We start from the raw sequence: 110,000 nt of genomic DNA, 5'->3' as shown, positions 1-110,000 counted from the left end.
ACCAGTGTGTGCATGTGAGAAAGAGCGAGACAGGGAGAAACTGAGAGCGGAGGGATGGAGAGGAGAATGCAGCTGTAATGGATGAGAGGAGAGGAGGGGGGTGGGTTGCCATGCTTGAAGCGAGTGTGTTTGGAGGTTTGGTTTGTGTGCGTGTGTGCTTGTTTGTTTAGGCAAGCATGTGCTCATTCATGTGCGAGTGTGCATCCAGTGCAGTGGTGTGAGCTCCACTGGCCCACACTATTATCACACACACATGTTCACACACATGCTTGAGAATTTGACTTCTATTATTATTTTATTACTGACACTCCAAACACCATGCAAAAGTGAATTTTGCATAATAGGTCCCCTTTAAAACAACTGTAAAATTACATGAACAAATTTACAGCTCAAATAATACACAAGTTTTAACTGAAAAAAAAATGAATAAAAGTGCTTAAAGGCACACTATGTAAGATTTTTGGATTAAAATATCCAAAAACCACTAGAACAGGGTTATATATTTTGACTTGTGTACTTACATTATCCCAAATGTTTCAAGAATGTTTAAATCCAGAGAAATAAGTCATTTTTACATAGGACACGGACCATGTATCGCACTCATCTCTCATTAGCAATTGCTCCAGCGGCCTCGTTCAGCTCCCACAACACTCGGCCCTGCTCTGCTTCATACTACAGTAACGTTAATAAACTCATCTATGAACATGATTTCTGCCCGAGTCCTATCCCGATTCTTTTCTACCAGCTGTGAGGTGAAGACGACATCTCACATAAATCCATCCCTCAATCTCAGCGTCATCAAGCTATGCCTTTGTTTTGAATAGACAACCTCTAGTGGTGAAAATCTACATTTGTGCCTTTAATTTTAATTTAAGCACTTACAGTATCTCACAGAACTTAGTACACCCCTCACATTTTTGTAAATATTTTATTATATCTTTTCATGTGACAACATTGAAGAAATTACACTTTGCTACAATGTGAAATAGTGAGTACAGCTTGTAAATTTGCTGTCCCCTCAAAATAACTCAACACACAGCCATTAATGTCTAAACCGCTGGCCACAAAAGTGAGTACACCCCTAAGTGAAAATGTCCAAATTGGGCCCAATTAGCTATTTTCTCTCCCCGGTGTCATGTGACTCATTAGTGTTACAAGGTCTCAGGTGCGAATGGGGAGCAGGTGTGTTAAATTTGGTATTATCGCTCTCACTCTCTCATACTGATCACTGGAAGTTCAACATGGCACCTCATGGCAAAGAACTCTCTGAGGATCTGAAAAAAAGAATTGCTGCTCTACATAAAGATGGTGTAGGCTATAAGAAGATTGCCAAGACCCTGAAACTGAGCTGCAGCACGGTGGCCAAGACCATACAGAGGTTTAACAGGACAGGTTCCACTCAGAACAGGCCTCGCCATGGTCGACCAAAGAAGTTGAGTGCACATGCTCAGCATCATATCCAGAGGTTGTGTTTGGGAAATAGACGTATGAGTGCTGTCAGCATTGCTGTTGTCCCAGAAGGAAGCCTCTTCTAAAGATGATGCACAAGAAAGCCCACAAACAGTTTGCTGAAGACAAGCAGACTAAGGACATGGATTTCTGGAACCATGTCCTGTGGTCTGATGAGACCAAGATAAACTTATTTGGTTCAGATGGTGTCAAGCGTGTGTGGCGGCAACCAGGTGAGGAGTACAAAGACAAGTGCGTCTTGCCTACAGTCAAGCATGGTAGTGGGAGTGTCATGGTCTGGGGCTGCATGAGTGCTGCCGGCACTGGGGAGCTACAGTTCATTGAGGGAACCATGAAGGAGCAGAGCATGATCCCCTCCCTTCGGAGACTGGGACGCAGGGCAGTATTCCAACATGATAATGACCCCAAACACACCTCCAAGATGACCACTGCCTTGCTAAAGAAGCTGAGGGTACCTTAACCCTATCGAGCATCTGTGGGGCATCGTCAAACGGAAGGTCCGTGATGTCGTCATGGAGGAGTGGAAGAGGACTCCAGTGGCAACCTGTGAAGCTCTGGTGAACCAAGAGGGTTAAGGCAGTGCTGGAAAATAATGGTGGCCACACAAAATATTGACACTTTGGGCCCAAGTTGGACATTTTCACTTAGGGGTGTACTCACTTTTGTGGCCAGCGGTTTAGATATTATTGGCTGTGTGTTGGACAGCAAATTTACACTGTTTTACAAGCTGTACACTCACTACTTTACATTGTAGCAAAGTGTCATTTCTTCAGTGTTGTCACATAAAAAGATATAATGAAATATTTACAAAAATGTGAGAGGTGTACTCACTTCTGTGAGATATTGTATATTCATAATTTTAAGCTTCACATTTCTGCTTCTAAATCTTTCAAATATGGACCCCATTTAGCCTACTTTAACTGTAAGCACCTCATTATAATTAGAATTATGCCACAAATACTGTTAATTAAGCTTAACCGTTATTAAGAGCATTATTCACGCATTTGGTACCCCAATGTCAGCAAAACATCAGACCATACTTATTGACTTAAAGTGAATTGGTATTTTGTGTGTAAATTATTTGATACGTTATTTCTAAGCTAAGAGTTAAATGTCATAAAAACAGTCCCCTATAAACAAATCACTGTCTGTGACAGTGTGCTGCCACCAGATGGCGCTAATTGCTTCATTTTCATTGCAAGTTATCACATCCACTATTGTACTGTATAATAATCCTCTTACACATTAATATACAGTCCACAGTCTAAATGGCAGAAGTACCAAAAGGGCAAATACTGGTTATGAAGTAGCTGGTTATGGAGGCATATTTTCCTAGAGGAAATGATAATGTTATGCTAATTATTTACAAGGCTCTAGGTCTTGTCTTTTTGCTGTTACCCATTTAACGAATATTACTTTGTTGCTTTGAATGTAAACTGTTTAAAGGTTACAGTCTCTTAAAATGTTACAGTGTGAGTTCAAATGCACCCAAATGCATTTATACTTTTTATTTATTATTTATTTTACTGTTTGTATATGTTCTCAGTGCATGTCTGGAAGACTATATTTCCTAACTAAAACAGACGAGGGCAGCAGATTCAAAGTGATGATCACCTACTGTCTGAAAGAAATGACAATATCAGAAGAGCAACTCTTAAAGAAAAAAAAAGAAAGAAAAAAAAAGCAGAATTGTTACACAGTAAATTCTGAAACCAGAATATCTTTTTTGATATCTGCATTCAAGACCACTTTATTTGTACAAAATAAAAATATGAACCTAAAATCCACTTATTTATGTATCACTGATGTACTAATATAGTTTTGATTAATATTTTGATTAGATAATAAAAATACAAAAAAAAAAAAAAAATTACTAAAACTTAAACTAAAACTAAAAATATAAAAATATAAAAATATAAAAATTTTTTTATATTTTATTTCATGTAACATTTACTTTTATTCAAGTAATAAAATCTTTTTTTATGGTTTTGGTTTTAGTTAACGATAATAATGCTGCTCAAAACCAGAATGTTTGTTTCTCTTTCAAGCAACAACATGAATCAAACTTTCTCTTTTCTGTACAACAAAATAATGACTGGGGTGGTCAAGCTTCATGAACATCAAAAAGTAGGCTACTTTATAAAACGAATAGTTCCGGCCCTTGATTATGATTGGTTGAGCTGCCTTCGAATCAGCTGTAAACATATAGCTGTGACTGCATTATGTCAGTATTACTGCACCACTGTGTCTCTGTGTTGCAGCATCTGTGTGTTACCAAAGACTTTATATATACAAAGACAGTGCACTTGTATTGTTATGAATGGGAGAAAGTGCAACATGGAATATGGCGGAATAAGTCCCACCTTCTAAATAAAAGAGCCAATCGTCAATAGCGTGCAACACTGCCCAGCCCCTTTTTCAGTGGTGCTGGTTCCAGAAGTATTTTGTTTTTCATTCATTTCTTTCCCTTAGATTTTAAAATAGTCTTCGTTAAAGAGTTATAAGCCATGAACCAAGCCAATCAGCTACGAGGTAACTTTACAAACTTTGTTTTGATCTCTACAAACTTTGATTTGAAGCAAAACATTTTTTTTAAAACTTCTTAAAGAAATACAATCCCATGAAGCATTGCGAACAGCATATTGAAATTAAACATGGAGAAATATAAAACTACTTATTTACAGATGTTAATTATATGTATAAAAACAATATATTTTTAAGTTTATTGCAAAATATCCATATATATATATATTCAAACATTTCAGTATTTTGAGAGCATAGATTGATTGACTCAATAATGCCATTTGCAGTGCTTCGTGGGAGTGAGTGGAGCTAAACAGCGATTTTGGAGCATGTTGCTTTTTTCGACTCTCTGATTGGTGTCATTTTCTGCACAGCATAATGTAGTTTTTCACCAGGAATTCCATTGTTAAAAATGATTATTTTAAAAATAAGCTGAAATAATGCTGACTGACGGCTTCAGCGGAAGCAAATACCATTGATTAACAACCTCGTAGTTCACAGTAGGTCTGTCTTTGAAGGTTTATGAGTTATTATCATTCAAAATGTCCTTATGGAGAAAATGAATGGAGTTTTTAATTCCAGAACCCAACTGTTGCACTCTATTGGTAAAGTCTGCAGCTGCCTTCAGAAGCTCTTTTTGCTATAGACCAGATGTGACTGATCATGGTCCTGGAGTGCCACTGTCCTCCAATGTTGTGTTCTGTCTTCCTGTTTGTATTTCCAAAGCATGAAGGTAAGATCTTACAGATTTATGAATGAACCGCTGGTTTTAAATTCTTCCCAGTCTACTAATATTTATGAGATCTGCTTCAAACATTCCAATGCTCATGATATCTTTCGTTAACTCTACAATATGTAAATCCAGTTCACCAGCCATGCATCACTGTCGAAGAATAATTAGCTGGTGAACTGGATTTACGCATTGTAGAGTTAACGAAAGTTATCATGAGCATTGGAATGTTTGAAGCAGATCTCATAAATGTTAGTAGACTGGGAAGAATTCTTGGATTTGAGGGAAGAAAATTCATAAGACAGGTGTTGTCAGATTTCACTGATGATTTCAAATATGAAATTTAATCGTAAGTTTGGTGAACAGCTTTGAAGAATTCAATATTTTCCCCATTCAAAGAGATAGGAGCTGCACTTGCATGACTAAAATAGCAGCCCGAGAGGTGTTTCAAAGATGGCCGCTGAGTAAAATTACTTGCCTGAAAGGGACTTTGGTAAAAAAAAAAAAAAAAAAGGGGGACTTTGGTGTTGCTTAGCAACCATTCCGCTTCTAAAGAACTACATTGTTTGGCAGAAGAATAATATTTTTTTTTATTACAGTTTTTTACAATCACTTTGCTACTATTTTCAGAACCTTGATGTCATTTTTCACAACTCTAGACACAAAACTCAAAACCAATGATCAAAATGCACATTTTTCCAAACTCTAACCCTTTTCTCAATTGCTTGGATACAATACACATAAAACTTAGATCATTTGTTCATTCAACAAAAATCACCTGTTCAATATGACACAACTTAACATCAAAGTACTACTATTTCAAAAGGCAATTCACACATTACATTTCAAATGAGTGTCTATTCATTTCCTTACAGTGATCTAACTATCAATTGATACAACTGCTCAAAATGATAAGTAACTGTTGCATTACTCTTAATGCATAGTTGTATGGAAACAGAAAAACAATCTTCCATATTAACTGTAAATCATGAAAGTTTCAGGTTAATGAGATTCATTGTCACCAATTAGCGTGGAGCATGAACCGACTACAATATCCATGGATGTAGCCCAATATTTTATCATAATGCTTCATCAGACACTGTGTCTATGGCCCCAAATACTGTACCACCTTCTCACACTGCAAAAAATGCTGTTCTTACTTAGAGTTTTTGTCTTGTTTCTAGTCAAAATATCTTAAAGTTCTTAAATCAAGAAGCATTTTCTTGACAAGTACAAATTATTTTCTTGTTTTCAGGAAAAACTTACTTAATTTTGACTTATTTTTCCTGAAAACAAGAAAATAATTTTTACTTGTCAAGAAAATGCTTCTTGATTTAAGAACTTTAAGATATTTTGACTAGAAACTCTAAGTAAGAACAGCATGTTTTGCAGTGCACTCCTGTTTTGTTTCTTACAGTACAAGCAAGCAAGTTGAGGAACACTGCATTTGATGTTTTACAGTACTGACTTTTCTTTTCTATTTCATAGCTAATTATTTTTGCTTTGATTCAAATAAACCTATGTTGTGATTGTACTGTAGTGTTTTGCATCAATATATTACAATCTTTGTTCAATGACTCCACTGTGTCAGTAGTATTCTCTCTACTACTGTAGTACTTTTACAGAGATGTATTTACTGTACAGTACCATAATGAAACCTGTATCACCTATTTTGTTCTACAATATTTAATGATTGTACGAACAATGACACAGTGAAACTATCGGTTGCTTGTGTGTGGCTGGTCTATAGTTATGTTTCAATGGTATTTCACAGTAAATTTGTGTTTTGAACCAATAATTGTGCAAGTGCAAGATTTCTTTAAAGATGTGAATGCACAATGCAATGTTTTGAACATTAGACAGCCTGTGTTACAAGCGATAACCGTTTTGATTTTAAAAATGACATCAAGATTCTGAAAATAGTAGCAAAGTGATTGTAAAAAATTGTAATAGCATTACATTTTTTGTGTCTTTGTGTTTATTTTATGAAACCTTGCCAGGTATGTGGAATAGCCATTTTATTAAAGCAATAAGCCGTGATTTACAGTGAATTTACTTTAATAAAAGTAATGCGTATGATGCGTTGACTAGTTCAACCTGTGTTACACTGCTTAGACACAGAGCTTCAGCCTCTGTGACCCCCATTAAAGCCACATTCAAAACAAATGATCAGTTCTCTGATGAGCATCAGTGCGCTGTCGATACAGGGCCACGTCTTCTGCCGAGCTCTACCGATTCACATAAATGAGAAATTGGAGTCTCTCAAACTAACACCACTAGGTTTAAATAAATACTTCCCTCTGTAACTCAATACTAAGCACAAGAGAAATTAATTTCAAGCACGGTTTCAAAGGCTTTTCCTCTATCTGATACACTCAGCTGTGAAATGTGAGGGCTGTATGATTTAAGGACTGAAATAAGGGTCCCAGGTGCATTTTCTTTTTGAATCATCATTGGTAAAGTTCATTTTTAATATTAAAATACAGCGTCATTAAGAAGTCAATCCCCTGAATATTTCTTTTTTTTTCTTTTTTTTTTTTCAGTTATGATTAATGTTTGCTTGTTTTGATATCATAAAATAAGCTAAATTGTAATGTTGCTAGTATACATAAAAAATGTGTAATTATTGTCTATTGAACTGAAATAAAATCTCACTTTATGACTGTTTTGGCTACCATAACTATAAATAAAGTCTTTATTTGATTTTTCAGTATTTGAAAGTATTAATTAAAAAACTGTTCACTGTAAAATTATATATATATATATAGTTTGCTTAATTTAAAAAAGTAAGTAATCTGCCTTAAAATTTTGAGTTCATTGAACTTAAAAATTTGAGTTAATACAATGGAGATTGGTTTAATCAACTGAAATTGAAGAATCATCCAATTATCCATAGAGACATTCAAATGGCAGAAAATGGCAGAATAAGTTTCATAATAAGAGGCATTCAGTGCAGTCTGTTAATGACATTGAGCCCAGAGACCTCACATTTTAATCAAACAATACTGTTGCTGTGTAACATTTATCACACCATAAACCAGTAGACAGTTTTTATCCATAGTGATTTACTACTAAATAACAGCAGTTTTATATCCATTCCAGCATGTAACATCTCTCCCACTGGGAGGATGTTCTGTATCCCTGCAATACATTTCAATGACATGGATCATTGTCAGCGTACAATGCAGTTAGTGCAGTGTTCAACCTGTCCTGTAGCTTTCTGGGAATATGTGTGAGTGTGAATATCTGTGTCTGTGTGTCTGAAGTTGTTTAGCAGCCCTGCTTCTTGTTCATCTCAAGTTTCAGTGAGGCTCAATGATCGACACATCAATGAATTGTGGGAGATGTTCGCCAGCGACACTGTAGGTGGCACCTAGTGTATCTTCATGAATTCTTCATTGAAATGTATTTTTGATACCGTTGATCTGAGATGAGTTATCCCGATATACTGTAAGTCTTAATCACAAACAGTACAGAAAAATGTGGAGCCCCTGAATCTATCAGATATTAGGAAGTGGAGGGCCCAATAGGCAGTAAACCAGGCTGAAGCGTGGCTGCGGCACATTGTGCTAGTGGGGACAGTGGTGTCAGGACGAGCAGGGCTTGGTTGTATCCAAAGACATTGATACTACAAGGCCCGGGGAAAGGACAGGCATCAACTGGTCCAAGAAGAAATCCGAGCAGGGGTGGAGGAAAGACGCATCAGTAGGATGGTGGGGATGCGACAACAAGGGGCATGGACTCGATGGGAACAGGTGATGGGCCGTGATGGTCTGACCTGTGGAAAGCGGAGCCACAACGGATTCAGTTCCTTATCCAATCAATCTACAATGTCCTCCCCAGTCCAACGAACCTCTTCTCTTGGGACCTGATAGACACCCATGCATGCCCCCTATGTCAAAAAAGAGGATCCCTGGAGCACATATTAAGTTGCTGCCATAAAGCCCTGGGAGATGGACGTTATCGATGGTGCCATGACCAGGTGCTAAGGGTCATCGCAGAAGCCATCAGCACAGGGATCGGTCTCAGCAGGCACCAGCAGCCAGCACAGCGCTTGATTGCATTTGTCAACGCTGGAGAGAAACCACCACGCAGCAGAGACCCATCTGGGGGACTGCTGGCAACAGCCCAGGACTGGCAGCTAAAGGTCGACCTGGAAAGGCAGCTCAAATTCCCAGAAACCGTCACCATGACCATGCTTAAGTCTGACATAGTCCTCCTTTCAGAATCATCAAGGCAGGTGGTCCTACTGGAATTGACTGTGCCCTGGGAAGACCGAACGGAAGAGGCATTTGAATGAAAGAGGGCCAAGTACAAGGAGTTGGCAGGTGAATGCCGTAGCAGGGGATGGAAGACCTGCTTCCCCATCGAGGTTGGCTGCTGATGGTTTGCCGGCCAGTCGCTCTACAGGGCCCTCAAGCTTAAAAAGAAAGCCATCAGGAACATCATGGATGCCGCTGAGAAGGCATCTAGATGGCTGTGGATCAAAAGGGGTGATCCGTGGGCCACACAAGCTACCTAGACACAAGCCGGGGACTGATCACCCCTGGCTGGGTCACCTGGGCGAGGGTGTATGACCCCAGGTTACATCACTGATGATGTGTCTAGGTTGCACCTGTAAGGTGTATATTAAAATCATCAAATCACATAATGATTGCCATAAAATTACCTGGAAATAATAAAATATGATCCAGAACATTATGTTGTCATAGTTTTATGAATAGCCACCAGAACTATTTTATTTTATTTAATTTTACAGCAATTCCAGGACTACCAAAATGTAAGTATTTTACATAATGATTGCCAAAAATGACCTGGAAAGAATAAAATATGTTACAGAACATTATGTTGTCATTGTTTTATGGATTTCCACCAGAACTACTTAATGGGTTTTCTCAACTACCTATTGAATTTATATGCAGAGAATCTGAGTTTCTCTAGGGATTTCAAGACCTGTATAAAGACCCACAAGCACATAGAAAAACCATTTGGTACCTACAGCTTTCACCTTATAAGAAGGTCTTCTATTTCTGTGGAAGCTCTTCATCTTAAAATTGAAGTGAGGCATTCCCCAAACCCCAGGTCACTCACACACTCCACCGAAGATTGAAGCATGACACAGTTTCTCTCTGACACAGTTTTACTCTGTAGGTTAGAAACAGTGGAGACTGGTGGGGAAAGACAAAGAGGGGACACCTCTCCTCATTACCATCTCAACAGGTGCTATACGCTCTTAAAGAGAAGGTTGCTGAAAGAGAAGCATTCTTTCTACTGGCTGTCGAGCTCCCACACATGGTTCACCTGTTATCCCATGGCTTTCTCACACTTGTCCATTAGATTCAGCTAAAGTTGAGTGTGATTCTACTGCTGTCAGACACACTTTCATTTGATTGCATCAGCACAAGCTTTCTGCTTTGTTTCCTTGTGGTGAGTGGATAAATCCGTCACAATAGGAACTCAGCTCTTGGACTGGATACTAAGTAGAGTCTAAAGGCCACATTGGGGAATCCTTAGACTTTTTTGTTGAATCCTTATATTTTTGTTGAAATCTGATGGCTCAGTGAAGCCTGGTTCGGAGTACCAAAGTCAAGTGATTTCAGCAGTTTAGCGGTTTAAAACGCGATCCGAATCATGATTCAACACAAAACATTTTGTTTTTTTGGCGCACCAAAAATATTCTCGTTGCTTTATAATATTAATATTGAACCACTGTACTCACATGAATTGATTTAAATATGGTTTTAGTACAATAATGGATCTTGAGAGAGGAAATGTCATTGCTGGCTATGCAGGCCTCAATGAGCCATCGGATTTCAACAAAAATATCTTAATTTGTTTTCCGAAGATTAACGAAGGTCTTATGGGTGTATGACGACATGAGGGTGAGTAATAAATGACAGAATTTTCATTTTTGGGTGAACTAACCCTGTAATACTTAAGTTGAACTCTTAAAGGGAAAATAGTAATACAACTTTTCTTGTCTTTTAAGATAAACGAGTTTGGTGTATAAAACATATGGGTGCCTTCAGAATACAACTGAACTTCCTGCCTATAGTTAAAGGTGCCATCGAATGAAAAATTGAATTTATCTTGGCATTGTTAAATAACAAGAGTTCAGTACATGGAAATGACATACAGTGAGTCTCAAACTCCATTGTTTCCTCCTTTTTATATAAATCTCATTTGTTTAAAAGACCTCCGAAGAACAGGCGAATCTCAACATAACACTGACTGTTACGTAACAGTCGGGGTGTACGCCCCCAATATTTGCATATGCCAGCCCACGTTTCCAACATTATAAAAGGCATTAGACAAGGGCAGGCAGTATTAACGTCTGGATCTGTGCACAACCAAATCATCAGACTAGGTAAGCAAGCAAGAACAATAGTGAAAAATGGCAGATGGAGCAATAATAACTGACATGATCCATGATATCATGATATTTTTAGTGATATTTGTAAACTGTCTTTCTAAATGTTTCGTTAGCATGTTGCTAATGTACCGTTAAATGTGGTTAAAGTTACCATCGGTTATTACTGTATTCACGGAGACAAGAGAGCCGTCGCTATTTTCATTTTTAAACACTTGCAGTCTGTATAATGCATAAACACAACTTCATTCTTTATAAATCTCTCCAACAGAGTAGTATTAGCCGTTAGCCACGGAGCACTATCAAACTCATTCAAAATCAGAAGTAAACTATATAACAGTATACAATACTCACATAATCCGCCGCATGCATGCCGCATGCATGACGAACACTTTGTAAAGATCCATTTTGAGGGTTATATTAGCTGTGTAAACTTTGTTAAGGCACTGTTCAAGGCAAGCGCGAGCTCTGTGGGCGTGGACCACGGGATTTAAAGGGGCCGCAGCATAAAATCGGCGCGTTTATAATGATGCCCCAAAATAGGCAGTTAAAAAAATTTATAAAAAAAATCTATGGGGTATTTTAATCTGAAACTTCACAGACACATTCAGGGGACACCTTAGACTTATATTACATCTTTTAAAAAGATAATCTAGGGCACCTTTAAAACAGCATTATATACAAAATTTTATTAAATTGCCCCTTTAATATAAATTACGTTAAACTGCAAACTCCATAATGAAATAAAATTAACTGAAATAATCAGAGTAATCCCCGAAAAAGTATTACTTTTATGATGGATGGATGCACTTTTTTTGGGTGAACTGTCCCTTTAAAGCTTACAAAACACCTCCAAAAAAAAAAAAAACTTTTTTGGATGAAACATCTTGAATGTGTGAAATTCAGCACCGGTTCTGGTATGCTGAGGGTTTAATGCACATCATGAGACTCTAATGCTTATTTCCATTACCTAGACATAAGCTTCATTGTTAGGGGTTGTAGCTTTTCCAAGTTATTTTGGCATGATATGTGAGCAGGCAATTTGTGGTTAGTCTTGAGAGGGCATCATTGTTTTTGCCATAATGACAGGCCAGTGATTTCTTGTATTAGTAGCTGTAGCCTATGGTAATTAATCATGTTGTTTATTAGCAGGGCTGGCATCTTCATACATCTGAAATAGGCAACTACATGACAGTTATAATAAACTTTAACACTATTATCTGGATGTCATCTAAGAGTTTCATAACATACAATATTATTGTAGTGTTGCCCTAACAACAATGCAAAAAGGTGAATTGTCACCCCCATTGATATTCAGATCAGAGTTCTCTGATGCTACGTGTTTTCAGGAAATTTTATTTGTTAACATCTGGGCATCTCCCAATTCATTTCTTCATATTACTGATACAGCACCTTTCAGCCCTAAAAATAGGTTTCATCTTTTTCAATGCTTTGCTGTAGCTTTGAGAAAAATACCATGAGTATCTCGTTTTTAACAGAGAGTTTGGAAGCTTTAAATCCCAGGGTGTCTTTTGAGCTTTGAAACTTTTAAAAAATGAAAGACACTTTTAAGGATCTTTTTGTATCATCATTAAAGGGACATCTTAATTTTTTTAAAAGAACATTATTAAAGACCAGACAACTCTGAACGAATGGGAAGAACATTTGTTCATAACCTTAGCAAAAGTTCTGAGAATGTTCCCTGTTAGCGGGGTCTGCCCTTATTGCTTTATTTCATTTGAATGCAAAACTGTAGCATTCAGTATACATTCTGACACATGACTTCATTGTGAAGTGATCTGTAGTTGGGGAGTTCCTCTGTGTTCTGGCATGTGTGTTTGTGACTGTAGAGCAGCCCCAACCCCCCCCAACCCCCCCGTCCTTAGAGCAAAGGAGGGAGTGCAGTGTTATACTTAGAGAGCCACACAGAAGCACCAGCCCTCTCCTGAGCTCACAGTCCCCTCTTCTCCATCCAGACTACAAGACAAGGAGACAGAGCAGAGAGACAAGGATAAGATACAGATGCTGCTTTAAAACTGACTCTTAAGAGCATCTAATATGTTCTGAAGCTGGATATCTCTTTTGCTTTTAAATGTGTATGGTCATATTTGCTCCGGTAAGTCTTGGCTTCAGAATCTCTGTATGTCTGGTAGCAGCCATCAGGTGGTACATAGTTATTGATTAATAGACTTAAACTGACCTAATATTAATAATATTTTATGGTAGTTTTCGTTGTAAGATATGAGATTTTTGTAAGTTTTGCTGTGCTGTTTCTTCAGTTTCTCCCAACATCCCATTTGTCAACATCTCGGAGACCTTTTAGGTGCTAAAATTGCTCTCATACCATACTGAATCATTCATAATTCTGAATGAGTGAGATGTCTATTTCTGTTAGCTTATGAATGACTCATTATTCATGATCAATGAATCGCTGTGCAAAAAAAGCGATTTGGCTTGCAGTGTTTCTCACAGTTGATGTTCAGAGGTCCCTAGACCCACATGGTCGATTTGTCGATTTGAGCTTTTTGAGGTTTAAGACACTGGAAACTAGATTAAGAAACAAGAATTTCTGTACTTCAATAATGATCAGCTGTTGAGGAGGTTCACTTCATATGTCTTTATGTTACCATGGTGACTTTCTGGCTATTAATTGATGATGGTATATAATTTGTTTGGAAACTGTATCCCGAATAGACTGTATAGACTTAAAGTAATAAGCTAGACTGTGAAACTATTAAAAAAATGGACTGATAAAGGACTTCATATATGAAAAAGTGGTCCAAGATGAATATGTAATCTGAAGAGCTTATGAGAAACTGAGAAACTGGACCTTTTCTGAGCTGATTTTGTGGAAAATCTCTGGAATATATAACAATGCATATATTAAACATTTTATATACATATAAATTACTGTACACACAAACACACACATACACACACTACCATTCAGAAGTATGGGGTCGGTAAGATTTTTAAAATGTTTTTAAAAGAAGTCTTTTTGTTTTTTTAGAATGTAATTTATTCCTGTGATGGCAAAGCTGAATTTTCAGCATCATTACTTCAGTCTTCGGTGTCACATGATCCTTCAGAAATCATTCTAATATGATGATTTGGAGTACACGTTTATTATTATTATCAATGTTTAAAACAGCTGTACTGCTTATTTTTGTGGAAACCATGATACATTTTTAAGAATTCTTTTAAGAATAGAAAGTTATAATGAACATCATTTATTTGAAATAGAAATCTTTTGTAACATTATAAATGTCTATTTAAAAAAATCTGTACATTTGTTTGAGTGGCCTGACATAGAAACAACCAATGATGTGAGTTTGGGACAGAACTGCCTGTTCGGCTAACCAATGGCTGATGTGCAGCATATTTGAAACCTGTTCGAAAAAAAATATATATAAAAAAAAAAAAAAAATATATATATATATATATATATATATATATATATATATATATATATATATATATATATTTCACTTTTAATTTTTAAGAGAAAAAGTCTGTATTCCAGTTCTTTTTTATTATTATTTTTTACATTAACTGGCACTGTCATTGCATCTGTTTGCGTGATTCTTTGAATAATATTGCATTTTTTTTTTTTTAATTTTAAAGCACTGTAGAGCACCATTATCTATCAGTACGCTTTCATTCCTTCACATTATGCTCTCTCATGAATTTTGAATATATTCTCATCATTGATTTTTTTTTTTTTTTTCAAGAATGACTGCAGAATGACTTGTATCTGGGTTCAGTGAGATGTATCACCTCCTACAGAGAACCCATTCTCATATCAGTGTTGCAGAAATGTGTTTTAGGGAAGTCACTTTAGCTCTCAGAGAGCTTATCCTCTGTGCTTAATAAGACTAGGCTTCATAGATCCATAGCCAAAGTGAAAAAGGGTAATGGACATATAAAGAGAAAACTCATGGGAAATATTGGGAAAGAGATGGATGTTATAGAGGTATCTGTGGAGAGGTTGTGTTAAAGAGAAAAATGTTAAAGACATGATAATTGGAGACATAGAGAGACAGAGAGCACCTCTTTGTGGGTGTGATCACAATTATGAAATCATAGTTTTACTCAGTGTTTGCAAACACCCTTTGCAAATGTGCTTGACATCTCCGGATGAGAATTAATCGCCTGTTTACAGTGGCTCTGACTTAATTGAAATTGACCACAGTCTCATGTAGCTGCAGATAAGCCGGTATCTAAATAAAACGATCGTGATTAGAGCAATTAATTCTACTAGTTAGAAACTGTCTTTTTAAGCTGGTGGGTAAACAGAATCTTCCTTCACTTTTCGTGATTAAAGTCAACGTTGAAATTCTGTATAACATATTTCAGTCAGTTGTTTCATTCCTGAATTAATCAGTGGTTTGAAAAAACGTATTTATCGCCACCTACTGGCAAAATTATGTAACCTGCAAATATGCACCACTAATGCATAGACTAATAACTTGAATTTTCCACAAATTGATATATTCATTTCTAATAGCTTTTATTTTCAGAAATTGATGGGAAATATTGATGTCATAATTCTTATATTTAAAGGTGCCCTAGATTCAAAAATTGAATTTACCTCGGCATAGTTAAATAACAAGAGTTCAGTACATGGAAAAGACATACAGTGAGTCTCAAACTCCATTGTTTCCTCCTTCTTATATAAATCTCATTTGTTTAAAAGACCTCCGAAGAACAGGCGAATCTCAACATAACACTGACTGTTACATAACAGTCGGGGTGTACGCCCCCAATATTTGCATATGCCAGCCCATGTTCCCAACATTATGAAAGGCATTAGACAAGGGCAGAATGTCTGGATGTGCACAGCTGAATCAACAGACTAGGTAAGCAAGCAAGGACAATAGCAAAAAATGGCAGATGGAGCAATAATAACTGACATGATTCATGATAACATGATATTTTTAGTGGTGTTTGTAAATTGTCTTTCTAAATGTTTCGTTAGCATGTTGCTAATGTACTGTTAAATGTGGTTAAAGTTACCATCGTTTCTTACTGTATTCACGGAGACAAGAGCCGTCGCTATTTTCATTATTAAACACTTGCAGTCTGTATAATGCATAAACACAACTTCATTCTTTATAAATCTCTTCAACAGTGTAGCATTAGCCGTTAGCCACGGAGCATAGCCTCAAACTCATTCAGAATCAAATGTAAACATCAAAATAAACACTGTACTTACGCGATTAGACATGCTGCATGACGAACACTTTGTAAAGATCCATTTTGAGGGTTATATTAGCTGTTTGAACTTTTTTTTATGCTGTTTAAGGCAAGCGCAAGCTCTTGGGGCGTGGAGCACGAGATTTAAAGGGCCACACACCCTGAATCGGCTCATTTCTAATTATGCCCCAAATATAGGCAGTTAAAAAAATGAATTTAAAAAAATCTATGGGGTATTTTGAGCTGAAACTTCACAGACACATTAAGGGGACACCATAGACTTATATTACATCTTTTAAAAAAAAGTTCTAGGGCACCTTTAAAGTTGCCATGAAATGGAAGTTGTGAGAGTCTTTTCTTCCCTATTATTATGCATATCCAAGTGAAATTGCTTCTGGAACTAGAAAAACATAGGTCAAGACTTGATTTTATCATCGGGAATTGATTGTAATCGTTGGATCGTTGTGGTTTGCTTAAATACTGCTAAATTCCATTACAAAAAAAAATAAAAATAGAATGCTCAATTTTGATTTCATGGTAGCTTGAACTGTTCTTTATGTTATATCCCCTCAGCTTTTTGCCATCTTTGCATTTGCAACATGTGGAGGTTACTCTGGGCAACTGCGGGTTAGTGTGGACTGCATCAACAAGTCCGACAGCAACCTCAGTATTGGTATCAACTTTGCTTACCCATTCAGGTAAGGCTAGTTTAAAGCACCCCTGCGTATTCTCTGTAGAGCAAGAGATAATTACCTGGCTTTGATTCAATACTCTAATACACAGGAGCATTTGATTATGTGCTAATGGTTTTATCTTTATATTCTCTATGTGTGCTGCCAGTTGCAAATTTGTCTCTCAGTGAGCACAGTTGGCTTCAGTGTTTTAAATGGAAACACAACTCTCAGCATCAAAGATAATTTGTAAAATTAAATGATTGTGCTAATTGGGCTAATGTTCTTGGAGCCTCAGTATAATCTGGTATTGTTTGCTTCATAATACACGTCAAAGTGGATGAATTATACATCATGTAAGAGCTAAGTAAATCGCAGTGAAAAGTTTGGAATAATTAAGATTTTTACATTTTGAAGCATTTTTTTATCATGTCCAAACTATATGACTAATCAATTTTCCATATTTACAAAGGAATGTTTGTCTCTGTGTGAATAAATTCATGGTTAAATAAAACATTTAGAAAGTATCTCAAAGTATTTACAGTTCTGTCTTAAATATAAATTTTATTCAGCACATTCAGAGATGAGAAATTCTTTCTGAGAGACAGAAACACACTCAATAAATGAGTTGGCTGACTTAAACCCTAGAGTCATGCTCCAGGTCTGTCTTCATTGTTATTCATATGGATGAAGAATGACTTCATTGTTAAGTCATACCTTGTCAATTTAAAGAACAGAAGACAATAGAGTTCTGCAGTAAATCACCACTATAATTCTGTGTAGGCTGAAAGTGTTTTTGACAGACAGGTATTCTTCTGTAGTCTCAAACATTATGTGTCCAAGTTGTTTTGATTTTGTGTTTTTCTTGCCCTGAAAGGTCAAGCACACATACATGTTGTCCACAGCAATGCAATGCTTTGAAGTAGCCCTCAGGTCCTGCAGTGTTCACGAGAACTGAGCTTCAAGTTCATAGTAATCAAAGGAGGACAAGGCAGAGAAAGACAGGAACTAAAATAACCTTGTGACAGGAACTTAAAGTGCCCCTACTATGCCATTTTAAAGGTTCATAATTATTTGAAGGTCTTCTACAATATGTTTATATGCATCCAAGGTAAAAACAAATTTAATTTAATATACATTGCAGCATCACCTCTTTTCTCACAGTGTCTGAAACGGTTCGATAAAGGATCCGATCTTTCTAAACCCCACCTTTCCAAGAGCCTATACTCTGCTCTGATTGATTGGTCAGATAGCCCAATCTGTTGTGATTGGTTTACCTCTTACAGCATGTGTCGGAAAAGAAACACCATTGCCATATCTGAATTTCAGCACCATTGCCATATCTGCATTCCTCAGCACACAGTAATGCAAACAGTAATGATGGCATCAGTTTTACTGTATATCAGTTTGTTCCTGAGCCCTCATCCTTTCAAAGTGCAGGCAAAGTGGATTTACTTTCACAGCACAGAATACAGTGTATTCTCGACATGTTGGTAACACAACCCTTCCAGGTCTCGGCTATCACTGCAGTGTTTGAGGGTGGGTCAAAGTATACATTGTCCGTGGGCAGCCTATGAATAGGCTGGCATTATGCAAATGTACCTACATAGGTTTAAGCTGGTGTAACCCCTCTGGTACTACTCACAACGCTCCGAGTGGGATTTGAACTGGCATGGGAGACATGGGAGGCAGGCGCGTTAACAAGGAAGCTAAAGACCGCAGCCTATAACGTGCCTCGAGGCCAGGGGAGTGAGGTTTACTCACACTGCTCTTACTAGCTAGCCACCATTACACTCACCCCCTAAACCTCACTCACATCCGGGGTTACGGCACCAATGAAACCCCTACGGTTCTATTTGCACCACTCTGAGCAGGCGTGTGCTAACAAGGACGCTAAAGACCACAGCTTCTATAGTGTCAGTCGCTAGTGCACCTCTTGAAGCCAGGGGAGTGAGGTTTACTCACACTGCTCTTACTAGCTAGCCGCCATTACACTCACCCCCCTAAACCTCACTCCTATCCGGGTCACGGCACCAACGAAACCCCTACTTGCATCACTTTGAGTGGGATTCATACTGGCATCTCCAGCATGGCAGGTGAGTGCTAACAAGGACACTAAAGAAATGGGAGGCGGGCGCATTAACAAGGAAGCTAAAGACCGCAGCCTCTAGTGTGCCCCGAGGCTGGGGAGTGAGATTTACTCACACTGCTCTTACTAGCTAGCCGCCATTACACTCACCCCCCTAAACCTCACTCCTATCCGGGTCACGGCACCAACGAAACCCCTTCGGTTCTACTTGCATCACTCTGAGTGGGATTCAAACTGGCATCTCCAGCATGGCAGGCGAGAGCTTACAAGGACGCTAAAGACCACAGCTTCTGTAGCATCAGTCACTAGTGCACCTCTTGAGGCCAGGGGAGTGAGGTTTGCTCACACAGCTCTTACTAGCTGGCCACCATTACACTCACCCCATAAACTCCCATCCGGGTCATAGCACCAATGTAACCCCTCTGGTTCTACTCACAATGTTCCAAGTGGGATTCGAACTTGCGTCTCCAGCATTGAAGGCAGGCACAATAACAAGGAGCCCACAGCCCCTATAGCCTCAATTACTAGTGCCTCTTGAGGCCAGGGGAGTGAGTTTACTCACACTGCTCTTACTAGCTGGCCGCCAGTACACTCGCCCCCCTAAATCTCACTTCCACCCGGGTCACGGCACCAATGTAACCCCACCGGTTCTACCTGCACCCCTCCGAGGGGGATTCGAACTGGCATCTCCAGCATGGGATGTGGGCACACTAACAAGGAGCTAAAGACCACAGCTTCTATAGCGTCAATCGCTAGTGTGCCACTTGAGGTGACGGGAGTGAGGTTTACTCACACAGCTCTTACTAGCTGGCCTCTGTTACACAGGAAGTAAGGCTGGAGCAGCTGACGACTTGTTCCAGGTTGTTCCAAATCTGTTCTTTCTTTTGGAAGACAATAACTTGATTTATCGTGCACTTTGATCTTTGAGGCTTTGCAGACCTTTTACAAACAGCTTTATTACACAATTTTATTACATGAAAGGCAATATCCAAAAAGCATAAGAGGGGCATTTTAAAATAACAAGCCTGATGTTGACACTGAAGAATACCTAATATAACTGTTTTTGTGCCTTACATTAAACAGGTTGAACCGGGTGGAATTTGACGTGCCGATGTGTGAGGGAAGGAGGCAAGAGCGGCTTTACCTGATTGGAGATTTTTCTTCCTCTGCAGAGTTCTTTGTCACCATTGCTGTCTTTTCCTTTCTGTACTCCCTGCTGGCCACAGTGGTCTACATCTTTTACCAGAACAAGTACCGCGAAAACAACCGCGGACCTCTCATTGTGAGCCCTGGTGTTATTTTAGACAAGCTAAATACTCAAACCTTTGTGGACTGTCAAAGCCTTGCTATTAGAGAAGATTGATAAACAAGACATGAGCTGCTATTTATACTGTAAAACACCCACATTAAATTTAGTCCTACATAGCATACAGTAATGCACCCATGCTTGCAAATCATCGTAATTAAGTTTAAAGCTGAAGTATGTAATTATTTTTAATGTTAAAATAGTTCTTCAAATTAGCAACAGAATATAACAAAAAAATAATCATGTAACACTTTCTTCATGCTCCCCAGGACTTCATAGTGACGGTGGTGTTCTCATTTATGTGGCTAGTGAGTTCATCTGCCTGGGCAAAAGGTCTTTCAGATGTGAAGGCGGCAACCGATCCAGATGAGGTGGTTCTGCTCATGTCTGCATGTAAAGTGCAGACCAACAAGTGCGGCTCAGTGTACGGACCCAGATGGTCTGGCCTGAACACATCTGTGGTAAGGCATGAGATACTAAGATTTTGACACTGTGTCTAGACTTTCATTTACAACACTTAATAATGATAAGAAACAATAATCATATATCACCTTGTGTAAAAATTAACAATCATTTAAAAATAAAAATATATACACTGATCAGACATAACATTATGTCCACTGACAGGTGAAGTGAATAACACTGATTATCACTTCATCACTGCACCTGTTAGTGGGTAGGATACATTAGGCAGCAAGTGAACATTTTGTCCTCAAAGTTGATGTGTTAGAAGCAGGAAAAATGGGCAAGCGTAAGGATTTGAGCGAGTTTGACAAGTGCTAAATTGTGATGGCTAGATGACTGGGTCAGAGCATCTCCAAAACTGCAGCTCTTGTGGGGTGTTCCCGGTCTGCAGTGGTCAGTATCTATCAAAAGTGATCTAAGGAATGAACAGTAGTGAACCGGTGACAGGGTCATGGGTGGCCAAGGCTCACTGATGCACATGGGGAGTGAAGGCTGGCCCGTGTGGTCCAATCCAACAGATGAGCTACTGTAGCTCAAATTGCTCAAGAAGTTAAAGGATTGGTTCATTGCAATTTCACTTTTTAAACTTTAGTTAGTGTGTAATGTTGCTGCTTGAGCATAAACAGTATCTGCAAAGTTACAGCGCTGAAAGTTCAATGCAAACGGAGATATTGTCTTTGAAAGTTATGGCAGTTTAATGCCTACAAAAACGTTTGGACAACAACAAGCTTCTTCCCGGGTTGGTGACATCATAAACCCTGCAATTAATATAAACCCTGCCCCCGGGATACGCAACAAAGTAGGCGAGGCCATGTCGGCATTATGGCATTATGGAAGCGGAAGAGTTGTCTACACCGGACGTGAGCGGTGCGATGCGTCAAAATATAATAGAACCCATTATAATCAGTTATATTACCTACACTGGATGTGGCGCGGGAGACAGCTTCCAGAATCTACACAAGTTCAATGCTGGATTTGTTTATGGGCCCCAACCTGTAAATATGTTTTATTGTTTGTACATGTCTTTTAAATGTATAGTTCTGTTGCTATTTTTTGGTTGCATCAAGTAAGTAAACAAAGACCAACGCGATTTGGCTTCACTAGCGAGTTAGCTAAATTCTATTGCATACTTCTCCAACAAATGCCAACAAACATCAACAAACTTCTATGTTCATAGACAAACAGTTGTTCATGCTATAAATTAAACAATACCTTTACTAAAAATGCTACTACTCAGTCATGTATTCAGTTACAGTAAAGCTTTAATCAGGATAAAACCGTATGTAGAAAGCTAGCATAAACAGCAGTAACATTTACAAGTGACAGCTTATCTAAACACTTTGACACAAGTACAAAAGGAAATACTTACCATTCAGAAACATCCTTTAAAAACCGTGCTTGCAGAGGTTCTGCTTGACCCTCTTCATTACTGCTATCTGGGTCTGATTCGGGCTCAAATTGATACAGGCAATATTGATGCCATTATTTTCCACCGAAAGCATGCAGTAATTGCCCATAATGGTAAGGGACGTAGCGTTTGGACCAGCTAACCAATCTGAGCCCATTGCGTATTCCAGAGGGAGTGGTATCATAGAACCAGGAAGTAAACCGGCCATTCAAATGGCAATGGAGACAGCGGTGTAGAATAAAAGTAAAATATATGAAAAATACAGCGTTTTTTAAAAATGAAGCATGAAGACATGTTAAACTACGCCCCATAAACACAATCAAGCCTAGAAAAAAAAACAGTGAACTGTCCTTTTAATGCTGGTTCTGATAGAATGGTGTCAGAATACACAGTGCATTGCAGTTTGTTGCGTATGGGGCTACATATCCATAGACCAGTCAGGGTGCCCATGCTGACCCAAGTGTTCCTGAACACTTTTATTTAAAACACTTATATATTTATATAATATATATATATATATTATAAAATATATATACTCATCTCTTGTATTCATCAAGACATTTTTTTTCCACAGGTATTCGGCTATTTGAACTTCGTGCTGTGGGCTGGAAACATCTGGTTTGTGTTTAAAGAGACTGGATGGCACAAGGGAGGCGCAGCAAGATACCCTGCCTCATCCTCAGAAAAACAAGCCACGACCTTCAACCAGCAGGTCTACAACCAGGGAAGCTTTGATCAATCAGGAGCTGCTTTTACTGGAACAGGGGACTTCGCCCAATCAGAGTACAGCCAGGTGGGAAATTATGCTTCGAGTGGGCCCATCTCCTACACCAATCAGTAACCCCATCTGCCTCTTTGCAATTCCCTAATACAGGGGACCCATTTCTAAGGGCAAAGTTCAATAATGAGCACCACAGAGGAAGGAAGAGATTAGTTTAACAGATATATTAAAAATGCATCCTTTATTTCTGATTAGATAAAGCTTGTTTGTCCAGAATACTAATATGCTTTTAAAATGAATGACAGGGATCCTCAGATGTATTGTATGGTTTTTGACTTTACCTCTCTGTAAATGTAACCGAAATATCACAGTTTACTGATCAAAGGTCATTATATCCAAATGTGAAACTCAGCGCAAAAGTTCTTGCTGCATCAACTCTACAAATCCATTGATTTTAATAGAGATGGTGCATCTTAAGGAAGAGGAAAAATAAAAGAGTTTACAAAAGTGGCATTGCGTCACTACAACCAAAAGTTTTTACTCCGACGGTCCATTTGTAATCTAAATAGTATTTCTGCTTCATTTGAAACTGAACTGATTCTTTCCACAGCCTCAAAATGATTCCTATTCATCAAATGCTCCATCAGAGCTTTTTCTAGTGTTATAATGTTAACATAAATTGTTGTTTGCAACCTATTTTACTTCCATAATGTGACATATCTGACATAGTGGAACCATTATGAATATAAAGTTGCTAAAATAGTTTGGTAAATGGCCATTGGTTTACACCATCCATCGATACGGGAATGTCATTTCAGAGATGGAGCAAGTTAATACATTTTCATCAATTATCTTCATAAATATTATCATTTGAGTAACATTCACAAATGAATCGTCCACAAAAAGAGCAGGAATGTGCGTTAAAGGGATAGTTCACCCAAAAATGAAAATTCTGTTATCATTTACTCCCCCTCATGTTGTTCCAAACCTGTATAAATTTTGTTGTTCTGCTGAACACAAAGGAAGATATTTGGAAGAATGTTTGTAACCAAGCAGATCTCGCCCCTCATTGACTACCATACTAGGAAAAAAACTATGGCAGTCAATGGGGGGTGAGATCTGCTTGGTTACAAACATTCTTCCAAATATCTTCCTTTGCGTTGGTGAGTAAATGATGATAGAATTTTCATTTTTGGGTGAACTATCCCTTTAAGAAAGTAAATGGGGTCCATTTTGATTTCATGTTGACTTTTAAGTGTACCTGTCCTAATGGTGATCACCTAGAACAGGTGATGCAGGTGTTTGTAATTTACACTGTATAACAGAGATTTCTGTTTTCATTTGTCAGTATTGATGTTAGATTGCTGTTTGTCAGGTTTCTGGATTTCTTATCCCTGGAATAATGTCATGCCAGTGGTCGTTGGTTTGGTGTTTGCACTATTGTGATTCCACATTTATATGGCTCTGTAATGTTTGCACTGTATTTGCATGAAGTCGTGCCATATTAACCTGGTTTCAGTTTGTATATAATTTCTTTCCTCATTAACAGGGTCATATTGTCTATTCAGTGCCCTTTATTATGATCACAAGGTGATTGAAGTACAATCAACACTTAATTCCCCTGCTTTCTTATGTGTTCTCTTCTTCCTTGTCTGTTTTTTTTTAAATGCATGAGGCTTTATTAACCACAAAGGCTATAAAAAAAGGTCACACTTTAGATTAGGTTCCAGTTCTCACTATAAACTAACTATTAACTATGACTTTTGCCTCAATAAACTCCTAATTACTGCTTATTAATACTTAGTAAGGTAGTTGTTATTGGTAGGAATTGGGTAGGATTAAGGGATGTAGAATAAGGTCAAGCAGAATAAGGCATTAATATGTGCTTTATAAGTACTAATAAACAGCCAATATACTAGTAATATGCATTTCTAATAAGCAACTTAATAGTGAGAATTGGACCTTAAACTAAGTGTTACCATAAAACAAGACAAAAACATCCCAATATATGTTAATGTTCTTGTTCTGATTGCTGTTGCATTTCAATGTGAATGAATATCTGTCTTGATATACAGTATTTGCATTTTCGATTAATGGGTGTGAATGTTTTGATGCACTTTGTGCAAAGCCAATAAAATATTGTACATTCCTCTAGACTGAACTTACTGCAGTGTCTTCTGTTCTGTTGATAAATCCTCAGTCCACAACAATGAATCAGCTGTTTCAGTGACAATATGGAGTCATGTAAAGGAATTTGATGACTGTCTGACTGCCATTAAGTTAATAGGCAAAGTCAGTAATCAGATCTAAATTCATCAGGAGCAGACAATTGCTCAGACGGTGCAGTATACAAGTCTCTTACGATATCTGATTCCTCACAGACCTTGCTTACATAAGATTTGTGATGACAGTTTATTTTTTTCTAGCCAAGATTTATCTATACAGAAATTGACATTCAAAGAAATAGGATAAGAAACAGGATAAGAAATTTGACAACTTGCCCCGTATGGTCTTCAAAAAAACAAATCCATGCATAGATCTCTGGGTCAATGATATGATACTCATTTTTTGTGTTTAAATCTGTTAATTTATAAAAAAAAAAAAAAAAAAAAAAAAAAAAAAAAAATATATATATATATATATATATATATATATATATATATTATATATATATACTACACTATAGTTCATTTATATAAGTGAGGATAGCAAAATAAAGTAAACTGTTACATATTATACCCAAAAATTCTTCATACAGTGGACTACCAGTAAAATTGATAAAAATTAGACACTTTGACCTGACCATGTTTTGAGATCTTGTCATATTTATTAATTAATGAAATGTTCAAGGTGTCTGAATAAATTTTGGTTTGACTATATATATATAAAACATAATTTGTCTGCGAAACAACATAAAAAAAATTAAAACAGCCAAGAAGTCTCAAATAAATATCAGATAATTTGAAATTTTTATGACAAGGCAAAATGTTATGTGACTCCCCAAAACCTAATGATAATAATAATTCCTGAAATTGGTAAAATCTTATTTTACCTTGAAAAATACATTAAAAATAGTTTTTGAAAATAATGAAATAATTAAGCTATGCAACTTTTCTTGAAAATGCTATAAAAGTTTTTCAAAACCATATGAAAAAAGCTTTAAAACTTTTTAAAAGCTTTTTCCTTTTCTGTATCATGTCAATGATCCTTCCATCAACTAGTAAAAAAGTGAATTGAGAAGTTCACTTTCCAAAGTTGCAAGCTGCAACTTTTCGAGCTCAGAAATGTGACTTATCCAGAGATACAACTGGTACTTCTCATAGTGTGAGTGTCATTGTTCATCGGACTGCTTTAGTGGGTGAATGGATTGCCAATTGCGGGCCATTCTGACCTAGTCCTGATCTAATGTTCCCGTGTTACAGCACATTGGTTTGACTTCTTTTCATGTACACCTCAGCGCCGTTACCATAGCGATGGAAAGATGTGTCACGGCATGTTATAGTCGCTCTCAGGGAGACGAGCTCTGTCTTTCAGAAAGGAAGAATAGGACAACCTGGAGTTGCATTTACTGGTAGAAAAGTAGAGAGTGAAAGAAGAGAGCTTCTGGAGTGAGGAGAAACACAGGCACAAGATAGATTCATTTTGTGACCTCTGGGCATTTAGCTTGCTTTAAAATAACTGTAAAATGTGACTACAAAAAAATCACATAATTTCTATCAGCATATGTAGTTTATCAGGTGCAAGTGCAGATTTACACATTGGGTTTTCAGTAGTTAAGTGGCAAATATATATATATATATAGCTCTGGAAAAAATTAAGAGACCACACCAAGTTCAGAAATCAATGTTAAGTGGTCTCTTAATTTTTTCCAGAGCTGTATATATATATATATATATATATATATATATATATATATATATATATATATATATATATATATATTTATTTTTGGCATGTGTGTCTATCAAGAGGAAATAATGGTCTCCATTAACTGAGAATGACTTTAACACATTGTGAAATGGGGAGAAAATCCATATTTCCATACCTTTTCTGATTGGCCCATTATCACCGAAGCCCTCGGCCAAACTATACCAAGCAAAGGCATTCCTCATGACAATAAGATTATGCTGGGGAAGTTTTGTTTACTCGGAAAGACAAAGTTCTTCATGTTTATCTATCCAATCTGAGTCTGAGTCATCTGGTTCCCATGTGTCTTCCTGAGAGCTGATCTCTCTCTATTTCCTTGGGGCAAGGGGAATTTGGCTTAAACATTTTAAATCAGGAACCCAATTAGAAGCACTGCACTGACTGCTGAGACTCCACTGGATTATTCATGGGATGTGGCAGAATGTGTAATACTCTTCTGTTCTTCATCTTGCTGTGTTCATTCAGAGCAGCACAGCTCAGCTGTAATTAGTCAGTGGAGATAATCAGATATTGTGCACATGGGAAGTGTTTACCTGTGTCGAATAAACCAGATAATGGAGATTTGGCTCTTACAATGACATTACAGATAATGAGCCAATATATTGTCAGTTTCCTGTGAGATACACAATGTAAGTATATGAAAACATAGACAGTCTTTGTCTGTTACAGAAACAAAAGAGATCTTCAAAGTGATTAGAGTGATTAAATGAACCAAGGAAGAAAAAAATGCATTGCAAGTCATTTTCGGTCTTGTTTTCCACCAGTAATTTTCTTCATCATTATGAATTAATAATGTTAAAATAAAAAAAAAAAAAAAAAAAAACTAGACTAGATAAATACTAATTAAGAAATTTATTGCAGTGTGTGTGTACATTGAATCTTATTTTCTATTTTTTTTTTTTTTACATTTTTTAAAGTATCTTTTTAAATTCTTTTATTTGATTATGGCATTCATGTCAATAATGTCAAAAAAATCAATAACTGATTAATTAATTGAATCATACAATGTCTGTATATCCTCTATAAAAAAAAAAAAAAAAATCTGTTTATGCAGTTTTATCTGTTCTCTTTCCCATTGTTCCTAAAATATAAGAAAATACACAAATAAATAAAAATGTAGTATGCATCCCCAACCAATCTTAAAGGATTAGTTCACTTTCAAATGAAAATTACCCAAAGCTTTACTCAACCTCAAGCCATCCTAGGTCTTTATATGACTTTCTTCTTTCAGATGAACAAAATATCATATAAAATAAATATCCTGACGCATCTAAGCTTTATAATGGCAGTGAACGGGACCAACAAGTTTGAAAATACATTAATCCAAAGCAAAACATACTCCACATGGCTCCAGGGGGTTAATAAAGGCCTTCTGAAGTGAAGTGATGTGTTTGTGTAAGAAAAATATCCATATTTACCAAGTTATAAAGTAAAATATCTAGCTTCTGCCAGATCGCCTTCCATATTCAACTTAGGAAGAAAGCATAACTGATGCAACGTCAGTTAAGCTTTTTTTCGTAAGTTGAATATGGAAGGTGTAGGATGAAAGTCATATACACCTAGGATGGCTTGAGGGTGAGTATAAGCTTGGGGAATTTTCATTTTAAACTGAACTAATCCTTTAAAAAGCCCAGTTTTCCTTAGAATAGCAGTGATTTGGAAGGGTAAAGTATGGTGCTGAGTGTTAAAATGTCCAAATGAGACCTTATTTGTAACCTTTAATATACTACAGTTTTTTTAGACTGTTGAGTTTCATTAGGTTTGATTCATATGGTAAATACGAACATTTGTGATTTTTGTAATTATCTTCTGACTCCAGTGCAGTTTCAGTCACATGTAATTGCAAATATAAGTCTTGCTTCAGAGAAGCTGATTTAAGGGCACAACACAAATGAACTTGGTGTGTGTCTTCCATTAAGCTGCTGATTAAAACAACCCCAAACTGTCTTTTGAGCATGAATGAAGAGGCAAAAGCCTGATTCTGGTTGATAAAGTGATTCCATACCCTTCTGCCTCTTCTGTGTGAGCTCTGTGAATGGTGACAGTGACGCTGCTTTCTCTGTTTCACTTTTGGCCTATACAGCACTTCTGATCTGATGTCAGAAATGCAGAGTACATCTGCACAGCATAAAAAAAAGCTTCATTGTCCACACTGTTTCCTCATCGCACGTCTGAAGGCATCAGACTCACTCGTACACTGCACTTCAGAGTCCTTCTGCAAGATCTGCTCACACTGACCTTCCGTTTATGAGGAATATTTTGCGGTTCTGAGCATTTGACAGAGGTTTTTTGTTTGTTTGTAGATAGATAGATAGATAGATAGATAGATAGATAGATAGATAGATAGATAGATAGATAGATCTTAAAGACTATTTACTTCAAAGTCATGTTTCAGCGAGTCATGTTAAATATTGTGGCAGTAGCGACATCTGCTGGTTGAGAGGCACGTAGCATATGTATTTTCCTCACTAACAAATTTCAGTGAAATATTTTGCTTTCTAACTAGCTTTCTTTAAAATAAATGTTTCTTGGTTTGATATTTCGTGATATTCTAAATATTCCATAGGTGTCTGAATACTTTTAGATTTACCATTATTACAGCAAACACATTTATGAGAGTGGCTTGAAACTTTTTAAAAAAGTAAATGTTAGGTGTAAAAATGTATTTTTATTGCATTAATGTTTATAGTTTACATAATTTTTGTTGCATCTTCAAAGTCATTTTGGTCTGATCTCATCGAAGAATAAAATCACAATAAAAGGGTTGACATTTTTAGTGATGTTTATAATATTCTCTTTGTACTACGACAATTACTTTAGGTAAGGAATAATTGATGACAGGCCGTTGAATTCTTAGAAAATAATGCACACCCGAGGTGGTAATTCGCGTGGCCGTCACACGTCGGGTGTACATTATTTTCTAAGAATGCAATGGCCTGGAGTCAATTATTCTGCTTATACTACGGTTACCACACCTCATGACACTATTCCGATGTTGTATTTCAAGACATTTGACAGGATTTTATCCTTAAAACACTCTTGTGTGTGGGACTAATTTCTTACGCATCTCATCCCAAGCCTCCGTTGCTAATTCCAAAACGTCATTTCAGAACTAGTAATGGAGGATTGAGCCTTGATAGCAGAATAAAACTGTTGATATAGTTATTAACGCAGTTGAGAGAGAGAGAGAAAGCGAGCCTATGTGAATTAGCCTACCTGAGTCTGTGCGTCTCTCACGGCAACAGCGTCTCTACTAATAACAAATCTATAGTTTATCTACTTCAAGAGCCACACAGTTTTTAACTCTCTAGTGAAAAATGTCATGCACCTTTTAAGTTACTAAACTATTTTACTTATTAATTCAGCAGAACAGCATTGACAAAACGTCTGTGTGAGTGTGTGTCCATACTAGTATATGTAGCCTATGTACATTTGAGAGAGCGCGAGAGAGTATGCGCTTTCAGGTCACAATAAAACGTATTTTGCAGCAGAAACCATGACAATAATTTGTTGTTTTCATCTTATTGTTTACTATATTTATTTGTTTGGTCGTTGTGGGTTTTGTTTCTTTTGCGGTTGTAGGCTGTAAAGACCTATTGAAATAACTGAAATCATTTGGCGAAGTGATATGGAACTGTAATGCGGTCAAGACCTGCTAGAACTACTTTAGCTGTGCGTTTCCCTGAAAATAATTGCACACCTTAGAATGTTGATCAACCAATCAGATTCTAGCATTCAACAGCCCTGTAGTATCAAGTAAAAGTAATTTAGTTTATGAAGCTTCTGTATGAAATGGCACAGTACACAAGAACATATTTGTTTACAGACGGTTTATGTTGTGCTCACAAGTCCAAACATTTACCTAGAAGGAGCCATATGTTAAAATGAAATAACTTGAACACAGATTCAGTTTGTAAAGAAATCACTTTAATTCTGTACATGACCCAACAACAAAAAAAGAGAAACTAAAATGAGAGAACATCTTCTGGTGCTCATGAAATTAATAAAAGGTACATCCTCAGAAAAACTGGAAAAATACAAATGTCTAGTCTCCATTTTCCATCAGACTCTCCTGGCTATCATCGTTTTCCATCTTCTCATCATCTAAAAATGAACAAACAGAAATTTAGACCATACAACAGGCAGTATAACGATAGCGATTCAAAGACCAGCTGATTAAAAACCTGATCTGAACTAAAACTAATTGCAAAGGAATTCAGAATCATATGTCCTAGAATTTATTCAGTTAAACTACTTACTCTCCAAAGTCTGTTGAAGTTCCTGAATGGTGGTGAGAAGGACGTGGAACTGTTTCTTACGAAGTTCTAACTGAAGATCGGTTAAAAAAAAAAGAGAGATCAGAGTAAATACTGTAAGATGTATGATGGTGTACCTCTACAAAATCATCAAGAAATACCACATTCCCTCACCTTGTCCTCCACATTCTCTTTGATGTGTGAAAGCTGCTGAAGCTCTTTGTCTAAAGCCTCAAGCTGCCTGCAGAAATAAGATCACAGAAACACTTCAGTAGCTATAAGCATCCCTGCCATAAGGTATCCTGTTCGTCATATTATATAAGACATATACAAACTACACATTAAACCTCAACTGTAAAGTTTGATGAATAAATAAAATGTGATTTCACCGAAATAAGAATTTCAAACTTACTTTAAGGTTTCATGTCTGTCTGGATGTTGTTTGATAACTCTGGCCAAAGCATCATACTCTACAAATGAGACAGGCAGAAATTAGAGATGAATTCAAATTTAAAATAAATAAAATTTCTCCAAATGAGCTGTATTGAACCTTGGCGGTTTTTCCGTATCCTTTTCGCTCTCTGGATTTCCTTTTTGCACTCTGCAATTTTTTCGTGGGCTGATGTTATACTTTTCTCTGTATTGGAAGAAACAAGCTAAGTAACTGAACAAATGGTGATGATGACATCTAACACAGTCACACAGACACATCAACTGGAGATCTTACCAATATCTGCATAGATTTCTTCATAATTTTCCATTTCTTTCAGGTTCATGTTGTACACGAGCAGGGTCTTCCCCATGGAGAATTCACACTGAGCCAGAGATGTCAACATCCTCTGATACTGTGAGAACCTGCAGCAACAAAGTCAAGCATGCAAAAGCATTTATACATAAAGCTATGCTAACGACTAAGGAATATTTGGAAAAATAAAATGTCGGCTGTAAATTTTGACCCAAGATCACACATTATAATAGATTAAATTACCCTTCCTCTGGTGAGAAATTGGAGTGGCACCATTTGGTGAAGCTCTTCATGAGCACATTAATGCGCCTATCGTCTCCAGCTCCATCTCCATCGATCAGAAGACGCTTCCGAATTACCTCATCTTTGAAGAGACACAAATACCATTTAAGACGTATTGTTTAGTATACACATACATACATAAACATACAATTCTGGTGTACATGTAATACTACATATATATTTATATATAAGCTACACTAAGCGTTTCCAAACTCACTATAATTTCGATGAAATCGCAGTAAATACCATAAGATACATGCACCATGTTTGTGCATTTCTTTAGTGAATCAGTTCTAGCATATCACATGGCTAATTAGCTATGATTCCTCATGTTGTTCTCATTTCAAGTTCCTTTAGTTTACAAAAACACATATGATAGTCGGGCACCGTTGTAATAAATCATACTGGTTTGCCACATAAATAGCAAACACAAAATAAACACGAAAAACAAATAAATTCTTACCATCAGTGATGCTACCCATTCTCCAATAGGCTAACTGAACTATTCGAAAAAACTTTATTGACAGAGGCGCGCGCGCAGACACAAGGCATCAGCGCCCCGCCTCTGTTGCGAAGCAAATGAGCCGAACCCGACGACCCCACAGCGCGTATCTTAGCAATTCCCTATTGCAAGGTTTTGTTTCATCGTTATTGAGTCATTTCAGAGTTGTGCGTAAATTACTCTTTCAAACGTTTCAACCATTCGTGTGACTTTTAGAAAATGCTGTATCGGTAAGCAGTTCAGTAGTTTTTGACAGTGGTGGGAGGTCCGACTCGTTTCCGCGAATCGGTTCATTAGAACAGTTCGTTTTAAAGAACCTTTAAAAAAGATTCAGCAATTCTTTTACGCCTGAACGTCAGTTCAGTTTGTTGTAGCCATGATTTAGCTTATAAAAGCATTAAGTCATTTAGAACATAAATATAATATGCGTTTATGTTAAGAAATAGTAAAACCGTTTAAAAAAACAACGATTCAGCAAGTCTTTACTCCATAACAAGTTCAGTTTGTTGTAGCCATGATTCAGCTCATAAAAAACTAAACAAAATATAAATTCATTTAGGCTAATATGAAAGTCCTTAAACATGAATATAACATGCATCTACATTAAGAAATATGACTGAAGACTTCAAGATCCGACTCAAAAGTTTCACAAATTGCTCCAGCCTATTTAAAGGTGCCCTAGAACCAGTTTTTACAAGATGTAATATAAGTCTAAGGTGTCCCCATGAAGTTGTGTTTGTGCATTATACAGACTGCAAGTGTTTAAAAATGAAAATAGCGACGGCTCTCTTGTCTCCGTGAATATAGTAAGAAACGCTGACTTTAAAGTACATTAGCAACATGCTAACAAAACATTTAGAAAGTCAATTTACAAATATCACTAAAAATCAGTTATTATTGCTCCATCTGCCATTTTTCACTATTGTTCTTGCTTGCTTACCTAGTCTGATGATTCAGCTCTGCACATCCAGACGTCCTGCCCTTGTGTAATGCCTTGAACATGGGCTGGCATATGCAAATATTGGGGGCGTACATATTAATGATCCCGACTGTTACGTAACAGTCGGTGTTATGTTGAGATTCGCCTGTTTTTCGGAGGTCTTTTAAACAAATGAGATTTACATAAGAAGGAGGAAGCAATGCAGTTTGAAACTCAATGTATGTCTTTTCCATGTACTGAACTCCTTTTATTTAACTATGCCAAGGTAAATTCAATGTTTGATTCTAGGGCACCTTTAAATTAAACAGCCTACTAAACAGCCTAAATTTCCATTTTCCCCCTCAGCATTATATTGCCAAAGTTCATTTTAAACTAAAAAACTGTTAAAAAAAAAAAAAAAAGATTAAGCATTTCTTACACCATCAGTTTAGCCATGATTCAGATCATAAAAGCAATTTTAAATAATAAACTAATTAAAATAAATACATTTTACTTTAAACAAGTTACTAAATAAAATGAATAAAATAAATAATAGCAGTAAAATATAAATATCATTTTTTTAAACTTTGATTTTAATATATTAAAATATATATATATTTTTAAATATAGGCCCTATTTGATTAAAATATTACAGTACTACAGATAATACAAAACACAATGTAATGTAATCAACATAATTTCCCCACAGTATTAAGTAGATCTTTATACTTTAAATTATATAAGTGCATAAATAAAATACACATTTTCATTATGAAATAGCACAATTTATTCACATTTCTTGGTTGAAACAGTTTTTTATGTTTTAATTTGCTCTTATTATCTCAGTCATTATTTGGTTCTTGACTCATTACGAATTGGACTTCTCGGTTCAAAGAGTCGGTTCGATCGGTTTTGTGAACCGGTTCAACTTATTCATTGAAAAGATCCAACTCAAATGCTTCATTACAGCAAATCCCTAAACAGCAAAGATTTTTATCCTCATTATTAGATTGCCAAAGTTATTTTAAAGTTGTGTCGGCTGCATGTGGCTCTGGTGTTTTTAGTTCTCCATATGTATTCAGTTTGACAGTGATCTAACGTTATAGCGAAGTGCAGTAGCAGGCTGCGTTTCAAAACCCAGTGAGCTGCCTACCTAGAAAGCCTATTTGGGCACCAAGGGCGCGTCCGGGACGCTCGAAAATTGTGAAAGCGTCCCAACTGCTCAAATGACTCACAGAAACGCATTGGAACGTTACAAGCGCGCGTACGACGCCCAGAAATGCTGTCTAGTCAGGCAGCGCTCTCGTTTTTGACACACCACCATACTGTCCAGTGACAGGCGTGCTCGGTGCATGCGTGCTGCTGGAGTCAGTCAGTGACGTTCTTGTCCCAGAATGCTGCCTGGTAAACAGACATGGAAGCACCTGGTGAAGACCTCCACAGTCACTGAGCACTGCACTCGCTCTTTGAACTGATTTTCATTTTCAATATACCCTAAAGCCTGCGCCTTTGTTCTCTCTGGCACTCTACCGGGACCTCTGAAGTCCAGGGCATTGGTAAGAGAACAATGATGACATCGAGATCAGCTGCTAATGTCTGTTCTGCCAGTTAGCCAGTTGCATGCTACAGCAGTGCCACCAATGGCTCAGCTGCTCAGTTAGCGAGGAAGCTAAACCTGCTGCCGTCCCCTCCCCCTCTTATGTGTGTAACATTTTATTTTGGTGACGTAATACTCAAGTTTACTTTGTTCTTTTCGCACTGACGACAAACCCGCTATGTTTAGTCCTTGTAGAAAAGTTGTTGTAGGAGCCTTTCTAATGACTGGTGGATCTCGCCATTATTGCTTTCACTTTCCCAAGTGCACTTGCTCATTTGAAGTTACCTAGTGGATGCAAACAAGTGGACAGGGCAAGAAATTTGTGGAGCCGTAAGAGTGGAAACATTAGCTAAACACTTTTAAAACTGGGACAGGACATGGCATTTGACAGAAGGGCTCATGGCTTTCAAAGTTTTAAATGAAACTTTACACAAAAGGGGCGTCATTGAGGAGGGGAAGAGCAGAGGTGTTTACAGAACACACAAACACATACATACATGCATATATAGGCGCTATATATCATTTTTGTGTGTATATATATTTTTTGGTTACACTTTACAATATGGTTTCATTTGCAAACATTAGTTAACAATAAAAAAACTTTAACTTTAACATTTACTAGTACATGCTTAAAAAATTGTACTAACAATTGTACTCACACTAACATGAACTAACAATTAACAGTTGCATTTGTATTAACTAACATTAACAATGATCAAAATACTGTTACAAAATGATAGATTGGATGGATATCCATGTCGGAAATATATCAGATCCTGCCCTGGCTCCTGTCAAAAGATATCTGTTTTGTCGTGTGTCCAAAACCAGTAAAACCTGTCAACAGCAAGCATTGTCTGGTACCCAAAAGTGTAAAAACAGTCATCTATCAGCCTGAGAGTTTGACTGAGAAAGTCAGGAAAGAGGAGACAAAGTGATGATAGTAAAAAGAGCGGAGTTTAGTGAATAATCTTAGTTGTGTATGTTTCAATGCTCAGACTACGTCTTACTAGTACAAATCCAACAAGTGTTATTATACCAAAGCAAAAGCTTTGGAAAATTATGTTCTGTGACGTTAAAACCTTGAAATGAAGACATTATCTTATCTCTTACTCATAAGGACAAACATCCCTTGAACCACACAATCATAAGATTAAACGGCAATAGAAAGGAAATATAGTAATGTAAAATATATAAAAATAAAATGACAAACGAATAATAATAATAACACGATGAATAAATGATAAATCAAATGACAACAACATAAATGACTAATGATTATCAAATTAAATGTATATAAACAACATATTGACTGTTTCTTCAAATTAATAATAGTATTTCAAAGATATTGGAATAAACAAGCTTTGCACGTCACGGCTTCAGCTGTGCATGCTAAATTTGTAATATTAATTGTTTTTAGTGTAACTCTACGCACTCCCTGTAAGGTGTTGACAAAGAGTGGGTGTTTGCACTGGAAACTGAAAGATCTTTCATAGTTATGTAGAATAGTAGAAACACTGAAGAGGAAATCTTTGACACCGCAAAGAACATTTCATCGTAATTCATAAATCAGCCTCCATTTCCTTATACCAACACTCGATGTGTAATGCATTCATAACTTTCCAATGACTCAAACAACAGACTAGTAGTTTCAGTTGACATCAGAATGATGCTATTTCTGTTATTTCCTCAATTTATTTTGAAATTACTTTCATGTCAATTATAATTTATTCAGATATGCATTGTAATGACTTACCAGAAATATTTTTTATTTTACATAAACGGCTGAAGTTAATTAGGTTATGAATTTGATGTTGAACTGAGCAACTGATGCAAGAAAGTCAAAATGTTTTCACTAGTTTCTTATATCCCTGAGACGGATTATCAGGCTGTCAACTGTAGGGCTCTCAGATGGTTAGCTGGGGATAGTCGTTATTGGATTGGATTACTCTTGTAGCGACGGGCTCCTCCATAAGTAGATCCTGAGCTAGTAACAAACTGTAGAGAAGAAAGCCACAGTCAGAATCTGTTGGCCTTAGGTCATGAAGGCTCCTCTGTCAAAAACCACACAATCTCATGGCAATTCATAGCTATTTTACATTTTGGAAAATTGTTCGTATGAATTTGTATGTTCTCTTTCATATGTTTTTGTATGATGATCTGCTTATGCTCCAGTGGCGGTTATGGAACGACTTCATGCTTACTTCTATCTAAAAATATTACATTTTTGTACGCTTCATATGTAAACTCGATACTAAATTGCCACCTCATACAATAGTTATGTTTTCCCTTGAGATTGGGTTAAAGGGTTAGTTCACTCAAAAATTAAAATCTTGTCATTAATTACTCACCCTTATGTCGTTCCAAACCTGTAAGACTTTCGTTCATCTTCAGAACACAAATTAAGATCATTTTGATGAAATCCAAGAGCTTTTTGAACCCCCCTATAGACAGTAACATCATAACCACTTCCAAATTGTTAAAATAGTCCATGTGACTACAGTGGTGGTTCAACCTTAAAGGTGCTCTAAGCGATCCTGGGTGGAGTAAATTCCTGTTGACGTTCGAAGTGTTGTCAAACAAAACAGAGGCTAGCTAGACCCTCCCTCCTCCTCCTCCTCCCCCTCCCCTCCGTGCTTCCTGAAACAGTCATGAACGCGCATTTAAAACCATTCTTGTCGGTTATTGGCTGGAGCATGTTTATTATGTTTTCGTGGTCCAGGCTGCACCAGTTTGTTTTTATTGCCGTTTTTGGAGCTTGTGGCGACTACAGAGACCGCGTTTTTTTACAGTGTGTTCAGGGGACAGGCAGCTAGCGGATAGTGAGGAGATGTTTCCTGTATGTGACAAAAAAATGTTTTGGCCTAAAAATGCGTGACATTGCTTAGAGCACCTTTAATGTTACAAAGTGACAAGAATAATTTTACTTTTTAAAAAAGCCCCCCAAAATAATGACATTATTCAACAATTTCTTCCCTGTCATTCTCCTATGTGGTTTACGTTTTAAACACAGTGCAGAACGATGGCTCAGTATTCAGTAAGGAATTGTTGAATAAAGTTGTTATTTTTGTTTTGTTTTTGCACACAAAAAGTATTCTTGTCGCTTTATAACAATAAGGTTGAATCACATGGACTATTTTAACGATGTCTTTACAACCTTTCTGGACCTTGAAAGTGGTTATTATGTTACTGTCTATAGGGGGGTCAAAAAGCTCTCGGATTTCATCAAAAATATCCTATTTTGTGTTCCAAAGATGAACGAAGGTCTTACGGCAGGGGTGTCCAAACTCTGTCCTGCAGAGTTTAGCTCCAACTTGCCTCAACACACCTGCCTGAAAGTTCCTAGTATGCCTAGTAAAGCCCGGGATACACTGCACGATTTTAGCAATCCTATAAGATCATTATTTTATCACACTGTGCGACATGGATCTATTAAACTTGGGTATGACATGTATGTAGACTGTACGATCTTGACACCTATTGACTCGATATGCTACGATGCAAGTTTCTATAGAAGAATAAAATGTCATCAGCTTGCGCTAGTGGTAAACAAAAAGACCATGTTGAATCACACTTTGGCAGTTGTAGTTTTATGTGTGCTGAAAAAAAGGAAGCAGCGAGAGAAGAAGGGAAAAGAGCTTGAGGTAAACAGTGTAAAGGTGCCCTAGAATTAAAAATTGAATTTATATTGGCATAGTTAAATAACAAGAGTTCAGTACATGGAAATGACATACAGTGAGTCTCAAACTCCATTGTTTCCTCCTTCTTATGTAAATCTCATTTGTTTTAAAGACATCCGAAAAACAGGCGAATCTCAACATAACGCCGACTGTTACGTAACAGTCAGGGTGTACGCCCCCAATATTTGCATATGCTAGCCCATGTTCACAGCATTATGAAAGGCTTTAGACAAGGGCAGGACGTCTGGATGTGCACAGCTGAATCAACAGACTAGGTAAGCAAGCAAGAACAATAGCGAAAAATGGCAGATGGAGCGATAATAACTGACATGATCCATGATAACATGATATTTTTAGTGATATTTGTAAACTGTCTTTCTAAATGTTTTGTTAGCATGTTGCTAATGTACTGTTAAATGTGGTTAAAGTTACCATCGTTTCTTATTGTATTCACGGAGACAAGAGCCGTCGCTATTTTCATTTTTAAACACTTGCAGTCTGTATAATGCATAAACACAACTTCATTCTTTATAAATCTCTCCAACAGTGTAGCATTAGCCGTTAGCCACGGAGCATAGCCTCAAACTCATTCAGAATCAAATGTAAACATCCAAATAAATACAATACTCACATAATCCGACGCATGCATGCAGTATGCGTGACGAACACTTTGTAAAGATCCATTTTGAGGGTTATATTAGCTGTGTGAACTTTGTTTATGCACCGTTTAAGGCAAGCACAAGCTCCGTGGGCGGGAATTAAAAAAAATCTATGGGGTATTTTGAGCTGAAACTTCACAGACACATTCAGGGGACACCTTAGACTTATATTACATCTTGTAAAAAAACGTTCGATGGCACCTTTAAGTTTTAGTCAGTAGATGTAGGTCGTAGCAGCAAACACACTGTGCGTTGATCATGCTGAATTTCTGACACTGTCAGAAAATTATCGTAGACTATCTTTGGTCGCTAGACTGGGAAAATCGGCGTCTTTGAACCTCTCTCACTGTACGACATAGGATTACTGATTAAGAGCCACGATCACAGAAATTGCCACGATTGTTTCACGATGGCAGTCTTTCGTCTGGGACAGCCAAAAATCTTTCAGTGTATCCCGGGCTTAAGACCTTGATTAGCTGGGTCAGGTGTGTTTAATTGGGGTTGGAGCTGAACTCTCCAGGAGCAGGAATTGGACACCCCTGCCTTACTGGTTTGGAGCAACATGAGGGTGAGTAATTAATGACAGAAATTTCATTTTTGGGTGGACTAACCCTTTAAGCCATGTGCACGCTGTATGATTTATAATAGTCCTTTACGACTGTTGCTTGTCAGACTGCACGAACATGATCCCAGCTGTAAGCCATGTCGCACTGTGGGATCTCAGTTGTCATTAATGTCAGACTGTACGGCAGTCAAGACTTGTTAAAAACAAGAGACGTCTGGAGTTTTACATCATCAATCCGTCACCCGTTCAGTAATGTGAGCTGCATTTACATGTGGGATAGAAATGGTGGCTAGCAAACAAAAACATCCTCTTGCGTTAATTTTGATCATGGCTTCTCGTAAAAAGAAAACTGGAAAAAATGAAGACGATGTGTGTGGAGCAAGTGGTGGTTTGTTGTTGTCTCATTAATTGCGTCATCAGGTTTGGCGCTCCTATTGATTTTTGATTTGATGGTTGTAGGAGAAGCCACACTACAGGATTGTGCGTCAAATTTTCAGACACAGTGGTCATAAATGTCAAACTAACGATTAAAGGCTTCAGATTTTGGTCTAGGATCCAAGGAATCTTTTAGGCTTCACAAAATTTGTCTCAGGCGGCCAAAATCATACAGTGTGAACCTGGCTTTAGTCAAAAAATGAACGACTAATTCCCTAAACTTTGATTAGTACACACTGAGTATTGAAACAATGCTGCTAACATGCCCCTTCCTCTGTTTCCTTTCTGCAGATTCCCTCACCAGCTTGTGTGGCAGTCTGGAATCACCAAAGCTGATGAGGATCTACTGACTTGACCAGTTTTGTTCCAATTTTTACTTTTGACAAGGTATGATGTAATGTTATCAAAGATAAAATAATGAACACAATTTCACTCCAGGTTTTTTATTTTATTTTTTATCACACCTAAGGGCATATTATAATTAATGTACACTGTTAAAAATCAAACGTTGAGAAAACTTAAAAGTGTAAGGCAACAAACTTTAGCAGATTTTTGAGTTTTCTCAACTTGTTTTTTTAGGAGATTTTTGAGTTTTCTCAACTTTTTGTTGTATAAACTGAATACAAGAAGTTGAGAACTCAAAAATCTTCTGAAGTTTTAGCTTCAACTAGGGCTGGGCGATATATCGCATGCGATTGTCACGCACATTTCGTCAGTAAAGCCGGTTCCCTGATTACCACGAAATCGCCATCACCTGCTTTCAAATGGAGCGGCATTTAATAGACAGAGCCGTAGATCACTGACAAGCTACGCAATATCACGTTCATTATCGCAGATGAATCGCCTTCGATAATGAACGTGATATTGCGTAGCTTGTCAGTGAACTACGGCTCTGTCTATTAAATGCCGCTCCATTTGAAAGCAGGTGATGCCGATTTAGCGGTAATCAGGGAACCGGCTTTACTGACGAAATGTGCGTGACAATCGCATGCGATATATCGCCCCGGCCCTAGCTTCAACAACTCACTTTTAGGTCAGGTATTACTATGTCTTTAATGGGCTATTCTGGTTAAATGTTAATAGATTCATATTATAATACAGTAAGGACTAGTCCTCTTATATTCACACAAAAGGCATGATTTTTCACAATGGAAACAAGATTGAATACACTTAAAGAGGGTAAACAGAGTACATTTCACAATAAACCAGCTCATGCATATCTTACACACATGACTTAAGTATAATATGAACGCATACATTTAGTTAATGACTTATAATTTAACTGTATAAATCACAAAATCAGCTTAAAGCTATTTTGCATCTGATTAAGACATGTTTGCCTCTACTATCTGTTCTTATTCTAGATGAATTGGCCCAGACATATTTGATTGTATATGAGACACATTCTTGCAAGTGGAGAAATGGCTAAGTATAGCCTAGAAATTATTTGCTAATGCCTGTGCTCCAAAATGTGATTCATAACACGTGGCTGATCAGAGTACATTAATTTCAGAGCACGCAAAAGTGTGGAAGGTTTTTTTTTTAATATATATATATGAACTTTATAACAGTCTTTAACTATACCTCTAACTTAATTATCAACCAGATAGTGTTTCTGAAAGTTTGGTAAAGAATTGCAGCAAATGCAGGTTCAAACTGTTCTTTGGATAAATGACTGTGTTGAAAATGTCAAATCTAGATATGCTTAATACCTGTGTGAGGAAACAATGCTCAGTGCATCAAATGATTAATCTCTGGCTGTCATTAAAATGGCCTGCCAACCTGCCATGTAGAGGTCTCTCCATTGTTTGCCATATGCACTATTGTTTTAACCTCTTTAATCTCCAGTTTTTTAAGTGAACACGTGTTTTGCTCCTTGGATTGCCCAGTGTAACAAACTGCATGCATTGAAAAAAATAGTGAAATTATGTGTTTTATGTCTAGTCGCAATTGCAACCGGGGGAAACTACAGAGTCAGATATTACTTTGGTAAAGTTGGTTTTATATTCGCACATTCGGACTTCTGATAAATTCAGACTTTCCAATAAATGTGCAATAAATTAATGTTTGCGAATTTTAAGCAGCGACATGATATTGACAACCAATGATTGTCAACTTACAACATTTTTCACAGTCGATCAAAATAGGCAAGTATTGTTTTAATGGCATATTTAGTTGTGAATGTCCACTGAATGTCCAATGTAGTGTGATTAACAAGGCTATTGAATACGGATGTCCGAATGTGCGAATATAAAACCAACTTACCCAAGTTCAGATATTTCTCAAATTGCTCAGTAAGACCCAGCAGAAATTTGCCAACAATAATTATTTAATACTTTATTTTACTATCAAGCAGTTGTGGGCAAAAGGGAATGGTAATCCTTGAATAAAAACACATTTATTTGGACTTTTATGCTTTATTAATGTAACAATTTATATACAAATAAATGTCAAAATGGGGCTCTGGGTTTCCTACTGGTCACAAATGTGACCATGGTCATGTTTACATGTATTGTGATCAGATTTTATATGAAAAAGCAATCTTAATGATACAATAAAAATAGACCATTTAAATATAAATATTAGACATGATAGTTGTATCTGTATAGACTGTTTTTCAGAGGGACAAACTAAAATTAAACAGCTCTAGTTGTGCGACTATTTACACAAAAATGTTCACATGAAATAAAGACAGTATGCACTTTTATGTATATTTTATAACTCTGTATAAAATAAGCTACATAAAAACATTTTGGACCCTTCAAAATCGAAAGTAAATTTTGGTCACAAATATATTACCAGACTAGTGACATTAAATCTGTTAGCATTTGTTGTAGGTCAAATAAAGTCATACAAACGAGTAGGTGTCATTTTTTTTCTTAAAGAAAAAAAAAGAAGTATGTAGATTTAATTTGTTTAGTTGCCTATTTCCTTATTGTCATGTCCTAAATTTAGGGGCGTCAATATCTAGAGAATGGGGAATTCCCAAGCCCGTTGATTCACCTTTTTAAATAAAAAACATAAAGAAGATATGCGTTTTAATATAGACTATGTGACAGTGTAATAAGGTAAACATTCAGGTGAAACCCAGATTTCTAGTATTTCGCGCATACTTGTCAGTGAAATTAAGTTTTGAGGTCGTCTTTAAACTTTTATCTCTGTAATCTGCTCCTAACGTACGTTTCGAGACACGCCGTCTCGTGCAGCACGTATCTGGGGAAGAACGACGACCGAGCTCGCGAGCTAGTGAATGAATCGCGCGTTCGGCTCAATGTCATTCATTGAAGGAATCCGCTCGGCCACCTTAAGCGCTCACTGCTGTGTTGTTACATTGTAGCGGAAAGAATGTCGGAAAGGGCCGATGATGACGTCAGGGGGGAGCAGCAGCAGCAGCGCAGAGCGGCCAGGCAGCTGAAGCAGCAGCCACAGTTCCAGCGGGGAGAAGCCTCCACAGCAATGGCGACTGTTGCGGAGCGCAGATCCCTGCCTAGTCCTGAAATAATGCTGGGACAGCCTTGGAGCAGCTGGGTCGATGCTGTGAAACTCTACGGGAGCGACGGTGAGTTAATCGGCCGCCGTCGGCCATTGCGTTTCAGCGGGCAGCCGCGTCAGATCGCGAGCGTTTGCCCGATTGCGTGCAGTTTTGAAATATTAAGAAACGCGAGAACAAGCCAGCAAGTGTAACTATTTATGTAACACGACCCAAATCGCTTCCTCAGGTACAGAATTGGAAGAAAGTTTGAAAGAGTGCGGGAAAAATCGCGAAGCCATGAGACTCTGCAGAGACGGTGAGTAGTGTTGCTTTCTCTGGTCAAAGGTGTGTTTTTGTTTTGGTGGTGTGTCCACACTTTTCACGCACCGGCTCACTGTGAAACAAGTGCGGCTGACTTTTGACAGAACTGTCCTTGAAAACTCTGCTCTTGCGATAGTCAAAAGCCTTTTATATGCGTGTGTTTACATAGTCTGAAACATTAGTTACTATACATGTCTGGGTTGCATGTTAGCACTTGTGAGTTGGTGTTAAAATTAAAAGATTTTAAAAGTAGAATACATGCTATATACATGTAATTGTCATGCTTGAAATGTTTTAAATGTGTTCAGACACCATTATGACATTTGAATAGAAACCTGCAAGCGTAGTGTATTTGAATAAGTTTACTGTAGTCACACGTTTTTTGATACACTATGCATTTAAATGTCAGTTGTACAGTCTGGATTGTATGCTTAATTATACTTATTTTACACATTTCTATTTCTCTGTGTAAGTGACAGTTCATCCAGGAAACAATTCTGTGTCTCTACGTCCTCTAAAAGTACACTACTAAAGTCTATTAGGCTAAATACAATTTCAATGTTTCATGCCCATGTATTAAGTGCACCGTAAAACCCAGTAAGTTACGGTATCTCAAACTGTTTGAGGAAACATATTGCCTTAAACCATTTAAGTTTAAAAACGAATATTTATTGAGTCAAAGAGAATATTTATTCAATGAAATGATAAATCCACTTAAATACTTTATGTAATAATTAAGTTGCATAAAAACAATAAAATCACACCCTTTAATTTCACTCAAAACTCTTACTGTTAACTGTTAGCTAACAATAGTAGAAGCACATCTGCATGCACTATTGTAATTAGCACAGAGACTAACACTGTGCTGAAGTGTGCACAGACATTGCTTTTTAAATAAAGCAGTGTGTAGATTTTATGTGATTTGGCCAATCCTCGACTTGATCACAGGCTCTGCTCTTCACCACAGTGGTAACCCTCAAAACTCAGAAACTCTTTAAATTCCAACATAACAGAACATCAAACTCTAACAGATCTCTCCTTCTCCCAGGAAACACATAAAATAACACTTAATTTTAACATTTACTCTCTGTTTTTACTGTTATTTTTATTGCTTATGCATTCCTTTTTTATTCGTATGTATTTAGTTCTTCTTTATGTTCAAAGTGAATTACCATTGTGTATGAAATGTGCTATACAAATAAAATTCCCTTGCCTTGCCTTGCCTTGCCTTGCCTTGCCTTTAACAGTCAGAAACAAAGCATGCCGGGAACTAGAAATCTACTCTAACTCATTCAGTTTAATATAATCAGTTATTGAGTTCACATAACTTTTTTCTATTAAGTACAATGAACTTAATATTAGAGTAAAATGAACTAATTTCATGTAGTAAATTTGACTGTTAGATTTTACAGTGTGGGGAAATGTACAGTCAGACAACAAAAACATGGACAGGACTCTTGACACCATTCAGAGATTGTCTTCAGTGTTCATGGACACTGCAGTTTTTTTTGTCTTGTATAATAAAATAATCGAAAGAAATAATTATTTAATTTATTAATGTTTTGTTAACTAGCTGCTTCACGTTGTGGTCCTGATCACCCTGTTTATTCTGTGATATTGGCTGACTGACTGTATATTATCCCTTACTAAATGAATATAAGTGACTCAGCTGTATCATTTACATGTCTAATGGTCAAGGTAGTTGTCGATCATATTTTTAAATCCTCCTTTTGTAAATTTAATATGTATAACTAACATATTATTAGATGACACCTTGCAATTGCAGTCATACCTGTTTTTAAATATAATAATTTTGAATTACTTTGATTTAGATCATTCTAGTAGATCTTAGCTTTATCCTAAGTTGCCATGAAGTTAATAAACATGTCACCACCAGGGCTCTTTCTCTCTTTTTCTGTCAGTATAGGAAGCGTGAGATACTGTTACCTGTCAGGGCACTTATCTAACAGGGCATTTGCATTGACAAACAAAAGAGCCATCATGTGCACTGCTGCTCCATTGCACAGTTGAGAGTAAATTGGTTACGTCTTGAAAGACTCAAAGTCGTCGCACAGGAGTCTGTCAGATATGTCAACCTTTGGGTTGCATAAGAAGAAAAACAATACCTTTTGCCTGTATGGACTGAAATCATTGATTTTATGTTATCTTTTAATTAGTGTTTTCTATCTAAATTCTGATTTATTTTAAGCATAACTATTCTCAGGTCAGAGTAAAGCCAAAGTCTTGAATACATCTTTATGAAGGTTGTAGTTTCAGTTTCAGCTTCGCCTACGCCTAAAATATTTATGTGTTACTGGATGTATTGAAAGCAGCACATGTTGTGCTGTAGATGTGGAAATTATTGCTTATATGAATTATCTTAAGAGCACCATGTGTTGTATAGTCAGGAACTGGCCCACAGGATGGTCCAGGGAAAAAATGGAAAGGAAATCTCCTTAAAAGATTCACATCAATATATATATAGTATTAATATAATATATTCATAATAGTTAAAGGGACAGTTTATGCAAAAATAAAAATCCTGTTTACTCTGTTGTTCCGAATAGAGGTGTGAATCTTCACTTGCCTCATTCTGTTCGATTGCGGTTCAAAGTGCACTTAAGACATAACCAATTGTTTACGTGAATGCGCGATAAGACGGATATTTTTTAAATAATTCTGTGTGCATCTGACCATTCAAGTGTAATTTGCCACTAAAGAGAACTGAATTCAGGATCGCATGCTGTTTGAGAAAGGCAATTTTCTGTGCGTGCGCTTCAGCTTCATGTCAGTCAGAATGAGTAACACCGTGGTATTTTTTTTTTATTGCACTTACTAACTCTTTTTAACACCAAGCACATCTCACACTTCCTGCACTTTCTTATACATGTTATGTACATTTATCTACAAACATCAGATGCAAGTGATTTGCTTCCGAAGGACTTTATATATATATATATATATATATATATATATATATAGAATACTTTATGTAAAATGGAAAAGTACATTAATATGTATGATAGGCCTATTTAATTATTATTTAAAAAAAAAATTAATTATTTTGATGCAGAATCGTTCATATCATATCTGCATCACAATGCATCATAGAAATTAATTATATTCCACAGCTCTAGTTCCAAACCTTTCTTTCTGTCTTTCTTTCAAACTTACTTTCTTCTGTGAAACACAAAAAATATTTTAAAGGATGTTGGTAACTAAACCATTTTGATGACCATTGACTTCCATTTGTATAAAAAAACACCCAGACATTTCTCAAAAAATTCTGTTATGTTTTGCAGAAGAAAGAAAGTCATACAGGTTTGGTATGTCATGAGGGTAAGTAAATTATGGCAGAATATTTTTGCGGTGAACTATCCCTTTAAAGCTTGTGGTGAATCTGTGAATGACACTATCCAGAGAAACCCAGTCCCTTGTGGCAGTAATTAAAACATAGACAGGTACATAGAAAGAATATTATAAAAATAGATTTTTACGTTTGAATGATAATTAGAGATATTAATACTGATCCATTGTTGCTGCCATTTGACTAAGAAGCAAGCCTGTCATAGAGCTTCCATCTTTAGCCCTAATTTTTTGTAAATGTTCAGTTTTAGATGGCTTATTAAAGCTCTAAATGTATTATTAAAAGCACTAATGTAACCAGCGTGCCTCATTCCTGTTCTTGACAATCTCTCACAAACTTCAGAACTGCCCTGAGATTAGTAAAAAGCCAACTTACTTTATGAAAATGTTTTGATCATCTGGTCCAAAGGCAGTGGAGGCCAGTAGTTGTGATTGGGCTCAATTATTACCCATTTGTGACTCATTTGTGATGGTTGTGACTTGAGAGATGAAGGATGACATAACCATCCATGTTACTATGTTACTAAACCTCAGTGATGACAAATAAATGATGCGCATCACTGCCTTTTAAAAGGTTAGTTCACCCAAAAATGAAAATTCTGTCATTAATTACTCATTCTCATGTTGTTTCAAACCCGTAAGACCTTTGTTCGGCTCTGGAACACAAATTAAGATATTTTTGATGAAATCTGAGAACTCTCTGACCCCTCCATAGACAGCAATTTAATTACCACTGTTGAGGCCCAGAAAGGTACTAAAGACATCGTTAAAATAGTTCACATGACTGCAGTGGTTCAACCTTAAAGGGGTCATGAACTGCGTTGTTTTATTGTTTTATAATGTTTCCTGGTGTACACTTATAATTGTTAGCATGCTTTTTATATTAAAAATTGTCACAATTTAGAAATAAAAGGCATTTTTGCTACCCTGATTTTAGCCCTTTTATTTGAACGCTCTGTTTTAAGGGGCGTGTCTGCTGTGAGACTGCTGTGTAAACGCCCACTGCTGTGATTGGCTAACATCTTTCCATTTGAAATAGCCAAGTATTACTCTCTCTTTTAGCACGTTTTTACTATTACAGCTCTCAAGGTTAACTAATCATGAAAAGTGCTGCATTACATTTAGATCTCTGGCATTATATTTATATTGTGGCATGAAAGGTTGCACTGATGAACAGCTGATCACAGACATGTTGTTGAGCGCATGAAAGCAGTGATCTCGTCATTGCAACTCAATTTCTGTACACTAACAAATGTTTTCATCCTCACTAACAGTGCAAACGCGATATAACTAAGAGATTCGTTGAATAAAAAGGGAGTTTTGGTGCGAGTCCAGAACTCAGTCACTGATAAACTCGGGCTGTTTGATTGACAGCTCCAACGATTGCAAAGGGAGAGTTATTTGATCGCTTTCTTTATAGAATTTAATTACTGTTTAAATAAGATTATTTTCATCCTACAAAGAGAAACAATGTGAAGTTGATCGTTAAGTCACTGGTTTGATTTACTGATACATAGACAAAGAACGTCTGACTGTAATGAATCATTACATTATCAGATCAGGCATTAGAACAGTAGGAGTAACTATTCAAATTACATGTTGTTGCATTACTGTCGAGTCCATATCGTAAAAGTCTGTTTGCAAAGCCTGCGCCGAAATGCGATTGATTTACCAAGGAATCCACAGAAATGTACCGAATAGAAATAAATAGTGTCAACTGAGACATTCACATTGTTGAAAATAAATAACCATATTGCTAGCATAAGGATCCTTTGAAAGGTAATGTTATTTTTGTCCTGTTGTATCGCTTTCTCCTCTTCATCTCACTAATATGCCAGTGGGCGGGGCTAACGTTGCAATGATGAAGTAGGCATTGATTTATTCTGCGGAGGTGGCGTTTCACCTATATATGATTCCAGGATCAGTCTTTCAATGGGCCTGGTGTCAATAAAAGCTTTTATTGGAGTAACAAGGAAGATTTCAGTTCTGAAATTTACAGGATATTCTTACAGTACGATGACCTCTTATATATCAAAAGCTCAAGGAAAAGTTGATTTCTCAATTCATGACCCCTTTAATTTTATGAAGCGACGAGAATACTTTTTGTGTGCAAAAACAAAACAAAAATAATGACTTTATTCAACAATTTATTCTCTTCCTTGTCATTCTCCTACACTGTTTATGCTGTAGACACAGTGCAGTGCTTCCATGTTCTACAATGTCAGAACGCAGACTCAGTATCGGCCGACACTGCACACATGAGCAGCATGACGCATGAGTGTGATGCTGATGCAGGAGCCGGCCAATAATGAGTCTGTGTTCTGATGAAGAACATAACTGTTATTCTATTGTTTTATAAGAAATGATAAATTTGAGAAATTATACATTTATTATTATTATTATTTAATTTGTTTCTGTTAGGAATGCAACAAAATTTTGGCTGCTAAAAATTATCGGCTGAAAATGGCATGCCGAAATATATGCCGCCCAAGTTTCACTCTCGCCATTGTCACTGTGCATTGTGACACTTCGCTCAGTGTTCCGCTCTATGCTCATGCAGAGCTCAGTTGCTCATGCCCCATGCGAACGCTCCATTCATATACCGCTCATGCTCATCAGAAAAGCAAAGTCCGCTTAAAATCTGTTGAATCTGATCCTGTTGTATAGAACTGAATAAAGAATAATATATTAAAGGTGCTAAAGAGGATCTTTTCGTCGACTGAGAAACCAAAGACTGTTACTGAGTTTTTTAAATGAGCGCATACGTAAGAACAACCCCCCTCCTTCGAAGGAACGCCTCCCAAAACTCGTAAACATTCGTATTGGAACACGAGTGTTTACCACCGGCATTCGCTGTATCGTGTTAGTGGATTCATTATGTCGGACTCACCGCAGGTAACTCATAATCTGCAGTTGTTACTCCTGTCTCCTGACAAAAACATTGCATGCGGCGCCTGTGGAGTGTGGAAAGTTACTGGAGCGCGCAGCCACGCACGTCTCTCACAAGGAACGTCACGGCAGTGATTGACAAGCCAGAGGGCCAATCGTTTACGCGATGATTGTGTAAACGATTGGCTGATGTTTTTAAGGCCCTACCTCGTGCACAGATGATGTATATTAATATTATTCCTTTCAGTGCACCTAATAAATAGTCTTTTATCAGTTAGTAAAGACAGTTTCAAGTAATATTGCAAAAATGTATAAAACAAAACATCCTCTTTAGCACTTTTAATATTTAGTGTGTTACTTTCAAAAATGTGTGGTTATTTGATTGGCCTGTATTTTTTAAATTCAGTATCATTAAAATTAAAAAGTCTAATATTAATACAGTTATACAAAATAAAGCTAATTTAAAATTAGAAATAAATCATTTTTTAAAAAGCATTTTCAGTTTCGGTTTTCGGACAAGTGCATTCAGAATTTTGCTGTAATATATATAAGATTCTTTGATGAATAGAACGAAGTTCATAGAAGAACAGCGTTTATTTGAAACTATAATCTTTTGTAACATTATAAATACCTTCACTGTCACTTTTCAATTTGTTGCATCCTTGCTGAATATTAATTCAGTATTAATTTCTTTCTGACCCTAAACATTCGAACTGTAGTGTGTTTGTAAATAATGTTTTTAGATTTCATAGGGACATGAAAAGTTGATTTTGTTCCAGTCCGGTTTATGTGATGAGTACATTATCTCGCTGCCAGACCACTGATGATAGCGGTTCATGGTTCGAGACCAGCAGGTTTAACAGGCCAATGGGGGCCAGTTTTGGAAAGGGGTATTTAAGATGACCAGTCCTCATTTCCATCAGTGACTAAACAGTGATTACTAAACAGTGATTACAAAACCAGAAAAACTCCTGAAGCTGCAGGATCTTGAGATACCCCCAGAAGCTGGTGTTTCACAAAAACGAACATAAACACTCCATTTCACACTTGCACGCCTGCCGTACAGTGATCAGTGAAAGGTGACTGAATGGAGAGATGTGTGGTGAGGATCTTGCAGCTCTTCATCAGATGAGGAAAAGCGAGAGGGGTGGAGACGCAGACACACCAGGCGTGGAGTTAAACCTGCGAGTGTGTTCGTGCACTGGGCTTCTAAGAGCTTCTCTACCTAGATCGTTTATCAATGACAATGAAGGGGATGGTCAAATTATCCGCTCACAGTCTCTCTCTTTCTACTTGTCTCTCCCTCTCACCTTATTGCTATCTCTGTTTCTCTCTCGCTTTGTCACAATCTCTTTTTCTCTCCCTCCATTTTCATATCCATCGCTTCCATCCACATCTCTGTTGTCTCTCTTTCAGCACATTCTGTCTGTCCTCCACTTCCTCCCAGACCTGAGACACATGATTAGAAGACACTAGAATGTCTGTGGTTTTCAAGTCAACCCAGTTCTGATGAAGCGAGCGTATCCTGTCTGCATCTCTGATATGCTGCCATAAGCATGTTGTTGTCTAATGTTGGGATTGATATCCGGAGGAGCGCTAAGGCTCAGGTTTTATTTCACTGTTATGCCGGAAAGCTCATTTGGAATTTTTAAAGGACACATACTGCTGATGTTTCTCTCTGTAAGAAGCCCTCAAAGCTGTAGTTAAACATACAGCACTCTGAATGAATCACTGTCTGTGTGCTCTACCTGTATGCATTTGTATACTTCGAATTTGTGGAAATTATGGAAATGGTGTCTAGTGTAGTAGTACTTACTTACTAGGGATGTAACGATACCCTCATTCCACGATTTGATACATATCACGATACTGAACTCGCGATATGATATTATGGTAACACTTTATTTTAAGGTCTTTTAACTAGTTGCTTATTAGCATGCATATTACTAGAATATTGGCATATTAATGCCTTGTTCTGCATGACAATACCTAAACTTAACAACTACCTTAATAACTTAATAAGCAGTAAATTAGGAGTTTATTGAGGGAAAGGTCGTAGTTAATAGTGAATACATGTTCCTTATACTAAAGTGTTACCATTTGGGGATTACATTGGGGGTGGAAATGAATAGGCTTTGACTTGGTGCTGGTAACCAATTACACAGGACAATGTGGATAACAGAATAAAAATATATATGATTCTGAAGCTGAAAATACAGAATAATTTTAGACGAGTATGCTTGCACTCTGTCATTGACTAGATATATTTAAAATAATGTAGGCCACTTTTACTGGTAACACAAGACATTTGGCATTATCATGACCAACAAATATTTCCCCACTGCATTATTATACATTATGTTCAATATTAAAGAATGTGTATGTGTGTAATGTAGTACTGACACTAAAACTCTATAAACTTCAATTCACACAGTTATTTTTATTTTGGGTGAACTGTGCACAATACATATTGTCACTATCCATGATACACATTGTTCAATTTTTGTATTGCATGATATATTGTGACATGATATATTGTTACACCCCTAGTACTTACTGATAATTTAAATATACCTTGCCCACTCAGATGACTCAGACTTCAACATCTGCAACATCCGTTGTGAATATCTACTGAGAAAAATCCCTAAAATTTGTATAAAATATAAGAGGATTCTTAAAACATACAAAAATATATCAGGTCTATGTACACATGCATCAGACAGATTTCGGCTGTTGTGTTGTCACATCTTAATCTTATTTCAAAAGCTTTTTTTGAGAGGCCATATCAAGTTAAGTTAAATATTTTTAATATAGTCAATTGTACTACAATAATGAGTAAATTTACAGCATTCGTTTCAGTTATCTGGAGTGTGTGTATATACAGTTCAGAAGTTTTGTGTCTGTAAGATTATTATTGATTATTTCTAAGATTATTATTATTATTATTAGTTTTTTTTTTTTTTTTAAAGAAATGATTACTTCATAAAGGAAGAATTTGTGACAGAAGACTTTTACATTCTTACAAATACATATTTCAAACAAATGCTGGTTTTGTTGTTGTAAACTTAAATTCACCAAAGAATCCTGAAAAAAAAAAAAAAAAGTCATGGTTTGCACAAAAATATTAAGCAGCACAACTGTTTTCAACATTGATAATAATAAGAAATCTTTATTGAGCAGCAAATCAGCATATTAGAATGATTTCTGAAGGATCATGTGACACTGAAGAAAGACTGGAGTAGTGATGTTGACAATACAGCTTTGCTATCACAGGAATAAATTACATTTTAAAATGTACTAAATTAGAAAATAGTTATTTTAAATTGTATCAATATTTCACAATATCACTGCCTTGGTGAGCATAAGAGACTTTTTTCAAAAACAAACAATCTTACAGTCCACAAACATTTGAAAGGAAGTGTATTATCAAACTAAATGTTCACAAATGTGAGATACTGATAGTTTAAAAATTTCTTTAACATACACCTAAATGCATAGACTGATATTTGATTAAAGTGATATTCATTTTTCCCCATTTGACCTTTTGTCATCAGATCGCACTTCTCCTTTTGAATTGTTTTGTTTGGTTGCACTCACACAGTGATGTTTTTAGAGATTAAAAACAAAGAGCTGTTTTTAATGTTATATAGTCATATCCATGAACAAGACCAAACCTGTTCAGTTACTTTTACCCAGCTATAACAGACCTACAATACAAGGCAGGCACTGTCACGTTAAATTTGATTAATAATGAAATGATAAATGTCAGTGCGCCATATATTTGTATGTCTTTAATAAGATGACAAGATTTAGGTTTGCAAACATCTTAAATCAGGATAGCTTTGGAACCCTAGCCCTGGTTATCTGCTTCTTGAACGGTATCTTTAGTGAATTCCTAAAGAGGCTATTGTCCTGATTGGCGGTGATTACTTTGAGAGCAGCACAGGTACACCCAGGTGACGCTGAAGATTCGATGGCATCTTTTCAGGCTGTGATGTTTTTTGGAGTGTCCTTGTCTCTGCGTGAAGGAGCTGCTGTGAACAGCAGACACAGCGCTGCTCTTGTCCCCTCACTTAATCACTCACACTAATTAACCTCCTGGCTCTCAGACTAATGGACAGTTAGTGCCTCTCTGAGCTTCACATCTTCAGCCGACAAAACACTTCTGAATGTAATGCTTGCTGCTCATTTACCCCTTTGGTTTATGTTTATGTTTATGAAGTGATTACAAAAGGTGTTGCAAGTTAAGTGTGAAGATGTATCGTCAGTGCATTTCAATATCTAACCCAGTGAAAGTAGGTCGGAAATGTGTTATTTGAGGAGAGGAAGGAGAAAATGCAAGCAAACTCAAACATACATTTGCTGCATGGGCATCAAGGCTCCACATGTCAACTGCTAGGCCACAGTTCCATCCTAAACACATTGAGAATAACTGATCTTGTTGCATTTTTTAACAAATAGTTCAAAAAGAAGGACACACGCTAGAATCAAACCCACATTTGCTGCATGAACATCAAGACTCTACATGTCAACTGCTAAGCCATGGTTCACACAAACACATTCTCAACACCATGGTTATTGTGATATTGTAGCAGTTTTTTTTTTAATGATTAGTTAAAAAAGAAGGACACAAGCCAGAAACAAATCTGCATCTCCTGCATGAGCACCAAGACTCATCATTCCACTGCTAGGCCTCAGTTCTATCCCAAACACATTCTCAATGCCATGCTGAATATCTGATATTGTAGCATTTTTAATTTATTGTTTAAAAAGCCAGATTTAAATGCGCATCTCGTACTTGAGCTCCAAGGCTCATCATGTCAACTGCTAAGCCATGTTTCACACAAACACATTCTCAACAACATGGTGAAAAATGGGTCTTGTAGCATTTTTCTTTTTGAATGTCTTTTTTCAAAAAAGAGCTCAAGGTAGAATTAAACCCACATCTCCTGCATTAGCACCATGGCTCAACATGTCAGCTGCTAGGTCATGATTCAAAACCATTTTTACAGTCATGATAAATAACTGATGTAGCATTTTTCTTTTATGAATAATTATAAAGGCGGACAGACACCTGAATCGAAACCACCGAATCTCTGATTTTGTAGCATTAGCTTGGATCACAAGTTTTATAAGGTGGAAAAAATGAACAAATTTGGTCTATAGTATACAATATAATTATGAGTAGTGTTTTTTTAAAATGTTTATTTCATTAATTTTCAAGAATTTTGTATATTGATACTGATAAACATTTAAATTGCATTTTCATGAAGCATTAAAAATTTGCCTTTCTTTGTCCATTTGCGTGAAAATTTTTTATATTAAATTGTTTTGGATGTTTATTTATTTGTCAGATTGAAATGTGATTATTCACATTTTTATGTTTGAATTAATTAAACAGCTTTAGGTGTGTTTATTGATATTAAAAAAAAAATTACATTACAGTGACTTCGGTGTCACTTTCAAATCTCACGGTATAATTTGAATGTTTTGCCCATAAACAAATAATGTTATTTTCCCTGGTTCAGCATACAATCTATTTTCTTAGAAAATGGTCATTTGCATGTTGTTGACTTCAAGCAAGGTCAAGTATTTTAGACATTTCTCAGAGTGTACGGAACAGGTAGTTTGCATTTGGAGCGAGGTCCACATTAAGCCATGCTAAATAGCTAAGAATAGGAGCCATTTTCTTTTTCTTTTTTTTTTTTAATGTGCAGATTTTTTTTGACAGCTTTTATCTATTTTCAGTGCAGTTATTTGTGTGGTTTGGGTAGACTGTTTTCCACTAACTCTGCTGTCAATTCCGGACACTTTCTAAAAGTATGTATATTAAAAGCCAAATGCCACCTACTGTACGGCTCTCCTAGCTTGCTTATTTATAATCTTTCGGCCTTGCAAATTTCACAACTTTACAACTGCCACTCTTAATATGCAATCTCACTTTCTTTCTTCTCCTCGCTCTCCCACTCAATTACTCTTTTCCTCACTGGCTCTCCCACACACCTCGCTCGCCAGAGGACCCCCTCCCCATGCAACCTTTGAAACGCTGGCGCAGTAGCTTGCTATCCCTTATCGCTTATTTGTTTCCTTTCTTATGAAAACAGAGTAGCGCTTCTGCGAGTGACCCCCTGCACCACATGAACTCACCCAGACGCTTTTCCCGGAACGTCCCCAGAATGTCCTGGGTGGCCTCACCTGAACCGGGCCGTTGATAAACTGAACAGAGTGTAGTGGGCAGACACTGTTTATTAACGGTGTGCATTATGAAAGCAAGTGTACTTGGGCATTTTGTCTGTGTATGATCTGATGGCAGATTATAAAGATTCAGTTCAGGCTCCATTCACTGGTTAGGTCAGATTCTACATGCATCGTACACTCGATTACACAGTGTGTCCTAATCATGAGTGACGTAATTCTAGAAAGAAGTAATTTGTCTGTCCACAGTGAAAGTGAAAGCTGCACAAGAACATGCAACGCGAATAAATTTGATCTGTAATATACAGTATAGTTAAAGGTGCTACAGAGGATGTTTTGTTTTATACATTTTTGCAATATTACTTGAAACTGTCTTTACTAACTGATAAAAGACTATTTATTAGGTGCACTGAAAGGAATAATATTAATATACATCATCTGTGCACGAGGTAGGGCCTTAAAAACATCAGCCAATCGTTTGCGCGATCATCGCGTAAACGATTGGCCCTCTGGCTTGTCAATCACTGCCATTACGTTCCTTGTGAGAGACGAGCGCGGCTGCGCGCTCCAGTAACTTTCCACACTCTATAGGTGATGCATGCAATGTTTTTGTCAGGAGACAGGAGTAACAACTGCAGATTATGAGTTACCTGCGGTGAGTCCGACATAACGAATCCACTAACACGACACAGCGAATGCCGGTGGTAAACAAATACTCGTGTTCCAATACTCGTGCACGAGTTTTGGGAGGCGTTCCCTCGAAATGAGCTGTGAAGGAGGGGGGTTGTTCTTACGCATGCGCTTATTTCAAAAACTCAGTAACAGTCTTTGGTTTCTCAGTCGACGAAAAGATCCTCTAGCACCTTTAAGTGTAGCATGGTTTTGTTTACTTTGTTTAAAAATGTTGTTAATTGTACTCTACAATTCAAAAGTTTGAGATTTATAAGGTTTTTTTTTGTTTGTTTTTGAAGTCACCAAGACTACATGTATTTGATCAAAATACAGAAATAATTATTGAGAAATATTGTTGCAATTTAAAATAACTTTTTTATTTTAATATTTTAAAATGTCATTTATTCCTGTGATGGCAAACCTGAATTTTCAGCATTATCGCTGTATAATCATAGCATAGAAAAAATATTAATTAAAAAAAAAAAAAAAAAAAAACTTAACCAAAACAATTGTGTAACAGCAAACAATATTATGATAAAACACTGCAATTTCATGAAATGTTTTCCAATGGTTTCTTAATCCATTTGCTTTGAACGCTTTAAAAATTTAACTCATTAACTAAACAATAATAAACAGTTTATTTATTTGTCAGTTTGTCAGTGATTTATTTACATTTTTATATTTGAATTAAGAAATTGATAAATTATCAGTTTTAGATAGTTTTAGAGTTCTTTATTTTTCAATTTGAAAAATGGTATTATTTGTTAAAACATTGAATAATTCAATTTAAATTTGATTTCTTCAAAGCAAGATCAATATAATTGAAGGAAACAATTGAAGAGAGAAAAGCCATAATTAATTCATATAGATTTTTCTAATAAGCAGATTTATAATATTAGCTTCTACAGTCATGCAAGTGGCTACATGTCAACTGCATTGTTAAATTTGCCTGCTTGTCTGAAGAACAGGAAACATGGTATTTTGACCTGCTAATGAGTGTTTGTGTGTGTTTTTGCAGACATGCCCATCTTTGGCCAATGTCCTGCACAGGATGACTTCTACCTGGTCATGTGCAGCCACTGCAGTCAGGTAGTCAAACCCCAGGCCTTCCAAGCACACTACGGTAAGACCACCTTCTGCTCTCCACAGTTGACTTACTCTCTGCCTTTCTCTCTCTGCTGTCTTCAATAGAGGTGTTTTAGAAAAATCTTATCTCACTCAAGGGAATTAAGACAGAAATCCCTCCCGCCCCCACCTCTGCTCTGCCTCGACTATCATAACATGAAGAGGGAAGAACACAAGCCTTTGATACCCACCGCCAGAGTTCTGTTTACTATCCTCAAGTTAATATTTGATGTGCTCTTTTTAGTCAGCACGTCTGTGCTGTTTTATCCAATCTAGCACGTAAAACCTCCCGTAAGACGTCAGAAAATTTCAGGAATAAAAAATAAAATAAAATAACTCCCATTTCAGTATACCTCTGATCTGTATTTTGAGGAAAATTGTTTACTTTGGGTTTTTTATTTATTTCTGAGCTGTTAAAAAACGTGTCAACAGTGTTTTAACACTGTATCATTTATTTTAGCACATGAACATTGCAAAATCCATCATACTTTCAGCATTTTTGCAAATTTCAAGAAAGTGGCGTCAATCAAATGGTTGTAGATGGCTTCTATAATGGAGCTGGGGTATTTTTCTTTTCTTTTAAAATTTGTGTTAAAAGTGGTTTCATTTTTATTTTGACTTTGAAAACATTTGGCCCAGTCAAGGTCTTGCTTTGTCCCAGCTGTTTCTCTGTACACAATAATTAACCTTAAATGAAAGTCTCCATTACCTGATACTGAGTCAATTTGTTGTTTAAGGGTGGTTTAGTTCTTTTGGTTCGGACCAAAAAAGAAAATAATACATTTGGTCCAGGTTCACTTAGGGTTCACACTGTAATTTTTAAAGGGGTGGTTAAATGCGATTTCACTTTTTTAACTTTAGTTAGTGTTTAATGTTGCTGCTTGAGCATAAACATTATCAGCAAAGTTACAGCGCTGCAAGTTCAATACAAACGGAGATATTGTCTTTTAAAGTTAAATGACTACAAACATGACTGGTTTTGGACTACAACGGGTTGGTGACATCATAAACCCTGCAAAACACACCCCCGGAACCACGCAACAAAGTGGGCGAGGCCATGTCGAGCAGCATGTGGAAGTGGAAGAGTTGTGTACAACCAGCTAACCAATCTGAGCACATTGCGTAATTTGGAGGGAGTGGCTTCATAGAAGCAGGAAGTCAAACGAGCCATTCATATGACAGTGGAAACAGAGGTGTAGAATAAAGATAAAATATATGAAAAATACAGCATTTTCAAAAAAACGAAGCATTAAGACATGTTAAACTGTGCCCCAAGAACACAATCAAGCCTAGAAAAAAAAACACTTGACCACCCCTTTAAGACAAACCTAAAGATACAAAAAAAAATGAAGTATATATTATGACAGTCCAAAACAATGCTGTGTGTGGGGCTAAAAGCGCTTGTTGTACGTGCATACATATGACGGTATATTTACCAGCTAAGAACTTATGAAGAGCTTAGAAATTAGGTAAAGGAATCAAATCAGCACCAGGAATTCCTCCGTTGCACACAAACGAAGATCTGCTGCAGGGGACACGTTTCTGATGCCTGTGGTGGGCAGCGTAGCTCCTATGATGAGAAGAACCAGTTATGCTTGAGCATTCTGTCCTTTTTAGGGTCTCATTTTGTGACATCACGTCCTGTTTTGGTTCGTTTAGATGTCTTTGGTCCGTTCATATTTCAGTCGAACCAGAGTTTATTTAGAAGCAGACCGAGACCCACCTTTTCAGCGGTCTCTGTGCACTTGTTTATTGCACACCAGGGTTCGGATGGCAGCGTTCACACTTATTCAAATTGCACTAACAGAGCAATCATACCAGAGATCGTTATAATCGACTCGAACCTGACAAGTGTGAACACACCCTAAGTTTCTGTATTGAATGTTGGTGCACTTTACCTTATTTCAGCATTGGCCACAAGGGGGAGACAAATTGTCATTAAGTCCCAGTAGCAAAATGCTTTTTAAGCATGCTGTAAAGTAGGGCATCTGCATTGTGCATCTGAGTTGGTTTGCCTCAAGTCTGCAGGGCATATAACATCCAATTTAAGTTCAAGTTAAATGCTGGCATGTTTGCTGTTTTTTAACACACCATTTTGTCATTTTATTTTCTGCATTTGCAAGTGTGTTTTTTGGCCTTTAGATATTTTAGCCCTGATTTCTTAGTAGTATCATTGTCACAGTTCAAAACATAATTACAGAATTTGTCAGAATGATCAGAATTTAATTATTAATGAAACCTTAAAATGTAACCATTCAATTTTAAAAATTCAATTTAACTTTACTTTCAAAATTGTGCTTAAGTAGACTTTATTTTTCTTATTATATATAAATATTTTAGTTACACTCAAAGCGACAAATTTTGTAAAACTGTCTGCCTAGTGCATAGTGTACACAAACATTCATGAACCATTCATGACACAGTGCAGCTGTTCATGGGCTATTAGAACCCAAAATAAAAACTGTTATTTGATTGGAAGATTTCCCGTAGCTATAACTGAATCCAAAAACATGTCACTGGACTCAGAATTTGTGCAGATTGTGAAAGTTGCAGCACTCTTGAGAGAGCTAAAACATGTCGACATCAGTGCACTTGACGCTCTGTTCAGCTTCCAGAAGATCATTTTTTTCGGGACGGCATTGATGTTCAAATATTCCACAGTATGATCTGTTTATTGCGCTCGGACTGAGCCAGTTCTCCTGCAGTTTTTTTTAGAGATCATTACACAATCACTCACTCTAGCGGTGAGAGTTTTTTTATGAACACTGGGACTCTTTTATTCTGGAGACTGAAAGATTAATGAGCAGATTAACTACACAGACCATGAAACTTTTAAATGCTCAAGTGCTTGACTAATAGTGTAGGGAAGAATCTAGTTCTGGCAAGTGCTTATCCGAGATGAGGATTAATAAATCATAATGAGCTGAAACAAGCTGCGGTACTAAGGAACATGTATTGCAAACTACATATGAATCTGCAATCAGAAATGCAAATACATTTTAAAAATATAGCTATAGATATATAGATAGATAGATAGATATAGTTTCATGTTTCCCAATTATTTCCATTTTTCATGATTTGTAGTATTTGTACAGGCTTTACAGTTTTCTCAGTGTCAAGAGCAGCTTATTGTAATTATAAATTCATTTACTTTTGCATGTGAAATGGATAAAGCTTCTTAAAGGTCAAAAACATTTCTAATGGCACAGCACACAGCATTTTTTATGTCACATATTTTTTTACATTTATCTGCATCTCTTGCGCTGCATCACTAGCTGTCACCGTTCAAATAATGCACAGTTCATGCAAACCGTATGCAAGATGTGTAAGGCTTTAATAAAAATATTGGATAATTATTCCCTCATGAATAAATTCTCAATGAGTAAAATTGGCTTTTATAGACTACATAACATGTTGCCTTTCTATCAGTTCGGACCAGTCTGGCCATTCTCCTCTGAAGGCATTTTCGCCAACAGAACTGCCACTCACTGAATATTTTCTCTTTTTTTAGACAATTCTCTGTAAACCCTAGAGATGTTTGTGCTTTAAAATCCCAATAGAGCAGCAGTTTCTGAAATACTCAGACCAGCCCGTCTGGCACCTACAACCATGCCATGTTCAAAGTCCCTTAAATCACATTTCTTCTCCATTATGATGCTCATTTTGAACTTTGACTATGTCTATATGCCTAAATGCATTGAGTTGCTGCCATTTGATTGACAGATTAGACGTGTGTTAATGAGCAGTTGAACCGGTGTACCTAATAAAGTGGCCAGTGAGTGTATATATGTATATAATATGCTCTGAACTATTATGATTATTTTATTCACTTAAAGGGGCTGTTTGTAGAATTCAGAAACTCTTGTTATTAGCAACACCAGTGGCTGATAAATAAACTGCAGCTTGTGCTTGCACTCATGCATACATAACATATTGTACAAGAGACTGAACGTGATTCAAGGCCGTGATATACTCATGCCGAAGTTCTTTTCCGTTTTTCACTTTAGAAGTAAAAATTTGGGAATGCCTTTACAGCACAACTGTCATATCCTTTGGATTTTCCCGGCGAAACCGGCCCAAGTCCTTCACATAAAAATCAGTCTATAGGCTTTCTTAGACAACCTAGGAAGTCATTTTTCATTTCGCTACAAGCTGTTCACACATTCAGCTATACAAAAAGCCTTTAAGAATAATACGAAATGCATTTGATTCCTCCACAACATTCATCAGTTTAAAATGGGCTCAACTTTTCCTGTGCTGAAATTGACCGTCTGACTGTACATTATCCTTCACTTTCATTACATTATGCATTTGTGGATACTGTGGGGTTTTGCAGTCAAACTGGACCTCAGCTGATTAGCTGATGGATATTTAATCTTGCTGTCCTTCAAACAATGTTTAAATTAAAGTCTTTGAAGTGAATTCAGTAGAGTTTACTAGGGCTGCCCCCAACTAAAGATTTTTGTAGTCGACTAGCTGCATGTTTATGATACTAATTTAATTACTTAAGTGTATACTGCTTTGGCTATGATTGAGGTCGATAAATTATAGGCAAACGACACAGACCAATGGTAGTTTGAAGGTGTTTACTAGCCAGAGCAAGCTTTTCTGGAAATTTTGCTTTGGCAAGCTGTTTCAAACTCCTGAAACAAACACAAACGAACTTCGTTTTGGCCCGATTTTGTTCGAAATGACGTCACACCAGTTCATTCTTCGATTTCACTTGAAGTATATCGGGGCCTTTAGTCGACTATTAGGGGGCAACCCTAGACTTTACAATATGAAGTGGAGATGAAACAAAAAAAAATAAAGTTTGACAGCAGCATCCGATGGTGAAGTGATTACTTTTAGTTTTTAAGTAGTCTCAAATTTACTTAAAATTACTGTTCATATACATTGTAATTATCATTAGCTGCGTTATATATTTAATTATGGTTCATTTAAAAGCTAAATTTGATGACCAACAAATATTAATTTAAATTTAAATTCTATTCTCTGCTTGATTGACAGTTATGTTACCCACTCTGATGTATTTGAAGTTTGCTGATAGATTTTCAAAGTGGAAAATTTTAAATAAACTCTCAAAAAAACTGTAAGAGCACTTGATTTGATTGTTTGTAGCTTCCGTCATTTTTCAAATGCGCTTTTAAGTAGAGAAATTGTTTTTTTTTTTACTATTGCGAAAGATGACAAATCCATAATGAAATGTTGAGATTTTCTTTTTTTTTTTTTTTTTTGGATTTTTGTCAATTACACTGTGCCTTTGTCCAGGCTCTTGATTTTATGTCGGTAGTTCCCTGTGGTCATTTGTCAGGTTGCAGTATTTGGTGTACGGTTTCCTTTCAACAGTCCCAGATTGCTTTTCAACATGGGGCAAAATGATATTGCAAACTGTTGTGGTCTAATTGGGGCTTTGTCGATTGGGCCTTTGGTTACTCAAATTGCTGTTGGCTCACTTTCTCGGAGCAGTGCCAACAATCCGGCAAGAAGCCACAAGCCTCAGTGAGAAATAAATAAGTCAAGGATTTCTTCCTGGTGTTTTTCTTTTATTTTATTTATACTATTTGCTGTAGATTTATCAGCACAGATAAACACTGGTGGGACATCAGACTAAAGTGTGTGTGTGTTTGCCCCTGGTTTGCTGGAGGGCTTAGTGACAAACACTGGGCCGGAGCAGCAGGACTGTGTGCTTTTGACAGGCTGGAGACAGAGTCGTTTGTTTGCAGCACAGCGGTTCATTCCTTTGACTAAATGCTCTTGCACATTTGTGTCTTGTAATTACAACTGAGAGAGAGCAAAGGTGTTTATTTAGAAGAGGAGAGTGTCTATATGGCGTCTGAGTATTAATCTTGAACCCTTTACAACCCACCTGCATTAAACATGAAAATGCCACTAAATTTTTTTTTTTTATATATACAAATGTTACCAGTTATTAACTTTGGCAGCACTAAAATATTGAACTAAATTTCAAATAAAAAAGTAAATCAACTGAAACAAAAACAATAAATTAAAACTACAAATGATAGTGAAAACTAATGAAAAAAAACTGCCATTACCCTACTAGACATCGTACATGTGTTTATGTACTTTTTGCCTTTAAACATTGAGCATTCGAAGGGTAAAATCTTTCAAATGTCTCTCCCCTCAGAGAGAAGACACAGCTCCAGCAGCAAGCCCCCATCCAGCTATGCCGCCTCTGCTGCATTCGCAATCTCTCGAAATAAGGGCAGCATTGGGGGCGGAGTTGGGGGTGGGGCCGTCAGTGGAAGCACACTGGCACGCCCCTCCAGCACAAACAGCAGCATCCCCACTAAAATCTACAAACCAACCAAAGAGAAGCTGCCTCACAGGAAGCCTCACTTCCCCTACAGGGTGCTGCAAGAAGAGAGGTGTGTATGTGTGTGTTTTGATGGAGTGTAAGTGAATTTAATGGATAAATTCGTTAAGATAATCAGCCCATTCTTATGTAACACAAAAGATGTAATCTGAAACACACCCACCTTTGGTACAATATAAGACTGTCTTTATTTCTCTGCCTCCCAGCCCAAGTCCTGCTGTCAAAGTAGAGAAGGTCCATCTGAAGGTGGAATCTTCAGCCAAACTCCCCCATGTGCCCGCCTCTTCTTCCACATCCTCCTCCTCGTCCTCCAATACTGTGAGCACCTCTCCCCTGAAGTCAGGCCTTAACTTCCCCTCCATACCAAAGGCTCCACAGCTGGCCCCTGGTCAGATCCCCAATGGAAAGGGACACCTCTCGTCTCAAGACAAGAAACCGGACAGCAGCAGTGCCAGTAGCAGAAGACACGTGTACAAGAGACAAGGTAAATGCTAATACTCACTGCTGCTGCTGTATATTTGTTATTTGTCTCAAAAAATTCTATTGAAAAAATACAACCCTTTTCTTGACCTTCTGTGTTCTGTTATGATATTTTTCTTCTAGAGCGAGAGTTTAATCCAGATATCCATTGTGGGGTTATGGATATGACCGCACATAAGCCATGCACAAGATCCTTAACATGCAAGGTACGCCACCTTACACTTTGCAGTATGTTCTGAGTTAAAATTAGGGATGCACTATAGAAATTTTTATTTTTATGTTATGGCCAATAATCAGTATAAAAAATGTGTCAGACATTCAGACTTTTTAAATCATACTTTAAACCTGAATTCCTGAATATCTTCCTAATCAGAATTATCTTGGCCGATATCATTATGGTCACCAATATATTGCAGTTAATTGTTTGACTGAACCATTAAATATCACCCTATGTCTCCACAGACACATTCCATAAGCCAGAGGAGGGCGGTGCTTGGGCGGCGGCAACGCTTTGACACGCTGCTCGCTGAGCACAAGAGCAAAGCGCGCGACAAGGAGTTGCAGTTCAGGTTGGACCCCTCACACCCAGCACCCCCTCTCAGGGACCCTCACCCTCCCCCCTCCCGCCCCTCACAAGACCCTCACCTGGTCTCCCATGGCAATGGCACTGCTGATGCCACCAAGCCTTTGCCCCTCAGCAAACCCAAACCTCATAATTCTGGGCTTCCACGGTGAGTTGCTTCATCCTGCTTCACTATTTCCTCTAAATCAGCTTCCTGTATGATTGATTAGCCAATTGTGCCAGTTTACAGTCATCTCCACTTGTTTTTGTTTGGGACATCCCTTTGTCCCCATCTGGGACAAATATTAAGGTGCTCTTCTTTATCTTCAGACTCAACAACAGTAACTCTCACAGTGGAGGAGACCCAGCCATGGCCCACGACCAGGCCCACCACTCTCACTCGGCCCCTGTTGGTACTGAGAGCAACCGCCTCTCCAGTGACGAGGGGGAGAATGAAGAGAGGGAGGAAGCCACGGAGAAACTGGACTGCCATTATTCGGGTTACCACCCACGACCAGCTGCTGTAAGTACAAGAAACCTTTTTTTTTTTTTTTGAAGTGGTGAATTTCTCCAACTCAAGGGCCTGCTTAAAAAGTCACTTGCATTTATTTCCAGCTTTTGAATCACTAAGCTATTTTAAAAAGTTTAAATTAATATCCAGGTCCTCATTTGAATCCAATTTTATGGCAAATGTGAGTTGAGTCAGCCTTCATTTGAATGCCTGAAGAGAACATTCGGTATAACTTTATATAAATGTACTATGCGTATTCTGTCTCTCACCAGTACTGCACTTTTGGAAGTCGATTGTACGGTAGAGGATGTTACGCATTTGACCGGCGCTGGGATCAAGTACGGTGTGCTCTCACCACCATGCTGGACAAGCATGTCAACTCACAAATGTGGAAGTGAGTGTGTTGAGACCCTTCCTACAAGCAGCTGTTTTTCTGATGAACACAGTCCTAATTGTGATTTCTTCCGTTTACTTTGTAGGAAAATCCCTCTGGCGTTGGAGAACTCTGCAACAACACCAACAGCCTCTCACCGGACAAGCACAAATTCCCATTCTTCCTCATCCTCCTCCATATCCGCAGGCTTTCTCAGCCTGTCTTCACCGCCGCCTTATGATAGCAAGCCGGTCCTGTCGTACGGCACCACCCTGAACGCCCGCTCTTCTCCGCAAGCCTCCGCAACCGAGCAGCCCGCCTACAGTGGCGCTTCTAGACAAGTGTCAGCCTCATCACCCCAGATGCCTTCAGCCCACTTGTCCTCGCTACCCTCGTTGGGCTCCAACCGACCCCTTAAATCCCGATCTGGTACAAAGTCCTTCAGGGCTCGGGAGCCATCCTCCAGCCTAAGTAACTCTATCGTCAAAGGTAGTAATAATAGCAGCGTTAGCGTCAGCGGAAGTGCGAGCGGTAGCCTCAGTTCGGGCAAGAAGCGGAAAAACAGTTCCTTGCTAACATCCCATAGCAATTACACCTCTGAATCTTCCTCATCTTCATCCTTTAAGAAGAACTGTGCAGTAAACGCGGGCAGTTTGGGCAGTGCCTACCACTCCTCACTCGCCTCCACCCCCTCTTCGTCTTCATCGTCATCAGCATCGTCATCATCCCACAGTGGGGTGTACAGTGTGGGGGTAAACTGCACCCCAGGCAGGGCCAACTCTCTGAGCTTGAAGCAGGAGTCGACAGGTCGCGGCCCTCCTTCTGGCAGCCCTGCCGAGTCTATTAAACGCATGAGTGTGGTGATGAACAGCAGCGACTCCACCCTCTCCCTCGGGCCATTTGTTCACCAGAGCAGCGATCATCACACAGATGCACGTCTAGAAGCCAAAAGGAGGAAGGGTTCGCCTGGCTCAAGTAGCCTCAACAGCACAGGTCCATACACCTTATCAATGCAGATTCACTGTTTCATTTATTCATTCATTTATTTTAATCCATATTCCTGCTTCATTTGAGTTATTTTTGATATAGTTTCATTTAAGTTTTACTTGATTTGTTTCCGGTTGCATTTCAGTTTAGTTTTAATCTGGTTTCTGTTTCATCTCAATTTGGTTTCAGTCCAAATCAGACTCTGTCTAATGTAATTTTAGTATCAATCCAGGTTTTGTTTGATTTATTTAGTTTTTAGATTTGGGTTTTCATTTCATTTTTAATCCAGATTCCATTTCATTTCTTTTTGGTTTCTCTTTCATTGCAGTTTAGTTTAATCCGAATTTAGTTTTGATCCAGTTACTATTTTGCTTGATTTTAGTATTAATACAGTTTCAGATTCAAATGTTTTTTTTTTTTTTTAATTTGTTTCATTTCGTTTAGTTTTAATCCAGACTCTAATGTAATTTTAGTGTTAATCCAATTTCTATTTTACTTTGGATTTAATTTGGGTTCCTGTTTCATGCCAGTTTCATCTCATATTGGTTTCAATAGTTTTTTATTTCAGTTTAACTTTAATCCAGACTCTAATGTAATTTTCGTATTAGTCCAGTTTCTATTTTTATTCTATTTCATTTCATCTTATTTTTTCAGTGTTCGTGCCATTTTACATTAGTATCAAATCCTGTTTTGTCTTAGTTTAGTTTTGATGCATATCTGTTTCACTTTAGTATGTTTAATCCAGTTTCAGTTTCATATGAGGTATCTTTGATGCAGTTTCAGGTTCATTTCAGTTTAGTTTCATCTTGACTCTGATGTAATTTTTGTATTAATCCAGTTTCTGGATGAATTTTGATCAGGGCAGAGTTTCCCAAAAGCATCGTAAGCTTAAGTTGATCGTAGCTCCACGATGCTTACGATGCTTTTGGGAAACGCTACCCTGGTTGCTTTTCAATTTCAGGTTACATTTAAATTGGGTTTTGTTTCATTTCAGTTTATTTGTAAGTTTTTGTTGCATTTCACGTGAGCTTTAATGCATTTGAATCACCGCTCTTCGAAATTTACCTCATACTGAACTGTCAGGCAGACTTTTCTGGATTGAGATCTTCATCAAGTCCTTGAAACACTATAAACCAAAACTCATTTGTAGACTGTTTGCTTGATTCCAAAGTGGCATCTCTTATTCAAATTTTGTAATGACTTTGACAGCATCTGGAGCAGGAGGGGGAGGAGGACAAGGTCCTGGCAGGCCCAAAATGGCCAAGTCTCCATCAATCAACAACATCCACAGCAAGCACGCTCGCTCTATACCTGGACCACCAGGGCTCCCTAACAATTCACTCATACATCAGGTTAGTTTGTTTGCATCATCCGGTTACTTCAGTTTTGTAATATCGTCTCTTGTCCTCCTACACATTACATTTCTGCACTTGTGTGTTTCCCGCAGCCAAAGGCTCGTCCCTGACACCGGTGTGGAGGCTCTGAGCGTGCTGAGCAGTAGGCTGGACCCAGAGCTCCCTCAGCCCCCTCATGCCACTCTGCACGAGGCCTTCTTTTTCTCTTACTCTTCCCACAATCCTCAGGGTGGAATGCACACTGGGTGGCCCATTTGATGTCCTTCGTGGGGATTTCCTCCCAAAGCCATGCAGGGGCACTCTCCTGGGATAGGATAATAAGCCAGAGAGATATAGTTCTCCTGTCGGAGGTTATAATGAATCTATACAATGCACCATTGGGTACAACGCCTGCTGCGTAGAGCTACCCAGCCTGAGCACTTGCGCTGGGGTCTGAAGGTACAGATTTGGGCTGGTACGTAGCCTCACCAACACTACCAAGCATAGGAGGGATGGGCAACGCGAACAAGATGAGTTCCTTTACCGATGTTTTTCGGTATGTGTGGACATATGAGAATACTGGAAACTGAAATCCTACTCAGCCTTGGAGGAAGTGTACAGGAGAGGAACATCCCTACAGTAGACACACAATCAACTTAAGTTAATCATAACACATGATCTCTCACTGGAAGGCTGAATAAGATCGAGCTGCGCTCACTGCAGATAGACATGACAGGAGTGGAGTTTCAACATGAGCAACCTAAACTTAAAGATTATGCAAACTAAACATTTTTCCTAAACCATATTTCGTTTACAGGCTAGCAAATGTATAGCGAAGAGAACAAAATACCATTTATCATACCCATTTTTCCATTGTTTTTGGAAAGAAAGAAAAAACTAATCATGCTTAGATTTAGATTTTTGTTTTATTTCAAGGGAATTTTTTTATGAACTTCAGCTGAAGGAGTTATTTTGGTTATTTTTTTACTGAAAAATCCAACCCTGACTTGAACTCTTAACATCCTGCATTAGCTAAAGCACTTGATTTTTTTTTTTTTCCCCACCACATTCATTTTAATAATTTCAGGATTGTTAGTAGCCTAGCATGTCTTTACTGAATCTCTGAGCAACAGTTGTCTCTTGAAGCTCCCAAAAAAAAAAAAAAACTCAAACACCACAAATATTCAGTTTTAGGTACATTAAGGGCTTGATTCAGTAAAGCTTTTAGCACATGCAAAAACAACTGCAGGAACAAATGAGAGACGACAGATGATGTTTCTCCTCCTCCGATTCCCATTGTAGCACTAAAGAAGCATGTGCTGAAATCTTAATGTACTAAAATCTGCAGTCTTGCTTGAAAATGATTGTATGAGAGCCATTTCCTGTTGTCAATGCCTTAGGCATGGTATTGTTTTTTGCCGTTTCAATCTCAGAAAGGGGCTTATGGCTAGCTGACGTTGAGCCATAGACCAACATTACAGACACACTATCATCTCAGCAATGGAGTAGACATCTTCATGACTCTCAAAACTGTGACACATAGTAGTCTGGCCATCACCATCTCATGAAATAACCACTAACTTATACTGCGACCGAACGTTCCTGCATTGATACGACACAAACCTAAAGAGGTTAGTAGCTGGACATTCTGATTTAAATCTCATTTTCATTGTGGGTCTGTCAACTTAAAAAGGCAATAGATCCTTTTTTTGACTCGTTGAACTTCAGAAGAGATGTTGAGCTGGATTTTGTTGTGTAAGTTGGGGCTTCTCTTTAAAACTCCTGTAAATTCCTGAACTCCACTGATGTCAGTCAGCAATCGTTGCTGAGAAGTAGAGCATGATTTTTTTTTTTTCCGGGTTTTTTTTTCTTCTTGTGTGTGTGTATTTTTTCCTTCGGCTTTTTCGTACACGAAACCGAATACAAATATTGAAGTATCCCTATTTCAGAATACATATTTTGTTAAAGAATTGTACATATGGAGATGTATTTTTGCACAGGCATTTTCGTAAAAAATTTTGGTACAATTGAGATCATTATTTATTTAGTAAATGGAAACATTCTAAGATTATTAGAAGTGGTTCACTGCCAAGCCGATAATGCAATACGCCACTCTATCCAAACAGCTTCTTGTAAGTCACATGCCGAGTTCCCCCAGACAGATTGTTGCCACAGTAGTGGGAAATCATCCACCGTATATATTATTTTTTTAGGTGTTAATAGTGCTTTTTTCCCCCCCTCATCTCAATCCAAGAGGTCAGAGAATGTGATCAAAATAGCCCGTTCAACTGTGCAAAAGATTTCTGGCTGGCTGATGTATTTTGTAGGACTTTTCTAACCGGGAGAGGGAACAAAACAGTTGTACAGTGCAAAAGGTGCACCACTGTTGCCAAATGTTGTAATTGGATACACTGCTTTTTAATTATTCATTTGCTTTTATTTAACGCTGACAAAAAGAGAAAGTGCCTGAATTAGTTTCTCATCGACTGTTGTTTAGGCAGAGCTTTTTATTTCATGTATTCATTTTTCCACAGTACTTGAATGTTATATAAAGGTTTAGAAACTTTTTAAACCTGCCTAGGAATCTCATACATCGCCCTTTTCCCCTTCAAGTAGAGCGGTAACTGATTGATTGAAATGCATGGCAGAGGAGAAACACTTGACACTGACATGAGAAAAGCTTCCCGTCTGTCCTTTGTATTCTTTTATGACTACTTTTGATATTAGAAATTTTCAAAGTGAGAGGGATAGATATTTTTGTGGCTAAGTCGGTGATTTCAACCAATGTTTTAGGCAGATAAATGTACTGTTTACCTTGAAATTGTAACTCCACTGTTTTCAGAAAATGAAAGCTTTGTGAAGATGTTTGACTAAACACCACAGGTTTGGAATGTGAATCGAAGATAAAAACAGTTTGCTTTTTGGGGAAGAAGCCTCTACATATAAACCTATGTACAAGTGTGTATATTTTGATTTTTTTTTTTTTTTTTTGTATACATATTCAAATCATTTGATCAGCTGGACTTTTGTGTGTTGGCTGCTATGTAATTCATGAACAAACACAGTAGGGTAGATTTACTTAATATTTAAAGAAAAGATTGTATAGTATATTTGTTTTGTAACAAGTTTCTGTAAATATAAAAAAAATAATTTATACAGTTATTTATAAGAAAAATGTGTCAGACTCATCCTTTCCAATTCGCTCACACAACAGACAAATTCAATGGTTTCCTCCAATTCAGTTTTATTATATACTGTACATAAAACAAAAGTCAGGTTGCTCACAAGAAAAGACAGGTATCGTTCAACTGCCACATGCTGGACTACATGTTGATCACTCTGGACAGCTTCTGCACTCTGTTAAGCAGGAGATCACCTTTCTTTATGGTTTCCTGGTACTGCCAGTTCTTACTATCAGGTCTGGTTGGAGTTGGGGGGGGGGAGACAAATGCAAAGTCAAAGGGTTAGTTCACCCAAAAATGAAAATTCTGTAATTACTCAGCCTCATGTCGTTCCAAACCAACAAGACCTTGGTTCATCTTCTGAACACAAATTATCTCCCATGGAAAGCAATGAAATTACCACATTCAAGGTCCAAAGTAGTACAGAAAACGTTAAAATAGACAACGTGACTAAAGTGGTTCAACCTTAATGTTATGAAGCGACGAGAATACTTTGGAAGTAGAACACGGAAGCTCTGCACTGCTTCAAATGCATAGGAGAATGACAGGGTAGAGAAGAAATGATTTAATAAAGTTGTTATTTTTGCACACAAACACCGGTTTAGTATTGGCCGACGCCGTTCATGTGAGCACCACAACGTGCGATTGCTGACGCAGGAGCCGGCCAATACTGAGACGGCATTCTGACGTAGATCACGGAAGCTGTGCAATGCGTCTTTAATGTAAACTGCGTAGGAGAGGAAATTGTTGAATAAAGTTGTTTTTGCACACAAAAAGTATTCTTGTCACTTCATAACATTAAAGGTCCGTTTTTCGTGTTTTTTTGAAGCTTTGATTGTGTTTATAGTGTGCAATATAACATGTGTTCATGTTTCACGTGTAAAAAAACACAGTATTTTTCACATAATTTACTTATCTGTATACCGCTGTTTCCACTGTCATAAAAACGGGCTGATGACTTCCTTGTTCTATGAAGTCCCTCCTTCAGAAATACGTAACAAGTTCTGATTGTGGCAGCGGTTCCTGTGTTGTGATTCGACAGCTCTGAGTGCACCGTGCCCAGAAAGATCACACCTCTTACCATAACGTGGAGATGCACGCGCTCAGTGTTATTGTAAACATGTCTTTAATTTTACCCTATCAATTTGAGCCGGAATCAGACCCGGTGATTGGACTGCGGGATGAAAATAACAGCGTTTCGACGACATGGCGACAAACGCAACTCTTGTGTATTCCTGTGGGCGGAGGTTAGTCAAAAAACTGTTTTAGTGACGTCATTAAAGAAGAAAGTAGAGGGATGTAGTCCAAACTGGCCGTTCGATGTAGGCGACTTCTGTTAAATAAAATATCTCGCTTGGCATTGAACTTTGAGCTTTAAAATTTTACAGACTTTATTTATACTCTAACAACAACATTACACACTAACTAAAGTTTGAAACATGGGATCACAAAGAACGGGACCTTTAAGGTTAAACCACTGTAGTCACGTTGACTATATTATCAATGTCTTTACTACTTTTCTAGACCTTGAATATGGTAATTTTATTGTTTTCTATGGGACATAAAAAATAAAAACCTCAGATTTCATCGAAAATATCTTACGGGTCTTACGGGTTTGGAACGACATGAGGTTGAGTAATTAATGACAAATTTTAATTCAAATTTTAATCACACTGTACGACATGTATATAGACTGTACGATGATGACACCTATTGAATCGTAGGCTACGAGACAAGATGGTATAGAAGAATAAAAAGTCATCAGTATACGCTAGTGGTAAACAAATAGAGCAAGATGAATCGCAATTGTGGTTATGTGCGCTGAAAAAAGAGGACGACACGAAAGGAGAATATGGATGAGGTCATGGGTAGGTAGGGAAAAGGCAATTTTGTAAATAGAGCTTGAGGTACGTAGTTTTAGCACAAGTTCGCATAGACCAATACGGCATTTTATGTTACATTTTTATTGGCTAGTCAGTAGACGTTGGTCATTGCAGCAAACACACTGTGAGATGATCATGTTAAATTTCTGACACTCAGAAAATGATCGCAGACCATCTTTGGTCGCAAGATCGTGACAACGCTGTCTTTGAACTGAGCCACGACCACAGAAATCGCCACAATTGGTAATCTTTCATCTGCGATAGCCCAAAATCGTACAATGTGTACCGGGTATGAGTTAACCATAAATCCAACAGAGATTAAAATGACTAATAGACACATAACATTTAAGTCATGTTGCTCACCTATTGGTTTCCACAATCTCATTGACTTTGTCGATCTTGCAATGCAAGCGTCCAGCAGCGATAAATCGTGACAGCTCCCTTGGGAAAGAAAAAGACCAAAGTGAGTGAAGAAAATATATGTTTATGTAAGTTTTATTCTAGAAGTTTATATGAACGTGGGAGCGTACTGGTCGATGAACTCTGTGCTGACTCCAAACGCTTCAGCCATGTATCCCAGCGTGAGGGAGCGGTAGGATTCCAGCAACTGGCTGTAGGCCAGGATGCGCATCTCTCGAACATAGTAACGGTAATGAGGAGCAAACAACCAGTCTTGCTTCATCTCCTGTTCCACTCGAGCTACAGAAGAGAAACAGATGGAACATCTAACAAACACATTTTTAAACAATGACAGAAGGCTTGGAGAAGCACTTTCAATAAACACTGCAAATAAATAATATATCTTACAGCATCTTAAAGTGGAGCGTGGAGAGTTAAGCAATAACATTCTTTTCAATTGTTCTTTAAAAGTTTCTAACATGAGCTACTGGACTGCTCCACTATTACTTTACTTACCCAGTGATTGGAAGAACACAGAATAACGGCACTCGTAGAGAGAGAAGAGGTACTGACGGACGGCCGGTAAACTGTGCAACACCTCCAAGATCTCAGCACCTTTAATCACCTAAAAGAGAGAGATATTTCAAGTCTTGTGTTGGCTTATTTTTATTAGATTTAATTATATCTGTATTAGGTTTTAGCCATGTTAACACACAGGAGGTCCTTTGTTGGCAGACTACTTTCTGAATTGCACTGAATTGCTTTTTTTTATTACAACAAACTGGATCATCTCTTATGTGGAGCTAAAGCACTTTGTGTTGCTCTGGTTAAGTGTTTTTTAAATGCATTAAATCAAAATTTATAGATGTGATTCAATAAAGCTGGGGCTTTCAAACTGGTGTCCAGGGAGCCTTAAAGGGGTACTAGGAGGTCAATAGTAAATTTGAGGGAATTTTTTAGGGCTGTCAAAGTTACAATCTTAACTCAAGATGTTGATTTTAAAACATTTAGATAATTTAATATTACTGTATTTACATCTACATATTTCTGCTATCTAAAGACTAGTCTTAATCACATTTGTTCATTTGTAAAAAACCATCAGCACACCATTTAGACCAAATCTTACCTTCTCTCTCAGGTCGGGCCTCTTCAGTGCGATCATACACACATACACGGTGTATGTGACAAACGTCTTGTAGTCCATAAGCTCATACGAGGTAAATGTGGAGACGGTGTCCAGAAAGAGCTCTGCTGCCTGCTTGAAATCCCGAATGGCCACACAGTAGAGTCCCTGATACACCTTCAGACGGTTCCTCCGGTCCCAGTCACCACCTTCTTCAATCAAACTGTTCATACATGCAAAGCGTCAGGCCAACATTTGAGCTTGAGATGCATTTGTTCATTAAAAAGAAGTGTGCACCCTATAGCATACCTTTTGGCTTTCTCAGTGTTGCGGGTGATGAGGTCGTTGTCCATATAAAACAGGCCGATCCTCAGCAGGTAAAAAACGATGTCTAAGCGATGACCAAGCGCGACAGTCTTGTCATAGGTCTTCCTGAAGGCAGTCAGGGCCCCTTCCTAAAGGAAAGGCAGAAAAATATTATTAGTTGATTTGAAGATGAGGATAAAATAAAAGTGCAAGATTTAGCTGAACGGATAGAAAGAAGAAAATGAGATGCAACATGCAGATCAACAGATGTAAACAAAATCAATGTTCAGTTTATTGTCAGTAAGATTTTTTTAAAAGAAATTGTTACTTTTATTCAACAAGGATGCACTAAATTGATCAAAAATGCAGTAAAGACATTTATAACGTTACAAAAGTTTTCTATTTCAAATAAATATTACGATATTAAGCAGCACAACGGTTTTCAACATTGATGATAAATGTTTCTAGGGGAGAGCGGGGTGATTTGTGCCAGGGGGGAAGTAGTTCCACCCATTGTTTCTGGAAAACCATAGAAGAAGTTCTAATAGTTCTAGAAGTTCTACTCCTCCAAAGAAGAGAGACACATGGCATGAGAGGAAAGCACATTTTAGCTCAAAAAACTGTTTATTTCCCTTCAAAGTAAAATTTCTATGATCAAGGTTTTTTGATTGTAGTGTCTGAACAATTATAGACAAGTTTGAAAACATTTCACACATGTTTTAGTGCTTTAGCAAGCTACACAATGAGTCTTTACAGTTAGCATGATGTTGGCTCTTAACTGCTGGATTGTGCTAGTTTTTCAAACTTGTGGTTCTGGGGTGATTTGCGCCAAAGGGCCTGGGTTAAGTTGTGCCAGTGACCCCCACTTATGATCATTTTCAACATATTAATTTTAATTGTACATTGTACTCTTACATTTTAGCAGTTTAACTAAAATGTAAGTGCCACAAGACCACTTTTTCCCCCAAAAGCTATATTTCTGAAACAATTTATTTCAGATCCAAAGTTATTGTTCTCAGGGATGCACCACATCCTGAAATATATGTACTTTCTTAAGTTGAAGGCATTACTGCCATGGCCTCGTTTTAAAGTCACTTTGAGTAAAAACTGGCACAACTCGCCCCACTTTCCCCTACAGCAAGAAATCAACATATTACAATGATTTCTGAAGGATCACGTGACACTGAAGTATGGCGTAATGATGCTGAGAATTCAGCTTTACCATCACAGGAATAAATTACATTTTAAAATGTATCAAAATAGAAATTGTAATAATATTTCACAATATTACCATTTTTACTGTATTTTTGATCAAATAAATGCAGCCTTGGTGAGCATGAAAGACTTCAGTCAAAAACATTTAAAGGATTAGTTCACTTTCAAATAAAATTTTCCTGATAATTTACTCACCCCCATGTCATCCGAGATGTTCATGTCTTTCTTTCTTCAGTCGAAAAGAAATGAAGGTTTTTGATGAAAACATTCCAGGAATATTCTCCATATAGTGGACTTCAATGGCCTCCAAATGGTTGAAGGTCAAAATTACAGTTTCAGTGCAGCTTCAAAGGCTTTAAACGATACCAGACGAGGAATAAGGGTCTATTTAACTTAGGGAACGAACGTGGCGCCAGTTCCGTTTTTTTCTGTAAGTAGAATAGGGAAGGCGTAGGACATACAGCGTAAGCTTTTTGAAGAATACGGAATGGTGGAAGCACTTGCAAAGTGATCATTTGTGTTTCTAAAGCATATACAGTTGTATTTTATTTTTTTTAAGAAAATGACCGATCGTTTTGCTAGATAAGACCCTTATTCCTCGTCTGGTATCGTTTAAAGCCTTTGAAGCTGCACTGAACCGTTTGGAGGCCACTGAAGTCCATTATAAGGAGAATAATCCTAAAATGTTTTCATTAGGGCTGCACGATTTATCGCACGCGATTTGGCAAAGGCTGTGATTATTTAATGCGTAGCTTGTCAGAGCTGTACGTCTCTGTGATCAGTAGTAAATGCTTCTCCATCTCAAAGCCAGAGGGCGCTCTCGGGCAGAAACTGCAAATATGCCTTGCTGCCGAAGTAGAACACGCGTCATTCCAGGAAATCCTATACAATCGCTGTAGCTGAATAAACAGAAGATTGAAACGTTTTGATTGATAAAACATGATTAATAAACACATATTCTGTGTAAGAAGCCACATCATCTCACAGAAGGATGCTCAACTGTCGTTATGAAGTGAGTTTGGAGTAAAACATAATTAAATGTTTTCTTTTGTTGGACAAGATGTTAATAAACGCTTCTCATGTCCGGAAAGATGTCTGACGTGTATTGCTTTTTCAAATGCACATTATAAGCGATTCAAACTTTCACATGTTTTCAGATAGATTAGCATTTGGAGCCATAATTCATTGACAAGCCACGCATAAAAAAATAATTGCAGCTTTGCAATTTCATAATCGCACTAAGACAAATCGTTTAAGCGCGATTTCAATGGGTTTTTTCAAATCGTACGATTAATCGTGCAGCCCTAGTTTTCATCAAAAACCTTAATTTCTTTTTGACTGAAGAAAGAAAGACATGAACATCTTGGATGACATGGGGGTGAGTAAATTATCAGGAAATTTTCATTCAGAAGTGAACTAATCCTTTAAAAATTCTTATCAACCCCACACTTGTAAATGTAGTGTATATTTAGTTCAGGTCTAAAAATTTATTTTTTTTAACAGAAAATGCAGTCCACAGTTCTTTCAGGAATTGTTCAAATCATCATCATCATCATCATTTATTAATTGGTGTGAGCATGTGAGTTTTAAGGATGTTTTTTTCCGAGGGTATTGGTTAATTTCTTGATTGCCATTTTGACAGTCTACCTGGACATTTTAGTCATATTTGGTAATTTTTCTGTAATGCAGCCTATTTGCACTGATTTGATCCATTTTCCTTGGACATGTATCTATTTTTCTATTAATTTATTTTAATGAGTTAAATATGGTCCATATCAACCTTGATTGACATGGCAATAAAATTCTATAACATTATTTTGACAGTTTGGGTGTTTATTGTTGGAGTGGGCGAGTTTTGGTGAGCTTTTGGACTGGAAGTCATCGACCCAATCTGGCAACACTGCACACTTCGTCCATTTTGTCTCACTCTTGACTGACAAGATGACAGCGGAAGATTTGGTTTCAAAGCGAAATGTAAAAGCGCGCATTTTTGCGAGTTTTGTTGTTGTGTTTTTCATTAAGAATAATAATGAACCCACCATTCACGCAATCGCCGCTCCCGAATTGGCACTAATTTGAAAGTGAAAGTAAAATGCGCCCAGCCACAAGCACATTCATAATGGAGCGTGTCCACTGGCACAGAGCGAGCGTTTTCAGTTAATTCCTATGGAAGCTGAACCCACCCCACCGTTTGTTATCATACAGATTTAATGGTCTCTCTCTGTTTATGTGTGAGTAGCCTATACATGCGTGCGTGCATGTGGAAGAGAGGTGCAATTTTCAAAAAAAATAATCAATTAATTCGCAGCAATCATCGAATATTTTTTTATCTTGAAATGCCCATCCCTAGTGAGTTCTTACCTTGTCACCGATGCGTATGAGATACTCAGCTTTAGCCATCATGGCATCCCTGATCTCACTCTCTCCGAGGTTCTTCTCAGCATCTTCCAAAACATCATCCAGTCGTTTCAGTTCGTCCTCATTTGCTTTCTTCATCTTACTCAACAGATCCGTGTCTGCCTGCCATTTCAGCTCTTTACACAGAGCTTCATAGTATGGGGCCATATCTACAAAACAGAGCATCATATAATCAACATATGCACATTTTAGGAGTTTCACTTACATAATATACCCAATTCTAAATAATTATGAGAGGAAATACATCCAAACAGAAACAGCAGAGAAAGCAGATAAGGGCTTTTCAATATTTTAGATGTCACAGACTCCCAAATATGATGATGATGATGATGATGATGTGAGAGAAAAATACATTTCAAAAAATTCAAAAGACATCCATCTTTTATAAACTCCATATTTGTACACTGAAAAATTATTATAAATCTAAAATTAGTAGTTACATTAGCTATAAGCTTTATTATTTATACTCACTATAGTAATGTACTGTAAAATGTATTTCATTTAAATATCATTTGTATTTATTTAATCTAATATATTCAAATTAAATTAAAATGAACTATATTAAATTGATAGCTTTTTTTCATTTTAATCACACCTACATAAATGTATACAATTATAAAGTTTATAATGATGATAATGATTTAACAGCAGGTTCCCAATGTGACAACTTACCCCATATAGTGTGACTATACCCTGTTATTTTGGGTTGTTGTTGTTACAAAAAGTCAACATGCGTTAAATACAAGAATATATCGATTAAAAAGCTCAATATGCTTTTTTTTTGTAGTCATGGCAGGTATGTTACTACATAAAATTACGTTACTATTAATAAATTCATCTAAAAAAAAGAGGTGTAAACAGAGTGACAATCGGCCCATGGATCACCCTATATGATAATATAGCAAATTAGCAATTAAGAAAATTAAAAATCGACATTCAAAAGTGTCAGAAGAAATGTGTACTTGATCAACCAAATACATTAGCAGCTAATGAGCTAATGCGCTACTTGGTTAAGCTACTAAACCCCAAATGGCAGGAAAACTATAAAGCTCGTGCATATATTGCAGTAATACAGAAACTCTGTAATATATCTGCTAAACGAGCAGCATGAGTAAGTGAATGAACTCACTGTTGAGTTTGATAGCGTCCATCAGCTCGCTCTTCACTTTAGCATCCTGTCTGTGAGTCAATAAAAACTTCAGCTGAGCTATTCTCAGATTGGGGTTTTTAGGTAAACCCTCTTCCTCCAGGTTTTCCAGTGGCATTTTTGCAGAGTTAAAAGAGAGCTAAAGAAGAACGGGAGAAAATGTAATGGCTGGGAGAGATAACGATAAACTAGCAGTGGCAACGATGACTAGGGGGAAATCTAAACAAAAAAATTGTGTAAATTCACTTCCTGCTGCTTGCGACAACGACGCAGAGTAAAGACAGTCACGCAGAGTCAAACAATGTAACAAAAAATAACACTGCCCCCGTCTGGCTGTATGTTATATTGCATCTACTAATATTGGTGTTTTCAGTCATTTAGATGCCATGGTCGGTCGGTCCCCAAATATCTTGATCCTCGTGCGGGGGACCCTCATTCTAAAATTTAAAAGTCAGCTATATATTCTAATTTATAAAGACCAAACATATACTGTGAGAACTTATAACATAAATATGTGTAAAATATGTTTGGAAAAAAATAGATTCTATAACTTTACATTTATAGTAGCCTACTACTGTTACATGTATTCATTTGTTTGTTTGTTTTTTATTTAAATAAAATGTATATTATTTTAATCATTTATTTATTTTAATCAATTTATTTTTAATCAAATGTATTTAATTATTTTTATATTTACAGTTTTTTTTTCTCAAATTTTCCCCATAGCATTCCATTGTGCCCCAGTTTGATTGAAAACCCCTGATTTAGACTCTCAAGTTCACAGCTAACCAGCTAGTAATTCAAAATTCATTATTCAGCTGACTCCACAAAATGATGCAATTCATAGGTTTATTTAAAAGAAAGCTATTTGAGTCTAGGCAAATGCTTCATATATGAGGTATACTTTTTAGAAGGCAAAATGTGACGAGTCATTCCAGTGTCAAAAATTAATCAAAATCCTCCCCAAAATGCTTAACAGCGATGACACTGTATTTATTGAAGAGAAGCAGCGGTGCTTCATTCACACAAAACAAGAAGATAAACATGAAGAACGTGTTGAAGGAACTGGTAGGAACATTTTACTATGTAATAATTATATTGCCAGACCTTTGAAACTAGATGAAATCTGAAGGATATTACAGAATGATATATAATTATTGTCTCATTATTTAAACAAAATAATCATAATGGTAAAGAAAAGTATATTGCTGGATAATGTCTCTGTGAACTATATATTTAGTCTATTTAAAGTTAAAGAAGAGTTAAACTCTTAACCAAAGTTTACTCATTTACTCAGAATTCTTGAACCAGAGAAACCCCCTCTGTGCTGGTTTTGTAGCTTAATCTAAAGTACTGACATGTTGAATATGAATGTAGTCAGTGAACACTGTGGCTATAATTTCAGGTTGGCGGGAAAGCGCTCATCTTTATCATTGTGCTGGGGTTGGGTGGATCATTTCAGAATGGATTTCATCTCACAGCGATCAGCTCTCCGTCTCCAGTGCGTACTTGTATTTCTGTTTATTCTGTCACTGTTATTACATTAAGAATGCAGGTTACATTTTATTTTAAAGTGTCCTTGTTAGTGCTACTCTTCAGGTTCAGTGGGGTTCTGTATAGAACCCTAGAATTCTTGACTCAATTTTAAAGAACTCTTTATGCCAAAGGTTCTAAGTTAAGGTTCCAAAAGGAGATTTTCACAGTGATGCCATAGAAGAACAATTCTGGGTTCAGTGAAAAGTTTTTAAAAGAAGCATGCTTTTCTAATTGTGAAGAACATTTTAATAATCTTTAAAGAACCCTTTTCCACTATGAAACCTTAAAAATCCATGGAAACTTTCCATTGCACAAAAGGTTCTTTGTGGAAAATGGTTCTTTTTAGATCATTAATTAAAATGTACTTCACAATTAGAAAAAAAGGTTCTTTATTTGCATCAATGATTCAATGAAGAATCTTTAACATCCTTAAAAATTAAAAAGTGTCCTTACAAAGTGTTCCAAAAGAAAACCCATTTTGGGTTCTCCAAAGAAGCTTTCAGTGAAAAGTACTTAAAAGAACCATGTTTTAAGAATATAAGGATAAATGTCTTAAAGGTGCCCTAGATTCAAAATTTGAATTTACCTTGGCATAGTTGAATAACAAGAGTTCAGTACATGGAAAAGACATACATTGAGTTTCAAACTCCATTGCTTTCTCTTTCTTATGTAAATCTCATTTGTTTAAAAGACTTCCGGAAAACACACGGATCTCAACATAACACCGACTGTTACGTAACAGTTGGGGTGTACGCCCCCAATATTTGCATATGCCAGCCCATGTTCCCAACATTATGAAAGGCATTAGACAAGGGCAGCCAGTAACGTCTGGATCTGCACAGGTGAATCAACAGACTAGGTAAGCAAGAACAACAGTGAAAATGGCAGATGGAGCAATAATAACTGACTTGATCCATGATAACATGATATTTTTAGTGATATTTGTAAATTGTCTTTCTAAATGTTTTGTTAGCATGTTGCTAATGTACTGTTAAATGAGGTTAAAGTTACCATCGTTTCTTACTGTATTCACGGAGCCGTCGCTATTTTCATTTTTAAACACTTGCAGTCTGTATAATTCATAAACACAACTTCATTCTTTATAAATCTCTCCAACAGTGTAGCATTAGCCGTTAGCCACGGAGTACAGCCTCAAACTCATAGAGAATCAAATATAAACATCAAAATAAATACTTTACTCACATAATTCGAAGCATGCATACAGCATGCATGACTAACATCTTGTAAAGATCCATTTGAGGGTTATATTAGCTGTGTGAACTTTGTAAATGTGCTGTAATATAATCGAGAGTTCGTGTGGCAGGGAGCACGCAAATTAAAGGGGCGGCGCGCTGAAAAAAATCAGTGCATAGTTAATGATGCCCCAAAATAGGCAGTTAAAAAAATGTATTTAAAAAAATCTATGGGGTATTTTGAGCTGAAACTTCACAGACACATTCAGGGAACACCTAAGACTTATATTACATCTTGTGAAAAAGCATTCTTGAGCACCTTTAAATGATTGCATTCAGGTTTTTAAAATTTTTCTAGTGATACTGCGTGCTTACGAGCTGCTTAATTCATAAAATGTATTCAAAATAAAAATGAATTAAAATCCGGAGCCCCGCACATGACATGCAAGAAAAAAAATTGTAATCGTGCGCACGATTTACTATTTTGTTCCCTCGAGTTTCTTATTCGTGCGCACGATTTACTAATTCGTTCCCTCGATTTATAAATCCATAAAATGATGGGAACCAATAAAAGTTTCTATATGTGAAATGCCTGACAAAACTCTTCAAGTTTCTATAGAACCTTTACTTTTAAGAATGCATAATTTACCATTACTGTCAGTGTTGCCAAGTCCAATTTTTGCCTGCAGAATTGGGCTACTTTAAGACTGTTGCTGCAGGTTGTTTTTTATGTCTGTGGGTTGAAGCGACCGCAAATAACATGATATTTAGCCCCTGGAATACGAATTTTACCTGGGGAACCCCGCCAAAAATGGTTTTGGGCTAGTTTTGAGTAGCAATTGTGTGGTTTTTTTTGTGAAAACCTGGCAACCCTGATTATATGTAACGTGTAACAAGGACTGTAAAATGAAGTGTTACCAGAAAGCAACATTTTAAGTATTTTTTTTCTATTGCCAATTCAGTACCATATGTACAATCTAGGTATGAATCAATTCACAATTTGTCTCAAATCTGATTGCCCACAGTACATTCAGAGCTTTATTAACAGCAGCTGGACGTATCACTATGGAGATGTTCCAGGAGAGAAGACTGTTACCTTTATCTGGTCTGCTGTGGTGGCTCTATATGCTTTTGGAGGTCTCATTGGCTCCATGACATTCAGACACTTAACCAGTCATCTGGGAAGGTTAATATCATTCCCCCACACCCCCACCCCCTCCTGTCCTCTCCATTCTGCCTTTTAACTTGTGTGATAAGCATGATCATTTTCAGGGTAAAAACTGGACGCTCATTTACTGTTCACATTCTTCTTTCAGAAAAGGAACCATGTTGTTGAACAGCGCCATCGCAGTTGTGGCCACAGTAATCATGTACATTAGCAAACCTACATACTCATTTGAGTTGATCCTTGTAGCACGCTTCCTATTTGGATTCATAGCAGGTATGTCAGACTGTATTATAGATAAATATTACTTAAGATGTAATAATAAGAAGTGATGTCTAATGCGATTTGCTTTTGCTCTTTGTTGGAAGGGCTAGGAGGGAATGTCCATGCCATCTACCTGGGTGAGAGTTCACCAAAGAAAATTAGAGGCATGGTGACTCTCACTGCCTCTACCTTTTTGTCCCTTGGTAAACTGGCAGGACAATTTGCTGGCCTCAGGTAATAACAAAGTATTAATGTTGAAATGAAATGGAAGAGATAGAGATAGATCTTTTCTCCTGTAGCTACCTGAGTGAAATGGATTAAAGTTGGCATGAAATGGAAGTTGCGATAGGATTTTCGTCTGTATTGTGATGTGTATCTGAGAAAACGGCTTCTTGAACTAGAAAAAATTTAGGGCGGGACTTGATCGGATCGTTGTGCTTTGCTATTGGTCGATCTCATGTGAGTGACAGGTTGTCCCGCCCTTGCACCAGTAAACACATCATTAGATAAGTCACTGCAAGAGGTAGAGGAAATTATTTTCATTAAAGATTACACATTACGTGTCGGTGTAAAATTTGTGCCAAATGTGTGTGTGTGGATAATTCTGACAAAGTGGACCCTGCAAATGATGGGGTCTAATGCTAGGAAAACATATAATATATAATGATGTGCATGGATAAATCAGTTATATTTGTTTAAAATAAAACAAAAACAAAAAAACAAGAATCGTTCATTTCGATTTCATGAATCAATATAATGAATTTAATAAATGTTTCGATTTCGCTTGGTTCTATCCATTGGTTGTTGATTGGATGGAGGCAGATTTGAATGTGAGCTTGCAGTCAATTGTAAGAAAGGGGCGGGGTTTAAGCAGATGAAATGATTGGAGAAGTCCGACATCTATCACCAGACTGAAGTATGGAAGCTTGTTTCCGCTACTGAATAAAAAATAAAATGACATTTTTTAATTAATATAAACTACGAGTTAAGTCAGAATTGCATGATATAAAGTCGCAATTGCATGTTATGAATTCAGAAATGTGAGATATAAAGTCGCAATTGTGAGGGGAAACGGTCAGAATTAAAAAAAAAACACACACAATTGCGAGTTATAAAGCCAGAATTGCGAGATATAAACTCAAGACTTTTTTCTCAGAATTGCGAGTTTAGGCTAGGCCTGTATCTCGCAATTCTGACTTTATAACATGCAATTGCGAGTTATAAAGTCAGAATTTTTGAGTTATAAAGTCAGAATTGTGAGATATAAACTCGCAATTCTGAGAAAAAAGTGTTTTTTCCTCATAACTGGACTTTATATCTCGGAATGCTGACTTTATTTCTCGCAATTGCAATTATGAGTTTATAACGCACAATTGTGAGCTTATAACTCACAATTCTGACTTTATTTCTCACAATTGTGAGTTTATATCTCGCAACTGTGAGAAAAAAAAATCTGAATTGTGAGATAAAAAGTCGCAATTACCTTTATTTATTTATTTATTTAGTGGTGGAAACAAGCTTCAGAAGTAATTTCACCAAAAGATAGAGTTCCGACATTTTGATTAAGAATAACAAGGTAAAAAAAAAAAAAAAAAAATACACAGATAAATTGTTCGCAATAAAATCAATAAGAAAATAGATTTTAATTTCCTGCCTACTTTAATGTTTGATTTAATTTACATGGCTTCTGAAAATTAATCTTTCCATACTCAGCATTTCTTTGAACTGAAGTTTCTCATTTCATTCACAGGGAAATTCTTGGCCGTGAAGAATGGTGGAACATTCCTGTTGTGCATCCCAACGTTTTTTTGTGTGGTTCAGTTGGCAGTCTTGCCATTCTTCCCTGATGCTCCACGATATATTCTGATAGAGAAGGGCAACACTGAACAATGCAGAAAGGGTACATTACATTTAACCAGATCAATGCAATTTTATGTAAACGATCAACCTTTGTATGTCATTTCAAACATTGTTTGTGTTAAATCACGTATATGTGTTTTCATCGGCAGCACTGCAGTGTCTATGGGGACCAGGTGATTATAAGTTGGAGATAAGGAGATGTCGGAAGAGCAGGCATTCATTGGAGAAGAGCACAATAAGAGTTTGCTGGATCTTCTGAGAGACAAACACCTGCGCTGGCAGGTTCTTTCCCTGATGGTCATAATCGGATGCATCCAGTTCAGCGGCGTCTCTGCTGTAAATCATTTAGCTTTTATTGTCAATTAATCATATAATGCTTCTATATAGAATGTGTTCTGATTCAAATGTGACCTAGTTTTTCCATGTCATTGTGTTGTCAAAAAATGATCCAAGACATCCTTTAATGGTTACAGAATAACCAGATCTTTGTACTAACTGGGTACCTTGTGAAAAAGTTGTAATCTTTTACCCTTCTCACTCATAGGTCACCGTCTTCTCTTTCAATATATTTCTGGAAGCGGGAATTCCAGTGGACAAGATCCGTTATGTCACTCTGGGCATAGGAGCATCAGAAGTTCTTATCTCCATAACCTGTGTAAGTTCCATAGAAGCATACATGAAAGTGTGTAACTTGAAATGGGACTGGGAGCATTTGGCATGGAGGAACATCATAAATCATCTCTGTGGCCTTTTTTTAACAGTATTTCTGCTTGTGTGCATGAGTAGGGCCTGTTCATTGAGAGCGTGGGGAGGAGAGCCTTGATGTGGAAAGGGTTTGGGGGCATGTCAGCCATTATGGCATTAATCACAGTCACTCTGTACCTAAAGGTGAGTTTCTATCATTTCTATCATTTAACAGCCCACATCAAGCACCGTCCTTTATCATCTCATCTTCATTGTTTCATCTGTAGGACTACAGCCCTGTGATTCCATACATCACAGTCATCCTCATTTTCCTCTTCATCATTTTCTATGGGGGAGGCCCAGGTAAAACATTTGCATATTTATGTGACATTTAGTTCTGTTTTTTAATTTGATTGGTCGGTTGGCATTCCAAAAGTGCTGATATAACAGTTAAATATAAGAGGCTGTTCACAAAAAATGTGTTTCTGCGCTACATTTTCATTGTTTTCTATACAAACATGCACTAGACGAAAGTTGAAAAATGTGGCGCTCAAGTTAAAAGAAGTTCAGCTTTTAATAAATGCATCTCTAGACCTTGTTTTTTTGTTTTGTTGTTTTTAATTCCAAACCTGCACAGAATTTCCATTTTCATCATACCATTCTAAAAATGCAGCATTCAAGTTAAACTTTTTTAAAAATGTGTCTTTATTGTTTGAATTATTTCAATTCCACTTCTCTGAATCTTACATTTTTAAACTCAAAACACATTCTGTGTGAATGGCCCCTAAACAGCACTGGGACTTTTAATGGTTTGTATAAGTGGTGGGGATTTTTCAGTGAGTATTTCAGCATGATTACATCATTACGCTAGTAGGCGGCAGCAAGTGACCATCTTTATAAGTGTGACATTCAGTTGATTTGTTAAAAAATACTGATTCATTCAGAAGCAAAACAAGGGACCCTTTTCACAGACTGATGACTTTTTTCCAGTTATCAACATCGCATAATTTCATTTGTAAAAAATATAATGCTATGTATTGTTTTATATTAACTTGTTAGTAAATGACAAAAAACGAATTTAAAGTGTTAGTTCACCCAAAATTGAAAATAATGTCATTTAGTACTCACCCTCATGTCGTTCTACACCCGCAAGGCCTTCGTTCATCTTTGTAACACAAATTAAGTTATTTTTGATTAAATCCGATGGCTCAGCGAGGCCTCTATAGACAGCAATGCCACTGAACTTCTCAAGATCCAGAAAGGCACTCAAAACATATTTAAAACAGTTTTGAAACAGTTGAATTCAGTGGTTCAATCTTAATATTATAAAACGATGAGAATACTTTTTGTGCCCCAAAAAAATAAAAGAACGACTTTTTAACGATATCTAGTGACGGCCGATTTCAAAACACTGCTTCGAATCAGTGATTCGGATCGCGTGCCAAACTGCTGACTTCGGAGCTCAGAATCACTGATTCGAAACAAAAGATTCAAAGCAGTGTTTTGAAATCGGCCATCACTAGATATCGTTGAAAAGTCATTATTTTTTTTATTTTTTTTGGTACACAAAAAGTTTTCTCGTCGCTTTATATTTTAAATATTTTGAGTAAGGCTACCTTTCTGAATCTTGATAAGTTCAATGACAATGCTGTCTATAGAGGCCTCACTGAGCCATCAGATTTAATCAAAAATAACTTAATTTGTGTTCCGAAGATGAAAGAAGGCCTTACGGGTGTAGAACGACACGAGAGTGCATAATAAATTACATTATTTTTATTTTTGGGTGAACTAACCCTTTAATGCTGCTGCTGCAAGGATGTTTCTAATTCAAGGAAGTGATGGCAAATTTGACATCTTTCTCTCTTCTGACCAACATATAATCAATCTCTCTATATTTTTTCGCTCTTTTGGAAAATCGTGGAAACTCTATCACATATTTTTTCCTTTTGCTATTGGAGCAAATATGATGAGTTCTGTTTCTGAAAACCCCTGAAATGTGAAAAGGTTCCAGTCAGTGTTAGTGAGTGAATCACTGAATCATTCCCCTAACTGATTCATTCAAAAACATCGGCTCATTCAAAAGTCGAAATGCGCGATGGTTGATTCTGCTTTACTTAATTATTTTCACGGAGCATAAAGTAATAGGTTGTTTGCACATGACGTCACAGCAGCAGCGCGAATGAGTGATTTTCTATATAGGAATCCTATGAGAAACTCAAAATTCGTATGTTTTGCGTCGTTTATGGTTGCTAAAATCGATAAAATCGAGAACCCAGAAGGTGTTTATATCGTTTACATAACGTTTACATAGCCTACCGTTTTTATAACTTATATCGTTTTTTTTTTACTTTAAAAGTTGTTGCCTTTAATAGCGTTTTGCGTCTGCTGATACTGAAATGAATATGGATACCTGCTTACCTTATTTGTTTTTGACTTGGTTAAATATCCACATTCTTCATGGTATCGTTTGAGAGAAGCTATTTTATCCCATTGAATGATAATTTGGTGTTTTCACTTCAGTTTTGTAGTATTCCGTTCACAATGTTGATCTGGTTACCACAGTGTCACGCGCTGCTGCTTCAGCCATCGTAGAAAATGTCCAAATAAATAAATGTTTAACAAGCTAACACTAGTTGAATCAACAACAAAAGACAACACTTTCAAAAACACTCAGCTATGTGATTATTTTATTGAGTGATAGGCAGTGGGTTAAATCAGTGATATTATTAGATTTGATGTAGGCTACGTCGTCTTCCCGTCACCTCCTCAACCTGCTTCCATTACTGTGTTTTTACATGTAGAAAAGGCAACAATTGTATTACACCGTCCAATTTTTTCCCTGAACGATGACGTGAGCTCCTGTTGCGATTCTCGACTCAGCATAAATGACCTACAATGGCGACATTTTTCACAATCGCGACAGAAAATCAAAATACTGCCCTAACTTCACTAGTAGAAAGGAAGCGCGATATAAACAAACCCAGAACTGAACGCGGCTTGACGGCAGCTTCACATTGTCTATCTCTACCTCCTTCCTCGATGGCAGGAAAGTCTTTCAATTCAGTGGAAAAGTCGCTCATCTTCATAACATAAAGATCACGTTCAACATATGTTGTGATTTTCTGTTTATACCTTTCTAAACCAGCACAGAAAGGACTTTCTCCATCTCTTCCATTCTAATTTTCACTGCTTGCCCTCCACCAGTATTTCGCGCGTCACCAGAATCACGTGATTGCAAACAACCTATTAGCAATACTGCGTCTAAAACATGCAGTCACATTTACCATTTTTCTGCAAATTTTCATGGTGAAATCCAGTCATTTCAATAGGAATCCAGGGCAAAAGATTTCCCCACGCGAAATTCGCATCCTGTTCAAGTTGGTCACGGGGATTCGCCCATGTGATGACTTCAATGACTTTATTGACTTTTGAAATGTCTCCACAATTTCACTTTTGTGATAATGCAATTTTCGCTATATTTCCATTATTGATCTGTTGCATAAGCAATATCACTCTCTCAATCATGTTGTATTATAAACAACATTCTTTGTGCGATACTGTGAAAGATAAGAACATACCATATTGGTAGTAAACTGACTAATCCGTGCAAACAACTCAAACCATTTTGCTCCGAACAGCTGGAATAGCCCCATCGCTCGCCAATGAGATCTTCATCCAGTCATACCGCCCAGCTGCATTTGTGTTTACCGGCTTCCTGCGCTGGCTAGGATTCACCATGCTTGGATTCATCTTCCCATTCCTTATTGTAAGTCCAACAATACCACAGAAATGCACCTTTAAATATAAAGCAATGCTTGTGGATTCAGCCACTTTATAAACTGTAAAAATGTTAAAATATAGTGAACTGTGTATCCTCCACAAATGCATCATCAGTAAATGTCATTGCTATAAAATGTTTCATTAATGGTTTACGTAAGAAGCTTTTGCCACCATATTTAAAACCAGTTATTATGACTTTATCGGGATTCTCTCAAAGTCTCTCTCCTCTTTCAAGTCAACTAAAATACAGAATGATTCTTTTATGTGTGCCCTATTATATGTCTTCTTCCTGAACAATGTGTAATACCAGGCTTTCATCACACCTTTTCGCTTCTCCTTTAAAAACTGCTCTGCTGTCTGTTGCTGCGCACAAAGACTCACTTTAACAAAAGGCCATATTTCTCATCCATGTTTCTGCAGGCCGTTCTGAAGTCTCTGAGCTTTGTTCTCTTCTCCTGCGTTTGTCTGATAGCCGCTCTCTACGTCTTCTTCATCCTTCCTGAAACAAAAGGCAAAACTCCACTTGAAATTTCCCAAGAGTTTAAGAACATAAGAGCGTGTGGATCCTCCAAAGAAGATGTCATGTGCTTAGAGACTAAGCTGTGAAGTTCAAGATAACTTGCTTTGGTATGTTGATGTAAATATGGATGGATGTGGACTGGCGTTACATTAACATCATATTTATCAACATCATATTTATAAAGACTGCTTAGCTAATATTGTAAGAAAAGGATACTGATGGTCTTGGTTTTATTTTTGCGCATACTTAACATTAAATAAATAAATGCACTTGAAATATTGATTTAACTTATTATGTGAGAAGAAAAAGTGTACAGAAGCATGAAACAGCAGAGGAAATCAGTAGCTAGAACGGTCAGTACATTTTAGTGATCAGAGAGCCGTGTAATAAAAGAAATAATACTAGAGGTTTTTTTTTAATGAATAAAAATATGTGAAATACAAAACTTGTTCTGTTATTTAAGGGACATATTTGCTTACCACTCAGAACACCTTGTAAATTTCAGGACCTTTTTATTGTAGTTTCATTCATTTCTTTCTCATTGACTGAAAAATGTCTAACTACATTACGTATTGTCTAAAGCAACCCATGCTTATTTCTGACGTACCAGTTGTACATTAACTAGCCAATCAAACATTATAATGTCATTGTAATCTCTGCATGACAGTGCAGACAGTTGAACCATTAAGTGAGGTTAACCCTGTTTTATTTGCCCACCCAGGTTATTGCGCAGAGGCTCTGGGTTTGTAGAACCCATGAAGGTTTAGCCCTCTTATCAGTCCCGGGCAGACTGTATGGGGCTTCCCAGCCTTATTAGCAGGTTAATAGGTACTGTGTGAACTTCACAGACCAATAATGATTGACATAACTAGATGCTTTATCACCGCCTCAGCTGTTTCACAGGATTAACTGGAGGATTAATGATTATGGACATCCCAAAACACCCTAATCATATCGGAACAACTTTATGTGAACAACATGTTCCCTGATGGGAATGACCCATTTTTAGTTAGAAACTAATGAGGACATTCAAATAGGCACAGGCTTCAACACAGAACCACACAGACCCATTTTGATACTCGTTATTAAACTACATTGACATATCATGTATATTAGGTATAATACAGCATCACATGTATATATTACTATATTATATTTGGGTGTTTCTTCAGATTTTGCTTTAGGTTTTTATTTGTAAGTCACTCTGGATGAAAGAGTCTGATAAATAAAAAGAAATGAATTGAAAAATTGTTTACATCATAATTTTAGTTATTCAAAATTCATATCTTTTTATAATGGATTTTAAAATGGACTTTCATATTTTAATGTATAATACATTTTGAAAAGTAGCAAAAATAAATAGACTTTTTTGACAAAAACAAAAGCTGAAATTTGTTATTTTTAACAGAAATCAGTCTCTGCGAGATAAGTTAAATAACCACATGTACATAATTTCATTTCCATTTAAATTATGGGACATTACACAATATTTTCAACTGCCAAAGGGTGGCGCTGTATATTCACTGCAGAGTTACAGTAAAGCAAACTGCAGTGAGATTTTAATAAGAACCAAAGAGTGAAGTGTTATTAAATTCATTCAATATGATGCATGAGAATGTTACACCAGAAGCACTTTTCTTTATTACCAACTCTGATTTTAGCTCTTTGTAAACCTCTTTTATGACAATGTTATTTATATAGTCATCAGTAATGTTTCCTTTTAAAGTGAAACTGATTACTTGAACATTCTGATTCTTTTTTAACCAATTTGATCTATACTGTGACTTTGTAAAACTATTACTAAAAAGGTTTTACACAACAACTGACAAAAATGTAGCCTACCATTTTTTGAAGAACTCATTTTTGTCTAATAAAATGCTTTGCTGTTAATGCAGTTCTTAGTTTTTTTCTTCTTTGCACTGTACTAGTCAATTGTGCTGAGATATGATATGCTTATGGCTTATTTTTGCTAATACAATAAGTAGAATGAGTTAGACAGTACGAAAGCTTGAGGTCAGTAAGATTTGTATGCTCAGCAAGGCTGCATATATTGTGAAATATTACTACAATTTAAAATAGCTGTATTCTATTTTAACATATGTTGAAATGTAATTTATTCCTGTGAAGCAAAGCTGAATTTTCAGCATCATTTCTCCAGTCTTCAGTGTCACATGATCCTTCAGAAATCATTCTAATATGCTGATTTGGTGCTCAAGAAACATTTCTTATTATTATCAATGTTGAAAACAGCTCTGTTGGACATTTCAATTTCAATGTAATGCATACTTGCTGAATAAAAGTATTAATTTCTTTCTTTCAAAAAACCTAACATGTTTTTCTTTATGTTCTCCATTAAAGGTGCTACAGAGGATCTTTTCGTCGACTGAGAAACCAAAGACTGTTAGTGAGTCATTTCGAGGGAACGCCTCCCAAAACTCGTGCACGAGTATTGGAACATGAGTGTTTACCACCGGCATTCGCTGTGTCGTGTTAGTGGATTCATTATGTCGGACTCACCGCAGGTAACTCATAATCTGCAGTTGTTACTCCTGTCTCCTGACAAAAACATTGCATGCGGCGCCTGTAGAGTGTGGAAAGTTACTGGAGCTCGCAGCCGTGCACGTCTCTCACAAGGAACGTCATGGCAGTGATTGACAAGCCAGAGGGCCAATCCGCGCACGTCTCTCAAGGAACGTCATGGCAGTGATTGACAAGCCAGAGGGCCAATCGTTTACGCGATGATCGCGTAAACGATTGGCTGATGTTTTTAAGGCCCTACCTCGTGGACAGATGATGTATATTAATATTATTCCTTTCAGTGCACCTAATAAATAGTCTTTTATCAGTTAGTAAAGACAGTTTCAAGTAATATTACAAAAATGTATTAAACAAAAAATCCTCTGTAGCACCTTTAAGACAACCTAATACAGCCTAAACATTATAGTCACTGCTCAATCACAATGTCATGATCTCATGAAAAGCTCATTGTGTTAACTACAATGTGACACCAGTCCTCTTTCTGGTGTGCAGATGAATTTCGTTCATTCTGAGTGTCCTTGGCTTGTTAAGTGGTGGACAATTCTGAGAGCGCAAAATGCATTAAGGGCTGAACACACTAATAATAGCTGACCGGCACTGAGTAATTTGTTCTCCAGTCATACTGCTGCCACTCAGCTAAGGCAAATGACATAATGGTATGGAATCTGTGAAGAGACGGTCAGACAATGTTAATATAATTAGCTTCATTAACATTCCTGCAGCTCGTTATTAATGTTCAGTTGCCGTCCTGTCAAGTGCATAACTGAAATCGATCATTAATCTTGTAAATGAGTGTGTAAGCAGATGCATCACAAGGTCAATATACAAAGCAAGTATCCATCTCAAAGTCAACGTTCACCACATCCTAAAGCTCTACGGTCACTTTCATCTTTTAAAACATCCACACTGTAAAAAGCCACCAAATTCAACTTAAAAACTTAAAGGGATTGTTCACCCCAAAATGAAAATTATCCCATGATTTACTCACCCTCAAGCCAACCTAGATGTGTATGACTGATGGATGCCTCCATCCATCATAAAAGATATCCACAAAGCTCCAGAGGGTTAATAAAGGCCTTCTGAAGTCAAGGGATGGGTTAATATCCATATTTAAATCTTTATAAACTAAAATAACTAGCCTCTGGCAGACGGCCTACACAAATCGATTTCCGCCAAAAGAGTAACCTCTGACCCAATGGATGACGCAATGTCTAAAATGAGAATTTTTAAACAGAAATATCAGAGGATTTTGATATAAAAGAAGAGGAGATTGCGTTTTTTTGCCCAGCCCTATTTGTTTAAACTGCGAGAGGCGACTAAGCTTACACTACTCCTGTATCCTGCGTTATACATCACATCAAAGGTTACTCATTTGGCGCAAGTCGATTTGTGTAGGCCATTGGCCGAAACTAGTTATTTTAGTTTATAAATTTTAAATATGGATATTTTTCTTACAAAAACCCATCGCTTCGCTTCAGAAAGACTTTATTAACCCCCTGTAGCCGTATGAATTACTTTTATGATGGATGGATGCACTTTTTTGGGCTTCAGAATCAGGAGTGCCATTCACTACCATTATAAAGCTTGGAAGAGCAAGGATATTTTTAACATAACTCCAGTTGTGTTCATCTGAAAGAAGATAATCATACACCTAGGATGGCTTGAGGGTGAGTAAATCATGTGATAATTTTCATTTTTGTGTGATCTATCCCTTTAAGTTCAGTTAATGCTTTAATTTTGTAAATTAATAAATAAAAAGTTAATATTTAAAAAAAATATTTTTTGAATAAAACAGATTATTGGAGTACGTTTAACAAGAGAATACTATTTCAGTTTTTCTACGTCAAAATTTATTGTTTAATTCAATGTGTTACTTGCCATTTCTTTGTAACTGTTTGTGAAATTTACTAATTTTTCTTCTACACCAATGTTTTTTTCAGTGTAGTTCAATCTTGTATAACTTAAAAAATTAAAGTTTAACACGTTTAAAATGCCAAAAAACAACAATAGCAAGAACATTCAGACAACCTTAAAAGTAGAATTTAGAATGACAAAAATTTTAAATGATATGCAATTATCAGCTGATTAATATGGATTGCCAACATGCCATAGTAAATGAGCGTAAGTGCACAGATGGGCCTGCTTCAGTAAGGTCATTAATGTCTGTAAAATAACTGGGGTTGCAGCTGGAAATCATGGGGCCTTTGGCACTATGGGATTATCTCCTATGTGTGAGTAAGAAATGAATGTCTCTATGAATGTTAAACAGTCCTGAGACCTCCTGATCCGAGGATTATGAGCTCTGAATAGTTCCATTTAGCTGTGGTGGCATCACAATGTAGACACATGGCGTTCATTGTAATGGATTTGTGTGCTGTCATTATGAACAAATACCACAGGTTGCTGTATGGGCATTTCAGAATGGAAACAAATAGTGCAAAATGGATTTGAATTGAGTTTATAGAGTGGTCAAAACCTGGAAGTCTAATTCACCATTGGTTTCCTCAAGATTTTCCTACAGGGTTTTATAATGGGGTTTTTCAATTTATAAGTAAAATAAGGTCTGTGTTAAACAATACTTGAACGTTTTGTTCTACAACGTAAGTGGCGAATTAGTGTTCCGGGTTTTGACGTCATTCTTGCCCTGTTAGTATCTATATGTAATGTGTTGTATCATGGATCATCGTTTCTGATAATACATTCGCAGTATTTTAAATTAGCTACATGCATGACAGCTTCCTGTGCATGGATATATGTGTTTTGGCATAACTGACTGAAATGATAACACCCTCAGGAGATTTGATGTCATATATTTGGCGTATGACTGGTGACATCCAGCTGGTGACATGAGAATCTCATCAGTGCATAAAATCATGCAGACTGAATTAAAGCTTCATATTCAGTCTACCATAACATCTCCTGAATGAGCAATGAATCTGAAGCCTTATATAAGGATGGGGTTTGAATTATAAGAGGGAGAAGTCATAACAAAAGAAAGCACATATTCTTTTTAAATCCATGTTTCCAAGAGCACAAAGAAACATTGAATCAAATCAGTGTCTGCATTATTCCCAACACTGATGATCTGACATCTTTTTGCTCAAAAGGTATGTTGAATCCACCACCAAGTTAGTCAGGTCACATATTTTCTCTGGTAAATAGGCACTTGCAAAAATTGCTTTAACCTGATGGTAACCATAGCAACAGCAGGCAGCTCAAGCACTTTTCATTCTTTTTGGAACAGTGACTAAACATACTGTCAATATGTATCACTCTATTACAGATTTAGATATCAAAAAAAAAACAAACAAAAAAAACTTTAGTTTTTAAATGTCTTTAAAGTCGAAAATTCACCCTTTCAGAACTTATAGTGGGCAATTCAACTGTGCATGTGTTTATTTATTTTTTAGATTGTAATAATTAATCAAAATGTCATAACCGGACCTTTCAGTGAAACGACAAGACTTCTCTCTGGTGACATATGCAGAATACTTGGATTTCATGTAAACAAGTTTTTAAAGTTTTGGGTTCGTATAAACAGATCTTTCAGAATCTGAAAATAGATTAATTCATTTGGATTGACAGAAATGAGTGCATTTAAAATAACATATTACCATATAGCCTACATACAATTGTCCCAGCAAGATTGGATTGAAAATTAACTCTGTATATGGAAAATCCTTACTTAAACTTAATCCTTACTTAAACTTTTGTCCAAGCAGTTTCAAGCTTCAGGTAGTTTGAGGGCACTTTTGCTCAATAATTTATTTTTTCAGTTTGAAACTGGATGACTTTAATAAGACATGGCTTTGAAAAACAAGAGTGTTAAAAATGTATTAACTTCGAATGTAAACTTCATGCAAAGGTTCATGGCTTTAACTTCAATGCCCTAGAGATAAATGTGCATCAAAATCTCTGGATAAAAGACAATAATATTTAAATAGGAATACCAGCAGCTGGCTCTCTCAAGTCAACAAATAATGACTGCAATGGCCATGTCACGTCATTGAAAGTGCTTTTTACATCAGTTACCTCTGACATAAATGCTCTAAAAGCATAAAGTTAACCACAAATTGCTTAACCGACATGTCATTTCCACAATAGATGGATAGATTATAAACTCACATATTTTATATATATATTGTTTTAATGGTTTTAAGTATAATGCCCGCTCTCAGCTCTGGCCCTTAGATTAATTCAGTCATGGCCCACAGATTAATATTGGGTCATAAGGGGGATGAATGTCAACTCTATGAGTCTCTTTCTGGTTTTATGAGGTGTTCCTTCAATAAAAGACAGCAGAAACTCTTGGGCAACGTAAAAGGACTCTATTATAAATGATTTAAACGGTCAAGGGGTACAAATCTGTGATTACTTGTGAGGTAAAACATGTCATTTATAATATTATCAAAGATTAAATTAAGATGTAAATCTCTCTGAATGTAAGGAAAAGATAGATAATATTAAGTAAAATAACCCAAACCCCAAACAGACCAAGTTACAAGCCTTTGCACCTAAAATGTTGTAAATTAGCACAGACAGGACAATGCCAACACCACCCAGCAATCAGAGATGCAGAATGGTTGATTGGAGGCCGATTGCAAATGATCTGAAATTGTCAGGGAAAAACAGACATGGTCCACTGCCCTTAACGGCAAAGACAGGTCTGACACTTTCCATTATGACCGTAAGTTACGCCTGGGCTCTTTCACAATTTCATGGTTTTGCTTTGTCTGCAGTATCAGCCCTCAGTGGACCTCTGGGAGCTATTTTTAACATCATATCATGCAGTCTGTGCCAATTTGCCGTGCTTTTTAAAATTGCCCCTGACATCCAGCAAAACTCCATATGAAAAACTCTTACATTAAATAACCATAAAACTGAAATGTGTTGCATGTGCTGAAGTGGCACTCTGAGGTTGAGAAATTATTGATCGATAGAATCAAACTGCTTTTCTCGGCATTCACTTCATTGATAGAATAAACTATATACTGTCATTAAAGGTACAGTTCATTTACTCACCCTTATGTTGTTTGCTCCATGTGACTTTCTTTTCTTGAGGAAAAATAAGACATTTTGAAGAGGTTTAGGTGTACTGAATCGTTTAAGATTCAAAAAGAACACAAAAACATCATAATTTTAGTCATGCGTGCATTACTTTTAGAGTCTAACGATAGAAACAGAACGAAATTTGAAATATTATTCATTAAAAATAGTCAACTGAGCTCCACGCGACGAGTTCAGTAGGATATCAATATCGATTCGTGAATGAATCATTCATTCTTTCAAGTCTTTTCAATGAATCGGTCTGAGAGATTCGTTCACGATCAGGTTCTCGAGTTTCATGATCCGTAGTCGTTCCCATTCAATGGTTGGTTTACTCAGTACAGCGCATGACTTTAAGATATCGCATAGTGTTGTACCTCGTTTCCCTCCTTCTGGGAACAGCAGTTATATGCATAACTCATTACTGCAGGTATATTAAAGGGTTAGTTCACCCAAAAATGAAAATAATGTCATTTATTACTCACCCTCATGCCGTTCCACACCCGTAAGAACTTTAAAAATAAGATTTTTTGTTGAAATCCAATGGCTCCGTGAGGCCTCCATAGGGAGCAATGACATTTCCTCTCTCAAGATCCATAAAGGTACTAAAAACATATTTAAATCGGTTCATGTGAGTACAGTGGTTCAATATTAATATTATAAAGTGACAAGAATATTTTTGGTGTGCCAAAAAAACCAAAATAACGACTATTTTGGGTTTTTTTGGTGCACAAAAAATATTCTCGTCGCTTTATAATATTAATATTGAGCCGCTGTACTTACATGAACCGATTTAAATATGTTTTTAGTACCTTTATGGATCTTCAGAGAGGAAATGTCATTGCTCCCTATGGAGGCCTCACTGAGTCATCGGATTTCAAGTAAAATATCTTAATTTGTGCTCCGAAGATGAACGAAGGTCTTACGGGTGTGGAACGACATGACGGTGAGTAATAAATGACATTATTTTCATTTTTGGGTGAACTAACCCTTTAAGTAGCTTTTATAAACATGCCTTAGAAAAAAAACATTACTGGTGTGCATTTTGAGACAAACAAATGGCACTGATATATTTTAAGATATGTCAGTGCAAGTTACTTTCAGGTAAAACAGCTTAAACATGTTTAGTCTGTGACTAGGCCTTGTCTGTGAAACCAGGGGCATAAATCCTTGAATAAACCTCAGCTTAAGATAGAAAACTAATTAGTTGTGACATATCTGCCAGAATACATAAAACCAAGCATATATAACATTAACAATTTCTCAGTTCAAATAGGCCTTTTTCTCTATAACTTTTGTTTAAGGATTGCCAATTAATCATTCTCTGAGGTAAAAGAGAGGAAACAGAAAGAGAGATAGAACTTAAGAGAGAACAGGAAGAAAAATACAGGAAGAAAAACTCTAGATCAATTTTATGCAGATGGTTATACCAGAACAACACCATCTAAACTTTCTTTCAAGACTCTTCTGACCACTACTAAGTACATATGAGGACAAACATTCCTCAGACAGTAGCACAAAGCATCTCATGTTTCTGGCCTGTCGAGGACATTAACCCTTTGCCACTTTTAAACAAGTTCGGATACATTTTTCAGGCATATAGCACAATGGACTGTGGTCATATTTTATGCTTCAATATATGAAAACCACATATGTAGCTAGCAGCGTAAATAGCATTCTGAATCTGTGTAAAATGATAGTCTCCTATCTTATTGCTTAAACAGCAGCATTACTGACAGAATGATGGTTTAGAATCTAAACGCAGAGCAAAGCTTGAGCCAAGGATGCAAAAACATTTCCGCACCTTTAAAACCCCAAGTCAAAGATGTAGATCGAAACTAATCCTTGAATTTTCATAAGCACTGTCATTAGCAATGATGTGTATCAGTAAGCGAGGCCAGCTATTCGGATCCTTCGTTGCTCTGTGGTCTTTTGCATTAATACATTGAGCAGATGGCGAGCGTGTTGGTGTCTAATCTGAGTCAGAGATCACAGAATGCTCTGATGATGAAGAACCAAGAGCTGTCAATCAAATCTCTCACAGAAATACTCTTTAATTTCCAATACAGGACAAAAATCAGCAAATTAACGTGCATGCCTTTACTATTTTCTCTACATTTTGCTTAGTACATAAATGATTCTATTGATACAAAATATAAAAATATGTGGTACATCATTTACAGATAATTTACATTACATCCTTAACTTAGTAAATTTCTTCATTCAGTTGCCTATATACATTTTATTAATGGGATTTTCAGCCCAAAGCAAACACCATACAAAAAAAAAAAAAAAAACATCACTGTGCCTGAATGGATTACATAACGAAAAATTGCACATTAGTTGTAACAAATGTGGCAACAGTGCTGCGGATTTAAGGAGTCCCTAAAAAAGTGTAACATCCAGAATAATTTGTAAATATCACATGAGAAAGCATGCATATGCAATTGAGCCATGAACAAATTAAATTACTGCGTATTAGTCACTGATAGCCTCACAACACCGAAAAGCCTTTTAAACTATATTGACGGAAAAAAAAATCTTGTGCAAGGTTGTGCATGATGCAGCAGGTGTAACTTTTAGGAGATAATGCAGTTCTTGCTTTTCCTACGTTTGCGAGTGTGTAACTGTCCTCGGCTCCCGAATTGACCGGATGCGCCGAGTCCTGAAGAGTTGTATTTGCGCAGAAGCTCTTCGCTGGTCATGTACCTCAGCTGGACCGGTCTGGGAATTGGCTCGCCCAGAAAATACCCTTCATCTTCTGACTCGGAAGATGAGGAACAGGTCGAGCACCAATCGTCATCGTAATCGTACTGGTCCCATGAATAAGGGCCCTGGTGTCGGTGTAGTGCGGGATTTTGAAGCGTGAGGTCGGAGGTTGTCCGAGGGCAAGGTCTGAAGGGCTGCTGTCTCAGCCTGCCACTTCCACTGCCGTAGTGGTCCCGTGACCCACGGGGCGGAGGGAACTGGTCATAATCCTCACGAACATGAAGCTGAGATCGTTTGGGAGGTGGGCGGCGCTCGGCAGCAAGGTTAAGTGCGTTTTCCGAACGGGAACGCCTGGAACGGCGAGAGCGATGGTGGTGGTGTCGACGCCGTGGCTCTTCGTGGTCGATGCTTCTACGGCGGGTCCGTTCACTCATGGGTGGTAGACGGGCGTTGTTGGCGTTGCTTACCAAACTTGCGCGATCCTCCTCCTGATAGGCAAAACCAGGTGGTAAAGCATTAATTCCAGGAGGTTCACGGGGGTATTGCACGGGGAATTTGACTTGCACCGGGGCTTCGAGCTCCAGGTAAGGCTGCGCGGAGTTCAGGCTACGCAGAGATTCAGAGCTGTGAAACTGCACAGAGGAGTTGAGGGTGCCCATGTTGCTCTTTTCAGACACGTTCATGCCAGAATCTTTGCTCAAGTCTGGCATTGAGAAGCGAGACAAGTGCTCCTGCCGTTTACCGCCGCCATCTGCAGAGGTGCCTGTAGACATGAGACATGTAAGACAGCTGTAATATTCTCTTGCCTTATAAACTGAGTGACAATACACAAAAAAGTTGAAAATAATAAACTGGATTCGTTAAAATTCGTTAAGATTTTTAAGATTTTCAGTTCTCAATCCACTAGAAACATGATTCAGTAAAATATAACTATGGTTTAAAGGGTTAGTTCACCCAAAAATGAAAATTCTGTCATTAATTACTCACCCTTATATCGTTCTACACTCGTAAGACCTTCGTTCATTTTCGGAACAAAAATTAAGATATTTTTTGATGAAATCCGAGAGCTCTCTGACTCACCACTTTCAAGTTCCAGAAAGGGTACTAAAGACATTGTTAAAATAGTCGACATGACTGCAGTGGTTCAACCTTAATTTTTATGAAGCGACGAAAATACTTTTTGTGCACAAAAACGAAACAGAAATAACTTTATTCAACAATATCTTTTCTTCTGTGTCATTCTCATACGCTGTTTACGTCCAGCGCTTCCAGGTTCTACGTCCGAACGGCGACACGTTATTGGTCGGCTCCTGCGTCAGCATCACGCGCATGTGTCGCGCTGGTCACGTGATCAGCGTCTGCCAATACTGAGCTGGTGTTCAGACATAGAACCTGGAAGTGCTGAATGTAACAGCGTATGAGAATGACACAGAAGAGATGTTGTTGAATAAAGTTTTTTTTTTATGTCGGATTTCATAAAAAATGTCTTAATTTGTGTTCTGAAGATGAACAAAGGTCTTACGGGTGTGGAACGACATGAGGGCGAGTAATTAATGCCAGAAATTTCATTTTTGGGTGAACCAACCCTTTAAAAGTTTGAGGTCAGTGAGAGTTATTAAAGAACTTAGTATCACAGTTTAGGCCTGGGCGATATATCGCATGCGAATGTCACGCGCATTTCGTCAGTAAAGCCAGTGACAAGCTATGCAATATCGCGTTCATTATCACAGATGAATCGCCTTCGATAATGAACGCAATATTGCGTAGCTTGTCAGTGAACTACGGCTCTGTCTATTAAATGGCGCTCCATTTGAGAGCAGGTGATGGCGATTTAGCGGTAATCAGGGAACCGGCTTTACTGACAAAATGCGCGTGACAATCGCATGCAATATATATCGCCCAGCCCTATCACAGTTTTCACAAAAATATTGAGTAGCACAACGGTTTTCAACATTTATAATAATAAGAAATATTTCTTAAGCACCAAATCATGTGACACTGAAGACTAGAGTGATGACTGATGAAAATTAGGCTTTGCCATCACAGGAATAAATTACACTGTAAAATGTTGAAATATAGAAAAGTGATTTTAAATACTTTTTTAAATGCATTTTTGATTAAAAAAAAAAAAAAAAAAAAAAAACTTCTTTCAAAAACATTATAAAAAAATCTTACCAACCATAAACTCTTGAATGGTAGAGTAAATAAAAAAAGAAGATAAAAAAAAAAAAATACTATAATAATAAATGAAATGGTGAAATAAAAAAATAATAAAATACCTGTAGCATTAGATAGAGCCAGTGACTCCATAGAGCCGTGTGGTGTCTGCTCCAGTGGTGTGAGTTGTTCGCTAAAGCCAAGTGCACTAATTGGGTTCCTGCTACGGCCCATCTGCGGTCCAACATCCTTCTCCTTCTCCCTCTGGAATACATGCAGGCTCACTGATCGCTTATCCATGAAGCTGTTGTGTGGAACCTCTTTAAAGCTCGTCTGTGTTCGCAGTGCAGGTTGGTAATAGTCCTCTGGTCCCGGCTGGAACCAGTTCTCATTCAAAGACTGTCCTTTGAGAGCAGATACAGGGGGTCTCTTGGAGGCCACAGGCTCTTTGGGCCTTGGATCTGCTGGGTGACCAGGGGACAGATTTGAGGAATAGGAAGTCCGGATGTTGCATTGACTGAGCAAATGAAGAGGGTTTGAAGAGAGTTCATTACGGCTCTCGTAACCATACATCTCAGCCTGCGTCTTCCAAGATGGAGATTCTCTGTTCAGGCTGGGCGTTTGACTGGACAGACTAAGCAAGTCCATTTGCAGGGACAGTGGGTCAACATCAGCAGAGTAACGCCCAGCTGAACCTTTCCCTCCCTGGTTTCCATCTCCTCCGCTACCACCATTATTGCTCTTGTTGGATTTGGAGCTGCTGCGCCGGGCCTCGCGAGAACGGGCGCTCTGGAATGCAGAATCTGAGGAATCAGAGCCGTTTTGGTCATCGCCAATGCTACATGCCCGAGAGCAGAAGATCTGACCCTGCTTGGGTAGAAAAGGACGACCGAGCAGGGACTTCTTACAGCGAGCACAGCTAAAACAGGCCTCTGTGGCATGCCAGTGCTGGCCATCATATGTCATCTGACCCTGGTCAATACCTGCACAATAAGAAGACATCCATTACATACAGGTCACAAGTATCTATGCCAAAATTAAATATGTAGAGTGCTTATAAACTATGGGTCAAAAAGAGCCTCCTACACAGAAAAGGAAAAACCATGTAGTTTTAAACATGCCAAGTTCTTAATGTACTCTTTGAATTCATGCTATATATATTTTTATATATATATTTTCCTGTTTTTACAAATATCATGACTTCATGCAAGTTTTTTGAGGCATCACATCAAATTACATTTTATAACCTAAACTAACTTTGTCTCATCTTAAAATATCAGATGATTTTTTTAAGACTTATTGACCTTGACACAGATTCATAATGGTTTACAAAAGTTAAGCAGTGAAGTAGAACTGCACGATTACTTATTAAAATAATATCGTGATCTCGATTCAAACACTCACGTGATCTCATTCCTAAATGACACAGATTCTCCTGTGTCTATTAAACCTTTACAAAATCACACTGGAACATTAAATTCGCTGATCCCAGAGAGAGCAGTTGTCATGTTTAGGTATGAAACAGCTTCACAAACACTCTTTTTAACCATACAGTATTATTGTTACAAATATTCGGTGTTACAAATATTACAGAAGTACTGGGATAAAAGTTTATAGTTCGGATATAAACACTTATGTCTATGGAAGTGATCAAAAAAAAAAGAGCACCTCATTTAAAAATACATCTTTACACCAGTAGGTGGCAACAAGTGAATCTTAAAAAAAAATGTATTTGTAATTGAATCATTAATTCAAGAAATAAAAAAATAAAAAAATGCTGATTCATCCAGTGAATGAAACAAATATAAGTATTTATGAGTCATTGAATAATTCACTCAAGCTGATTTTTTTTTTTTTAAATAATTCAGTCATATTAGTAAACATTTTAAAATGACTGCAGCAATTAACATTTCGTCAGAACCTCTAGTAAATTACATGTTATTTAGTTTAGTTGTCTGTCGTGGGACTCTATTTGAAACAAAAAAAATCGTGTTTCTCAATTCATCCAGAATCGTGCAGCTCTACACTGAAGCAGTTGTTAAAACTTTGTAATAATAGGGAAAAAAATCATTTTGATAAGGAAATTAAAACCATCCTAGAAGAGTTTTATTCAAGTTACTGTATACATGATTTGCATTTTTAGTGTAGTTTTAAAATAATATGTAGGACAAAATAAAGCATCATGTCACAGACTGCAAATGCACAAGAGAGTAATCCTTTAGACATGACATAAGAGCACTGTGTGAAAATATGAATGCATGTTATAGTTACATAAGCTTAAAATTGTGTGGATTTTAAAATGACAGCTACTTCAAGTAAACATATGCAGAATAAAGATGTCTTTGAAGGACCGCATCCTTCTCGTGAGGTGTAGATGTGTTTGGAGAAAGCTGATTATACGGTGTGCCACATATTGCAGAAATACATTCGATTTTAATCACAGCTCTAAAGCAGCTACACTCTAATGGACAACATCTGTTTTGAAAACCCACACTGATGCTTCCTGTTTATAATCAGTTTCATGAAATTACTTTCTGCGGTCCTGTGTGGAAACTAATTCCGGATTGAATTTCCACAAAACAAGCTGCCAAAACGTTGAACGTGAACGCTAGACTAAACTATCAACTTGAAAGTTCTTTATGTTCAATAGCTTAACGATAGACAAAAAAGCAGGTCAGTCGTCTCTTGGCAGTTGCTACGGTGCAATTTCTGCAAGAGCAAAGCGGACCGGCCTTGCACGGACGCTAAAGGGATTCCAGGTCGGCACTGATAGAATGGGCTCTTACCGATGTGTTCCCCGCAGGAATCGCAGTACTCTGCGTACAGGGACTCAAAGCAGGTGCAGCAGTATGGCCGGCCCTCTTTCATGATGTAACGCTGGCCGCCCAGAACTGTCTCGCACTCGAAACAGCAAAAGTGCTTCATGTGCCAGTGCCTGCCCTCTGCCTCTGTGCACTCATCTGCAAAAATGATCTAAGAGACAGAAGCAGAGAAAAGAGTGAGACCATTTTTCTGCAGTGGAAGTGACAGGACTGAAGCTAAAGGCTCTGCTGAGGCAACAGACTGAGCTGCAGCACAGCAGTAACTCCATTATCACTATAGAGATGAAGTTCTGTATCCATGGTAATCATGCATTGTATTCAGCTGTCTTTACATAAAATGGGAACTAGAAAAAAAAAAGGCTCAATCAGTTTTTATCTGCACAATGACAGAGTGTCTGGATATTTTTTCTTACAAAAATGCATTGATTCACTTCAGAAGGCTCCCCTGGAGTCATATGGATAACTTTTATGATGGATGAATGTGCTTTTTTGGGCTTCAAAATCATGGTTACTATTCACTCCCATTACAAAGCTTGGAAGAGCCAGAATATTTTTTTAATATAACTCCAAATGTGTTTGACTGAAAGATGAAAGTCATATTCACCTAGGATGGCTTGAGGGCGAGTAAATTATGAGATCATTTTCATTTTTGGTTGAACTAACTTAAAAACCTTAAATAAAAAGAGTGATTCAGGACGTTTTGTGCCATTTATCATTTTTTTGTTGTATATTTTGTAAATATATGCATTGTTATAGTAGGGAGTAATGGTTAAATTAGCAGCGCATACAAGATACATACTAATGTTTAGAGGTTCATGTCATGTCAGGGTGAGAGTGTCTAACCTCATCGCAGGCCGAACAACGAGGTTTGAGTCTTTCAGCATGGTGGCGACCACAGAAGATCTTCCCGTCCTGGTAGAAGTAGATAAGATCCACCAGTAGCTCGTCGCACATGCTGCACACAAAGCATTGTGGGTGCCAGCACACTCCGTGGCCCGCCCGTGACGCAAAGACGGCAATGTCACCTCCGTTTATCTGTCCCCCACACTGAAAATGTGAGAGAGTTAAAGGGTTAATAAAAGAGAGTTTTATAGGTCATTTAGCAGCAGGGCACAAGATTAAATCAATAATCATTATCTGAGACTCTAATATTATGAGTTCCCTGCAGATGTGTTTATAGATTGACTAGCTCTCCACCAACTGATTAGATATAAAAACTAAAATATGTTTTAATATACAAGTTCAAGGGAAAGTTTAAAATGGGGGAAAAATGCATCAAGCTGTTTTTTTTTTTATTATTATTATTATTTTTTACTTCAAGAACATGTCATATTTAAACTTCCATTCTGATCAGACAACCCACCCTGGAAATAATAATGTTTTAAATGTTTTTGAAAGTCTCTTATACTCACAAAAGCTGCATTTATGATACTATGAAATATTATTATAATTTTTATATAATATATATATATATATATATATATATATATATATATATATATATATATATATATTAGAATGTAATTTATTCCTGTGATGTCAAAGCTCTGTTTTCAGCATCATTACTCCAGTCTTCAGTGTCACATGATCCTTCAGAAATCATAATAATATGCTGATTTGGTGCTTAAGAAACATTTCTTATTATTATCAATGTTGAAAAAAGTCATGCTGCTTAATATTTTTTTGGAAGCTGTGATGCATTTTTTTTTTCAGGATTTTTTGATGAACAAAGTTCAAAAGAACAGCATTTATTTTGCATTTTATTTATTAACCAGAAATCATTTGTAGCATTATAACTGTATTTAGTATTACTTTTGATGAACTGAATGCATCCTTACTGAATAAAAGTATTAATTTCTTTACAAACCCCAAACTTGTGTATGGAAGTGTATTTTTTGCACATCCAAAGACAAAGCATGGAGGAAAAAAAGGGAATTTACAACAAGTGGCCACCATATTCTATCTGGTATATATAAAGGAACAGCTGACATTAGCTGGTTTCTTCATTAAAGGTCTCATTCAGCATTTCCTATATCTTGCATTATGCGGAGAGTCAGCAAATGTTTAATGGGATAGACAGATGCATGCACGTATCCACAAATACACACACTTTTGCCTCAGTTACCTTCGAGACCAATATTTATTATTGGAAAAACCGCATCTTTTCAACAGCACTGGGCTAAATGGGGGGCTTAAATCTTTAAGAGTGTCACAGTAGAGGATAAATTTAAAACATGCGAAAAAAGCCAAACTGTGTCAGTGTGACATCTGTTCCTGAGAGGTAACAGAAGGGGAGAGAAACAAGGCAGGTGGTCACAGACATGCATATCCAGCTTAGACTCAGCTCTAATTCACTTACTGGCACTTATATGACATCCCAGGTGGACTAACACACAAAACCTATAGAGGAAGCCTTAAAACCGACAATGAAAATAAGCGACTAAGAACAAAACTAGCAGTTTCAATGAACCGCTGAAACTGATCTCTTCCTGTGGCCACAACACCCTCAACCCCAAACCACGGTTTATTCAAATACCACACACACACAAATGAACACTTGCACACCTGTTCACAGATAGCTCCAGTCATGGTCACCGGGAAGGGCCTGACGTTACCGCGGCCCAGGTTCTCCCTCTTCCTCTGGTTGCTGAAGAGCTTCAGCTCTCGTTTTTCCTCATCATCCAGACCGTTACAGTATCGCACCTGCACAACAAGAGCTCAGGTCAGTAGTGTCGCGTAAACATGGACAGACGGGTGTGTAAATGATGGCACGCACAAACATATATGCATTCTGAGTGTTGACCTTTTTGTGTAAGAGCCCAAGCTGATCTCACCTCATTGTCATGTGGGGGAAGTTGATGCAGAAGCTGCTTTGATGCGATGCTTCTCCCCAGGACTGTTGACGTATGGAACTTT

General features: G+C 37.2%; 6 protein-coding genes across 9 annotated transcripts in view; 3 read left to right on the top strand and 3 right to left on the bottom strand.

Annotated features, from left to right (window-relative positions):
• synpra (synaptoporin a) overlaps positions 1–23,962 on the top strand; it is a 31,781-nt gene extending 7,819 nt beyond the window's left edge. Inside the window, exons 1-5 of one of the 2 annotated variants that reach the window (XM_048173427.1) lie at positions 13,035–13,209; positions 16,863–16,987; positions 20,133–20,331; positions 20,625–20,816; positions 22,803–23,961. In XM_048173427.1, the coding sequence (XP_048029384.1) occupies positions 13,186–13,209; positions 16,863–16,987; positions 20,133–20,331; positions 20,625–20,816; positions 22,803–23,069 (807 nt within the window). In that variant the 5' untranslated portion in view covers positions 13,035–13,185 and the 3' untranslated portion in view covers positions 23,070–23,961. Of the gene's footprint in view, positions 1–13,034; positions 13,210–16,862; positions 16,988–20,132; positions 20,332–20,624; positions 20,817–22,802 lie in introns of those variants that run through there. The other variant, XM_048173426.1, reaches the window with a different exon arrangement.
• Positions 23,963–30,781: 6,819 nt separating this feature from the next.
• thoc7 (THO complex 7) lies at positions 30,782–32,782 on the bottom strand. 2 transcript variants are annotated; one of them, XM_048173465.1, is made up of 8 exons: positions 32,623–32,782; positions 32,121–32,241; positions 31,860–31,987; positions 31,683–31,769; positions 31,545–31,602; positions 31,307–31,373; positions 31,136–31,205; positions 30,782–30,980 (listed from the first exon to the last, which is right to left on the bottom strand). In XM_048173465.1, the coding sequence occupies exons 1-8, from the start codon at positions 32,639–32,641 to the stop codon at positions 30,922–30,924; spliced, it is 609 nt and encodes a 202-aa protein (XP_048029422.1). In that variant the 5' UTR covers positions 32,642–32,782; the 3' UTR covers positions 30,782–30,921. The 2 variants fall into 2 exon arrangements, with proteins under 2 accessions (XP_048029422.1, XP_048029421.1); XM_048173464.1 differs by lacking the exon at positions 32,623–32,782 and adding an exon at positions 32,377–32,535.
• A 2,047-nt stretch (positions 32,783–34,829) lies between these two features.
• LOC125256140 (ataxin-7) lies at positions 34,830–70,287 on the top strand. 2 transcript variants are annotated; one of them, XM_048171820.1, is made up of 14 exons: positions 34,830–35,136; positions 40,805–40,900; positions 43,851–44,072; positions 44,233–44,301; positions 58,447–58,551; positions 64,702–64,942; positions 65,097–65,374; positions 65,494–65,576; positions 65,833–66,101; positions 66,263–66,455; positions 66,716–66,837; positions 66,923–67,809; positions 69,013–69,155; positions 69,251–70,287. In XM_048171820.1, the coding sequence occupies exons 3-14, from the start codon at positions 43,859–43,861 to the stop codon at positions 69,266–69,268; spliced, it is 2,622 nt and encodes an 873-aa protein (XP_048027777.1). In that variant the 5' UTR covers positions 34,830–35,136; positions 40,805–40,900; positions 43,851–43,858; the 3' UTR covers positions 69,269–70,287. The 2 variants fall into 2 exon arrangements, with proteins under 2 accessions (XP_048027777.1, XP_048027778.1); XM_048171821.1 differs by lacking the exons at positions 34,830–35,136; positions 40,805–40,900 and having other exon boundaries at positions 42,675–44,072.
• A 2,074-nt stretch (positions 70,288–72,361) lies between these two features.
• psmd6 (proteasome 26S subunit, non-ATPase 6) lies at positions 72,362–81,082 on the bottom strand. Its single transcript, XM_048171822.1, has 8 exons — positions 80,793–81,082; positions 79,607–79,812; positions 76,034–76,179; positions 75,728–75,947; positions 75,118–75,226; positions 74,733–74,901; positions 74,566–74,643; positions 72,362–72,557 (listed from the first exon to the last, which is right to left on the bottom strand). Exons 1-8 carry the CDS (start codon positions 80,926–80,928, stop codon positions 72,461–72,463), a joined length of 1,161 nt encoding a protein of 386 aa, XP_048027779.1. The 5' UTR covers positions 80,929–81,082; the 3' UTR covers positions 72,362–72,460.
• Positions 81,083–81,854: 772 nt separating this feature from the next.
• On the top strand, positions 81,855–93,508 carry slc2a9l1 (solute carrier family 2 member 9, like 1). Its single transcript, XM_048172388.1, is given in 14 exon segments — positions 81,855–81,878; positions 82,210–82,311; positions 84,565–84,725; positions 84,856–84,980; positions 85,073–85,202; positions 86,719–86,752; positions 86,754–86,868; positions 86,978–87,019; positions 87,022–87,164; positions 87,373–87,483; positions 87,615–87,716; positions 87,800–87,875; positions 91,151–91,278; positions 91,713–93,508. Coding segments are annotated over 14 exon segments (1,479 nt in total). The 3' UTR covers positions 91,899–93,508.
• A 7,924-nt stretch (positions 93,509–101,432) lies between these two features.
• The window catches only part of prickle2b (prickle homolog 2b), a 111,918-nt gene continuing 103,350 nt past the window's right edge, over positions 101,433–110,000 (bottom strand). Inside the window, 7 exon segments of the mRNA XM_048171916.1 lie at positions 101,433–102,868; positions 104,385–105,245; positions 107,049–107,235; positions 107,928–108,131; positions 109,650–109,787; positions 109,919–109,957; positions 109,959–110,000. The exon segment at positions 109,959–110,000 is cut by the window's right edge and continues 33 nt beyond it. Coding sequence (XP_048027873.1) covers positions 101,976–102,868; positions 104,385–105,245; positions 107,049–107,235; positions 107,928–108,131; positions 109,650–109,787; positions 109,919–109,957; positions 109,959–110,000 — 2,364 coding nt within the window. The 3' untranslated portion in view covers positions 101,433–101,975.

The sequence above is a fragment of the Megalobrama amblycephala genome, linkage group LG21 (genome assembly GCF_018812025.1).
Source record: "Megalobrama amblycephala isolate DHTTF-2021 linkage group LG21, ASM1881202v1, whole genome shotgun sequence".
Classification (NCBI taxonomy): Eukaryota; Metazoa; Chordata; class Actinopteri; order Cypriniformes; family Xenocyprididae; genus Megalobrama; species Megalobrama amblycephala.
Note: the sequence above shows the minus strand (reverse complement) of the source record. Positions and strands in the feature narration are given on the sequence as shown.

What these genes read in the sequence shown, in the direction of transcription:
- thoc7 (XM_048173464.1), bottom strand. Translation starts at nt 32,434, where the DNA reads ATGCACAAACATGGTGCATGTATCTTATGGTATTTACTGCGATTTCAT. An exon ending in AGAAATCTATGCAGATATTG is followed by an intron (nt 31,770 to 31,859) that starts GTAAGATCTCCA and finishes CTTCCAATACAG; the next exon opens with AGAAAAGTATAACATCAGCC. An exon ending in ACTTCAACAGACTTTGGAGA is followed by an intron (nt 30,981 to 31,135) that starts GTAAGTAGTTTA and finishes GTTCATTTTTAG; the next exon opens with ATGATGAGAAGATGGAAAAC.
- LOC125256140 (XM_048171820.1), top strand. Translation starts at nt 43,859, where the DNA reads ATGTCGGAAAGGGCCGATGATGACGTCAGGGGGGAGCAGCAGCAGCAG. An exon ending in GAAACTCTACGGGAGCGACG is followed by an intron (nt 44,073 to 44,232) that starts GTGAGTTAATCG and finishes TCGCTTCCTCAG; the next exon opens with GTACAGAATTGGAAGAAAGT. An exon ending in GTCAACTCACAAATGTGGAA is followed by an intron (nt 66,838 to 66,922) that starts GTGAGTGTGTTG and finishes TTTACTTTGTAG; the next exon opens with GAAAATCCCTCTGGCGTTGG.
- psmd6 (XM_048171822.1), bottom strand. Translation starts at nt 80,928, where the DNA reads ATGCCACTGGAAAACCTGGAGGAAGAGGGTTTACCTAAAAACCCCAAT. An exon ending in TCATACGCATCGGTGACAAG is followed by an intron (nt 76,180 to 79,606) that starts GTAAGAACTCAC and finishes CCTTTCCTTTAG; the next exon opens with GAAGGGGCCCTGACTGCCTT. An exon ending in AGCACAGAGTTCATCGACCA is followed by an intron (nt 74,644 to 74,732) that starts GTACGCTCCCAC and finishes TTCTTTCCCAAG; the next exon opens with GGAGCTGTCACGATTTATCG.